Source organism: Sciurus carolinensis, chromosome 12, assembly GCF_902686445.1.
Source record: "Sciurus carolinensis chromosome 12, mSciCar1.2, whole genome shotgun sequence".
NCBI classification, from domain to species: Eukaryota; Metazoa; Chordata; class Mammalia; order Rodentia; family Sciuridae; genus Sciurus; species Sciurus carolinensis.
The window spans coordinates 65,911,829-66,056,007 of record NC_062224.1 but is presented as its reverse complement, the minus strand read 5'-3'; the positions used below and the strand labels follow the sequence as shown (position 1 = coordinate 66,056,007).

At 38.9% G+C, this 144,179-nt stretch overlaps 1 pseudogene; it reads right to left on the bottom strand.

Annotated features, from left to right (window-relative positions):
- Nucleotides 1-39,571: 39,571 nt before the first annotated feature.
- On the bottom strand, nt 39,572-128,720 carry LOC124961378 (protein CBFA2T1-like; annotated as a pseudogene).
- Between the last annotated feature and the right edge of the window lie 15,459 nt (nt 128,721-144,179).

The following is a 144,179-nucleotide window of genomic DNA, read 5'->3' as shown; positions in this document are numbered from 1 at the left end:
AAAGTGGTCATGAGGCTGCAATCATCCTCCTAATGAGACACCAATGCATTGGTGGAAAATGGAAGTATAAGAATGGATTCAGTGATGCTTAATAGCTAGAAAGGACCCTGAGCAGATAAAATTGAATGGGACAGTGAATATTATGGAGAGTCAGCATATTGCCTAGCTCTCATACACACTGTACTAACTTATGATAGGTCATAGGAAGGACATATCATGGAAGTTTAAATATATTTGACTACTGATAATTATGAAAGACTCAGGGAAATTACGAAGACCTATGGCAAGACCATCTCATTCATAACTTGAGAAAAGGATGTGCATTTTGGTTCTAGATTTTTTGTTGTTGTTTTATAACAGGATACATTTTCAACCAGCAATTATTTTATTAAAAGGGAAAAAATGAATGAGGTTAAAATCCCACTGATTTTTAAGCAATTGGAAGTAATCAATGTGCATTTGCAACCTATTTCTTAATGTTCTTGGAGACCTTTGTTTTGAAATGTCCTGCTGTGACCCATGTGATCCTAACAGAAGAAGTGGTTTTGGAGAGATGCCTATATGAACTGATCACAGACTAAAGGAGCAAATGAATAGGCAGTTGTTTGTGGTTCCTTTGAAACTGTCAGCTGTGATCCTTAAGGAATAAGTAAGCAGAAGTAGATACCCAAAATTTCTAAGCTGCTCTGATCTTTAGATTTAAGTGCAAGCCGATCTGCAGGCACAGCCCTGTGCGCTGTGATGGTGTGCTTGGAAGGCTATTCACACTAATTCTGCATTGATCTGCAGACTAAAGCAGAGGCTACACGTTTCTGGTTCTTTCTCTCCTTGGGATTGTGGTAACTTCAATCACACACAATACCTCATCTCCTCTTCCAAGTGTTTAACAGAATTAGTTGATTAAGCACCATGTTATTTCTGTGGAGGAGAGGTATTAAAGCTGCCTTTGCAAGAAGGCAGGAATGCTGGCCCAACACAGAAGTGTGAGAAGGAACCTTGCCATGCTCATAAGTAGAACCTCCAACTCTGCTCAGAAAGATGAGTCTCTATTCCAGTTGGGTTCTTATCTCTCTCTGGGACCAACCAGGCATTTTCCAGTAAACTGAGAGTTCTGGGGCCACTTGAAAGCTGGGAAAATATTCAGAACTGTTCCAGGCACCTAAAATATGTTTATTTTATTTTATTTTTGCTTTTACTTTTTATGAAAGGACTATCATCAGTAGTCAGGATTTGCCCTCCCCTCACCAGGATTTGTGGTGGTGGGGCATCCTGTTGTCTACAACTCCTTACTATCCAGAACCTTAGAGAGACTGGTTTTCCATCATGCTCCATTGCATGAAAAGGACAAACTCCCTTCTTACCATTTTGTTGAATATTGATTTTGGGGCTGGAAATACATTTTAACCAGTGCAGTAAATTTGCAAATTACAGAATCCATAAATATTGAGGGTCAGTTGCATTATCATGATTAATTATTTGATGAAGTAAATAAAGTATTTATTACTGTCCCCAGTTTACAGATGACAAATAGGCACAATAATGTATTAAGTTAGAGAGTGAGCCAGATCTAGTCCTGAACTGCACTGCAGGGATACCTTGTTCATCTCTGTCTATGTAAAGGTACCCTGTATCTAAAGATCACACTTTATGACTATTTATTTCTCAATATTATTTTTGTAAACTAAAGAGTCTCAATATGTTCAACAAGTTCAACCATTTATTTGTGATCTTCCACTCCAACCCCACTCTCCAAAATGTCTCCACTTAAAGGTACTTAAAATCTGTTCATAAAACAGAACTGGGACTTTCTTTCTTTCTCCTCCTCACTTTTCCATTCTCTCTAGCATGCGCCCTTTCTCTTTTCTTCTCATTTTCTTTCTTACTCTGCAGGGAGACACTTTGTTTACTTAATAGACTCTCTTATGTGATTTCCCATTTCTGGCATGGTTTTCATGGGACTGTTACATTGGTGCTGTGACTTGGATGGGCTCTTCCACTGTCTCTTAAGCAAGTGGAACCCCATCTGATGCCCCAGTGACCCCCAGACACAGCCTCACCTTCCATTCTGCCCAGACACTCTGCTCTGTATCCATCACTGGACTTCAGATTAGTGAGTCTCGTGGGTGGGTTCCCTTAGGCCAATTTAAACACTCCTCTGCCAACCTGAGAAGTGACTGTTGAGTATCCAGGACTCTTGAGGTGGCTGAAGGGTTGAGGTACCACCAATCACAACTTTTATATTTATGGTTGGCCCCCTTAGTTGGTCTTATCTGCCAGGTGGGTTCCTGATTTTATGGTGGAGATTCTCTCTCAGGGTTGAGGCTTGTCTTCACGCTCATGCTTGCACTTGCCCTTGAAAACCCTGATAACAGGTCATCAATGCTCCTCAACTTTTGCCTGGCACACTTTGATACTTGTGTGATGACACCATCAATGTGCTGTCTCCTCATCTCCAGCTGACTACTCTGTGGCCTCGGGATGCTGGGGCACAGACTCAATTGTATCAGTCTCCACCATGGGATCTGGGTCCTCCATTCTGGCAGATTCAATCCTGGGATGTCTACTAGACAACTATAGAACCCCTCACCTGACCCCTGGCTTAAAGCTATCAAAACTTAATATTTGGCCATGGTACCCTTTAGATAAGCAACCCAAAATGGCCACTTAAAAGCACACAGCTTCCATGGGTGAGTGGGCAGATGGAAAGGAATTCCTTATCTTCAAGTCTCTTCTTTCTTGATTCTTGGCTCTTCCTGCAGGGTCAGGCACCTGTGGCCCCTGCTTCTCCATCTCCTTTACCACATTCTGTTTCTGCATCCATTCCCCTGCCCAGTCCACCTAGTCCTCCTGCTACAAGGTCCTGCGTAGGCCAGTGTGGAGGGAGTAACCTGCCCAACAGTCATTGGCATGTCCGAGTAAGGAGTATAATACAACAGCCCCATTCTGCAAAAGTAGTGGGAGATAATGTTTCACAATTTTCTCCATCCAAACCTGAGTTAATTACTAACCAGGAAAAAAGGTTAAAATGCTCTAGGCATCAAGTTTCTGCTAGTACCTGTTAGCTACTTTCAGATCTCAGTCAAGGCTTGCATTGAAATGTAAATGGAGGAAGCCAGAATGCTCAGTGGGAGACCAGTCTCAAACCCAGGGAAAAAATAGTGTCCATTTTAAATTACTCTTGGGCTGCAACACAGAACACTTTATCTCTCCCTTTTACCTCTTCTCTCTGCCCTTCTCTTTCTCATTCTCTCATGCTATAATTAATGGCCATTATCATTTTTCTTCTGGGACCCTTGTTTTTCTTAAATGCTATATTTTTAAGCTCACAATTTTGATCCTACATACCTAGGTTAATGATTTTTGATCACTTTTTTTATCCAGCTCTAGAGTTATTTTTGAACATCTGTTACATTGCAATGGTGATAAACATTACAAGGCCTTTGCTTTTGTGTTAAATATAAGCATGCATAAAAATTAAAATTTTAACAAATGGATCCAAATACTTTTAGTTGCCATGATTTAAAAAGGTTCAATTTAAATTGGGTAAGCTAATAGAAGCAAAATGTCTTTAAAATTAACTCACAAGTCTCTAGGTGATCAAACTAATAAAATGTTGATGTTTATAAAATTTCTAACATCAATTTTTCTAGGACTTTTCTTCAACAAGAAAGAGACAGCAAATACTGTTGGTACACTTGTCTGATATCTTGGTCTTCTTACACTTGCCTGATATCTTGTTTTTTTTTTTTTTTTTTTTAACAATAAGATGAGTAAATTAGAGTTGACATGTATGGGATTACTCAAAAGTTTTTGTTAGAGACATCTGATTAATTTACAAAATTATTCCATGGAGTAACATGCTTGAACATTATCCTTTGTATATTAAATGTGTTCATATTTTCCAGGTATACAAGCCTCTAAAGCAGAAAATTTATCAAACTGCTATTCTCCAAATTAAACTTGTCTGTAATGGTAATTTTAAACTTATAAGAAGAGTAAATGTTATTGGAGATTTATTTCTATCATTTAATGTTCTATGAAAAGTTAGTGAGAGCCTAATTTGTTTAAAGGTTAATATTGTGAAACATGAAAGCATTTTGCCACTTTGCCACACAAAAGGAAAGTTAAAAGTTCTCTCAGCCTTTCTTTAGTTCATGTTTTAGTTATAATGTTAAATTGTGTTCACTAATGTTCATATAGATTCAGGAATCAATATATGTCAACTTCTTAAAATGACATTTAAGAGAGTGTAATGTGCAGTCACAAAAATGGGACAACAGTGACTGAGATTGCAATCTCTGATCTCATGACTGTGGTATGCATGCTGCCTGGGAGTGTTCCTGTGCAGGGGCACAAAATGCCTAACTGCTGTGGAAGTACCCTCCCTGGGGAGGCTCTATACAGGAGTCCTATTGGCTCTGACATTGCTTTCAGGCACTCAGCTCTTGGGCAGGAAGGAATTCTTTTGATAGATAACCAGTGTTTCATCAGCTCCCTTCTCTGGTTCCTGCCCACCTTACAGTAACTTTGGACAGTGGACTTCCTTAAGAGCTACACAGAGCCCCTAACATTGCACTTTGCAGCTGTGAAAAAGATGTTACATAGATGTCCTAGTTTCCAGAACTTTCCTGAAAACAAAAAATAATGCTTACATAGTCTTTAACCAAATAATACGGCATATATAAATAAAGATTGCTGACATAACTCTTTAGATCTGCATTTCCAGTAGAGAACAGAGCTCCATCTGATCTCAGTTTAATCTTCAAAATCTGTATTTATAAGCCTTTATTTTCTAATACTCCTTTGCCCCTCACTGAACTTGAGAATTTGGTCATGCTGGTCATGGAAAAAGAGGAAAAAATTAGTTTCAGGATTAGAACATTTTATCTAAGATTTGTGAAGAGCCTTGCCTTACCTGAGATAAGGCTCTGCCTCACACTGCTGCATATTAGAATGGCTCCAAAGTAAGCCAGACTTTAACTCATTTAAATTTGTGATCAAAAGTTTGATGTTTGTTGTAAAGATTACTGTGACCTCAAACAGGGGATATAATGAATAGCTCAGCCAAAATTCAGTATAGCTATTGCACAAACTGAATGTTTTACTCCTGGTGATTCCTTTTTGTATTTTCCTTGTAAACTCTAACTGTTGCCTGATTAATATTTTGCAGAAGTACCACTTCAAGAGCAAACACCATAAATTAACTTGAAATAAATAGTAAACCATCACCTATAGAACAGATAATGTAGACCCCAATTAGACAAAAGTGGGTAAATAATTGTAAAGTCATAGACATTGAAATTAAAGCCCAGCACTCTTACTTTGTGACTGGTGAGACTGGCTTGATGGATGGTTAAGATCAAATTTAGAGATTGAGATTAAATAACAGAGGCCAATAAAAGTCAGTATTTGGGTCTTGCCCTCAGTCAGCCTGAATCCAGGGAACAGGAGAACTTTTCTAAGGAGCTTTGAAACTCTGGGTCACATGACCTCCCAATCAGGGAGATTGATGAGGCCACTAGAGGATGAAAAGCCAATGAGTGTACCTGCTGAAGAGGAGGGTCATGGAAAAAGGGAGACATCCCTGGTTCTTTCAAGGGAAGCCACCTCATTGAGGAGACCCTGCCTAACGGACAACACTAAGGCTAATGCTCTCAAGTTCTGTATGAGTGACCCCTGTGGGAACTCAGCTGACTGTTTAACAGACAGGAACAGGTCACTTTGACCAGCTTGATCTTAGACACCTAGCAAAACAGTTAAAACCAAAATATATCCATTCTTGGGCATTTAAAGGAAATAATAGCTAAATGTAATTTAAGATGTACACTTGTGTTAGCCAACTAGAATAAAGACTGGAAGCTACAAAAGAGAGATTCTTAGGCAAATGTGCCTGATAACTATCAAGAGAAACTGCCAGAGTCAGAAGTTTTTAGTCAGTATAAGGCCTACAGACACAGGTAGGCTTAATCTATGTTTGCTAGTAACAGAAATATAGAGATCTCTACTAAACACAGCTTATACCAATAAAGGGATATTTTAGAAAAATCAGATGACATTAAGTAGCTTAACTATATTTTCTGGGGACGTCAATGACATTAAGGGTTAAATGTTGTGTTTACATTCCTGATAACCTGGACAATGTTAAAGTTTCCAAATAAAGTCCTTGTCCTCTCCAGCCTTTGCTAGGCCTTGTTATGGGAACAACTTCTCAGTTCTCCCACCCCCTGGTGAGGAATTATCAACTTCTGTCATCTTCATGATATTCATTGGCATGTTCCAGATTCTGCAACATTTATCTTGTACTAATCTCATTTCAGTACTCTTGTCTTTTTCCACTTCTCTCATAGAAGCACCCACCCCAGATGCCTTTACAACCTGCTCTTCCCCAACCAGACTTCTACCATGGACCCCTTGATTGATCCAATTTCTAAAAAGGGAACTCCAAACTGCTTGTCCCTCGCTGCCCCCTTCCAACTCAAAGAAGCCGGAGCGGTCATTGTCCCCCTTTCCCTACAGCAGTAAGGAGTTCCTAAAATTAGAGGGAGTAATGAAGTCAGAATTGGGGACAGGCAGTTAGTGTAGAAATAGGGAATCATTTAAATTCAGGAAGTGAAGTCCATGAAAGTCATCTGCCTCTGGAAGTCTGGATGTTGGAGACTGTCCCTGGGAAAATGGACTTTTTACATCTCACCTGCAAAATCAGGCCTAGTCATGTAGGCAGGAAGGAGAGATAAGGCGGCAAAGAACTAGAGAACAAAAGATTTTCTTATAAAAACATAAACGGGGGAATGTAATACAAAGCTGCTCCCCCGCCCTTTATGTTGCATCACAACCTAGCTTGTCAGTCTGAAAGCTGCTCTGCCTGCCCTTTCCACTGCAGCCCTTTCTCTGCCTCCCAACTACTTGTCAGTCTGTGAATATCCTAGCTAACTATTGGTTCATCAGTCAACTTGCAAGTATCCTTCTTCGTTATTGGTCCCATGTTAACCCAGCAGAATTCAACTGCTTAAGGATAGCTTCCCTGTCATTTTTTCTCATGCTTTTCTCTCTCCTACTCACTTTCTTTCTCTCTCCTCCTCATTTTTCCACTCTCTCTAGCATGTGCCCTTTCTCTTTTCCTCTCATTTTCTTTCTTACCCTGCAGGGAGACACTTTGTTTGCTTAATAAACTCTCTTATGTGAAAAAAAAATAACAAAAACCAGAATTGGTCTCAGTCCCTAAGTAATGAGTAATCAGTTTCAGGCTGGGGATGTAACTAAGTTGCAGAGTGCTTGCCTAACATGTATGAGGCCCAGGGTTCAATTCCCAGAACAACATAGTAAAAGTAATCACAGTTTCTATGAAATGAATTTTTTCACTGACATAAATTTAAAAAAATAAGTAAAAGGAAAAACATTTTTTTTCTTGCATCCTGGGAAGGAAACTCACAAAGTATCTAAATACGTCCATGTTTTTGATGAAGGAAAAGGTGAGAAATAAGATGAAATATGTCCACCAAAAGCAAAGCACTAACTCAGATGCTGCACATACATGATCTCATATGCTTCACAATAATCCCATAAACAGAGTACTTATGAATTTTATTCTGTGAATAATTCTCTGATAAATGGTAGTTAAACAATTTGCTTGCAGTGCCATAGTTATGAATTGTAGAGTTGGAATTTAAACCTCAAATTATTCAATTTCAAAATTCTTATTCTTTCTGGGATTTAGGAACACTGAAATTCCTTTGGACAATATCTGACCAAGCACCAAACTCCTAGAGAAGCCCCTTCCAATTTCCTGAGCATCTTCAAATGAGTACAAAATCTTCTCTACCTTTGTTTCTCACTACTAATGTTAGGTCACTAGTATTATTTCTCAGTCTTGCAACAGCTAAAAACATTTTTTTAATTCTCTTGAAAGTATAGAGAGGTCAGGAAATGTCATGGGCTGTATGAATGTACAATAACATAATTTTTTTTTCCAAACTAGCCAAATGATTCTACATAGAAATAAGTTGAATGACTTAAAGAGAGATCTCTTGAGGAGTCAAAAGTCTAGGAAGATATTGGTCAAGTGACACAAAATGTCAGTTATAGAGGAGAAATAAGCTCAAGAGATCCTTTGTATATCATTCTAAGATCGTACCTTTTAAGTGTCTTACACACACACACACACAGATAATGTAAAGTGAAAAAATACAAATGTTTATTAGCTTGATTTTAGCCATACCACAATGTACACATAAAGTTGAATTTTTTAATTAAAATGAATAAATGAAGAAGAGAGAGTGTGAGAGATTCCATATGACCTTTAACAAACTCCTTGTAATTAAGTAACATCCTCTTTAGTGTAGCAACTGCTACTAATTCTATAGGGTCATGAAACTTCAGGGTAAGTTTAAATAATTAACTTTATATAGTGTGCTTCCTACAAGTTTCCTTATTCTAAGTAGGTAAATAGCTGAGAAAATAACATAGGTAATTCTCTAAAACCATTCACAGTCCAAAAAATGGTTACAACATTAGTTTCCCATATCAAAACTGCGGACTTCTCACTTACGTCCATGAAATCCCAGTTCAATTGTTCCCAAATGAACAGCCTGCAGCTTTGTGAAAACTGGAGTATGGACTGATGGTGAGAAAACCTTGTACTGCTTGATAAAGAGAGAATGTAACAAGGACAGCGGAAACCACCATTTATTGAATTATCTCCATGTACCATTCTTGTCCTGTTTTGTGTTCATTATTTTATCTAAGAATCTCAGTAGTTTTTTTTTCCTTAATAACTTTTTAAGTAGATGTTATTATCACCATTTTAGAGATGAGGACACTAACCTCTAAATGACTGATGTCTAAGGACATAAAACTGAGGAATCAAAATGATGATTCCTAAGGACATGTTCAAACTGTCTTAAAATTTTTCAGATTCATTAAGGTTAGTTTGTTGCTTATCAGTAATTGTTCTTCCCCAGATGCTTTCTGATGGCCTACAAATATGCTTACATATGATCACCTTAATGCAGGCCTTTGGTTGGCCCTTGGGCAATTGCTTCATTTTCTTTAGATGACTAAACTTCAACATTTTCTTCCACTTCTACTTCCTCATTTCTTTACATTCCTTAGACCACCCCATGCTCGGTCCTCACTTATTTAATAAAACAGGGTCTTCAAAGGTCACCAACAGGTGCGTTGTCCCTATCACCACTGGCTGTTAACTCTGTACATAGTCTCCTCCTCCTTCTTAAAACTTTATGAAATTTGAATTCTATTTCATACTACTTTGTCTTACCTCCTATCCTTTAGTACTGAACCCTTTCAGTTTGCATACTTCTTTTCCTTTTGTTCTACAAATTCGGGTATATAGTTTGATTTATCAAAAAGTATTAACAAACACCTGAAATGTGTTAAGTACCACAGGAAAGATATCAATATGAAGAAATAAATATGCAATGCAGCACAGTCCCTGTCCTTAAAATGGGAAAATCCCTTCACTCAACATTTTTGGACCTAGAATTTTGAGCCAGAATCTGTGAAGGTAGATAAAGGTATAGCTGGAGAGATGGACTTGCTATGCTATTCTAACAGTGACACTAGTCCTTAAAGTAATCCACCTCAGATTTTCCACTCAATGAGCAACCCTGTGAAGGTAATTAAGCTTTACTAACAGTTACTTTCCAACAGAGGAAAGGATATGCTGAACAGTTGACTACTACCTTGTTGGGCTAGAAATCATATTTCTCATTAGAATCAGTAAATTTTCCAGGAGCAGTGGTACACACCAATAATCCCAGCAGCCTGGGAGGCTGAGGCAGGAGGATTCAATCAGCCTCAGCAAAAGCTGAGGCACTAAGCAACTCAGTGAGACCCTGTCTCTCAATAAAATACAAAATAGGACTAGGGATGTGGCTCAGTGGTTGAGTGCCCCTGAGTTCAATTCCTGTTACCTGTCCCCCCCAAAAGAAATTAGTAAATTTGTCTTCTTGCTCCTATAGTGCTCCCATAAGAGAGCAACTTTATAATCCTCAATATGATTAATTCTGGGTACATGGAAGAATCAAGTTTCAAGTCTGAAATGCTGAGGATTGACCAGTGAAGCTTCATGTTCTTACCAAGTAGCCTTTCCCAGTGAAGTCTGCACCAGACACACAATTGTGCCATTGCATTCAGAAAAATTGTCAATTGGTCATGTGTATGTGTGTGCATGCATGATTGTATACGTATCACTAAGGACTTTTATCACATCTCTGTTCCCAGCTCTTTTATTTCTAATAATTAATTTTTTATTCTTTATTTTCCTATTTTTTAAAATTTATTTTTATTGTAAACAAATGGGATATATGTTGTTTCCATTTGTACACGAAGTAAAGTCATACCATTTATGTAATCATGCATTTACATAGGGTAATGGTGTTTGATTCATTTCCTTCCCCCCACCCCTCCCACCCCTCTTTTCCCTCTATACAGTCCCTCCTACCTCCATTCCTGCCCCCCTCACATCCCCCATTATATGTCATCATCTGCTTATCAGTAAGATCATTCATCCTTTGGTTTTTTGAGATTGGCTTATCTCACTTAGCGTGATATTCTCCAACTGCATCCATTTGCCTGCAAATGCAATAATTTTATCATTCTTTATGGTTGAGTAATATTCCATTGTATATATATACCACAGTTTCTTTATCCATTCATCAATTGAAGAACATCTAGGTTGGTTCCACATTCTGGCTATTGTGAATTGAGCAGCTATGAACATTGATGTGGCTGTATCTCTGTAGTATCCTGATTTTAAGTCCTTTGGGTATAGGCCAAGGAGTGGGATAGCTGGGTCAAATGGTGGTTCCATTCCAAGCTTTCTGAGGAATCTCCACACTGCTTTCCAGAGTGACTGCATTAATTTGCACTCATACAGCAATGTATGAGTGTACCTTTTTCCCCACATCCTCGCCAACACCTGTTGTTGTTGTATTCTTGATAATCACCATTCTAATTGGGGTGAGATGGAATCTTAGGGAAGTTTTGATTTGCATTTCTCTTATTACTAGAGATGTGGAATGTATTTTTGTATATCTGTTGATTGCTTGCAGATCTTCTTCTATGAAGTGTCTGTTCATATCCTTAGCCCATTTGTTGATTGGGTTATTTGAATTCTTGGTGTAGAGTGTTTTGAGTTCTTAGAATATTCTGGAAAATAGTGATTTATCTGAAGTATGAGTGGCAAAGATTTTCTTCCACTCTCTAGGTTCTCTTTTCACATTGCTGATAGTTTCCTTTGCTGATTGAAACCTTTTTAGTTTGAATTTATTCCAGTTATTGATTCTTGTTTTTATTTCTTATGCTATAGGAATCCTGTTAAGGAAGTCTGATCCTAAGCCAACAAGTTGAGGATTTGGACCTACTTTTTTTTCTATAAGATGCAGGGTCTCTGGTCTGATTTCAAGGTCCTTGATCCATTGTGACTTGACTTTTATGCAGGGTGAGAGATAGGGGTTTAATTTCATTCTGTTGCATATGGATTTCCAGTTTTCCCAGCACCGTTTGTTGAAGAGGCTATCTTCTCCATTGCATATTTTTGGCACCTTTGTCTAGTATGAGAAAATTGTATTTATTTGGGTTTGTATCCATGTCCTCTATTCTGTAACATTGATGTACCTGTCTATTTGGTACCAATACCATGCCATTTTTTTACTATTGCTTTGTAGTAGAGTTGAATTTCTGGTATTGTGATACCTCCTGTTTCATTCTTCCTGCTAAGAATTGCTTTAGCTATTCTGGGTTTCTTATTCTTCCAGATGCATTTCATGATTGCTTGCTCTATTTCTGTAAGGGACATCATTGGGATTTTAATTGGAATTGCATTGAATCTGTATAACACTCTTGGTAGTATGGCCATTTTGACAATATTAATTCTTCCTATCCAAGAACATGGGAGATCTTTCCATCTTCTAAGGTCTTCCTCAATTTCTTTCTTCAATGTTTTATAGTTTTCATTGTAGAGATCTTTTACCTCTTTGGTTAGTTTGATTCCCAAGTATTTTATTTTATTTTATTTTATTTTTAGACTATTGCAAATGGAGTTGTTTTCCTTATTCCCCTTTGAGATGTTTCATCGCTTATGTATAAAAATGCTTTAGATTTATGTGTGTTGATTTTATAGCCTGCTATTTTGCTGGATTCATTGATGAGGTCTAGAAGTTTTCTGTAGGAGTTTTTTGGATCCTCTAAATATAGAATCATGTCATCAGCAAATAGAGCTTAAGTTCCTCTTTTCTTATTCCTATCCCTTTAATTTCTTTAGACTGTCTAATTGCTCTAGCTAGAGTTTTGAGGACAATGTTGAAAAGAAGTGGTGAAAGAGGACATCCCTGTCTTGTTCCCTTTTTTAAAGGGAATGCTTTCAGTTTTTCTCCATTAAGAATGATGTTGGCCATGGGTTTAGCATAAATAGCCTTTACAATGTTCAGGTATGTTCCTACTATCCCTATTTTTTCTAGTGTTTTGAGCATGAAGGGGTGTTGTATTTTGTTGAACACTTTTTCTGCGTCAATTGAAATAACCATATGATTCTTATTCTTAATTCTATTGATATGATGGATTATATTTATTGATTTACGGATGTTAAACCATCCTTGCATTCCAGGGATGAACCCCACTTGATCGTGGTGCACAATTTTCTTAATATATTTTTGGATTTGGTTTGCCAATATTTTGTTAAGGATCTTTGCATCTATATTCATCAAGGATATTGGTCTAAAATTTTCTTTCCATGATATGTCTTTTCCTGGTTTGGGTATGAGGGTGATATTAGCTTCATAGAATGAGTTTGTAGGGTACCGTTCTTTTCTATTTCCTGGAACACTTTGAGAAGTATTGGAATGAGTTCTTCTTTGAAGGTCTTGTAGAACTCGGCTGAGAATCCGTCTGGTCCTGGACTTTTCTTGGATGGTAGGTTTTTAATGGCTTCTTCTATTTCATTGCTTGATACTGATCTGTCTAAATTGTGTATGTCCTCCTGGTTCAGTTTGGGAGGAGCATATGTCTCTAGAAATTTGTCAATGTCTTCGGTAGTTTCTATTTTATTGGAATACAGATTTTCGAAGTAGCTACTCATTGTGTTATGTATCTCAGTGGTGTCTGTTGTGATATTTCCTTTTTCATCACAAAGTTTAGTAATTTGAGTTTTCTCTCTCCTCTTTGTTAGTGTGGCTAAGGGTTTATTGATTTTGTTTGCTTTTTCAAAGAACCAACTTTTTGTTTTGTCAATTTCTTGCATTGTTTCTTTTGTTTCAATATCATTGATTTCAGCTCTGATTTTAATTATTTCCTGTCTTCTACTACTTTTGGTGTTTTTCTGTTCTTCTTTATCGAGGGCTTTGAGCTGTGATGTTAGGTCATTTAGTCGTTGACTTTTCATTCTTTGTGGAATGCACTCCATACAATGAATTTTCCTCTTAGTACCACTTTCATAGTATCCCAGAGATTTTTTATATGTTGTATCGTCATTGTCATTGACCTCTAAGAATTTTTTTTATCTCCTCTCTGATATTTTCTGTTATCTATGTTTCATTCAATAGCATATTATTTAGTCTCCAGGTGTTGGAGTAATTTCTGTTTTTTATTTTGTCCTGGATTTCTACTCTCAGTCCATTATGATCTGATAGAACACAAGGCAGTATCTCTATTTTTTGCATTTCTTAAGGGCTGCTTTGTGGCATAACATATGATCTATTTTCAAGAAGGTTCCATGTGCTGCTGAGAAGAAAATGAATCCACTCATGATGGATGGAATATTCTATATATGTCTATTAATTCTGGTTATTGATTGTGTTAGTGAGTTCTATGGTTTCTTTGTTTGGTTTTTGTTTGGAAGATCTATCTAGTGGTGACAGCGGTGTGTTAAAGTCACCCAGAATTATTGTGTTGTGGTCTATTTGATTCCTGAAATTGAGAAGAATTTATTTGATGTACAGGAATGCACCATTGTTTGGGGCATAAATATTTGCTATCATTACATCTTCCTGATTTATGGTTCCCTTAAGTAGTATGAACTGTCCTTCCTTATCCCTTCTGACTAACTTTGACTTGATGTCCACTTTATCTGATATAAGGATGGAAACCCCCACTTTTTTACTGAGTCCGTGTGTGGTAGGTTTTTTCCCATTCTTTCACCTTTAGTCTGTGGATGTCTTTTTCTATGAGATGAGTCTCTGGGAGGCAGCGTATTGTTGGGTCTTTCTTTTTAAACCATTCTGCCAGTCTGTGTCTTTTGATTGATGAGTTTAGGACATTAATGTTCAGGGTTATTATTGAGATATTATTTGTATTCCCAGTCATGTGGGCTTATTTTTGATTTTTAACTTGCCTTGGTTTCTCCTTTGAGTGGTTTTTCTCTAAGGTAGTTCCTCCCTTTGATGACCTACATTGTTGTTCTTCATTTCCTCTTGGAATATTTTGTTGAGAACATTTTGTAGTGCAGGCTTTCTATTTGTAAATTCTTATTAATCCATTCTGCCAGTCTATGTCTTTTGATTGATGAGTTTAGGTCATTAATGTTCAGCATTATTATTGAGATATGATTTGTATTCCCAGTCTTGTGGGCTTATTTTTGGTTTTTAACTTGCCTTGGTTTCTCCTTTCAGTGGTTTTTCTCTAAGGTACTTCCTCCCTTTGCTGACCTACATTGTTGTTTTTTATTTCCTCTTCATGGAATATTTTGTTGAGAACATTCTGTAGTGCAGGCTTTCTATTTGTAAATTCTTTTAACTTTTGTATATCATGGAAGGATTTTATTTTATCTTCAAATCTGAAGGTTAGTTTTGCTGGATATAGGATTCTTGGTTGGCAACCAAGTTCTTTCAGAGCTTGAAATATGTTGTTCCAGGCCCTTCTAGCTTTTAGAGTCTGGGTTGAGAAGTCTGCTGCTCTCTGTATTGGTTTCCCTCTATATGTAATCTGATGCTTTTCTTGCACAGATTTCAAAATCCTATTTTTATTTTGAATGTTAGGCATTTTCATTATAATGTGCCTTGGTGTAGATCTGTTCTGATTCTGTGCATTTGGTGTTCTGTAAACCTCTTGTACTTGATTTTCCATTTCATTCTTCAGGCTTGGGAAATTTTCTGCTATGATTTCATTGAATAGGTTGTTCATTCCTTTGGTTTGTATCTCTGTGCCTTCCTCAATCCCAATAATTCTTAAATTTGGTCTTTTTATGATGTCCCATAGTTCTTGGAGATTCTGTTCATGATTTCTTAACATCTTCTCTGTTTGGGCAACTTTATTTTCAAGATTCAATATTTTGTCTTCATTGTCTGAGGTTCTATCTTCCAAGTGGTCTAGATTTTTGGTGATGCTTTCCATTGAGTTTTTTATTTGGTTTATTGTTTCCTTCATTTCAAGGATTTCCATTTGTTTTTGTTTTTGTTTTTGTTTTTTTTTTGAGAATCTCTATCTCTTTGTTGAAATGATCTTTTGCTTCCTGCAGTTGCTCTTTCAGCTTATTGTCATTATCATTCATTGCCTGCATTTGCTCTCTTATCTCATCCTTTGCTTTGTGAATCATCTTAATCATGTATATTCTGAAATCTTTTTCTGACATTTCTCCTACCATACTGTCATTGGATTCTATTAATATAGAATCTAGACTTGTTTGGATCATTTTCTTCCCTTGTTTTTCCATGTTGTTCATGTATTTTCCCACTAGCAGTGCAGATCTGGGGTATTGCAGATTCCTCCCTGTAGGCTTATAGTGGCCCTATAGGTTTCCAAAACCTTTTCTTTGAGGGGAGATCAATATTAGCAGTGCCCAATTCAGACACTATGCAATCCTAGACCAAATAGTCCCTATGAGGAAAATAACAAAATTGTCATAATAAACAGAATGAGTTCAAATATTATCTTTAGTAAAACAAACAGATTTGCAATAAAGTCTGCAGTTTCTAATGGGGGACAAAGAGGATGCAGAGGAATGTAGAATGTAGCTGTTAAGGGATAAGAAAAGAAAGAAGTTGTAGATAATAGAAAGGGTGAGAGTGTAATCAAAAGAAATTGAATGTTAGCATAAAAAAAAGGGAGAAAGAGACTCTGAGGGAACAGGTAAACAAAAGGAAAAGAGAGCAAGAAAAGTAAACAAATAAAAACTTAAAATTTTTCAATAAGGAGAAAAAAGAAAATCTACAGTGTAACAGTCATATAGTAATGAAACCTCCCAGTCTTCAGTAACCTGATGCAGGAGAGGTACTTGACAATGAGCTTCAAGCCTACAGCAGGCGTCTCAGGATGGGATTTGCCTCACCTAAAGATCAGAGCTACAGCTTCCAGGATTATCCATGATGGCCACCCTGACTTCCAAATGTGTTGGCAAATGGGGAGCTGCAGCTCAGGGTGTGGACATGGTCAGCTGGAGGTCCTGGAGGTGGGGTGCAGTTGATCAGGCAGGGGCCTGGAGGTCGGGTGTGTTTGGTGTGGTTGTGCGATCCTGGAGGCCGGGTGCAATCAGTCAGTCTGGGGTCCCAGTGATAGGGCACAGTCAGTTGGTCTGGGGGTCCTGGCGGCAGGGAGCAGTGAGTCAATGTGAGGGCCCCAGAGGCAGGGAGTGATCAGTTGGGCTGAGGGATCCTGGAGACGGGGCTCAGTCAGTCTGGCCAGGGGTCCTATGGGGCCTGGCTGTTGTATTGAAATGGCGGCAGCCATGTGTAACCAAACCTGCAGGTACTCTAATAGTGAATCTCCAGGCTACAGCAGGCAGCCGGTGCTCCACTGGCAGTCGGCGATCAGTTTGCTGACTGTTGTCAGATGATCGGGAGGTGAACCTCAAGAGGTTGGTGCTGGATACAAGTGAGGCAGGCGGTGGACAGGCAAGAGGCAGGCAAAATCTAACAATTAATTTAAGAATCAACAGTAACATACCTGTCTACCAGAATAGACTTAGACTAGCATTTTCCTAAGCTTGTATTTCACTGGCCATTTCTAAAACTACAAAACTAACTAACAAATGAGCGAACTCAAATAGAAGGGACTCAGGAAGTCAGTTAGCCCATGGGATGGTTGTGTACTGTTCCAGGGCCATGAGCCAGAAGCAGTTGATCAGGTCTTGACTCTTTTCCACATCACTTTCAAAAGTGAAGAAAGGTCAGTGGTGTCGACAAAGGGAATTGAAGGGAGGGAGGAGAGATGGGACAAGGGAAGAACAGTGGAATGAATCTGATTTAATGTTCCCATGTACATATACGAATATACCACTGTGAATGTCACCATCATGTACATCCATAAGACACTAATTAAAAAAAAAAAAACTATAAGTAAATAGCAGAAAGATCAGTAGAGGGAAGGGATGGGAGGAGGGAGGAGGGCAGGAAAAGGGGATGTACCAGGAACTGAATTAGAACAAATTATATTCCTAGCTTTTATAAGTGTGTGAAAATGAATTCTAATGTTGTATATAACTACAAAGAACCAATAGAAAGGGGGAAGGGAATACTTGCACACATACGGACAGAGCGTTTCTGCCTTCTTCTGTTTTAGCTAGAGGACTTCTGAAGTTTACTTTGAACAAAGGGATTCTTAACCAGAATGTGTATGAGAACTGGACACTAAGAGAGTAGAAAGAAACTATACAACTTCTCACAGTTAAGTAAAGGAAAATCTAGAATCTAGGAAAAAAACAATCTGCCCTTTCTCTGGTACTGAGGGCAACAGAAGAAAGAGAGAGATAGTCTCCTAAGAAATAATATTTGGTTTTACTAACTTTTGCATTTCAATTTAAGCCTGAACTCAAAAGATACTTCCAGGATAAAAAAATTATATATTGCAGAATATTAGTAAACAAGCACAGGAAGCTCCATGAGGCCCAGAGACTATTCATTTCAGAAGACTGGCAAGTCATACATGAACTAGAAAATTACTTGCTTAAGTTCACGATGGTTCCAGGGAAATGGAATATGATTTTTAGTGTGATTCAAATTTTATGATGCAGATAAACAATAAACAGTATATCTAGTAAGATACATAAAGGTGATACAGAAATCATTAACTTTTGTTATCACCCAAAAGAAGAGGGTGGGTGGACTGAGAAGGATTTTCCATCCTCAATCAGTAAACAAATGAAAAACAGGTCTTAGATAATATTAAAAGCCCAAGGACAAATGCTTACTGCTATTTTTAGTTTCCATTTTGATAACATATTTTAAAAGGTCAACTATGATACAAACTATGTATCATTTATGATGGAAGGTAAAAAACTAAGTTGAACTGAGGAAGGAAGTTGCTCAAGATTGCTTTTTGAAATTATGTGTTCAAATCAGCAAAGGGCAGTGACATGCATTTGGGGGTAGGCCAGTTGCTTCGAAATTGGCAGTAAAAAGGCACTTCTTTAAAAGAGGTACAGGAGACTACAATTGAAAAGTAAAATCAGTATTTTTGATACATTGTGTTATGGTTTGAATCTTAAATTCTACATAAAGACCCACATGTTTCTGAAGGCTTAGTTACCAGTCTGTGACACCATTGAGAGATGGTAGAACATTTAGGAAGTAAGGTCCAGTGAAAGGAAGTCAGGTCTCAGGAGCATGAACTTGAAAGGGGTATTAGGATCCCAGCCCCTTCCTCTCTCTCTCTTTGCTCCCAACTTCCATAAGGTGAGGAATTCCTCTACCATGTACTCCCACCATGATGTATGCCGACACCACAATCCCAAAGAAATTGAGCCAAGCAACCACAAACTGAAACTTCTGAAATTATCGGCCAAAATATACCATTCCTTCTTTTAAGTTCTCTACCTCAGGTACTTGTTACAGCAACAGAAAGCTGAATAACACACAGGAAGATTTTAAAATGACAAAATATCAATTGGAAAATTGAAAATAGAAGGAAAATAGAAGACATAATTAACACATCTTTGTTAAGAATAAATCATTACCCTATGTACATGTATGATTACATGAATGGTATGAATCTACATCACGTACAACCATAGAAATGAAATGATGTACCCCATTTGTGTACAATGAATCAAAATGCAGTCGGTAAAAAATAAATAAATAAATTTTTAAAAAAGAATAAATTATCAGACAGATGTAATTTCCTTCTAGAAAGAGCAGCAGCAATTATGTAAGTGTATGGAGCTATATATGAAGTATATACATGGACTTTAAAAAAATTTTTTTTGAAAATGTGTTCCAGAATCAGAAGATCACATAAAATAATAGTAGAACTAAGGAGCTGTTATAAGGTAAACATGATAATCTCTGCTATTTAGGTCAAGAACAGAAATTTTCAACCTCTACATAAGATGTCTATGTACCTCACCTAATCCAGCCTCCTCCTTATTCAAGAAAATAATTCTGACTTGCATGGAAATTACTTACTTGTAGCACTTCTTGATATATCTGTGTGTATTAGTCTCCTAGAGATACAATAACAAATTACCACAGTGGGTAGCTTAAAACAATAGAAATTTGTTCATTCATGGCTTTGGAGGTCATAAGTTCAAAATCAAGGTGTTGTAAGACTTGGTTTGTCTGGAGACTCTAAGGGAGAATCCATCCAGTCCTTCTCTCCTAGCCTCTAGTGAGTACTACTGATCCTTGGCATTTCTCAGTTTGTGTCTGACTTCCAGCCTCTGCCTCTGTCTTCAAATGGTCTTTTCCTCTGTCTGTGTCTAGAATCTCCCTTTCCTTTCTTTATTTAGCTACCAGTCACTGAATTTAGGACTCACGCTAAATGCAATGATTTTATTCCCAAATTCTTAACTTAATTATATCTGAAAATACCTTAGTTTCAAATACTATCACACCAACGGGTATTAGGGGATAAAAATTTTGGCATATCTTTTTGGAGACTGTTCAACCACAAGACCATGTGTATATATATATATCCTATCCCATTAGTTTTGTATTGCCTATTTATTACTTTTAATTTGTTGTGTCTTTTTTTTTTCTCTTTTGCATACTGGGGATTGAACTCAGGGGCACTTGACCCTTTTATTTAGAGACAGGGTCTCACTGAGTTTCTTAGCATGTTGCTTTTGCTGAGGTTGGCTTTGAACTCATAATTCTCCTGCCTCAACCTCCTGAGTGGCTGGGATAACAGGCATGTGCCACCAAGTCCAACAATTTGCTGTGTCCTTTAAGTCTCTTCATTTAAAGGTCCCATTCCATCCCTTTCTTTCCTTTACAATTCATGTGTTGTTTAACTTGCAGTTTCCCACAATCTAAGTGTAGCTGATTGCACATGCCAACTAAGACTTCTTTCTTGACCAGGTTTTAGACAGGCTCTTATGAGTTCTCTTTTCCACTAGACCTCATTTTTGGACCTTGTATTTGGCCTGCACAGTCCAGTTGTGGCAAGAAAACTCTTGAAACAGTTTAGTAAAAATCTTTCTACCCTTGAGATCAGATCACTCTCTGCTTGGTTTGAATGTGTCCATCAAAACTTCTCATATTAGAAATGTAACCCCTGAATTCATGCATTAATAGCCTTTGGAGGTGGAGACTTTAAGAAGCAATTAGGATTATATGATGTCATGAGAATGGGACACCCCATGATGGCATTAGTGATTTCATAATAAGAGGAGAGACATGAGCTCTGTCTCATGATGCCTGCCACCATGTTATGATACAGCACAAAGTCCTTACCAGATGGTGAACAGATACAGGCAGAATCATGAGTCAAATAAATTTCTATTCTTTATAAATTATCTAGTCTCAAGTGTTTTGTTATACTAACAGAAAATGAACTAAGACACCCTACATATATCAATTTTCTCATCTATTTTCTTGATATCTCATCACTCTGACCTGTCATCAGTAAAAATTTTATTAAGTGATTTTTGCAAGAAACCCCCATATCCTTGGTGTCTCCTCTTAGTATTTCTTTCCATCCATTGACCTCCTCTTTTGCTATAAATTTCCACCTCCCCTTGTAATCAGAAGTGAACTCAGTTGCACACTGAAGTCTCTTTCCCCCTATTGCAATAGATTCTGAATAGAAATATTTCTATTACTTTAACTTATGTTCAGCTCTGGTTGTCTTTGACAACTCACAGTGCAATTGACCAAGTGCCTTTGTCTTCCATATTTTTTACGAAGGGGCAGTCAGATCTGGAAATGAATCAGATTCAGGTTTAGTTCCTTGTGTTCACCAGCTTTATATTGCTGTGACCAAAATACCTGACAAGAACAACTTAGAGGAGGAAACATTTACTTTGGCTTATGTTTCAGAGGTCTCAGTTCATGGTCAGCTGATTTCATTGCTCTGGACCTGAGGTGAGGCACAGCATCACTGCAGAAGGGCACAGCAGAGGAAAGCTGTTCGCTCAGTTTATGGCAGCTGAGAAGCAGAGAAAGAAGTGGGGACAGCTGGGGGAAGATAAATCCTCCAAGGGCACAACCCCAGTGACAACTTCCTCCAACTAGGTGCCACTTTCATGTAGTTCATTCAGCTCCCAATTCATCCAGTTCATTAATCCACTGATTATGAGCCCTTGTGATTCAATCATTGCCTAAAAACCTCACCTCTGAACTTTGTTACATTAGGTACCTTTCAACACATGAGCTTTCTGCTGTGCCAGTGGCATGGGGGGCATGCTGGATCCAAACCCTAACAGTTGTATAAAAATGTAGGTGATGATGGTGTGGTTTTTGGTTAGGAATCCCCATTATGTCTGATTGTTTCTATTTTCTGATGTTAGTAGCATTTATGTTCAATGACTATGTCTCTCAGGGTAATATTTTAATTCTATCATTAATTAGTTCAGATGCTACAATAATAAATATAATAAAACACTTGCCCACCCACATTTGGTTATCCAGTGTTATATTTCATACAGAAAAATGCTTAATTCTTTCCCTACTCATTTTTCAAAATAACAAATTTATCCCTGCCACCCTTCAAACATGACAGATTGAGGGGCTGGGGCAGTGGTAAAGCACTCACCTGGAACACATGGGGCACTAGGTTCGATCCCCAGCACCACACAAAAATGAAGTAGGGGTGTTGTGTCCATCTACAACTAAAAATATATCTATTTTAAAAAATGGCAAATTGAAATCTTTGATTATATTAAATATTATTTTATTTTCTTCTGACACACAGTGTCAGTATTCATGTTGAAATATCTGATGATCATCTAATTTCCTTTTCCTTATAACTCACTTTCTCTTTTTGTCAAATTGCCTATTGAAAATTTTTGGTTTTTTGGTTTTGCTTTAACTGCAAGGAATTTTAGCATATTGTGTCTTGGTGTTCATCATTTGGCGTTGATATTCTCAAGTATATCAGGTGTTTTTTCAGTATGTATTTCAATGGGTTTTTTTGTTTTTGTTTTTTAACTTTCAGGAAAGTCTTCTTTGCTTATAGTTTAATAATTTCTGTGTTTTCTCGATATGGTTTTCTTTTCAAGGATTTTAACTGGATATTGGAACTTCTTCACCTGTTACTTCCCTAGAATTCTTTTTATCTCACTCACCATTCCTTTTTGATTTTTAAAATTTTCATCTTTTTCAGTTTCCATTTATCTCAGGGCATAATCATTTGTGTCATCTTATGTATTTTTTATCTTGTTTTCCATTTTAGTCTTTTTTCCTAAGATAAATTCTCTTCAATTTCAAAGTCTTTCCTGAATTCTGCTATTACCTTTAGTCTTATATTTAATCCAATTCTGAATTATGTTTTCTTCTTTTTGTAAAATTTTGTTATTATCTTTTGACTTCATTTAAAATAGCAAATAACCATATTGATCTATTTTGTAAATGTGTCTTTCAAGTATTATTTCATTGTAGTCAGGATATTATTCATCTTTAGTGTCTTTTTTCTTATAATACTTTGTATGAGATTTGGCTTGCATAGCATACCATTGCCCACCTTTTGGTGAAATTATGTTCTTGACATTTAAAAAGGAACATGATTTAAGGTAACTTTTCTAACTTCACAGAGCTCCCTTTTCTGTAATTTTGGGTTAATGTTAAGAAAATATGAGTTTGCTTTTTGATACTTCCTGACTCTCCCCCACCACCCAACATTTTATCTGTAAATTTGCTCTTCATTGTTTTAATTGTCCTGTTCTTAGATCCACAGCCAGTAATTTCTCTTCCATGTGAGGCACTGTCCTGAAGCAACAGGAAAACTGAGAATCCACAGGGCCCTTGACTGCTGCAGAGCTCAGATCTCTCACTCTGATCCCACACACTTGTCCTAAAACTGGCCTCCTATACTTTCTACTGAACACTTGTTGGCTATGTGGGGTTCTCTTCTCCGCTTGATTAAATGTGCCACTGCTTTTCACTGCTTCCTCCTACACAGATGCTAATCCTATGTAAGTCTTGGGAGTTTTGTGGTTTCTCTCTAGCAGGTTGCATTTTGGGGTTTAGGAGTTTACCCTGTTGTTTTTATTGTAAAGGTCACCTATGAAATTTAAGTTTTGCTATCTATTTTCTATCTATGGTGAAGAGGTTATTCAGGGAAATCCAAGACTTTGAGGCTGCCCCATCTTCCCAGAATGTCTCTGATCCTGCATGAGTGTTTTCATCTGTACAAAGAACCTGGGTTGTGACAACAAAGGTCAGGGAATGTAAATTTGAGTTCCAGATGATGTTTGTAATTTTCCTACATGGCAATTGATACACACATAGGTTAAGAGGAGCCATCAAATAAGTGTTGACTGTGCTCTTTTTGTAAGTTACAAAAGGTAGGAATAGTCTCATCAGTTTAGAGCATAAAATCTGAGCCACTAAAATATAGAAAAATCTAGAGCCAATATTTAAGAAACATTGGTGTTCTAAACACACACACACACACACACACACACACACACACACACACACTGATACCTGAGCTATTGACTGATGGTCTAACTGCTGGGGCTCATCTCTCAGAAGACATTTCACAGAATTATAGATAGTAGAGACCAACTTTGTTCTGGTATATGTTAACTTTTTAAACATTCTAATTAGTAACAGTTTGAATTATTCCAACAAAGAGCCTTTATTTTACCTAAATCTCATGAGTTTAATGTTATATGTTTGGTTATTTAAAAATGTTCAATCTGATATAATAAAAAGTAGAGCAAGTAGAATACAAAAATCAAAGATTTTTTTCGAAAACTGATACAACAAAATTTGGTGAAAAGGTCTCACCACAAATTCTAAATTTAAAAAAGTGTGGAAGTTATCTGCTGACAGCTACAAAACACTTCTCACTCCTATCAGCAGTGAAAGGCAATAAAGCTTCAGAAAGCCCTGAAACAGAACTCAATACCACTTGCAGGTGCTCACTGGAAAGCAGAAAGTGTGGTGGGCAGTTCTTAGCAAGATGGGATTTCTGCCCAACCTGCATTGGTTGGAGACTCTACAGCAACAGGAGCCAGGTTCTTCAATTATCAACCACAAGAAATAAATGAGATGGAGAGGAAATCCATAAGTAGAAGACATTATAAGAGATCTATCAATCAGTGACACAGATGGGATCTTTTGCAGATACCAATTTAAATATACCAACTAAAATAAGTTAAAAGACTGCCAATGAAATATGAATGATGAATAGATATTTAATTATATTAAAGAAACAATATTAGTTTATTTAGGAGTAGTAATAATATTGTTGTGCTTTTTGAAATAGTCCCCACTTTCTAAAGAGGCATCTGAAATATTTTTGGGTAAAATGATATGCATTTAGGATTTACTTCAGAATAAACCAATTGGCAGGGGATGGGTGGGAAAACAGATGAGGAATATTATGCATGTGAATATTGTTGAAGTTGAGTACTTTGGATCTTTATACCAGTCTCTTTACTTCTGTACATGTCAACTTTTCCCATAACAAGAAATGTAAAGAAATGATTTACTTCAACAGTTATTTAAAGAAGTTAAATAGAAAAGTGTTATGCCAATTGAGGGAGATGTGTGTCTTCAATGAAGCAGGAAGATAAGACAGACCCAGCTCAGGCACAGAAAGCCTTGCAGACTGTCAGTTTTCCTGTTTATTTCTTGGTCTCTTAGAAACTAAGTCTAAACAAAAAGAGAAGCCAGACAAACATTATATTCAGGGAGACAGTTATTTCAGTTAATTAAATAAGTTGAAGCCCTGTTAGACCTACAAAGATTGAAAAAATAAAAAAGCACAGTCCAATCATTCTAATTAAGTAGTATTTGCTTAAAGAAAAAAAAAATGGTGTGCATTATTAGCAACATACCAAGTAAGACAGTTTAAACCAACATTGTTTATAATAAGGAAACATTTAAATGAGCCATCAAAGAGGAATAAAACTAAAAAGCAATGTTATTATGGGTGAAAAATTGGAAAGGGATGGAAAAGGTCAGGAAGTGTGAGTGAGCCCTGTGTGCATCCTTTATGAAGGAGCAGCAGGTAACCTCAGACTGGGAGTGGGGCGGAGGGTCTCACCTGAGTCCCTTATTTTACACTTTTCAAGTCTGCATCCTAATTTTTCTGAGCCTCAGTTTCCTGTTCTGCTCCATGAACTCAGTTGCCTCCAGGACTGGGTGCAGAATTTACATAAGCAAGTGTGCTTATCAACTGTTGAGCCAGCACTTTCCATCAACCAAAGGGACTGCAGTTCCTGGCACATAATGGGTGATTAATAAATCTGATTCTAGTACTGGAGCTCTGGGCCATTATAGTTTAGAGGCAAACATGAGACAACTCCTGGCAACAAGGTTATCTCCTGCATTGCACTTCAAATTCTTCTTATAAACTAAAGGCTCAGCAATTTTTACTCAGTATTACAGAACCAAGAAGAAATCAGGTTGCAATTGGCCTTGGGAGTTTCTGATTTTATTTTGACTCTTATTTGAAATATTATTTTTTTAAAAAAACTGATTCTAGTTGTTTTAACATAAAAACAGTATAATTATTAAGAACACAAGTATCAGGATTAAAATCTAAGTTCCATTGCTTCCAAGTTCTCTGACCTTGGGCAAATAGTCTTACCTTCCTGCAACTTCATCTCTTTACTCTCTCTTTGGACTATTGTAGAGATTAGCTTACCTGGATATGGTGGCATGTACCTATAGTCACATCACAGTGACTAAGAGGCTGAGTCAGGAGGATCACTTGAGCCTAGGAGTTCTGGTCAGCCTGCAGCCTGGACAACATAACAAGACCCCATCTATAGATAGATAGATAGATAGATAGATAGATAGATAGACAGACATTCTGCATCTGAAGTGTTCAGCTAGTCCTAAAATACAATAAATGATTTCAATAATAGCAATAATTTAGAGATTACTACCAGAATATTGTTATTATTAACAATTATGCTTGGCAATTTCTTTGTGGTCATCTGTTCCCAAATTTATTGTGGTCTTAACTAGACTACAGAAAACTTTAAGTTGAGCACACAGTATATAAAGGGAAGGAATATTATTAGTACTGCTTTGGGGACAGTCTCTTAGAAAGCTACATACTTTCCTCACATGCTTTCTCCTGTCAGGGATGGTCCTAGATGATAACCTTAAAGAACAAAAAGGACAGAATGGATCTGAAAACACAGTTCCAAATTCTATAGCCACTAAAAAAAACTGATGACTATAATGGTAAATATCACAAATCACAGTTTATAAACATTCACAACATGTACATTATATCTTTGATATTGGTAACATTGACCCCTACCCACTAGTCTTGGTATTTCATTTAGCCACAGTATGAAAATTATGTATTTAAATTTTACAAAGATAGAGCCTATATAAGAAAAGCAAATAGAGACATTTCCTTCTCCTTTCTCAGGTTCAGGACAAAAAAACAAATTATAAGATTATTTTTCATACATTTAAAATTGAGGAATGCTGTTGGTTTCAATATCGAAGGTTACTTTCTTCTTAAAGTTTTGTGGATTCCTCTATAAAATATTTTCTTCTATCATCTCTTCTTATATCCAAGAAATCAGTAAGTTCAAAAACACTGAGCCACACAACACTGAGGTCTTCGCCTCATGAATCCATCTTTTGCCTACATGTCATTGAAAAATCAGAACCAGTTTTCAAGTGAGACATGTAAAAACCACAGTTCTACCACAAAGCACATAGATACCCAAACCACAGGGTCAGAGTTGGAGTTATGGTGTGAGATAGGAGTTGAGGTCTCCTTACCCTCTATGGAACACAGAGATGAGGAGGCCAAGGAGAATTCAAGGCAGGTCACTTCATTTCTGATATCCACGATGTTCTTATAACCCTGATAGTTTTCCCCAATACAGTCTTTCCAACCTGCAACCTGATGTCTCTCATGTCCTCCATCAGGAATCTTTGGAGGAAAATGACTATAAAAGACACAGACCCATGGAGATTGAATATGCTTGGTTTGTTTATTTATTACCCAACTGGATAGAGCAGAAGAGTTTCACTTCTACACTTTACTTTTCTGATTATTATTTTTGTTGTTGTTGTCATTTGCAAGCAAACCAACAGTGCTCATCAAAAAGTATCTCCTAACAAATGCTCTTCCTCTGAAATCAGTATTTGGTGCATGAGCCGATATATGTTCACTTTAGTGCCCTATATGAGTCCAATAGTCCAGCCCTATAACAATGTTCACTTTAGTGCCCTATATGAGTCCAATAGTCCAGCCTTGCCATTTGCTTGGATCAGAATTAGATCTGCACGGCACCCATTTCATCTAATTTAAAACACCCATTTCCATAACACTGTATACTCATGGAGAAAGTTCTATTAGACAGGGTTGTTGAAAGAATAACAAGTATCTTGCCTCTAGCACTGTATCTGACAAGCTCAGACTTAACATGCTGTACTCTGGAGATAATAGAACTGCATTGCTTCAAGCACAGGTTCCCCCCAACCACAATGAGGTATTGTCAGACACAGAGAAATAAGGTCTGGATGGATTGGTGCATGTGCACCCCCATGTTCTCCATCCCAAAAGCAGACAAGACAATTCATATCTCTTGTCCTACTCACAGCTGGTATGTGAAAGAAGATTCCACAATCCTCTCTCATGTGCCTTACAGACATAACATAACTTGCAAACTATTCACCCCTCTGGTGAGGCAAGACTATGGGTGAAGAGAGCTGTCTTCTTACACAGAAGTGAGTGCTTCATCATGACTCCAGGAGACTGCAGTGGAGTTAGTGGGATGAGGGATGACTTTATACTGCAGGCCAGATTCTGACCACTTGCAAATTCCTCTACAAGACAGCAGTGTCTGTTTCCTTACCCTTACAGCTTGAGAAGAAACCAAAACCCCAACAGCCTATTAAGAACTAACTTGCTCGTAGGATATAGACAACCACTTACCCCAAATATCTTGGCTATATGTAGCCATTTTCATTAAGACAACCATTACTTTCTTGCTTTTTCCATAATGGAATGAATCTGTTTTCAATTTAATAAAATGATTCCTGAAATGTTTTACTCAAGTCTATGATTCCAAAGGTGTTGGGGAAGTTAATAGAAAAAAGAGTGGCGATATTGCCATTTTAAAACAAATATCAAAAGATAAAGTTCCAATGCTGTTGCTCTTTTATACACCAGTATAGAGGCAAGTAGCAGCCCTCTTAACCACCACTCACTACTTAACTCCTTTCCCAACTAAACCACACTGAACTTCTGCTCTAGTCAACAGCACACTGACAGCCCATGGCACATGAAGACATGAGGAAATGAGTCTAAGCTCCCACAAGCTGAAAACCAAGCATGCCAAAATTCAGCCGTATATATTTTCAAACCTGATCATGATGGTCATCCTTATTATAAGTATGTGATTTAACTGAATGTTAAGTATATTTAAGAAAATTGAGGGAAAAGAGGAAAGAGTGGTTCTATGAAAGTGGCATTGAGTGTTTTGCACAAACCAATAAACATGACTCTCCAAAGCAGTGCTATCCCATAGAAATAAAATGCAAACCACATAGGTAAATTTACATGTTCTACAAGTCACACAAAAAAGTAAAGGGATGAAATTAGTTTTAATAATCTACTATATTTAATCTAATACTATGAGACCAAATTACTAGTTCAACATATATCATACACAATGAGATGTTTTATGTTCTTTTTGTATTATGGTTTGGAAATTCATCACATATTTAACACTTCTGGCACAATTTAATAGTGACTGCTAGCATTTCAAGTGCTCAGTAAATACAAGTAGCAAGTTGCTGTTCTATTGGACAGTGTAACTCCAAAGAACTGCAGTGTAATTAATAGAGATGATTATCAAGGACTGGGGAAAATTTTTAATAGTTGCTGCACTCAGATTGCTTTGCAGATGTTTATAAGTTCCCCTTCCATGTGGAAGTGATGCACATTGGAAATTTTAAATTATTCATTCTGAGTGTGATTAATGCAAGAAAGTAAACCAGGAACTTGAATTAGTAAACTCAAGCTCAAATGGAAGTCTTTGACTCTACGTTTAAAATTTGGCAAATTAATGTAGGTTTTAAGTTAAGTGGTTTATGTTATATAAATTGATTTTTTTAAAAAAATATTGTTGAAGTTAATCTACCTTTTTTGATTAACAACAACAAAACAATACTATAGCAACTGTATTGGACAAAAGGACTTCCACTGTATTGGAGTGCCTTCAGACTAACTAATTTCAAATGAATTCAACAAATGCTTACTGAGTAAATCCTATTTCCAAAATTTATGTATGTTACTAACTTCAAGGATTACACAGATTATAAGGAATTGAAGAAACAAACAATAAAAATAATCATGACAGAACAAGTAACAAAAAAATGTTCAAAAGATAGATTGTGTTTGAATGGAGAATCAGAAAACTATCATACACACACCACACACACACACACACACACACACACACACACACACACACTGTTCTAGTCAGCATTTTTGATGCTGTGACTAAAAGACTTGACCAGCACAATTGCACAGGAGAAGTTTATTTAGGGGCTCATGGATGAAAAGATCTCAGTTCATAGAGGGTTGACTCCATTCCTCGGGGCTAGAGGTGAGGCAGAACATCATGGTGGAAGAATATGGTAGAGGGAAGCAGTTTGCATGATGATCAGAAAGCAGAGAGAGCCTCCATTCACCAGATACAAAACATATACCCCCCCAAAGGCACACCCCCAATGACCAAGCTCCTCCAGCCACACCCTACCTTCCTCAGTTACCACTCAATTAATCCCATCAGGGGGATTTATTTACTGATTGAACTAAGGCTCTCATAATACAATCTAATTCTTACATTGTTTCACACATGAGCTTTTGGGGGACACCTCACATCCAAACTATAACACACACACAGAGCTTAGAAGGATAAGCAGATTTTTAATGCCAGATATGCAAGAGAGAAGGATGATTTTTAGGCAAAGATGACATGATTTTTCTGATTGGTAGTCTTCCTCTGGGTATTATCAAGACCTACTATCACATGACCAAATGATTTTTAAACTCACATGAAAAAGATTTAGAGATTTTCATTGATTCCACGTTCAACATGAGCTAGAGAATCATGGAGTTTTGCATAGGAAAAAACTAATGGCCAATGGTGATTAATTTGTTCCTGAGTGCTGAGGCATTCTGAGGAAAGAGGTAATGGATTTGGACTGGATCTGTTGGGAAAGGATTCTCACAGAAATAAGAGCTGATTGGATGGTTGTTCTGGCGATCCTGTATAGATTATATCAGAACAAGACTAAGAGCACAAAGAGGCTGGGAGAATCTGAGTGGAGATAGGGCACTTAATTTGGAGGGTGGGTTCTGTAAGTCTGGGCACATCACTTAGCCATTCTGAGTCTTGGTTTTTAACATCACAGGAATGTCCATTTAGTAAAATTAGTTGAAAGTCCTCAGTCAAGTTTGAACACTACTCAGATTTTGGGTACTAGGCATTGCAATTATTATGATTGCCATTAGAAAAGTGTCATATTTATCCCAACTTGAGGTAACATATTCTGGAAGAGAGTGGAGGCAGAAAAGTATTGACAAAAGGAAACAGCAGCAAGACACACCAAAAAGAAAAAGTCAAACTTGGCCACTGACTGGATTGTTGAAGTCTGGGTCCACTGAGCTAAATAATTTTTTTTTAATTTTATTTTTATTTTTTGCTAACAGGGATTGAACAGTGGTTCAACCACTGAGCTACATCCCCAGCCTGTTTTATATTTTATTTTGAGATAGGATCTCACTAAGTTGCTTAGGCCTAGCTAAGTTGCTGAGGCTGGCTTGAACTCACAATCCTCCTGCCTCAGCCTTCCAAGATGCTGGGGTTACAGGTAGGCTAAATTGTTTTTATCATTAATGACAACCAAAAAGCCATCATAAGAGCAGTCTGCCACTGAAGCCACCTCTTGGCTTGCGTTTTCTACCCAAGCCTACAACCCAAGACCCCCAACAGCCATTATAGCTTAGAATTTTTTTTCTTTCTCTGCTCTGCAACTGATCAAAGGAACATGGAAAAGCACATGATTTGGTGGACTAAAAGTTGCTGTCATTTATCAACTTCTATTTTCAAGGGTAAGAATGACAAATGAATGCTGAGCCACTGTTACTGGTACGGATAAAATATGCTCTAAAAATTGACAGGACGCACACCACTATTCTCCTCATTGCTGGTCACCAATATATCAACTGTCATCAAGCAATAACAGTCCACAACTGCCAGTGGCCAGATATTGATTTCTCTTGTAGTCAGCAGCAGTTGAAGTGCACACACACATATACACACACAGTACACTTTAAGGCTTACAGTCAAATGAATTAAATATTCCTCTCAGAAAAAAAAAAAGTATGTTCATTTCTAGGACAAGATTTTACTAGAACTAATTATTAAATGAGACTATTAAGTTACCTAGGATATTTAACCACCTCATTCATACAAAAAGGACTAGATTTGTGCTAGTCGTGTGGTTTTTCTCATTCTTTACAATTTGCTTTGTAATGAGTAAGTTCTCAAAGCTCCAGAAAGAGAATAAGTAAGCCATTCTCAGGATGGTAAAATACCAAGAAGCAGGCATTATCTCCTATGCAAATCCAGTTGTATACACCGTTCAAGGTTGTCCATTGTTTTGAATTATGTTCTTCAACTTTCCTCTATTAGAGCGGATAATAGAGCATGAACTATATTTGGCAAGATCTATGATCTAGGAGCAGGCCATAACCTCAGTAATATATGACATAAGAAAAATTATGTCTTTAATATCCTTGGGTCTCTCTTCTGAACAATTTTCTTTATCCGGCTAACTAACCCTTTCTTTCTATGACCTCTTTTGGGTCATTCTGTCCAATAGTAACTCATAATCAAGATCTTTCTTATCTTATCCTGGTTTAGTATATTTCTTACATTTTATTCCTTAAAAGACATGACCTATGTTTATGAATATTATACCAGAGTTTCCTTGGTAGGCATGTAAGACCTAGTGATTGTCAAAGATCTTTTCAATATTCTTCAAATCATATCTTCTGACATCACATACAAAGTGCTGTTCAAGTAAAGGAGAAGATATCAAAACACCTGGTGAACAACAACAACTCTGCAAATGAAGAAAATTATTATCAGCACTATTTCTCTGTCTGCATGAAGAATTAGTGGCATGCTGAAGCTGGTTCATGCAGGCTGCTGGAGCTTATTGTGTATATCTCTTCCCCCAGCTCCACATCCAGTGATATCATGTTGGTAATTTAAAAGAGTCATGGTGACAGTATTTACACCATGGCAATTAGCAAATGCTACATATCAGGACTTCCTCCTGTACTGCCCAGAGGACCAGTTTACCAGCAAATCACTGCATAAGATCATCCTTATGCAGGAATAAATGGTACCTTAAACTTTTTTTATTTTATGGCCCATTGAGTTATCTTTCTTCAGATTAGTTCTTCTCTTTTGGCAATACAATATATAATAATTTGGTCATACACATTCGTATCCGAACTCACTATAAAAACTAGCTCAACCATACCCTTCTTGTTCACTGGTATATAGCATCTACATTGCCTGACATATAGAGTATGAAAAATATTAGTTGACTAAATGAACATACACAAAGACACATTTTACATCTACAGGTGTCTACACACACATGCACACACATAAACATCTGAGTCTCAGTTAATGTGAGAGAGATATTTTTGAAAAATTTTAAAAAAGGAATTTAATTTTCTATGTTAGAATATTTGCTTGGTGTATTGCCAAAAGCCTAAAATTCCCGAAAAAGTGAATATTAACCACTGACAGGATCAGAGGTTATTTAAATATTGCAGAAAAGCATATTATAGTATTTTTAAGTTTTATCATCCTCTTAGGAAAACTACTAATTTTTGAAATGAAAGTTGTCCAAAACAATCTTTGTAAGTCCTCAAGATGTGCTGGTATGCTTAATGGGAGAAACGACCTCAACTTCTCCCTGCTTCCCACCCAAGAATCACTGCCTCTCCCCTTTCCTTGCTCAGACCATTTCCCTGTCTTCCATGCACTCTTCTGTCAGCCTCCCAGAATGCACCCTGTGAGAGGTGGCTTTCCAAATGGCAATCTCCAAGCCATTTCTCCATTCTTTAACCCCTCTATGGCATCTGGCACAGCCATCCTCCCCCAAGTCTCCTGGCCACTTTTGATTTCCACCTGCCTGCCAGAGGGTGTAAGCAGCACCCCTCTCTGGAAGCCCTCCAGGTCTGCTCCTCAAATACTAGCTCTCACTTTCCCCGCCCTTTGACTCTTCACCCCTTGGTGAGCTCCACACTTTGGCTACCATCCTCCTACCTTGCTCCTCTGATTGTCAGACCCCCAGAACATAGAAGGGTCTTCGTTACATACATGTCACATAGTGAACACAAATTTTATAGTCACATGTACACCCAGGTACACACATACATGCACATGTGCCAGTGGCATAACCATTATCTCACTCCTCAGCACTCATCTATATAGGGACTTTGTTGCAATGCCGCTTTTTGCCTCCAGGGGGCAAAAGGTGCCTCAGTTCCAAAAGCCTTTCATCAGTCTCCCCTTTCATTTAGGTGAGACTCCACTCATCTGTTTTAACCATCATTGTTAAAAGTTCCTCCCCTCTGCCCTTCCCTTAAAGGTGGGGGTGACTCAGGTATTATCTTTGGTCTTCACTCTCCCAAATTTATGTCATAGAATCCCATAGCTTCAACTATCATCTACAAGCAAATCTATACAGGCATGAAAATCTCAGTAGGCCCCATAATCCACTTTTTTATCTTCTCCCTCAAACACATTTTACTATCTGTTAATGGTGCCAGTGGGCCCTAATCACTACTGCAAGAACTCCTGAGGCATCTGTTACTGCTCCCTCTCCCTCTCATGAGAACTCACACAATGACACACTAACTGGCCGCACCACACTGAGCCTTTCTCCCCCAGCTTACTTGAGAGTTACTAGTTTGTGACTTTCTCTGGTGGGCATTTAAGGTCTCTGGCTATCTGGCTCCTGATTATTTTTCTGATCTGACTTTTACCCTTGCTTCCACCCCATGCCTTTATTCTCTAGACTTGACCCCAAACCTTTGTGCAGGTGTCCCTTCTTCCAGGAATGCCCTGCACCCTCCTGCTGCCAGATCTTACTAAGACTTGGCCCCAGACTCACCTATTCTGTGAGAGGTTCTGTGATGCCTCAGGTTATATCCAATTCCTTGCTCCTCAGAACTTCTTACACGTCTTTATGGCAGTATGTCTCAGTGCATTACGGTAACTGTTTTCGTGCCTCTTTCCTTTATGGCCAAGTATTTCTTAAAGGTAAAATCCAAGCTTTACTTATTTTTTCACATACACACCCAAGTCTGACACATAGTAAGTGTTTCATAAAACACTTTTTGAATGAGTGACTAAATAAATAAATAGTATCTTCCTCCTCTGCAATACAAACCTTAGATGCCATGGATGACAGCATAGAAAAATGCTTACATCTTAACTTAATGGTGCCTAAAGGTTTCTGATTAATCTGAAAGCCCTATGCATCCTCTTAGATCAAGAAGACATAAATTTTTTTTCCTGAAATCCAGGGGACATCACAAAGAGACAGTTTCATCCAAATCTCATCTGCCAACTAAGGATACAGACACAGATTAGTTTGTTAATAGAATCATTCTAAAATAGTCAACATCTAAGAGCTAAGTCTCAGACTCATGAGTAAATAAAGATTTTTTTTTAAACTGAATGTTAGGAATATGGCAAGAACAATAGAAAAATAAGATTGTGGCTGGGACTTGTCACCTGTCATATATGCCCAACAGTTGATGGTATAATTTGCATAACCCCTGAATTGGTGGATTAGTCCTGTGGACTGGGAATAGGAGTGGAGTATCTAAGGAGACACTTGTATTCCACCTCTGCAGTACCAACCTCAGATCCTTAGGAGTATCTACAGAGGAGGAAGTCACATGATTCCCTTCTTTCCAAGAGTTTACAGACTAGTTCGAACTACCTAAATGTTGCACATGGCAAAAATTCAAGTATAAAAGCAAAGTAGCATGATAGGAACTACAAACTGACCCAATAAAAAAAATGAAGACCACAGCTGCTGAGAGAATACAGGGGAAAGGAAAGGATTGAAGATGTGTTTATAATCACAGCAGGTTGGCACTGTAAGGCACTAGAGAGACTGGGCAATACAGTGTTTTCATTTAACAAATGAAAATGAAGTACAGAGTTCGGTGACTTTTCCAAAGCCATGCAAACAGTTTATTTGACCAGGAAGTTTTCCAGATAAAAATGAGAAAAAGCCTGGAAAAGAGAAAGTGAGTTTACACAGGGATTTTTGGAAGAGGAAGAAACACAAGTACACAGGAGAAAAACAGGAAGGCATTTGAGGAAGGAGAAGAGGCAAATGAATAGGCTTGAGGGAGGAAAGCAAAAATTGCCAGGAAGAAGCAGCAAGGAAGAAGGAAAAATGCTGGGCAGGGTGGGAGGCAGGCACCAACCTTCATGAGTCAAAAGCCCTGGGTGGGAAGGGGCGGGGTTTGGCATGAACACAATGTAGTTATGTGCTATGTAATGAATTCCTGTGCCACCAGGATCAACCCCACTCAATTATAAATTGTTGGAGCTGAAGGACCATGGAGGAAAACCAATGTATTTATCTTCCAGAGGAATAAGCCCAGGCTAAGAAGGAGGCAGTGCAAATGTGTGGTCCTCAGTGACAGGCCGATGCTGGTTTCAGAATTCACCAGTCATGTGTCTTTGAGTCACTTATTGAAATTCTCTGAACTTCCATTTACTTTCCTGTAATATGGAGACATATCCATCTCATAGAGTTACTGTCAGGTTTAGATTTTGGCCCAGTGCTGAGCTCACGAATTGGGGTTCAGTGAATGCTTCTTTCTTCTTTGCTCCAAGGGAGGAGTCGATTTGCCCAAGGTCACCAGCTGATGGGTAGTTGAGCCACAGCAGGAACCCACATGGTTAGACTTGAAACCCAAAGCCCCAGCCCTGAAACAGCCTGCCTCCCTTGAGGACTCACCAGCTGGGCTTCCAACCAAAGTACTTAGGACCCTTTTCAAAAGGGTAGTTCTGAAACTGCTGTGAGAAACTATGGGAATTCACAATCAGAACTTCATTTGCTTTCCTTCTTAACGTTTGTCTCTAGTTAGCTCCCAGCCTTGATGAGGGAAAAAAACTCATTCCAAATAAACCAGAAATAAAGATAACAGATCAAAGACAAGCTCTCCATGAAAGTATGTCAGCTGAGGACAGGATATAAGCTTATTTTTTTGCTAAATGAAAAAGCTATTTTAGCTCCATGATTTTCTAGGGATTATAATAATAATGGTCTGGATTACTAAGACAATTCACATCTGAATATTCTCAGTATTTTACACAACTTGAGGACCGGAAACTAAATTGTTGAAAGTCAGTCAGTCCTGGTCAGGCAGAGATATAAGGAAGATACAGGGACTCCTGAGCATCGGAAAGTTTCACCCATACGATAGAAGCCGCTGGCTTTCACTGGATATCCTTTAGGAGAAGAGGTACTGAAATGTGGGCATTTGTGTCCTGGACAGTATATAAGCACTGAGACTTTAAAAGAAATGACCTGGGGTGGTTCCATGCTTGTTGTTGTGTTGTTCTGTTTGTTCTTAGTAAGTTACTATAATTCTGCTCAAATGTATTAGGGATTCCCCAGGTTCCAGAGAGTCTATTGACACTAGCATTACAGAGTCCCTATTTTCCAACATTCCTTAAATCCTAAGCCAAATCATGTCACTTCTCTCCTCTGAACCTTGCAGAGTCTCCCCATCTCAGACAAATGCCAAAGTCCTTATAGTGGCCACCAGGTTCTACCTGATTTCTTCTGTTCTTTTTCTTTCTTTTTTTTTAAATCAAAACCAACTTGTATATTAAAATACAGGGGGAAATGGTTTAACAAAAATGTAATATTTAAGAGGCTTAGAGCAACACTTGAGGACTGCCCCTATGCAGGTAAAACTGTGTCCAAGTGCTACATTGACCCCTCCCTGACAAAGCTAATGGATTACTTTCAATTTTTGAGGAAATACCTGGCATACCTGTATGTGGAGAAGTGTCTTCCCAGCTTTATCAACTTTGGTTGTCTACTCGGCCTGCAGCACTGCCGACTCTCATAAAGCACACAACCACATCCTGGGCTACTGTGTTCAAAACTAACAAGTAGTTCTGGTCTGGACCCTGGACAACAAAGGGTTAATGGATTCACACTATACCTTGCTGAACATGTTTAACCTGCTGATCATTTGGAAAGTAGTACTGGTGCTTTTCAAAATTCTGATTTTGGTCCATCAGATCAGTCTTTGGCTGACTTCCCTTTTTATAAGAATACTGTATAACCTGGCACTCAGCGGTGTTAAAGCTGTCAGTCTATATCTCAGCATTTGGAGCTCTAATAATTTTTTTTTTTTTTGGTAAAATTAGAAATACTTAAACGACCTTACAGCAATATGCATGCACTGTCCTTTTTTTTTTTAAGTAGGATATCTTGTTATTTTATTTTTTTTAAAAAAGTCCCTAATAATGGTTTAAAAAAAAAAGGAAAAGGACAAAGAAAATTCCACTACTACTCTATGCTACAGCTAACATTGATGAAATGGCTCTAGCATATTTAAAGTTTGCTCAGGGGGGAAAAAAAGCATGCCTAGGGAGTCATTGTGACAGTGCAAAATACATTTATGTACATCCCTCTTACAAAAACACCAATATGTTAGCATTCCATGAAGCATGCTGGTTCTCAGGAAAAAAAAAATTGTATAACAGAGTGAAATAGCAACTCCGAAAGATAGCTTTTTTCTTTTCTTTTCTTGAGGACAACCAAAAAGAATTTTTTCCTTTTTTTTTAACTACTAGAGAAATATCACTAATACATACAGATATAAAAGCAGCATAGAAAGATACAGGTTTCTCACCAACTAGGAATAAAGAGACTAAATGTGGGCATATGGATAAACTACAATGCATCTTCACATTTGTCCAACACATTTGCAAGAAAAACACCATTGGGAAACCTCACGGGACAGAAATGTTTTAACACCAAGAGAACTACTAGTTTTTAATTAAAAATCCAAATAGGGTGGGGATGAAAAATTTTGGAAAGGGGCTGGAGCTGGAGTCACCATTTTTTAAAAAATTATTTTTCAATATAAAATGAATAAGCTGGAATAGACCCAATGTCTTACTCTGCAGAACCTTGCAGAAGTGAAGAAATGTTGAAGGGTTATTTAGTGCAGCTGGCTGATGTCAAAGCTGCCAGAATGCTAATTAATTGCAGGCTGAGTCTCTTACTTGTGTGTGTGTGTGTGTGTGTATGTTTATATATATATATATATATATATATATATATATATATATATATATAAAGGTGTATGTTTATATATGTTTATATACAAAGGTGTATGGGTGTATGTTATATATATATATATATATATATATATATATATATATATATATATATATAAAGGAGCCTTTGTATTATGGCATTTTTTTCTTGCTGCTGTATTCATACATCCCACTGCAAATCATCTTTCATTTTTCATTCTGTTGACCTGGATATTATTTTTTTCAGGGAAAAAATCCGAACATCTGTGTTTCCTTCTAATCTGCTGCACATCTGCATGTTTTGTAGCGGGTCTTCAAAGTTCAGTTAGCAACCCACCAATGCCATTCATCTTCTTGTTAAAATGTCTACTGCTGTATCCAATGCTCATGCCCTTGAGGGGTTTCCTCTTTTTTTTTTTTTTTCCATTATTGTATATAAAGAACATTGTGACTTTTAATATTAGCTTTTTTGCTTTCAACAGCAATTAGCAATCTCTGGGTTTGCTGTTTGGTAAAGCATCGGTTAATGAAGTCATCTAGTTTAAAATCCCAGTTACTTGAAAATAACAGGGAGGAGATCAAATCTAGTATTTCATGTTATATTCTCTGCTCTCTTTTCAGTTCTCTAAAGAAAAGATAACTTTGTTATCCACAACAAGTCATTACCTTACTGGTCCTCTGTGTTTTACTACCGCCTCAAGATAACAGTTAGGTTCTCTCTTGCTGAGGTACTGAAATAGGATAGTTCATCTCTGAACAAACAAACAGAAAAACAACTTTGAGCATCTGAGGACGAAGAATTGCTTTCACGTTGGTTGTGTTGTCTTTCCTCCCACAGTTCTGAGTCTGCATCTAGTGAGGGGTTGTCTGTATGGTGGAAGGGGTCCCCGGGGTGGTCGACTTCGGAGTGGCTGCTGGTGGTGTGTCCATCGGGTTCCCGGCCCCGCTGCTGGGCATGACAGAGGAGCTGACTGCGGGCGTATCCCCCTGTTGTGGGGCTGCAGGGTCTGTCCACAGATGTGGTGGTGCTTCTTCCAGTCTTTGTGCTGGCAAAACGAGCCACAGTATCGGGCTGTGTTACAGTCACTGCAGGTTTCACTTGCTTTACGGCCACAATTCCAGCAATTCTCACTCGAATCCTCCTGCTGATTGATAACTCCCAGTGGTCCTCTACTGCCTGCCTCTTGGTTCAGCCTCCGTGCGCTGCATCTCGGCTCGCTCTGTCGTGATCATGTCGTGGGCTTTCCGCTCCACCTCAGACACAGCCTTCTGCAGTTTGGTCATTGCCTGGCACTTCACCTCATTGACGCCTCCTCAGCTTTCTTCCAGATCTCCTCTGGCACGTATCCAGACGCAGGCCTGTGAAGGAATTCCCAATGTGCATCTAATGCCACTGGGTCAGGGTTGACGGGACTCTGCTGCCTGGAGTGACTGCTGCTACTGCTGCCACCTTTTTTCAAGTCCTCGGCATCACTGTACCACCGGATCCAGTATTTCAGTTCTTCCCGGTCCGCTTCCTGACATCGCCTTAGTACAGTGAGTGATCACCTTGTTTTTTCTACCGTGTCCATTATGCAGTTTAACAGATGGTCAAGATGTTTCCATTCTTCTGCCCATTCTCTCTCTGTTAGTCTGTGATCAATCATTTCTTCTTGACGTGTGCCATGCAACCCCATAGGTCTGTTTCTGTCCCTGAGGTCCCTGTGGCTGGGGTGTTGATAGGAGTCCCTGTAGTGGTGGGCAATGGCCATATCATCCAAACGGTAATGCTGAGGTGGAGGTGGAGTGGGGTGAGGCAGGCCATTTGGCTGGTAGGATAAGCCATTATTTGGACTGTACCGCTGGCCTGGGCTAATAGTGCATGGTCACTTGCTTGGATGTTCTGAGTGCAAAGGCTCTCTGTCAAAGCCATTTTCTTTGGTTCTGTCTGGAGTTCGCCTCTTCCCGTTTTCGTTCACATCAAGAAGCAGCTCTGAGGAGTCAACAGGGGAGGTGGTGCTGGCATCCAGAAGCAGCTGTTCGTGCTGGGCGAGGTACTGGGCAGGGTTCTGTTTGGCCAGCCTTGCACAGTGGAGGAGCTCGCGCTGCAGCAGGGGCAGGTTGGCCTTCAAAAATGGGATAACAAAAGGTCGAAGTGGGAAGTTAGTAGCTTCTTGCAGTTTGGAATGAAATTCTTCAATTGTCAAAGTAGAGTTCACCAGTCCTAGCACAAGGGTGTGGACTCTTTCTCCAATCTCTGGCGAGATGTCATTGCCAAACTGCTGCAGGGTAGTGAGAAACTGTTTCAGCTTGCTGAGTTGCCTGGCACCACAGGCTGGGGGCAGTTGTTGATTAGCCAGAGAAGAAGAGGAAGAAGAGGAAGGCCCGTTGCTAAAGCCACTGGGCTGTGAGGGGGCGCCATTCAAGGCGGTAGGCGAATGGCTTGTGCCATTAGTTAATGTTGTTGGTGTAAATGAGCTGGTTCTTGGAGCTCCTTGAGTGGTTGGGGGCGGTGGCATGATTGGAGGAGTCAGCCTAGATTAAGTCTTCACATCCACAGGTGAGTCTGGCAATGTCTTCACATCCACGGGTGAGTCTGGCATTGTGGAGTGCTTCTCAGTACGATCTCCTCATCTTCAGAACTGGCTTCATCTCTTGAGTTCCTAAACATAGACCTTCACATCTCAGGTAACAAATTCTTCCAGGGAAGAACAGTCTCCTGAGTGACAGTTCATTACCTGATTAACCTCTGTTCTTTTTCATTGACCTCATCACCTACTGCTCTCTCTTGCTCATGTCATTTGAGCACAGCAGTCTCTTTGATAACACTGAATATACCAGGCCATCCTCTCACCTCTGTTAATGAGCACATTTTCCTTTAAGGAATAGAGATGGGATCTATAAGAAAATGTGAGAAAACATTGTGATTTCAAAAGAAAACTCAGAAGTTGACCTAACAACCTGTCAATCAAAAGCTATATTCTGAGTGCTCATGAGGTGAACGATGAGTTGATGCTGTCTGATAAGCCGACTTTACTATCCAAGGTGAACCACAAGTTAGCCAAGGGGTTCTCTTCCCTAAAGGGACAATGTGACCATGACCATGGCAAAGAAAGATGCCACACTGAAGGGTGTCTACAACACTATCCACTTTCTTCCCATGTGAAACCTACAAGTCTCAGCCTATCAGCAAGGTGCAGAAGAAGCTGGTTCATTGTATAAGAGGACCCAACCCCACCGTGAGGTAACACTGCCTTTTCAAAAACCTGGAATCCTTATAACTGAGGTCAATTACTCCATTATACTTACAAATGACACTAATTTCAGGACTATTGTGACTTCCCTTAGTTCAACAAAGCATAGAAACTAACAAGGTCAAACTGTGACACTTGCAAGATCACTAGGTAATTTCATTATCCATATTCTAGGTCAGTGCATGCCTGGAGACTTGTCCAGCATTTATCCCACATTCTACTGAGTCAGTTATTCATTTTGGTTATTCCTTGCCATGAAAATAAGAAAGAGGAGCTCTAGGCCTCTGGATAAACAAATCTTATCTCTCAGCAAAGGAAAATAGCCTCATTTGGCAGCAGAAGCACTGTAACCCAAGACCTGGGAGTTAGCATGACCTCAGTCTTCAAAGGGTTCTACCATGTTCCTCAGCAAACATGGGAAAATCACAGTGTACTGTGGAAAGAAGTTAGTGGAACAAAGGGTAAGGGTGCATTGGGGAAATAAGGTGTTTGTGCTGGAGCAACCTCTTCCAGGGGCCTTCCTAAGCAACACACCAAAATTTTCAAAGCCATACCATTGTTAACTTATTACCCAGTTCCTCTCCCCAGGATACGTATTCCACCAAATAGATCCTCTGAATCTCTCTGAGCTTCTGTTTCTTTTCCTGTAATAGAGAAAAGTATCCATCTCATAGAGTTGTTTACAATGGTTGAATTATCATGCATTGTTAGCAACTGATCCAGTACTAAGCTCATGAATGGGGTCAGGGTTTCACAACTCTACCCCTCTTCTACCTTTTTTTCTCTGGAAATGTCCACTTCAGCCCCCTCTCCTTCAAGCGGGGCCTTTGTTTTCTCTTCTATCTGATTCAATACATATGCAGATAACCTGCTGGTCAAACCCTTATATGCTTTATTCAGTTCCTGAATTTTGGGCTTATTTGTTACTCAAACTGTTTAGATCTTGGTAACAGACTCATGTTTAAGGATCATGTAATCACTTGCATAACTAGTTTGTTTCTAGTCCACCATTAGGGTACAATCTTTCTTGATACCCATCTCAATTCAGAGGGTGGAACAAATTATGTCTCTTAGTTGATGACACATTTTCATTTTTGATTTGGGCAAATCCTTGATTGTTTTAACTATTCCTTTTTATTTCTATTACCCATTCCCATTCTCTACACCATAAGCAATCATGTATTTGAGTTTAATATTTACCTTCTTATTTATAAGTGTCTTTGAAAATATGTATTGTTATCTGAGTACACATTTTAACTAATATAAATAATATTGTATCATATATCATTGTTTTCTTTTCAGCTCAGCACTATGCTCTTAAGATGCTCATATCTTGCTATATGTGCCTCTAATTGCAGTGCAGTAGGCTGCAGGGTGCATCCAGGGCATCATGTTCTTCTGCTCTCCCACCCCTTATAACCACACATACAAACAATGCTGTGGAAAACATCATCATACAGATTTATACATCCTTGTGAGCTTGTTTTGGGACATACCCCTGGGAGTGAGATTAGGCCCTGTGAGATAGGTGATAGAGATAGAGATGAAGATGGAAATGAAGGTGGAAATGGATATGAAGATGAAAATGTAAGTGGCAATGGAGATGGAAGTGGAGGTGGAAGTGAAAATGAAGATGGAAGTGGAGGTTAGGTAGAGGTGGAGATGAAGGTGATTGTAGAGGTGAGGAGGAGGTGGAGGTGGGCATGCAGGGAGAGGTGGAGATGGGAGTGATGATGGATATAGAGGTGGAGATAGAAGTGTAGTTGGATATGGAAGTGGAAGTGGGGGTAGAGATGCAGGTGGAGGTACAGGTAGAGGTTTAGAGATATGGGTATAGATAGGTACAGATGGCAAAGATAAATACAGACACACCGAATTCATATACTCATATTGACTAAGAAGGTGTTGTGCCAGACGGAACCAACCCCTTCTTCCTCTACACCTCTATTCTACCCTGCAGATTTCTAGCATTGAACTAACTAGAGATCCAGAATGGAAGGGGCTCTTTTCCTAACCACAGATTCACAAGTATCTTATTCTCAAGTCATAACCAAATATGGCAATTTTTCTACCAAGATTTTCTTGGTCCCCACAACTGGAAAAATCTCTTTGCTCTCTGAATTTTTAGTATCTTAGTGTCTGTTGTCTGATAGCTTAGTATCTTTCTAAGGACACTAATCTTAGTTGCTCACAGGTTTAATCTCTCCTGTAGGCTTTTAACCCTTGAACAAAGGATTATCATGTGAATCATTCTGGTGACCTGTGATTACAAACAAGGGCTTTCAAGTCCAAAAGAACTGAGATCCAATCTCTGTTGTGTCATTTATAATTTGTGTGACTTTTAGGCAAGATTATTAAATTCTCTTAGCCTTAGTTTCCCTGTGTAGATACTGCCTATCATCAAGGTTTATTAAATAATTAAATGAAAAGTTATGAACACTTAATTCAAGCTCAGTAACTGTAGACACCATGATAACTCATCACTGTCATGATTACCAAGCAGGGACACAGAACATGGCACAGTTAAGAATTGGAATTGGGCACTTTCAGAAATGCCAACCACCTTGTCCATGGTCACCTGTCTGGTAGTATCCAGGCTAGTTACTTGAACCTAAACTTTCTTTGTGACTTTTCTCCTCTAAAATCATACTTACTGGGTCTTGTTTTGGGGAAAATGGCTATCTATAAGATTTGAACAATGGGACAAGAGGAACTGAGTGAATTTCTATATCACTTCAATTAGAGAACTAGATATCATATGTATGGTAAGGGTGTGTGTGTTTTTGTCAGATTTTTCACTGTCACAACCAAAAGACCTGACAAGAACAATTTTAGAGGAAGAAGAGTTTATTTATGTGCTCATGGTTTCAGAGGTCTTAGTCCAAAGATGGCTGACTCCATTGATCCGGGCCTAAGTTGAGACAGGACATCATGGCAGAAGGTTATGACTGAGGAATAAAGATCAGAACATGGCAACAGGAAGCCGAGAGAGATTTTCCCTCTCCACAGACAAAATATAAACCCTAAAGGTGCATGTGCACATGCCCAGTGACCCACTTCCTCCAGCCACACTCTACCTGCCTACGGTTACCACAAAGTCAATCCCCATCAAGGGATTAATGCAGTGATTAGGTTAAGGCTCTCATAACCCAATCATTTCCCTCTAAACCTTCTTGCATTATCTCACACATGAGCTTTTGGGGGACATCCAATGTCTAAATCATAACAGTGTGCCTTATCTCCATCCTGTGAACAAAGGTCCTATGAGATGATGCACCCAAAAAAGCTTAGACCAGTGCCAGCACATGGCAAGTACATGATTCAATTTAATTATCACCACCTCCATGGCTCCCAGACACAGAGGAATCTGTCTGCTTCTTCCAAGGAAAGCAATTGCCTCTCTATGTGATCTGAAGAAAACTTTAGTCCAAACAACCTTCTAATCCCTTTCAATTGAAGCTGTTCAAATTCAATAAAACACAATCTTTGTGATCCAAAATACTTTTAGAAGTTCATTAAAATGTTTCAATGGCTTTGTGAACATCACATGGATGTTTTCAATCAATATTTTCATGCTCTGGAGTGAAAGAATTAAAATCAAGAAAACTACTCTTTTTAAAAAAAAAGAAAAGACAAAGGAGAGCTGCAGATGTAGCTCATGGTAGAGCACTTGCCTATGAGGCCCTGTGTTCAATCTCCAGTACTGAAAAAGAGAGAGAGAGAGAGAGAGAGAGAGAGAGAGAGAGAGAGAGAGAGAGATTGATTTGTCTGTGACTGAGAAGTCAAGGAATATGCATGGGAGGGACCAGGCTCTCCTTCTAATGAAGGTCAGGCTGATCAGTTCACCATTCATAGCTCTGTGCAGAGGGGAGGGGACCAGGAGGCCAGACAGTTCCAATCAAGTTATCTGCCCAGAGTTTCTGAATTATGAATCACAGTAAAGGAAGAAAGAGAAGTATAAAATCCAAAGAAACTTTTGAATAAAACTATGCTTCATAAGTCAAAAATCTAGGTAACCAGGATCAAGTTATAATGTAGGACTCCACACAGGTAAGGCAAGCTATCAGGGGATATGGTCCCTAAACAGAAGTCTAATCTTGAGTGAAGAAGGTCAGTAAAGAAAATGGAATGTTTGTAGTAGCTTCAAGCTCTACTCAAATTTTTATAAATATAGTTTCTTCTTATAGTGGCAAAAGATTCCAGTGCTATTCACCCAAACTGACAAAGGGTAGCTAGGAATCATGAAGTAAGTTATAGTGAGGGGATGCTCTGTGCTACTCAAATGCACACAAGATTGGGACATTGTTTGATTTGGGAACATGAAGCCTCTTGGGGTCCTAAAGTCCTGCAGGGTGATGGCAGCAATAACATAAAGTAACTATGCAGCAAAGGTCCCTAAGATGTCCCACTGGAGACAGGTTGGTTGACAAGGGATGAGGAATCAATGGACAAAGAGCTCACTAGAACCCCATACTGTGGACACTGATCATTAAAAAGAAGAGCCAGAACTGGTCATTCCCTGCACTGTTTTTGTGACACCACTCCAGGAGACACAAACCACTCCAGGAGACAGAAGCCACTTGACCTGAAGGACATTTTAGTTTCTCCAGTAAAGTCTGTCCTAATCATGGCACAATGGACCTGCTGGGGTTGATAGAGTCCTATTCCATAAAAAAGACACATTTCATGCAGGAAGACAGACCAGGCCTGGAACAAAGAGCTGTAGAAATCTCCAAAACTTTAATGAAATCATATTTACACTCAGCAAATGTGGGGAGTCCTGCTGGAGAGCCCTTAGCCCCTCTGAGTGAGTTGTCACCACCAGCTGTAGGCTGAGTAGCTCACTAGGCACAAGGAGATGTGAACAAAGAATGCTGTTTCTCTGCTCCCTCACCACTTAAATGCCCAGTTTATTTTTATCTCTAAGACTCCATTCAGGCACAACTCTCTAGTCCAACCTCCCAAAGGGGTGACTTTACCAGCCCATCCATCTTAATGAAATAACTGAAGTGGAGGTACAGAAAGACTTAGATTGCAGTTGAGCACCAAGTAATTGATCTGATTGTTGGTGATAAATCCAATTCAGGCATCTTAATAACTTAAAGCAGTTATTAAAACAACCAGTGACATTGCCCAGTCACAGCTAGTATAGTCTTGGTGGTCTGCATCTGTGTGCAAGACAGAACCCAACAGCCAAGCTGTAAGCAGAAAAAAATAAAAACAATTTAAAATAGTCCAGTACTAGCCATTTGTTCAATTCTCCACATAAATGTTCATTGTAGATTCTTTCTGCTGCTGGACTTTTTGCTTAGCATGGGAGATTGTTCTCAGATGTACATGATGAACTGGCTACCAAGCCAGATCAGGAGGTAGGCTGTGGTGAGCTGTGTAGGATGCAGGTTCTCTTTCATAAATCCCTCATTGCTGTGTTATTCTCAGCCTGTATGAAGATGATGTACTGGGACTCATGCAGAAACCAAATCTCAATCCTTTTTATTGCCCCCTCCCATCTGACTGCTTTGTTCCTTTGAAAGAATTAAAGATACCCAGTAAGTTATAAGCAGCACACTAGGAAGAGGGAGCTGATTCTGCTGTAATGACAGGTATCCACAGTGACAGTTTGGCTCAGAGTCTATTGATGAGCAAAGAAAAGTACAACTTTCTCCCCCACTATGGGACTTATAGCCACACACATGCCCCAGATCCCATAGTCCTTTGGTTCTGGTTATTATCCCCTTGTAAAAAGGCAAGACTGTGGTGTGCCCTGACCCAGGGCTGATGAGAGGGATGGAGCCCCCTCCTACTTCTCTTATACTCTCCCAATCCTGCACCTTCAAGCGAAGGTGTGAAGTCCAGAGAGCTGCTGGCACATGAGCTTCCCTATGGAGTCACACTTGATTTGTGTGAAGTATGACAGCATGAGATAGAACAGTAGACCTGGAAAGGGACTGGATCAGGAGCCTAGACTTACCAGTCAGAACCTTCTCAGACAGGCTGTTAAGCATGGAAAGATCATAGATGTGCTCCAGGAAATCATCTGAAGCAGGTAATCTAGAGGATCAGATAGGATCCTGATAGAGCCATGGTGGAGTCCTGGTGGAGGGGTGCTTCTCACCCCTCAGTGACAGGGGCAAGTTCTACAGACTCTCAGCCTTGTTCTCCTCAACTATAAAATGGGGTCACTAATTCAATTATTTACTGAGTGCTTAATGACTTCTTCCTGGGGGCCAGGCACTGATGATCCAGACAAAGTCTGGTCTTCAGGTAGGCTACAGTCCACTGGGGAATCAGATAAGCAAAGATAAATAGATACCTGTCAGGTAGTGGTAAATTCTATGGAGAACAATAAAGCAAAGTACAGGAAGAACAAGTGATTTTGTACACAGCATCCCTAGAGAACCTCTCTGAGAATACTGCATGGATATGCAGGGGCTAAGCAATTTGAGTAGAAGGAAGAGCCAAGTTAAGGACCTGAAGGCAGAAAGGAGGTCAACTGGTCTGAAGAACAGCCTGAAATGTAATATCTTCTTCACTGGACTGCTGTAGAGGTTAAAAGGTTACTAGCTCCTTGCTCCATATGAGGATACCCATGAGTTAACTGTTATGAGACTGAGAAGACACCACAAAGCAGAAGAAGTGGGTCAAGGAACACAGCCTCTGGCTTTAAGAATATTCTGCACACAGAGGGGAATGGGGGGAAGGGAGGGAGACAGGAAAAGGAAAGACAGTGGAATGAATTTGACATAATTTTCCTATGTACATATATGGAAACATCACAGTGAATCCACCATCAGGTACATCTACAATACTGGGTTTTTAACTAGAAGAAGATATATTCCATGCTTGTGTAATTACATCAGAATGGATTCTACTGTTATGTATAACTAAAAAGAATGATTTTTTTGCTTTAAAGATTATCCTGCAGAGACAGTGTAGCTGGTGTGAAGAGACTGGGACACAGGGAGGACTGCCTGCCTTCTGCCCAGGCTCAGCCACCTCCACAGTGTCACTTCAGGTAAGGCGTAGTTTTCAAGGACTTCAGTCTGCTCTCATGTCTCTTAAAATAGTACTGTATTTATTAATGAGCTGTTTTGTGCTTGACTTAATTTACATATTAAATTAGTCCTGTGAGGCAGGTATCACTTTATAAAGACAGAAAGTGAGGCTCAGAACAATTAACTAACTTGCTAAAGGACTGTGGGTCCTTTCACAGATGTATGAAGGAGAAAGTAAACAGTATTCAAGCTTAAAAACATAATCTGTGGAAATTATTTAATCATATTAATTCTCAAATCTGATATAAATGCAATCCTTTTTTTCCCAATGAAATGTTACCTAAAAGTCTGATAACTAACACAATAAAGGTGATTATATTGGGATGAGGGGGTTCTGCATCCTGCCTATGGGACACCCACTTCCATCTCCCAGGCAAGTCCTGATGCTCAGGGTTCCATGAGCTGTACAGTTTGAAAAGCACCTATCTGATTTGATCTTTCATTTGTTGACAAATAAACTGGACCTAGAGATATTATAAATCTTATTCAAGGGCCTTGCTGGTCATTAGCAAGAAAGGGAGTGGACCCAGGTGCCCTGTGTTCAATGTGCTGCTTCTGATATACAAGATACTCCCAAATTCCATGACTTCATCTATAAGGACATCATCCTCACTGATCTCCTGCCTAAAATCCAAGTCTCGATTCTGACTCTCCCTAACCTCCACTGCTGATTCCAGCCCCAATATTCTATACCCCTGCAATTATAGAGAAGGCATTGGACCAAGGAGCCAGGCAACGAGTGACAGATGAGGTAAGAGCAGTCAGTGTGGCACCAAAATAAAGGACCAAGAACCTGAATGAAACACAGACCAAAAAAATCAAGGAAAGAAAAGATAATTTTAATGACTTCTGGAAGGTAGAATTTTGAGGGAATCATTGCAAGGAATTGAAGTTTTATTTCATATGTAATCTTCCTGGGGACCCCAATGTACAAAAGAGATAAAAGTAGAGATCTGGTTGAAGATCCTGCCCACTCATTTTCCCTTGTCTCTTTCCATTCTTTCCTCATGACATCCCTGTTGTATTTCTGAGGACCCATAAGTCTCTGGACTTCACTAAAACCCCTGCACAGTAGAGCAAGAAATGAGTGAATTAGGATAAGATAGGGTATGCTATGGTAACAAACACCACCAAAAATTTAGCCACAAGTTCTTATCTCATCCATATAAAGTCTGTGAAAGGTCTAGGTAGTCCTTCAGGGCAGTTTTTCAGATGTTCTTTTGGCACCTCCACCCCAACATGGCCACCCCAGGAGACTCATTTTCCTGTTCTTAAGTGTTTCAACTCAGAAATGACACATGTCCTTTCCCATTTCAGCTCAGGCAGAGAAGCTGGGAACTGTAGGTTTCCATGTGTCCAAGAAGAGGAGGAAAACCAGAAATATTGATGTACTGATGAGCATTAGTAATATATACCACAGTGAAGAAGGCTTGTTAGACAAGTGTTATCAGATTCAAAACAAGGCACATTTCAATGAAAACATATCACATGCAAAATAAAGATAGGATTTTAAAGACTGTGAGAGAAAAGCATCAGATTACATGTAAGGGGAAACCAATATGGATATCAGCAGATTTCTCAGTTCAGACTCTAAAAGCTATAAAGGTCTGGAACAATATATTTCAAACTCTGAAAGAACATGGATGCCAATCAAGAATCTTATACCCAGCAAAACTAACCTTCAGATTTAATGATGAAATAAAATCTGTCTACAATACAGAAAAGTTAAAAGAATTTACAAATAGGAAGCCTACACTACCAAACATTCTCAAACAAGTGTTATCATTTATATATGAGGCACCTCCTTATGTTAGACAACTGTTATCATTTATATGTGAGGTGTCTCCCAAAAGCTTATGTGTGAGAAAATGCAAGAAAGTTTAGAAGTGAAATGATTAGGTTATGATAACATAAACCTAACCAGTGCATTAATCCCCTGGTAGGGATTAACTGGGTGGTAATTGTAGGTTGGTAGGGTGTGGCTAGAGGAGGTGGATCACTGGGGCCATGTCTCTGTGGTATATATTTTGTCCCTGGAGAGTAGAGCTTTCTCTCTCTGCTTCCTGGTACAATGTCCTGAGCTACTTTTAGGTGCCATATCCTTCTGCCTTGGGCCCTGAGGAATGGAACAGGTCATCTATGGACTGAGACATCTGAAACCAAGAACCCCCAAATAAACTTTTTCTCCTCTACAATTGTTCTATTCAAGTCTTTTGGTCACAGCAGCAAAACAGCTGACTAAAACAGACAAGTAAGCCTTTTGTTACATTTACCTATAAAATGCTATTACATAGTTTAAATGTTCTAGATGCATAATCCCAGATTTAAAAAGAAAAAAAAAAATCTGAAACTGACTTGAGGTCATATAGCTAAGATTTAACTGATCCTGGATCTTCCATTTCCAGATCCAGAGACTTAATCACCACAAGAGCTCTAGGGAAAGGGAAGAGATTCTGAGGGAAACTCGAGATGAATTGGTCAAATACATAACCAAAAAGAAACTGTAACCCCCAAAGCACAAGAAATCAAAGCAAGAATAAATAAATGGGACAGATTCAAACTAAAGAGCTTTTTCTCAGCAAAGGATACAATCAATAATGTGAAAAGAGAGCCTACGGAGTGGGAGAAAGTCTTTTCGACACACAGTTCAGATACAGCACTAATCTGCAAAATTTATAAAGAACTTACAAAACTTTACACCAAAAATACAAAGAACCCAATCAATATATAGGCCAAGGAACTGGACAGACACGTTTCAAAAGAATATATACAGGCAATTAATAAATATATGAAAAAGTGTTCAACATCTCTAGTAATTAGAGAAATGCAAATTAAAACAACTCTAAGATTTCATTTGGAATGACTATTATCAAGAACACAAGCAATAATAGATGTTGGTGTGGATTTGGGAAAAAAGGCACACTTGTACAATGCTGGTGGGGTTGCAAATTGGTGCAGACACTCTGGAAAGCAGTATGGAGATTTCTCAGAAAATTTGGAATGGACCCACCTTTTGACGCAATTATCCCACTTCTTGGTTTATATCCAAAGGACTTAAAATTAGCATACTACGGTAGCACAGTCACATCAATGTTTATCAATTCATAATAGCTAGGTTGTGGAATGAACCTAGAATCTAGTTGGATAAAGAAACTGGTATATATACACAATGGAATATTATTCAGCCATAAAGAAGAATAATATGACATTTGCAGATAAATGGATGGAATTGGAGAATATCATGCTAAGTGAAATAAGTCAAGCCCCAAAACCAAGGGCTGAATGTTTTCCCTGATAAGTGGATGATCATACATACATACCACGGAGCTATATCCCCAGCCCCTTCATATATTCTACACAAACACAGTTCCCATCTAATAAAGCAAAGCAGATGAAAATTTAAAGTCTCCTTCAACACACATAAGCTCTTCCAATTAACCACCCATTTTTCTGCCCCACCTCATAGCAAAACTCTTGAAAAGATGTTGCCTGTAGTCATCTCCAGTTCTGCTCCCCTTGCCCTTATGGTTTGTGTGTTGGTTTTTTTTTTTTTTTTTTTTTTTGAGCTCTATTATCTGTGAAGAAAAGTGCATTTGATAAGACTGGAAGTCTAATTAGCATCCCATCCTGTCATGCTCAAAGCAGAACTCCTGATTTTGGCCCCCAGTTCAGCTCTTTCTAGAGTCTTCTCCACCTTAGGAAATAGCAATTCCAAACCTCCAGTTGCTTAGGTTAAAATTTTCGATTTTTGTCTTTCTCTCATATCTAGCACTCAATCCATCAGCAAACATATTGGTTCTAACATCAAACTATATCCAAAATCTATCCACTGCTCACCACCCCGACCTTGGCCACCCTGATCCAAAACTCCACACGGCCACCAAAGGTACCCTTGAATAATGCATGTTAGATCATGTTACTCCTCTGCTCAAATCACCCCAGTGGCTTCCTGACTCAGGGTACAATCTAGAGTCTGTCCTGTGATCTGTCTCCTTGTTACTCTCAAATCTCACCACCCTTGACCTCTCTCTGTCCCTTCATTCCAGCAGTGGCCTCCTGGCTTCCCTCATGGCAGGCCAAGAAGCTGCAGGCTCAGGGCCATCGCATGTGCTTCTCCTTCTGCCAGTCACTCTTCCCCCAACTGCCCACATGGCCAGGCCCTTTTGACCTGAAGTTCTCTGCTCAAGAGACTTGTTCAAGGGTCTTTCCTGATGGTCTTAAAATAGGACACCCAACACCCTCTGTCCCATTACCTGGCTGTTTGCTTTTCATCTCCACTGGTTAGGGAATTGTACGTGTACCCTGATGGACAGAGAGATGATTATGCTCATGTGTTTGTTGTTTCTTATCTTCCTCCTAACACAGGTGCTCCTTGCTGTCACTGCTCTGTCTCCAGGAGCTAGACCTGTAAATGGAATATATGTGCTCAATAAATATTTAATGGTTGAATGAATGGACTGAAAATTCTCCTTCTGACTGTGGGTATTTATTTTGTTATGTTTGCCAGACTGAGGATTGAATGAGGGACCACTCTAGCACTGAATGACATTCCAGTTCTTCTAATTTTATTTATTTATTTATTTATTTATTTATTTATTAGTATTGGACATGGAACCCCCAGCACTTAATCACTGAGCCACAACCCCAGGTCTATTTTTTATGTGGAGGCGAGGTCTCACTAAGTTGCTTAGGGACTTGGCAAGTAGCTGAGGCTGACCTCGAACTTACCATTCTCCTGCCTCAACTTCCTAGGTGGCTGGGATTAAAGGCATGTGCTATCACTCCCAGTTCTCATATTTTGATTTTGAGATAGAGTTTCCCTAAAGTTGCTGAGGATGGCCTTGAACTTTCAACCTTCCTGCTTCAGTTTACTGAGTAGCTGGGATGACAGGATTACTGTACCCAGCTTGACAGTGCACTTAATCATTAACCTACACTGTAGGTGAAAAATTAATTTATTTCTCTAAATCTGTAACTATCTCATAAGTTCATCATCTGTGCAATACTCAGCACAACATCTAACACTGAGTTGTAACTATGTTCATTTTCTTCCCTTCTCCTCTCCTTTCTTTTACTGAGGCTAAAAATGACTGTACAACCCATCTTTCCTAGAACAGTGAGGCCTAGTTTACAGCTGTTGTTTAGTGCCATTATTAAAAGTGCCTCCTTTTGCTATCAAAATACTCAGTTTAGCATGACTAATGAAATGTTTATCTTACTACTAGTGCACTTGCCACTTGAGGTGTCCATTTAAGTTCTTCTAGAGAAAATGAACATGTGCTGGGAAATAATGGGTATTTTCACCCAACAGTTTTTAGATGGGTGATATGTAATATGCATTTGCCCTGCCTGCCTCTGTAAATGAAAGATGTAGACATTTTAAATTTTGAGACATATGGGAAAGGTTGCTATTTATACTTTATTGAAGAGTGTCACAGAGTGGTGGCCTTTGAATAAAAATATATATATAGGCTGAAATCTCTGTTGTGAGATTTCCAAGACCCTTGTCTAGAAGTCATGTGAACTTCCTCATCTGTAACCTGGATCCCTTTCTGTCCCACTGCCCAGCCCAGGTCATGGGATCCATCATGCTAGATAACATATCAATTTTTTGTAAACTCACTGGGGGATCCAGTGTTAGGAATCAAATTAAAGTCTTCTGGCTTTGAGGAAATCCTTTAGCTGAATATAGAGAATAATTTCCTAGCAAAGAACTATCTATGTCTCAAGAGGGCTGGGCCTCCTTTCACTGAAAGTGTTTAAACTGAAGATAACCTGTCTGAATGTCTCATGGTAAGTGAAATGGAAGGCATGGGATGGGTGGGAACAGGTGACCTTGAAGGTCTTGTTCCTCCCCCTGTCCAGGACAAGGACATGTGCAGAAAGTCTTGAATATCAGGCATGAAGCAACAGTGATGAGAAATATTAGCCCAAATTTATGAAAAAGGGAAGTAAGGCTCAGAAAAGGAAAATAATTGGCCTGAAACCATAATTAGAGGCCAAGAAGTTATCCTTTAAGAATTCCTGGGAAAGGAAAGGAAATTAGGTTGAATGGATGGTATGAGACTCTGGTCAGCCCTCTCCTGTCTTTTTGAGCCCATAAGAGGTAGGCTGTGAGGTTGGAGTATCTTATGGCAAAAGCCAAGCCCCCCCTGGAGCCAGTGCACACTGCAGGCAGGTATTTCCCTCCTCTAAACCCCACTGCTGGTTCCCAGGACAACAAGAACTCTGCCTTCATTTCCCTCCTTGGCCACATCCCTGTCCAAGTTTGATAGGGGCTCTCATTGCCAGCCTGAGACTTCAACAAATGCGTGAAAGGACCAGACCACACCCTTCTTTCTACATGGATCTAACTAGAATCATGCTCAGCTATAGGTGATGAATGTCCCGTTGTTCAGCAGGGTTGGTCCCTCCCTCCACCTCTCAAGGGTGTTTTGATTGTTATTCCTTTGAAATCTACTTTACTGCAATTCCACACATGGGTCCTGGTTCTCTCTTTGGGGTAAATTTTCTAAATTCTCTTTAAAATGTGCAAAAATTTCTAAATTCTCTTTCCTATGACAAACAACATTTAAAGCAAAGTTCCTGTGTACCCTAATCTTTCTCTTACCATGCAGTCATCTCAGGTTACTTTCACCTTTAGCATGTTATATTCTGTCAAAACCTTCATGTCAATTACTTGCATGAAAGAGGAGGCATTTTACTACATTTTGTGGATGGATAACAGTTGGACATTTTTATGGGGTACAGAGTGATATTTTGGTACATTTATCCGTTGTGCATTTTTCAACTCAAGACACATTGATTATACATCATCTTGGACGTGTATCTTTTCCTTGTGGTAAAATATTCAAAATCCTTATTTCTAACTTGTTTGGAATATGTGACACAATATTGTCAACTATAATCACACTCCATGGAACAAAACACCAGAGCACATTGCTCCTAATGTCTTCAGTTCCATTCATGTTGTCACAAATGACATAATGTCTTTCTTTTTTTAAGACTGAATAGTATTCCACATTTTCTTTATCCATTCATCAGTTGATGGACATTTATATAGATTACATATGTTGGCAACTGTGACTAGTGCTGCAGTAAACATGGAAGTGAAAATGTCATTTTGAAATACTGATTTCATTTCCTTTGGATATATACCATCAAGATTTCTGGATCACATGGTAGTTCCATTTTTTTTTTTTTTTGAAAAACCTCCACACTGGTTTCTATAGTGACTATACTAATTTATTTTGACAAGTTTTTCAGTTTGATATAATCCATTTGTCTATGTATTATTTTATTGCCTGTGCCTTTATGACTTTTCCAAAAAAGTTGTTGCCTAAATGTCATATAGCATTTCCCTCGTATTTTCTTCTAGTAGTTTTATAATTTTTTGTTTTACATTTAAGTCTTTTTATAAAAAACCTCCCTTTAGATATTGCCAAATATACAATGCATTCATTTAAATGTACCAAATTTAAAAACTGTAGTCATTCAAATTTTACAAAACCCAGTGGCATTTGGTATATTGCTTTCAATTGTCATAAAATATACATAACATACAATTTTACATTCTAACCAAGTGTACAATTCACTAGCATTAATCACATCCATGATGTTATATAACCTTTGTAACCAAATATTTTTAAAACTTTTTCATCACTCCCAAGAGAAATTCTGTAACCACAAAACAAAATAACTCCCCATTTACCTCCCTCTCCCCAGTACTTGGTAACTTCTAGATTGCTTTCTGTTTCAATACATTTGACTAGTTTTAGATGTCTCATATAAGTGGAATTACAGAATGATTGCTTTTGTATGTGTGAATTATTTCATTTGATATGTTTTCAAGATTCACTCATGTTAAAGCATTCATTGAACTTCATTCCCTTTTTCGACTGAATACTACTCCATTGTATTATAAGCCACATTTTATTTGTCCATTCATCTGTTGATTGACATTTGGTTTGTTCCTAATTTTGAACTATTATGAATAATGCTTCAACAAACTTTTATGTACAAATATCTGTTTGTGTGCCTGCTCTTGATTTCTCTGGGAATATATCTAGAAGTGAAATTTTTAATCTTATGGTAATTCCATATTTTACTTTTAGAGGAACTACCAAACTGCTTCTATTTTAGCTGTATTATTTTACAATTGGCAATATATGAAGTTTCAATCTCTTCATTTGTCACCAATAATTACTGCAGTTTTTCAATTATAGCCATCCTTGTGGTTCCAAACTGGTATCTCACTGTAGAATTTTCCTTTAAACACTATGAGTTCAGGAGTTGAAACCAGTGAACTTAAAGAAAAAAATGGGGTGGAGGTAATCTTTGACATTGACTTGGGCAATATTTCTTAATCAGGAGAGGGAAAAATGCAAACTGTAAAACAATATTAATAAAATGGATTTCATCAAAATTAAGTTTTTGCTCTTCAAATCATAGTTAGGAAGATAAAAAGATAACCTAATCCACAGACTGGGGAAAACATCTTTTATGAAACATAATTGGAAAGGACTTTTATTCAAAATGTATTTTAAAATTTTATAACTCTTTAATAAGAAAAATAACCTCTTAAAATTTACAAATGATTTAAACAGACACTATACAAAAGAAATATGAAGAGCCAATAAGCACATAAAAAGAAGCTCAACATCACTAGTCACGAGAGAAATAGTCTTTATGAGGTACATTTTAATGTTTTAATTATGTTCTGTAAAAAAAAAATTTTGGTTTCAAAATGGTATACAATTCTAAATCCATCATATGTACAATTAACAGGTGAATTTTAATCTAGGCAAATAATACTGCTGTGGTCTAAATGTGTTAATCAAAATTCAAGGTGATAATATAAGATGGGGCACTTGAAAGGTGATTAGCTCATGAGGAGAGAGCCTTCAGGATTGAAGTTAGTCTGTCATAAAAGAGACCTTGGAAACAGTCACATCAGAAGTGGCACCTTGATCCTGGACTTCCCAACCTCCAGAATTGGAAAATAAATGCCTGTTGTTTATAAATTATCCACTTTATGGTATTTTGCTATAGAAATGGAATGGACTAAGACAAATATATACAGCATAGTGCATAATAACATAAAAAAACATAATATGACAAAAGAAATTGACCAAACCAACACCAGAGAGTGATCTGGACTTGAAGTAAATTATGGGGAAAAGCCAGGTGGCCAGGAAAATCTCTATCAAGGAATCAAATTCCCAAGTCTTGGTCCAGGTCCTATTACCTTCGTCCCAGTTTTGGGAGTTAGTTTGAACATTATCACCAACAGCAACCTATTTTAATTTCCAAAAACAATAAGTCTTTTGAGATGTGGTGTAGGTTAACCTTTGCTTTGCAAATTTTTTTTTTAATTTGTAGCTATTGATTATTTTCTGAATTATCTGATTACAGATCCATTTGTGGAGATGGCTTAACTCAGAATACTTGAAAGATATTGGTGTACAGTATATTCAAAGGAATTATTGATGGAAAGGTGAGTTACGTATCAAACAGAAACACTGTATAAAGAGATAATCAGCTGAGGACATTTGTTGGTACTGAGTAAACTTTGGGTAGGTTGGGTATTTTGAGACCTGGATCTCAGGTTCAGTGACACACCCCACACAGCCATAAGCAAACAACAGGATCTCCCATTCGAGATGAGCCTACAAATTTTATGAAGATCACTAAGAAAAATAATCAATACTCACCAACTGGAAAATAAAATCGTGTCCAATTAATTAAAAGTAACAAAGCAATTCCAAAACAGTTTTAAATATGTATGTTTGGAGAGGCAGATATAAATCAAAAGAATATAAAAAAGAATTTATTAAACTTAAAAATAAAGCCATTGAAATTGAAATGCAATAAATGGCATAAAGTTTAGGTTGGATATAGTCAAAAATAGATTAAGTGAATGTAAAGATAAAAACTTAGGAATCCACCCAGTACCTCAAACACCAAGGTAAACAGACAAATGTCAAGTGGGGGCTGGAGTTGTGGCTCTGTGGTAAAGTACTTGCCTGGCATGTGTGAGACCCTGGGTTGGATACTCAGCACCACATATAAATAAATTTAAAAAAAAAAATCCATTGACAACTAAAAATATATTTTTTAAAAAGTCAAGAGAGTGGGTACTTAGTAAACATTCTTAGAAAAAGAATCTCCAAAATACACCTGACATGAGTTTCGGATTGAGGGAATAGTAGGACTGGTGAGAAGCAATGCTCAAAGAGATATAGGCTAACAATTTTCCATAATTGAAGAAAGACATGAATTCCATGAAAGAACACTGCAAGCCCAGCAAAGTACAGAGGAGAAATGACTGTCAACCTTAAATTCTATTCCCAGCTGATTTAAGAGACAAAGGGTAACAAACAAATTGCATAATATTTACAAGAATATTATCCCCAATTATTATATACTCACTAAGCAGTACAATCATAAAAATATAAGCTGAATGTACATTCAAAAATATAAGCTGAATGTAATTTGTTGTACAACAAATTACTTTTAGTAGTTGTTCTGGGAGGAAAAATAATTGGACTAAAGAGCACACCATTGGTACCATGTTGCATGTATCATTTTACTTTTTAAAAAATTAAGGAAAAAATGATCAAATATTGCCATGGTACCTAAATTTTTTAAAGTATTTTGAATTCTGTTTTCACTTTTTAAATTAAAAAAAAATGTTTTAAAGGAAAACAGCACAAATCTGAAGAAGTTTCAAGGACAGCAGGACAATTCCTACAAAAGATTTCCCACCTTTTCATTCTCTGTACTTGACAAATTGGTTTATCAACTAATGTATGTTCAAAGGATGTCTCATAAATAAATAAATAAATAATCTATCCCTACACACCTTGTGACACAGGAAAGGCAATTGGGTCTAAAGATAAGGCTGTTCTTGGACTATTTCCAAATCAATCATTTTTTCATTGTCTCAAGAAGCCTCTGCAGTTATATAGACAAGGTGCAGAGTTTACACAAATCAGTAAGACTGGGCCCCCACTCTTAATAGGGCCCACATGAGATTCCAGAGGCTGAGTATCCTGGCAGAACGCACAAGGAGCAGTGAAGAGTCCAGCTCACCAGTCACATAGTGACTTTCTTTCTTCTAGGAAGATCTTTTCAAGCATTTTCCTTTTCTCTCTCAAAATTACCTTCTGCTATGGTTCCTTTATTAAACCAATGACTAGTAAAACTATAAAAGTAAAAAAAAAAAGTCAGCAGCAAAGGGCAAGGAAGGAGGAGCTACCCAAATCAATGCAGTTTTTTCCCTTTGAGAATTCGACTCCTTCTCCAAAGTACCAAAAGGAAACTGCAGACTAAGAAAATACATTCCATTTTGTGGTCTACAAAGTGACATCTGGCATCCACTGCCTATCTGAGATAAGCTCTGCACTGGTGAGGGACAGGAGCAGCCAGAAAATTGAGGACATGTGGGTATTTTCCCGAGCTGCATTAACACTTCTTCTCATCCTCTGTAGAGAAAACTTTTATCACTGGCTCACACACATTTTAAAAATTGCATTAAGCTGTAATTTTTTAGGGCTGAACAGACCAAAACTGTTCACTTTTCCCAGGGTGCTGTGAGATGACGCGACTGAATACTGACAAGGAATCCAAACCCCACTAAGCCAAAGCTCCCCCACTTTAAGGTGGGTGCACCTTTCTCATGATAGTTTTAACTCATGATAAGAACAGATTTATGGAAACATCTGTTTTGAGGAATGGGATGAAAGGATCACGTTTGCCCTTTGACGACAGCTGTTCTAGACAAATGAAAAGCAGGGATTACTACAACGATGCCAATGGAAATAGGCAGTCCAAGAATGTAGGGCAATAGTGTTCAGTCATGAGCAGGGACGACAGGGTCAAGAATCCAGTGAGGCAGGCCCTGGTGCAGGTGAAAGTCAAGACAAAATGTACAAAAGTCCCAGCAGATGGCAGTGGGGAAGGACCCAGCCTGAGACACCACACATGGAGAACCCAGAGAGCCTGAGGTGGCCATTTATTGAATGTTTGCAGTGGGTCAGGTCTCTTTTAAGTGGTGTGAGTTAATGATCTTATGTAGCCCTCACGAGGCAGCTGTTTTATTCTGTTCTGCAGACGAGGAACTTTCAAATCAAAGAAGTCAGGTAGCTCATGAGGAATAGAGTCTTGACCAGATCTCAGATCCTCCAGCTCCCAGGCTCATGGCCATTATTTTATCCAGACTCTCACTGTCTGCCATCCCCCAGCACCCACCCCCTCCCCCAGCTGGCAGGATGCAGCCACACTCTTGCCCAAGGTGATCTGCCTTGGGGATAATCCCAGGGGAGATCAGCCCAAACTGTAGGTTCTGCCTGACAACAACAGAGCCAAATCCTCCAGGGCAGGGATGCTAACTGCCTGAGGGCTTTTTCAGCAGCCAACCTGGTAGAAAGGAAGACCTAGCTTCCACGCCCAGTGCACTCACAGCCCCCAGCCAGCACTGTGCAGCAAAGACTCCAGATTACATGGCAGAGAGCTGTGACTGCCAGTTACCCACTCCATCTGATAGCTGCTTGTATCCTATAAATCAGAGAAGCTTTTTAGTGCTAAAACAAATTAGGCAGGCTTTAACTATCCATGAAGAACAGTTAGACATTCCCAGAACAGCATCAAGGTTTGGGAGCCAACAAGAAAGAGAGATTGCTGTCTATCTTTATAGTTAGTCATTTTCCAAGCACGTGAGAAAAAAAATCCTTGTGGGGGTTGACAATCCAAAAGGAGGAGCTCCTACTAAGTAGGGGGCAATGTGGGGGAGTTCGCAGGACAGAGCATGCCTCTGCCCTCTAAAGTTTCCCAAGTGACCATATCAATGCCAAACAAGTTGGTACCATCTGCTTTAGTTCAAAGTAGGGAGAGATCATTGAAGCCTGGGAAAGTCCTAGTAATTTTCCTGGAGAAAGTGAGATTTGGGACAAGCTCTTAAAGATGAGCAGAATTCTGGTTAAGTGGAGGGGAGGGAGGGGAAGTACAGCTATGAGAAGCAGTGTGAGTCACGGCATGCAGTAGGGTTGCAGGAAGGAAGTCTGGAAACTCTGAAGAATGGCTGGAGCCCAGATATGGCAGCATCGAATGTCAGTCTGACAAATTAAGACAGAGGCTTGAGCTAGCTAAGCCCAAACACAGTAATCATCTGTTTTTTTCCCGTAGACATTTCTATTCTAACATTGAAAACATAGTAATATTTCCAGGAAAAATTAGGTGGCTAGCAGAACTATTAGAGTCCCTGGTCCTCCAGAACGGCACGCCCCCACCTGCCGCCATAGCAAAAGACATCCTGGGTTTCTTAAGGGTTTTGTGAGAGACATTAGCCCCTATGTAAAAGCACTGTGAAAACTGATCAAAGATGTTGTGTTGGTCAGTTTTCTGTCACTATAACAAAATACCTGCAATAATTAACTTAGAAAAAGAAAAGATTTATTTGGGCTCTTCGTTTTAGAGATTCCAATACATGATCGGGCAGACCCATTGCTTTTTGCCTCTGGTGTGGGTGCCCCATGAGAATGGCAGGCAGTGTGTGGCAGAGCAAAGTGCTCACTCACCTCACGGCCAGGAAGCAAAAAAGGAGGAGGAAGGGGCCAAGTTCCCACAAAGCTCTTAAAGGGCATAACTTTGAATGACCTAAAGACCTCCCACCAGGTCTCAACTCCTAAAGATTTCATCACCTCCTAATGGGGCATCTTGGGGACCAAGCCTTTAATACGTGGGCCTCAGAGAGACATTCAACATCCAAATTATAGCAGGTATATTTCTAAAACTAAGCTATATAAGATTTGGAGAAGATGCAGTAAAAAAAGAAAATCCTAAGAAAGAAGCAAATAATTTTTTATCTGTAAGAAGGAAAACATTATAAATTCAAAATGCATATTGAAGATAGCTACCACTCAAAGACAGAAGAAAAAAGTACAGTCACAACTGTGTAAAAATTGAAATAGGGGCCAGGAGTAAAGTCACCACAATTGTCAAGAGAGTCCCACTAGAGGGTATAGGAAAATGAATTTTTTTCCTGTGACTTCCATAACAAATTTCCAAGAACCTGATGGCTTAAAACAATAGAAACTTTTTCTCTTACCCTTCTGGAGCTCAGAAATTTGAATCAAGGAGTCAGCAGGGCCATGCTTCTTCTGGAACTCTCAGGGAGAATCCTGTTCTTCTCTTTCAACTTCTGTTGGTTCCAGGCAGATGGATGGTTCTTCCCTCTTCACATGCCTTCCCCAGTCTGTCTGCATTTCCTCTTCTATATCTTAAAGTGCATTTGTCATGAGATTTTGGGCCTACCTAGATAATCTAGGATGGTCTCATCCTGAGCCACTTAAGTGAATTACATCTACAAGGACCCTTTTTCCACATTAGATTATTGTCACATATTTTAGGGCAGAAATAGAGCTTTTAGGTACTGCCATTAAACCCACTACAGAAGATATAATGAAGCTTTTCTATTTAGTTATCTTGATTAAGAGACTTTACACTTGGCTCTCCTTCCATCAGTGCATGAGAAACATTAATAGCAAACATAATATTTTATTGCTGGTGAGATCTTTGTAGACTGAGTTCCCTGAAGTTCCTAAATAATGAGTTGGAGATGGTCATAGAAATTTGTGATACTTTACAGTCTCATGATGCCTATAGCATTATGGGAACAAGCTGTTGAACCATAACCTTCACTCAAAGGTTTACAGCTAGGATTTTTAGTCTAGTCTTTAAGCCTCACTTTACAACACCTTCTCCAGTGCCCTTCTGCTCTACTCACCTCTTCCACTTCCAACCTACTCCCCATCATAAGCTCTTAGAACCCATTGAGCCCAAAAGGGCAGAAAGGGTTCATGTCTGTGTTCCTGTGAGTGGTTCCACATAAGCCAGATATCCTCAAAAGGCAATTTTCAAACAAATATATGAAAAAATGTTCAACATCTCTATCAATGAGAGAAATGCAAATTAAAACTACACTGAGATTTCATCTCATTCCAGTCAGAATGGCAATTATCAGGAACATAAGTAACAGTAAATGCTGGCAAGGATGTGGGGAGAAAGGTACACTCACACATTGCTGGTGGGACTGCAAATTGCTGCAACCATTATGGAAAGCTATATGGAGTTTCCTCAGAATATTTGGAATAGAACCACCATTTGACCCAGTTATCCCACTCCACTGTATATACCCAAAAGACTTAAAATCAGCACACTATAATGACATGACCACACCAATGTTTATAGCTGCTCAATTCACAATAGCTAAGCTTTAGAACCAACCTTCCTAGGTAATTCTGATGGGTAAAATTAGATTCAAATGTTCCAGAAATACACGAATGTTCCTATCATTTAAATGCCAGAGTGACATAGATCTAATGAAACAAATGATGCCAAGTATCCTGGGTCTCCTGCCCCCCTGGGCCTCCTGCCCCCTGCTACCTCTCTCACCTCAGCTCCTACTACTCCCCTGCTTGCTTGCCAGGTCCACCCACACTGGCCCTTGGTTGCCCTTGATGTACCTTCTTCCAAGGTCACTCTTTCCTTGATCACCTGCAGGTCTTTTATATATCTCATACTTCTGTTCCAATGTCACCTTTAGACAACTCACTTTTCCAACTCCCCTTTATGACAAAAGCATGCAGTAAAGGAAAGCCCACCCCTTTTCAGAGCAATAATTAGAACCTATCTGTCATGAGTGTAGTTATTGAGTTTTTCTTCTAACTAACAAGAATGTGAGCTCCCTGGAAGCAGGGATATTGTTTATTTGCTTGTTTTTCTTTGCTGTGTTCACGTTGTTCTTGTGCCAAGAAAATATTATGCATTCAATAAAAGAGTGGATGAATTAATGAAGAGAAGAAGTTATTTGCTATCTATTCCAAAGGGTCAGTGAAAATCCCAACTTCTTAAAATAGAGAAATTTAAGACAGGAACACAAAATGTCAAGGAAAACTTTATCTATTTAAGAAAAGGATGGGGGGGGTGATGAGACAAGATAATCTTCTGCTTATTTAGATTCCAGTTGAATCTTAAAACCTTCATTAGCAGAGTGAAATTGAAGGATCTCAGCTTTGAGATTTTGTAATCTCTTACCACATCACTAGAGAGGTTGCTGCTCCCAGCTGGAGGACCAAGAATAAGAAACAGAGGATGGGTAAGGTAAGATGTTCATCCTCCCAAACTGTCCTCTCTCCTTTCCTGAATCAGCTGGAACCTGTGGGGAAGGTGGCAGGCTTATTCAATTTTAGGCTTGGATGGGGTAGGGAGCAAGGTTGAGCCTAGAAGGACTGGGTGGGCTTTCAAAACAGGAATATGAAGGATAGGAAATCAGTACCCAAGGATTTTGAATGACAGGGCAAGTCATTCACTGGAATAATACAAACCATCACCCTGAGGAGTTAGACAAAGAGGCAAGACCAGGCTTCAGGATACACAAGAAAATAATGTCAAGAGAGCAAGATTGTTCAAGAGTTAAGGATGAGTAAGAGTCAAAAAGGATACCAGGAAGCTCTTGGAAGATAAAGCAAGGGCCTTTCCCAAGGTGAGAGGAATTTCACTAAAGCACTGAGCCTTTTGGGGTATATTGTCCATTGCCAAAAGGGAGACTGACCATACTGATAGCCTTCTATGGTAGTCTTCCCCAGAGAAAATATGTTTGGAAAGAAAAATGGGAATAAAAATTAACCATATCCTCACAGCAAAATATATACAGACATGTGCATGTGTGAGTCCATGTTTATATGTGAGTATGTAGTGTGTGTTCTGCACTCACCTTGCCACCTGAAACCTGTTAAGTGTATACTGCCTGACAACTCGAGCCCTCCCCCAACTATTACAAAAGGTAATTATACTAGAAGAAAACAAGGGAAAAGTTTCCTGACATTTCTTGGCAAAGATTTTTTGGATATGATCCCAAAAGGACTAGAAAATCAAAGCAAAAACAGACAAATAAGATAGCACCAAACTGAAAACATTCTGCACAACAAAGGAAACATCAGTGCAGACAGTCTATGGAATGGGAGAAAATACTGTAAACAGGACTTCTGGTAAGTGGTTAATATTCAAAATGCCTAAGGAACTCAAATAGCAACAAAACACTGTAATTCAAAAATGGAGAGGAAAAAAAAAATGGGCAGGGATTGTGCTCAGCACTTGCCTAGCACATGTGGAGCCCTGGGTTCCATCCCAAACACCAAAGAAAACAGTGGGTGAAGAACAAGAATAGGTATTTTTCAAAAGAAAACATACCAATATCCAATAGGTATATTTTAAAAAAAATAAAATTAAAGCTCAATGTCATGAATTACCAGGGAAATGCAAGTTAAGATCACAATAAAATATCACCTCACAACTATAAGAATGGCTTTTATCAAAAAGATAACAAGTGTTGGAGAAGATAGAAAAGGGAATCCTCATAAGCTGTACAGTCATAACAGGAAACAACACAAAAGGTTCTCAAAAAATTAAAAATACAACTACCAGCAATTCTACTCTTGGCTATATATCCAAAGGAAATTTAATTAATTATGATGAAGAGATACGTATACCCCTATGTTCACTGTAGCATTATTTACAATAGCCAACCTATAAAATCAAACTAAGTGGCCATTCATGAATGAATAGACAAAGAAAATGTAGTAGACATGCACAGTGAAATGTTATTCCATCTTTAAGGGAAGAAAATCTTGTCATTTTCAACAATGAGGATGAACCTAGAGGACCTTATGTTGAGTGAAATCAGCAAGGCACAGACTTAGACACAGTGTGTGATCTCACTTATGTGCAGAACCTAAAATAGTTGAACTCATAGAAGTTGATGGTAGAATGGTGGAGACTAGGGCTTAGGATATGGATGGGGGTGGTGAAATGTTGGTCAAAGGACTTAGAGTTTCAGTTAGGAGGAATAAGTCCTAGAGGTCCATGGTATAGCATAGTGACCACAGGGGCTATATACCTGAAAATTGGCATAAGAATAGGTTTTAAATGTCTTTTTATCACATGCAAAGATGATAAATATGTGAGATGATGGGTATGCTAGTTTGGTTTATGAATTCTAAATTGCGTACATAAATCAAAACATCATACTGTATCCATAACTATAAATAATTTTTATTTGTTAATTAAAAATAAATAAATTTTAAAAATAAATTTAAAAATGTTAAAGGTAATCAGTCATTCTTTCATTTATTTATTCATTCAGTGCTTACTAAATGTCAGGCAAATGGATTTTGCCTTGAGATAGCAAAAGAAGAAAGGTCTATGAAAACTGAAAGTAATAACAAGGTATTATTTTAATCAATAACGTAACCACTGAAATTTTACATTTTACTTACCAGCAGAAAAGACTCATTCTGGGCTTCTCTTCACAGGTGACCAGGCAATGTGGAGATGATAGATTAGGGGAAGGGATAAACTACAGGTGGTTATCACTAAGTCATATATGTTTCTCTCACACCCTTTACTAAGACAAGTGAGGAAAGTCCATTTCTAGCAGAATGACAGGTGAGATACATCATATGCTCTCTCAGTGAAAACAACACAAATGTGCTTCAGAAACACATTGCTGAGCCTATGATACTAGTAATAAAAAGAAAGTGGGAATCTAAGGAAGCATGTGAGCTCCAGAGTTATCTTTGACCTGCCATCTTTGCCAAAATCCAGAGCCTTTGATTTTCTGCTTTGAGTACTATAGAAATGAGTGGGAATAGAATATAAACCTAGAAGCTGTTGGAGAAAAAATGTTGTATGGGAGAGGGGATAACTCCCTGAATGTAAAGGTTAATGAGTGACAAATTTGGCAAGCAAATGAGAAAAGGCCTGTTTTGAAACTAGCACTAGATAGAAGAGGGAAAAAAAAACCCACCTGGGAACTTTAAACAAAAAGTCTTTCTGTCCAAATTTATGCTTTACTTGTTATTCAAATATCTGTAGTGGAAATGTAATTTAAAGTTGTCTGAGAAGAGAAGGGAGTTCAGGAATATATCTAAAGTAGATACAACTTTCTCCTGAGTAATGATTTTTACTTATTCCTCTAACAATATTCACAGGTAAAATTCCAAGAAAAATAAACATTCTTATCATCAAAACACACAAAGAAATAAGGGAAAAGATTAAGACCCAACAGAATTAAGCCACAGAACTAAACCAGTAAAAATTTTGGCGTTGAGGATAACCAGACACAGAATACAAAATAATTGATATATCTTTAAAAGTTAAAGGATTCTTTTAAAAACGAACAATAAACAAACTATATAGATCAAGAAAGCATATGTGAAAGGAAATAAAAAGTCTCATGAAATGAAATATGTTCATTTGTTACTAAAAACTCATTATGTAAATGTTAAGTCTGGGATAAACATAGCCACAGAAAGAATTGGTGTACTGAAAGAAATTGAAAATATACTCTTTATAATATAGAACAGAGGGAAAAGAAGATGAAGAACATGAAGGAGATATATAAAGAATTGAGTGGTAAAGTCTAACTGGAGCTACCAAAGGAATTAATATAAAAGATATTTACAAGCTCATGTTTAAAAAGATAATAACCAGAATTATTCAACAAAAAAGAAATAAAGGAAGAAAAAAAATAAGACATCAATCTTTAAATCCAGAAAGTCCAATTCTCACAGATTTTTTCTAAGTTAACATTAAAAAAAAAAACAACTTTCAGAACACCAGTGAAAGAAATTTGTATAAGCATCCACAAACAGAAGACAGATTACAACAAAAGGGTGATGATTGAATAGTAAGATTTCTCAACTACAATAAAAAAAAATAGAACTTCAAAATCGTAAAATAAAATAACTGCTAAGTGAGATGCATATGCTTAGAAAATTGATCTTTCAAGAAGAAGCACAAAATTTAGTCACTTAAATGTACAAGAACTGAGAGAACTTATGACCACTAGTACATCTTTAAATGCCAAAGATGTGATTCAGATAGGAGGAAAACTAAGTGGAAGCAAAGTAAAAGTAATTCAAAAAGGAAGAGTGAGGGGCTAGGGATATTGCTCAGTTGGTAGAGTGCTTGCCTTGCATGCTCAAGGGCCTAGGTTCAATCCACAGCACTACAAAAAAAAAAAAGAAGAAGAAGAAGAAGAAAGAGTGAGTAAAAATGTTTTTACTCACTCTTAAAAATGCAAATAAGTAGGGAATCTTAAAAAGTCAGTTACACAAAACAAAATAACAATGTCTTGTTTGAAGAATTAACAAAAGAGAGTCAGAACCAAACTATACAGTTATAAAAAAGCAAGTAATTTGATAAAAGTGATAACATAAAAATGTCACTTATCTAATGGCATGGTATTGGTACCAAACCAGACAGCTAGATCAATGGTACAGAATAGAGGACACAGACACAAACCCAAATAAATACAATTTTCTCATACTAGACAAAGGTGCCAAAAATATGCAATGGAGAAAAGATAGCCTCTTCAACAAATGGTGCTGGGAGAATTGGAAATCCATATGCAACAGAATGAAAGTAAACCCATATCTCTCACCGTGCATGAAACTAAACTCAAAATGGATTAAGGGCCTCGGAATCAGACCAGAGACCCTGCAGATTATAGAAGAAAAAGTAGGTCCAGATCTTCAACATGTCGGCTTAGGACCAGACTTCCTTAACAGGACTCCCATAGCACAAGAAATAAAAGCAAGAATCAATAACTGGGATAGATTCAAACTAAATAGCTTTCTCTCAGCAAAGGAAACTATCAGCAATGCAAAGAAAGAGCCTACAGAGTGGGAGAAAATCTTTGCCAATCATACTTCAGATAGAGCACTAATCTCCAGAATCTATAAAGAACTCGAAAAACTCTACACCAAGAATACAAATAATCCAATCAACAAATGGGCTAAGGAAATGAACAGACACTTCACAGAAGAAGATCTACAAGCAACCAACAAACATATGAAAAAATGTTCCACATCTCTAGTAATAAGAGAAATGCAAATCAAAACCACCCTAAGATTCCATCTCACCCCAATTAGAATGGTGATTATCAAGAATACAAGCAACAACAGGTGTTGGCGAGGATGTGGGGAAAAAGGTACACTCATATATCTGGTGGGGCTGCAAATTAGTGCAGCCACTCTGGAAATTAGTGTGGAGATTCCTTAGAAAACTTGAAATGGAACCACCATTTGACCCAGCTATCCCACTCCTTGGCCTATACCCGAAGGACTTAAAATCAGCATACTACAGAGATACAGCCACATCAATGTTCATAGCTGCTCAATTCACAATAGTCAGATTGTGGAACCAACGTAGATGCCCTTCAACTGATGAATGGATAAAGAAACTGTGGTATATATATACAATGGAATATTACTCAGCCACAAAGAATGATAAAATTATGGCATTTGCAGGCAAATGGATGAAATTGGATAATATTATGCTAAGTGAGATAAGCCAATCTCAGAAAACCCAGGGTCAAATGATCTCTCTGATAAGTGGATGATGACACAAAATAGGGGTAAGGAGGGGTTAGTGTTAGGGTTAGGTTTAGGGTTAGGGTTATGGTTAGGGTTAGGGAGGGGGCAAGAATGGGGGAAGGAAGGACTCTATAGAGGGACAAGTGGAGTGGGAGGGGTGGGGTGTAAGGGAAAAATAGTAGAATGAATCAAACAACATTACCCTATGTAAATTCATGATTACACAAATGGTATGCCATTACTCCATGTACAAACAGAGAAACAACATGTATCCCATTTGTTTACAATAATAAAAAAAGACAATTAAAAAATGTCATTTATCTAAGGTAAATAAAGATAATAAGGTTAGGCTTTGTTAGGTCTGCATGTTAAAATAGCTAGAGAAAGCATAAAAAGATAAAACAATACAAGTCTTCAAAACTGGAAAGGAAAATAGAATGGCAAGAAGATTCAGATTGTTCTGAAGACACACTTCTACCCATCTAGGAAGGACAGTAGAGTGAAACAGATGTTATTAACTCATGTACATATATGACTGCATGACCCATGTGATCCTACAACATTACACTCAGAAAAATGAGAAATTATACTCCATTTTTGTATGATTTATCAAAACACATAAATGCATTCTACTGTCATGTATAACTAATTAGAACAAATTTAAAAATTAAAAAAGAAAAGCATGAATAAAGACTGGAAATGAGGAATAGAAAAAGTGGGATAAAGAATGGAGGAAGGACTGTATAGAGGGAAAAGAGGAGTGGGAGGGGTGGGGGAAGGGAAAAAATAACAGAATGAATCAAACAGCATTACCCTATGTAAATTTATGATTACACAAATGGTATGCCTTTACTCCATGTACAAACAGAGAAACAACATGTATCCCTTTTGTTTACAATAAAAAAAAGAGAGAAAAAAAAAGTGGGATAAATAGAAAACACAGAATAAAATGGTACACATAAATCCATGTAGGCAAGTACTCATATTAACAGTAAAGGGACTAAATTCTAAGTTGTAAGAGTTACAGTCTTATATTCTCAGACCATATGAAAAACAAAAACATACTCAGCCATGTGGTATTTATGTGAACTACCAAAACCATTAAGACAAAAAATATGAAAGTTAGAGACAGAAAAAGATATATTAGATTTAGTATAACCTAAAGAAAGCTTGAAAATTATTATCTTTAAGACACAAAGCATTATCCATAAAAAAGCCCAAAATTTTAAAATGTAAAATAAAATTCTTCTCATTAATAATATACAGCAATACTCCCCCCATTCCCCAAAGTAGACTTCTTTCAAATAATTTTTCTAGGGTGAAGATTATTAAATTTCCTCAAAATTAACTGAGTCAATTATATTGACAGACTCCATTTTAAAAAAAATAAATCATCTGCTTTTACCAGTTATTTTTAGGCAAGAAAAATAGAATATGCTCTTTAAGAGGAATAACTAAAATCAAAAGAAAAATCAAAGTAAGTAAAATGAAGAAATCAAAATAAATGTGACCTGTATCTTCCACTATCTTTGAGAAGCTAAAAACTGCTTTCAGACCAAAAATATTTTCCTGTTATAGCTACCACATAGTGGTGATAAAACAGAATTAACATTTTAAGCTGATTCTGTAGTTAGATAAAACAAAACAAAAAATGTACTGTGTGGATATAAAATATCAACAATTCTATGCATTTTTACAAGTATACAAGAGAAAGTCAAATTTACCAAGCCCCAAGAGAACAATTAGATCCAGAGAAATCAATACTGTATAATTTTCTTTTGAATGGCTTTGTTCCTACACTCTGCATCACAGAGGTGCTTACCAAATTAAAATTTCTAAAATAGATGGCAGTATGGGATACAAATTATAAAAAAACATTAGTGTAGTGGAAAGCTATTTCATGATCACTAAATTAAACCATTCGATCACAAGGCTGATGATAAAGACAGAGCCGTGAGGCAGACAGATGGTCAAAAGACAGTTTGATGAGATCTAGAGAGAGGTGAAGCCTAGTGGTTCCAGCTAGGGAAGGCTAGCAAAGGCTTACTACAAGTGATAGTCAGCTTTCTGTTACTGTGATAGACACCTGAGATAGGCAACTGATAAAGAGAACAGTTTTGTTTTGACTTACAGTGTTAAGAGAGTTCAATCCATGACTGGTTGGCTTCATCCCTTTGGGGCTTGGACAGGACAGGACAGGTTGCAGTGTGTAGCAGAGAAAGCCCACTCACCTAATGATCCCAAAGTGAAAAAGAGAAAGAGATGGGGGTCCCAGAATTCCCTTGGAGGGCACACCCACCATGATGAAGAGACCTCCTCCCACTAGCCTCTACCTCTCAATAGCACCAAGCCTTTTAACACATGTCCCCCTTTGGGGACACTTATTCAAACCATAACACCAAAATATGTGGAACTTCCCGAGAACTCCAGCATTTACGCATAGGAGAATTTATAGAACATTCTGGATTTATGGAGGCTTATTATCCACGAATGTTTCCTTAACTATCTAACTAGACTTATTTCACTTTCATAGCCCAGTAAGTCTTTTCCTTTAAAAGTCCACAAATCAGAGAAAAATAGAATAAATTTTGTCTGACCACAGCATCTATATTTTATTTCATAAAATGGAGTCATTTTAAATCACAGTAAGCAGTCCTGATGACACATCTGAAAATTTAGACCTTCGCGTCACTGCTGATATTACCGTAGACATGTAACCACAAATTGCTACAGAATCACCAAATGTGAAAGTTACAAAATTTTCTCATGTTTACCCCAATCCTCATTCGGATCATCCAAGGCAACAAAGAGTCAATTCCTTTTCAAATATGCCTTTCCTGTTAATAAATATGACCGTGAATATTTTAGCAGTTATGAGAAGTTTTAAACTCTTACTGATGAGTTCCTTGCATCTCAAAAATTTTCACTCTCCATAATGATTCAAAGCACAGAGTTTTAGAGTCAAAATACCAGTCTCCAAGCTGTCCTTGAGACCCTGGGCAACTTTCCTAAGTCTCAGTTTCCTCACCTGTATAAGAAAGTAATAATATTACCACAACTCAAGGACTGCTGTGAGAACTGAGAACAGTCATCCATTTAAAACACCCAAAACACTTCCTACAACACTGTAAATTCTTCCTCCATGACAAGCGTGAGCTCTGTAGAGAGGGACCTGGATGGTGCCCTTCCTCTGCAGCAAGCTCTCCCTGAGTTTCCCTTGGTCTTATCTTCTGAAAACTGAACCATAATGCCTTCTCTCAAGTGTTCTCAAATACCTCAGCTTCCCCACTTACCGAGTGGTATTATTTATTGCACATATTTTTTTAGAGATAAAAATAACAATACTGACTTCTTATCATCTAGACAAGGCCAAGTTTACATTTTTCTTTACATTTTATTTTAGGACCATCTTTGAGCCATAATTCTAAAATGAGTCATAAATAAAATAAGTTTCTTGTTTGGTTACACGTTGTGTCAATGATTTTAGATAATTTCTTGCAAATCTGTGTATAAATTATTTGCTTTCCAAATAGTAGTCATATTTTAAACATATCAAAAAGGTAGGATTTCATATACCCTAAGTTAAATTATTTTGTAAAACAAGCATTTATTAATTCCCTAATCCATCTCCTTTATTATGTTTTTTAAAAATTTTTTATGTTTGCTTAAACCATAATCTCCTGTAGATTTTATTAGTTATTTGTGTATTATAAAAGTTGGTAACTCTTAAGACTTTACCTTAGTGCTTTCTCTTTCCTTCTTTCAGGTGTGTTAGACATCTGTATGTTTATGTTTGACTAGTAAGGTTTCCAGAAAGATAACCAAAACCATTACTAGCCCTCCAAATACTATATATAAAGAAATAAGTTAAACAGATGATTTGAAATGTTTAAGCTTTCTCTGTTGGTGAAAGCAAAGCTTTGAGATCATTCTAATTTGGTTTTCAAAACACATTTCTTGGGTGAAATTCAGTGCCATAATTGTATTTGAGTATGATGATTATGTCATTTCCATCTAATTTGCATACAACTGAATAATATGCTAAGTGGCCCTAACCTCACATATATAATAATTAGTGCAATTAATTAGTATAAATGTATTCCAACACTGTATTTCCAGGCAAGTCAGACATGAAATGTATAACAGCACTTGAGAACAATCCATTTAATTATCTTTTAAACAATATTCCACAAAGATATCTTGTGTGCTACAGTCTTCTATTTCTGGATACTGAAGTGTCAAATGAAGGCCTTGAGAGAAGGCTACTCTGGCCAGGGGGTCAGGACTTCAAGGGCATGCCATATTGGGGGTGATTAAAGAGGTGAGGGTGCTGTGTGTACCTCTGCAATGCTACATGCTGGATGTAAAGGGATGGACCAAGAGCTGGTCAGATTTCAGCCCTTCTCACTAGGTAAGAAGCATAGGCCTGAGATGGATGTAAATATTGAGGAGTATTACAGCAATGCCACCTCTCAAGAAGCTAGCTTGAGCAACGGAAGAGAGCTGGAACTGGTCATGGTGATGTGAATGTCACCTGATGCAACAACATGACATCATAATGCTGTGACTCAAGGAAACTTTAAGTAAGCTGGCTATCTATCATAATTTCCCCTGAATTTCCCTTAATCATGACTTTCTTAAATCCTCAAGTACTTTTAAAAAACACATTCTTGTTTTCTTTTCTTCTAAGAACTTATCGTGTAAGATTACTGCTGTTTAGACATAAAGGAAAGAAGGATACACAATTTCAAATAGCTTTCCGTCTCTTCTTTTTAAGTTTCTTTTTGGAGCTAAGAATAAAAGTAAAGTAACAACAACAACAACATTAATAAGGTTTGTTGGAAATCTGACTCAGTAGCAGCTAATCATGGGTCTCCATGTGAGAAACAAAATTCTCCTGGCTTTAGGCCTGTGGCGAGGCAGTCCATCATGGTGGGAGTGTGTGGCAGAACAAAACTGCTCACTTCATGGTCAGGAAGCAAAAAGAGGGGAAGAGAAAGAGACCTGGGTCTTACTACCCCCTTCAAGTGTATGTCCCAATGACCTAATGATCTCCCACTAGGCCCCATGTCTCAAGTACTCTACCCCCTTCAAATAGCATCACCCTGACTATCAAATCTTTACCACATGGAACACTGGGAGACATGTGAGTTGCAAACTAGCATACTTTCCCAAAGTAGAGCACTCTAAAATCAAGGTTCCTATGATTTACCCTGTTTTTAGGTTGGCCAATCCTGACCTTGGTCTTCAATTTGCAAATGGAATATGGTCAAGAGCTCTGAGAAGATCAAAGGGATAGAAAACAGATCTTAGAAATGTGGAAGGCCATGTGTAAAGTCAACAGACTCTTTGATTCACCCAGGGAGAGACCAGAAAGGAGACCTGGAAAAATACAGTAATCCAGAGAGTACTTTTTTGGTATTGTAGGTATATTCCCACAGACAGGGCCTTCCTGTGTACCTAAGAACATAGTACTCCACATAGAGTGAATTCACATAGTTTGTGAATCTTCTCCCAAGATTTCCAAGATGAGAAACCATGAGTTATGAGCTCTTTCAAAGTAAGATGATGGAAAACAGGTTTTAATGGTAAGTCTGCCAAATAAAAATATGGGTTGCTTAGATAAATTTAAATGTCAGAAGAGTAAGAATTGGGATCCATGTACAAATTTTTATCATTTAATGACAAGGCCATGGATGCTCAGAAAGGTAGGTAGCCTCACAGCTAATAGAGAGGCATCAATCTCCAGCCAAGCAGCTACTCAGAAGCCTTTCCTGGCTTACCATTAACCTGCTGCCCTCCCCTTCTTCTCATGTCTCTGTCACTGAGATCTACACTCACTTTTAGAAAATAAGGACACTTTGTTCCCATTCAGGAGAAGTTTATTTCAGGAAAAAAAAATAAGTCCTGGATGCATTTTATGGAGTGGGTCAAATAGGGTCTGGTTGCAGGAGAGCAGTCTGACATGGCATCCGTGTCCCCATGTGGCTCTTACTGTGACTGTAACTTTCATGCATATGCCTACTTCAAAGAAAGAAGCCAGTTGGGAATTTTTGTATTTACTTCAAGTTTCAAAATTTCTTAAGAAAAATAGAGTAAAACTTACACTCCTATGAATAATTTAACACTCTCCAAAGGATATAGACAGACCTTTTCTGTGTGCTTGAGATGCAAGTATCCCATATAGAATGACTGTGTATGCCTTCTCCCAAACCTCCTTCCCTGGCTCAAGGAAGAGATGGAAGGTCTATTAACATGTCCTCGAATTCCCAAGCCAGGCATAGTGCCTGGCACACAGTTAATGATCTGTAAATATTTGTGGAGAAGAATTGCTTCAATACCCACGCACTGGAATTCCACTCATTCTTTTGCATTTGGGATTTATCAATTTGTGAAAAGATAAAAACTATCCACATGTTGATCTGAATGAGTTGTGGACTCTTTTCCAGAAGGCAGGAAGCTGAGTGAACATTCTTCCAGAGTGAGAAGAGTGCTTTAGAGACTTATCCAATATGGAAAAAGGGTGACTCTAGGGCCTGTCAGGTCAAAAGCCCCAGCACCCTACTTTTTGGTCAATAGCTTAGGCAAGTTCACATTCCTTTCTCCTCATTTTCTTCACTAGTACATGAGTTCAGTAATACCACCTCCCTTATGGGTTTCTCTTGAGGACTGAAGAAGAATCTTAGCACAGGACCTGGTTTAAATAAGTGCTCAAATAAAATGCCAACTATAGATTTTCTCAAAGAAAAGATCAAACCAAAGTCATCTTCGAAAAACATTCTTAATATTGAAGTTAACAAACTTAATAGTGAAGTTTGATTTTTAAAATATGTCCTTTTAGCTGCCAGCACAATGACTAAACTTTAGACTGTCCTAAGGAGAGCAGAAAAGCAGATAATAAAATGCAAGGGAATGTTCCTGCCAGCCTAGTGCCCCCAGGGTGGCGCTCTTGCCCCTGTCTCTACCCCATGCTTACCTGGTTAGACACACTCTTGGTGTCACAGGTCTGAACACATCTGCCTGAAGCTCAGGGCTTCCAATATTGTTTATTGTGTTTCAATCCCTCAGAATGGAACTAGGCACATTAGAATTACCTCTCAAATGTCTCATTTACTCATTCAGAAAGGAATGTACTATAAATCTCCCTCTCTCTTCTGTCCCAAATTGCACTTTCCTTTTCAAGGGGAAAAGGTTGAATATCCAAAACTTCACTACCTCAGTATCTCTTTTCCCTCTTCACATTTCTCAAGTGTGTCATCCTCCCATGGGGCCCAGGAAAGGGACAGGGGGGAGAGCTAGAGCTAGGATCTGGCTGGGAAAGACATGGCACAGGGTGTTGCTGTCACCGCCCTGACACTGTCCTCCTTCCCCAGGGCACAGCCTTCCCTGACTCTGTGTGATGAAGTCCATTACCTTATAGGGCAAGAATTCAGCTTTACAAACAGACTTCACAGCCAGTTCCCCTAAAAGCCCAGCAGAGGACAGTGCCTCTATCATATCCAGAGGCCTGAGGACATGAGGCAGAAGGAGGGTCCAAGGCAACTTGTCTGAACCATGGCCAGAGCCCTGGGGTTGCGATGCCTTCCTCCCCTGTTATTCAGATGCCTCTGGTTGTACCAGCAAGGGGAGAAGATTTGATTCTTGCCTTGCATTTGGTCTGCTCTGCAGCCAGGTCATTGAGGAGATGTAGGGGAGAAGGTGGCCCAGGTCAGAGGTTCAAGTCTTGTGCATCTTATGTCAGATACCTACCTCTGGTCTGTCACACCTCTCCTGAGTTGGATTCACCCGTACTTCCCCAGGGAACCTGGATAAGCACCACCTTTGGATAGACATCAACTACCCTGGTCTTCCTCTCTGGTGTGTCCAGGGAAGCATTCTTCAGTCTTTTCTTCTGCTTCCTTTCCTAGGAGTGAATTTTCAAACTAACCTGTGTTACAGGAAAACATCTACTTTATCAACAGAGATTCTGCAGATAAGAAGCCACACTGGGTTCTCCAATGAGCATTCCTCCTCAGGGTCATTGGCATGTGCTCCATCCCAAGCCAAGCATCCCACCAGTTATATTCTTCTAACTTAGTATTTGGGTCCAGTCTGCAGTATCCCCCTTGACTGACACAGGAGTTGGGTCACCCCCAGAGCATTGCATGGTTTGTGCGATATTCTCAATGATGCACTCTAGCATTTAACCCAGGAGCTCAAGATCCTCCTTTTGCATCAGAAATTCATTCTTTTACTGCTTTTTCCCCTCAAGACTGCCTGCAACTTCCTCACTTCTGCATGTTTGGTCTGTGGATGGCGTTTGAAGTATCCAGATGCTTGCCTTGGTGACATCACCAAAATGGAGACATCTCCTTTATATCTTCATCCTTCCTGACCCTCTGTAGTGTCAGAAAATTCACAGCAAGACCCTCTGTCTCTGTTTATAACTAATTAACCTTTCTGAGCATGTTTCCTTATCTTTAAGATGGGGAGAACATCACTGTACAGAGCTGCTTTGGCAATATATGTGAACTCATCCAGCACAGTCCAGGCTCCCCACAGATGTCATCTCAGCCCCTTCCTCCTGGTGATCAAAGACCACACTCCAGAGTGCTCAGCTGGAGAATCTCCAGAAAGGACCCTAAAACACATCATAGAGACTTTGGCAGGCTCTCTGGCATTATCAATTTGCACACATTCAACTGTGAGCAGGTTCGTAAATTTCTCTGGGACTTTATGTTCAGTGTTTCTGCATTACTCTCATTTATTTTATGTAATAATATATATTTAAGAGAAAAGAAGTGGGTAAAAAAATTTATTAAATTTATTTTATAGTGACCCACATATGGAGGAAAGAATTGCTTTGAGCTTTCATGACTTGAGTCTCAAATATTAATAATATTCCTTTTACATATTATTTTAGGCATCTGCCATCTGCAGCTTTTGCGGAACTTGGGCCCTTAAATGTTAATCCTCCAATCTTCTGTGCTCTCCACCCTAGAAACATGTCTTTTTGCTTCATGTTTAAACTTCACATCAGTAAGATGTGATGAGAATTCTTGGGTCACTGAACTGAGGAAGTTATCCAAGACTCTCACTGAATTTGCCCACCTCAGGGGAGATAAGAACAAAGGAACAAAGCACCCCTAGAATAGACACTTTGGGGTCAGCTCCTGGATTCCTCCCTCCCACTCCAGAGCTTTCTTGAGAAGAGCTTTTCATAGGAATGGGACTTGAGAGGGGGTTTAAAATATGTGTAGGATTTGGGTTGTTAAAGGAAAGGAGAAGAGAATTCCAGAGTGATAGTTTAAAAACAAAATTTAATAATTCAATGTTTAACAATCAGTTTACACGTTCACTTTATCTACCCAACGAAGGCCACAACAAAGGTCTTAGGACAGAGAAGACAGTTACCCATAGGCATCCTCTCTACCCCCAGAAAGCACTTTCCTGGGAACTGTGAACACTATGAATTCCTAATAAACAGTATTAATTATTGTCTGAACTTTACTGTGTGCAATGCATACACATAGAGGAAACTAGAATCTTGAGATTATGTATAAAGAGTGCTTAGTTGTTATGTAAAATGAATAATGTGAATGTGCAGAAACATAAGAGGATCAAATTCTGCCCTAACCACTGCCCATTCTCAAGTTAAAAAGAAACAGCAAAAATGAGATAACTCATCTTATAATCCACCATCAAAGGGACAGAGTTTCTCCACTTTCAAAGTTCCACTTAGGAATTAGTCAGGGCGAATGAACATATTCAGACTCTATCTGGAAAAAAATGGAAAACAGAGGCCACCAAAATTGAGTCTAGCGAGCTATATTGGGAAGGGTCTTGCTGGCTTGGGCAGAATGGGTAATACCTGCTGCTAGTGTGGATAGAACCTAGTATCATCAGATTTTAGGCCTTCTCTGGGACACCTTTTCCTTAATACATAGTGCCCTTATAAAGAAATTTTTGAAAATGATCCAAAAATTAATAATAATGACATTTACCCTCCACTGAGTACTTTACCATATGCCTATCATGCTTCTAAGCATTTGAAATGCATTTCCCCAAGTAACCTTGTCTGAAATCCTCTGAGATAGGTATCATTGGACCCAGTGTGTAGACTCATAAATTGAGGTTTAAAGAAGGTAAGAAATGGGCCCAGTCTGCCCCTCAGCAGCCTGCCTTGAAAGCCTGCACCCTAACCATGATTCAACTCTCTGCTCTCCTTGGACCAGGCCAGTACCAGGAAGCCCAGTGTAGAAATGGCCTTGTTCTACCTCCCACCTTCCCTATGCTTTTGTCTTCTCTGAGAATCATGCAGAAGGAAGCCTGGGCCAACATCACCAAGCAGAGAGCATTGAGGTTGACTAGGTACCTCTGAACTTTTCTGTGCTCTCTGTAGGTGGAGGCTGAAGTCCTGTAGTTTAGTGCCGTGGTTCTCAAAGTGTGGCCCCAGGACCAGCAGTGTCAGGGACCTTGTCAGCAAGGCACATTCTAGGGTCTACCCCAGACCTACTGAAACAGAAAGTTGGGGGTAGAACCCAGGAATCTGTTCTTAAAGTCTTTTGGATGATTCTGATAATGCCCAAGTTGGAGAATGTCCAGTTTGGTAGAAAAACAGACTGAGAAAAGAGTTTGCACCGATGCCAGTGAAGGCAAGAGGATTTCCAAAGCCTGTCCTGTGAATTTCATATTTATAGTATCCCAACACTGATAGAAAAAGTCAATTTAGAAGCTTTCCAACTCAAACCACTTATATTATATTTGGGAAGACTGAAGTCCAGAGAAGCAAATCCTATGGTTCCTTGTCACACAGCAAGCTTGTGGCAAAGCCTAACACCAAAACCTAAGCCTCTTGATCACAGTTCCAAGACATCTTCTGCAATCCGGCTTCTCTTCCACATATTCCCCCAACAACCATGACTACTCCCAAGTCTGTGCCTGGAGATTGCCTGCAGCCGATGGGAGGAAACACCAAATCTTTCTCCTTATTCTGAGCAAAAGCATAAGTAGCACTTCCTTTTCTTACATTTATACTCTGCATCAACACTATATACGCACTATTTTTAAAGCAATATAGCAAACATTTTATTCAAATTAATATAATAATTTTGATTTCTCTTTCATCTAATGGCCGGCATAGATTCAAAGCTATTATATTTTTAGCTTTTTTCCTGCATTTACATAATTTTTCTCCATGAAGAGCTCAGAGCATTGTTTCTTTATCTCTCCAAAAGATAATTATCTCAGATTTCCCTGATCGTGATGTTCTCAGTGACGCCGTATGACTCTCTTTGCTGAGCTGTGGGAAGCCATCTTTCTAAAACCATTCATCCTTATAGTCAAATCTACTTTTCTCCTCTCTATAGAACAAGTCAGATGTCCAAAGAAAAACTTAATCAAAGTGATGGATTCATGAAAATAATTAGGTAACAGACATTCAAGGTGATGGGTAGTTGTCAGAATTTTAATGTTTCCATCCAAATATTTTAAATCTCTTAGGTGAGCTATTTGCTGAGTTGTTCTACACTTAATTTCTTTATTTCTTCCTTTCTTGCCAAATGTTTGAAAAAACAATCTGTTCAGAGACAATTCTGACCATACTTAATGCTAAAGATGCTCTGGAACACACAGCTGGCACCCCTGCCACACACACCCAGCAGGGAGTAGCTCTCCAATGGAGTAACTCAAGCTCTATTTTTACAGACACCACTAGCTTTCCTTTCCAACCTATTTTAAGCTTTATTCATTAAAAAAAAAAAAAGAAAAATAAGTATGTTCTATGTTACCTTTTAGGAGGGTGGAAATCTCAGAGAATTAAAATAATTATAAATCCATGCTGCAAGAGTTAGCAATCTGAAATACAAAAGTGAGAATATGGACACCATTAGGAGCGAGGAAAAGAAATGGATGTTGAGAGGAAGAATTCATTGCCCTCCTGGTCCTGTGTTACTGATAGCTGAGTAGCTAAGGCCCAGTGAGGGGCAGAGGAGAATCATAAGAGAGTGCTACATCAAGTTGGGTCACTCAAGTTCTTGGGCCCACTATTAATCCAGATGAGTTCCTTAGGTTAGGTAAGAGGAGACTCAATTCCTAGGACCAGTTCAACTGATGCTATGATTAGAAGCTATTTGTTCATTTTGAGAGCCCTAAAACAATATGCCACACATAAAGCAAATTAACTTTAAATCTAATTTGCAAATAATGCCTAGGGAACTTAATACTAGACCCAGCACAGACCCTCTTAGGCCAAGGCTGATTATAAGAACATATTTTTTAGAAACCTCTCTGGGGACTCTGATCCAGTCTTTTATGTCTAAGCCACTTGAAAAATATACTGAAATTTTAGAAATAATTTTTGAGGTGTTGTGGCAAACACAGTAGTAAATTCTGACAACTCTCTGTTAGGTTGGCTACCTTGTTCTGTAGCTGGGCTTCACAAATATTTTCTACCTACTGATTAACTTAAAAGAAGACAAGTATTGATGGAGCAGTCTCCATGCCTACGCACAAATGGCTGCTAAAGAAAAAATGACCAAAACAGAAAGAAAATATAGTCTTCTTTTTGATGAAGGATGAATCAAGGATAAGGGTGAATTATTAACAATCTACTTGGAAGATGACACTTCATCTCCCAAGGGACCCACTGTGGACCAACAGTAGTGCCCTGAAAATTTATATATAAATAATAATAGATTCTATCCTGCATTTATATTATTATTAATAAATTAAATTATACTATAAGTAATCAAATATTAATTAATATTAGCTTTTATCCTGCATTTACATAATTATTATTACATATAATGATATGTGTATGTATAATTATAAATATATAATCTTACAAAACACATGGGGAATGTCAGGGCAAATGCACCATCAATGCCCAATGACCAAAAAGGGCACCGTCCTTCCCGCTAGCCTGCATTTGACTCATATCCCACATACTAAGTGACTTGAGGATTGGGGTTTTGAGAATTGAGTTAACTGGCTCCAGATGCCCACATAATATTTCATTGTGAGGTGGGACACTCATCATCAGACCATCCTCCCAAAGAGCTCTGTTGGTCATTGTTCATTTTGGTATGTATGATCTAAATTTTGATCATTTTTAGCAAGTGTCTAAATGGTTTATAAAAAAGAAATCCTCCAAAGGCATGATAGATTTAAGACTTCCAGTGTGAAACCAGGTGCCCTCTGAAATCAATCTATACCAAGAGCAAATGAACCAAAAAAATTTTTTTAATTACTTTAGGCTATTTTTATTTGATAAGGCTGCCATATCATGACACTGAATAGAGTGAGAATTGCTTTTTTTTTTCTTTAAAGAAGATAGTAAATGCCAGGAGAAGGAGGCAAAAGAAAGAAATTATTTTACCAGGTCACTAAATTATTGGTCAAATCAATTTTTTATCGTTGTCAATGAATATTGATTAAACAGCTGATGTTTGATTAGCACAATGTGAAGAAGTATTCTCTTTTAATTCATAGCCCTCTGTGTCTGGATCTCAGGTCTTTAACCATTTATTCCTCTTTTCTATGAGAAAAATGCTTCAAAGAACAGTCTCATCACCTCTGTCTTGCTCAAACCCCCCACAGCTCTCCTGATGAGTGAGCAGCTAAGCTCCTAAAGGAGCCTTTGATTCTGACTCATTTCTACCCTTCTGCTTCATGTATCCCAGGCTCCAACTTCCTAGAACTACTCCTGTTGCCTTTACAGACTCCAGTATTACTCCCTTGGCCTTTTTCTTATTTTGTTTACTGACCTGGTATGCCTCTTGCCCTGGGACTTATAAACTTGACCCATATTAAATGTCTCTTTATTGTGTCTTCCTTCCCTCCCCCTTTGTTTTACATTGTTCAAAAATTAAAACTTCAGATTGTTCTCTATCTCTGCCTTATATACAACAGATCCTTTGTCGAATGTGTTATTTCAGCTTGTTTTACTTATTAGGCAATGACCCCCCAGGAGACTGGCTGTGTTGCTCTCATCTTTGCATCCTGGTGTCCACCCTGGTTCCTGGCCATAGTGGGGATTCAACATGTGTATGTGCACAGAAAGGAAGGAAGAAAGGAAGGAGGATGGAAAGAAGAAGAAAGACTTGGAGGAACAAGAAAGGGAAAGAAAGGAAGGGGGAGGAGGAAATGCAGTTTGCTCTGTTGAATCAACACTCAGGAAAGTTTCTTACATCTTGACCCTCCTGTCTGTTTTCTTACCTCCTATTCACTCCTTATTCACCTAAATCTAAAGTGTGTCTACATCCCTTCACTGAAATGGTTATGCCAGGGCCACTGATGAGCTCCTAACTGCTGAATCTGGGGCTCACTGTTTGGTACCACCTTACTTAACAAACTGGTGACATTTAACACCTCTATTACTCCGCACTTATCTCTGTGATACCCTCATTCTTGCTTTTACTTGCATCTCTTTTATTCTTGCATCTCAGTCCCTTGTATTGCATGTATTTCCTCTATACATTTTTTAAATGTTGGTGATTTCCAGTATTCTTTATCTTCCTTTTCCCCTTTCCATGCTACACACTTTCTAGTTAAACTTATATGTTGACATGTCTTCAAATTAGGTGCAATTGTTGATAAATCCCCATCCCAACAGGCTTATTCCTCTCCCATATATTTATGACAACCAAAAATACCCTGCACCTAACCAGCCCACAGGGTCAGAAATAGGAGAACCTCCCCTCCCCATCCCACTCACCACAAGTCATCGATCACTAGCATTCCTTAATATTTTTTCAGTCTCCATGCTACAGACTTCCTTGGTGCACAATACCATTACTTCCTGTCCAGAAAAACCTCCTGAAAGTTTTTCCTGTCTTTGGTCTTTCTTCTCTCCAGGTCATCTACAGACCTGTAGCCAACTCATTTTTCCTTCCTAAAATGAAAATACATTCATTTCACATCCCATTTACTCCTTCAATAGTAACCATTTTCAGGACAAAACCCAGACTGCTCAGTTTCATGTTTTTAATCAGTCTCACTCTCCACTGGCCCATGCTGTGACCAACAACTATGGCCATCCAAATATAAATTGAAGTTAGGGAGTGGGTGAGGGGCCCACTTTATCTCTTTTTCTGCCTGAACTCCCATACAAAATCTAGTAAGCTCTTAATTATTTCTTTCGTGAGCACATCTGACTTTGTTAGTCTTTCCCAGACTATATGTACAGAGGAATATGACAAAATAGTTTTTAATTAAAGGGTCATGATATAGAATATGAAAAACAAAGACTATAAGGTCATGTTATCAGACCATCCCCTTCTGCCACACAAAGGAACAAGTCCATTGTCTTGGCACTGGTTTGGGGGCCTCTTCTTCTAGCTGGACAGTACCTGTTATAGCACTTTTCATCTCAGAGGATACCACTGATAATCTCTCTCTAGCAAACCCCCTCCGTGTGATGTTCTGCCAGACATATGTTTCTGTGAAGAAAAAGAGAAAAGGACTAAAAAGGAAAGACAGAGAGCTTTGAATTTTTCTTGGACTCTCTGCATCATTTTCTTCAGACTCACTAACTTCCTTAGGGATTCTGGCTTAAAGGCTAATTAATGCCTCTACTCACAGATAACATAAATAAGACACTAGAAAAATCTGATTGTATCCACATGCTGGAAATCTGCAATGTGCTAGAATAGTGGCTTCCAAATGTGTTCTTACCAACACATTCACATGCTACCAAAGTGAAACAAGTCTTGCAAACCAGCACAGGGTACTTCCCAATGAATACTGCAGTCTTAAACTGTAATAACTTTAGATGTGTGAGTACTGAAAGCTTAGAATTTTGTGATTGATTTTTCAATGTTTTCTGTCAAGATTTTCCATCTTCAGAGAAGCACTTGAACCAAAAATAATATAAAATTTATTTTTTACATGAGTGGAAGAACATTATTGGAGGACATTATGTTAAGCAAACTAAGCTAGACAAAGATAAATACTACAGATTCTCACTCATTTGTTGTAGCTAAAAAAAAGTTGACCACATAAAAGTAAATGGTAGAATAATGGTCACTAGAGAGGGAAGGGAATGGGAGATAGAGCAAGATTGGATAAAAGGGAAATACAAGCCAGGCACGATGGTGCACACCTGTAATCCTAACAGCTTAGGAGTCTGAGGCAGGAGGATCTCAAGTTCAAAGCCAGCCTCAGCAAAAGCAAGGCCCTAAGCAACTCAGTGAGACAATAAAATACAAAATAGGGCTAGGGATGTGTCTCAGTGGTTGAGTGCCCCGAGTTCAATCCCCAGCACCTCCCCCACAAAAAAAGTTAAAATACAGTTGAATAGGAGGAATCTGTTTTAATGCTCTGTAGCAGGCTATTAACTATAGTCTACAACAAATTATCATGTGTTTCAAAATAACTGGAGAATTGTTAGAGGGGTCCCAACACATAGAAATGACAATATTTGAGAAAATGAATTACTAATTACCCTGATTTGATCATTATACATTGTGTTTGTGCGTTGAATTATCATACTGTACCCAATAAATAAGTACACATGTTACAATTCAATAAAAATAAGTTCAAATTAAATATTTTTTTAAATTGTGTTTTTGAGAATACATCTAAAACCAAACTCAGATTTTGGGGACATTATGTATATAGTTTTAATAATCATAGTATTCTTTGAGGCTTTCTAGTCTATTCAGTTATATGCTTTTTCAATTAATGTTATTGTACTTTATTTCTCAATGCTAGTCTTACCCAATACATTGGTTTTATGACTGGCTAATGAGAACCACTTCTCTAGAAGACAGGAGCGGAGAGACTAGGTAAGGGGAAGCTCAGCTCTCCTTCAGAACATGCTTAGTCTACCAAGGCTAGGGTGAGGTCCACATTCATTCATTTTACAGAGAAGCTGGTGAGGGAAAGCCATAAACTCAAGAGGAGGTTGTGGGCCTCACCATTGCCCAGTGGTAGGAACTGTCCCCCAAGGCTACACATATCACTGCAGCAAGTCATCACTTCAACAAGGCCTGAAGGCAATGGATTCTTGGGATGCAATAATTCTGTGACATAATGGAACATTTTCTTCACTCAAAGAACATCTGAAAATATTTTACTCATTAGCAGCAAATCTTGTCCCCTGCCAGCACTCTCTGCTCCCTATTTCCCACCCTTGGTAACAGAATAATGGTCTTAATGAAAAACATCCAGAGTGGAAATGACCGTTTCCTTAAACAGCAGTCACCAAGTTTAGCAAAGGGAAAGATAAAATCACATCCTTTGTGACATATTCTCAGGCTAATGAAGCCTGTTTCTGATCACCGGCCAATTATCACAACCACCCTGACTGTATGATACTGTCACCTTCCTAAATATTCCACTTGTTCCTCTATTTCACTGACATTCAACTACCACTATCCCAGGCGCTCTACTACCTCCTGTATGTTTCATTGTGTTTCTGAGTATTTTTAGTTGCAAGTAAGCAGATAATTGAATAATAGCTGTTGGCACCTTAAGAACATTTTTATGATATCAAATACCAGTGATGAGGTTGCTGTGGCCCAATGAGTTCATCAAGGATCCAGGTGCTTCCAATTCTGTGCTCTGCCATCCTAAGCACGGAGCCTTTGGTCCTTGGTCCCATTGCTTCATGGGCTCAGGGTGCTGCCATGACTCCTGAGTGATGATTAACCTTGATTGTCTAGAAAATTGGTAAAGCACACTTCTGTGTGTGACTGTGAGAGCATTTCCAGAGAAGATTGACATATGGGTCAGCAAACAGAAAAGACCTGCCCTGAACGTAGGCAGCACAGTCCAATAGGCTGAGACCCCTAATGGAACAAAAAAAAAAAAATGGAAGAACGGGTCCGTTTCATGGTTCTCAAGCTCAGTTCTTCTTGAACTTTTGCATTTTTGCTGCTGTTATCACCTGTGCATATTAGAAACCAGATTCTTCAGCTTTTGAAAACAGAATCTCACCGGCAACTCCTCAGGAAGCTTCTAGTTCTTTGGCTTAGACTGGGGCTGCTTCCTCTTTGGTCTCTGCCAGCCTCTAGCTTTCTGGATTGAGCCAATTCTGGTCATCCTATCTCTCTAGCCTGCAGATAGCCATGGTGGGACTAACCAGCCTGTGATCGTGTTGTGTAAGTCAATCTAATACAGATATCCACATATGGGTATATAGAGATATTCACAGTTATCTATATTGGCATCTTTAGATAGAAAGATAGGTAGGTAGATAGATGATCTGTATTATCCTATTGGTTCTGATCCTCTAGAAAACCCAGACTGTACATGCTGCTTCATACACCACTGTTCAAAAGTGATGAGATTTTTACCCCACACTTCCTGTTCTCAGAAGCCTCCCAGCAGATGTGCCCTTGGGGCCAGGACTGGGATCCCCGTTTCTGCAGCAGCAGCAAGGGGTCTGGGGAGAGCACGTCTCTGGCATTGTAAGTTCCTCCTATCAGGGTTCACTTTCCCACAGACAGTGCCTTCTAGCCTCCCCCACTCAGGAGCGCTCACTGCACTTTTAAACTGTCCATGCTGTGATTGCTCTGTGCGAGTGAATCGCATGGATGTGGTTGTGAATCAGCTAACTTAGCTTTATTGAAGTATAATCGACTTCTCTCTCCTGCCTGGGGAGAAGTCATTTCACATAATGCCAATTACTGTCCATTGGGATGCTGGATGGGAGGGTGTGTGAAGGCTCAATACAAAGTCATTTTCTCAAGCTGTAAAACCAATTATAACAATAGTTACCTGATGTTGGGTCGGGAGGGCAACAATTGTTTTCCAACAAATAATGCAGATTTCCCCATTTGTGTTTTACTCTCTTTATTTTACAGGCCACATACAGTAAAGAGCTGTCTCTAGACTCTTTATCCCATGAATCGATGAATGTCAAACTGACAATGTCTTCAACCTATCAACCTGTCCTTCTCTCTGAGAGAACATGCCATGGGAGAAGGTAACTAGACATAACCTTATGCCCAAAGGGTTTCGAGGCTACCAGGGCCTTTCTTAAGTTCTCCCAATAGTGAGGATTTAAACTGTTCATTTTCCAAGGTCATAGGTTTTTTTTAATGTATGTGTGTTACTCCAGAGACTGAGCCAGGGGTGGTTGTGTAGTTTTTAATCATTGAGACCACTTCAGATTCCTCCAAAGATCTTAGTCAATTCTCAAACCAAAATAACTAGTGCCAATATTTAAGGTCAGTTACTTTTCTGTAGATTCTTTGACTTTTCTATACAACAATGCCATCTACAAATACATTTTTTTTCTCTTCCAATTTTTATGTGTTTTATTTCTTGCCTTTTTTTCCCTTTCTTTTTTTTTTTTTCTTAATTGAACTGGGATTGAAACCAGGATTGCTTAACCACTGAACCACATTCCCAGTCCTTTTTATTTTGTATTTTGAGACAGGGTTACTTAGGTCCTCAAGTTACTTAGGTCCTCACTAAGTTATTGAGGTTGTGGTTGAATTCACAATCCTCCTGCCCCAGCCTCCTGAGTCACTGGGATTACAGGCATGTGCCACTGTGCCCAGCCTTACTTTTTAATTCACTTTCTCCTGGTGCATTATAATTATACCGAATAGTCTTATTGTACTGTCTAGAACCTCTAATAAATTATTGGATAGCAATGGTGAGAACTCACATATTTACCTAGTTTCTGTTTTGGGAGTAAAGTATTCATTCTTTCAGCACTGGGAATGATGTTAGATGTTTTCCATAAAAGCTGTTTCACAGGTTGAAGAAATTCTCTTCTATTCCTACTTTTTTGAGAGTTTTTAATCATGAATTGATATTTAATTTCACTCTTTGTCTATGTGTATTGAGATTATCATTTGGTTTTCCTTTATCATGAGTCAATATTGATTGGTGATTGATTGATGAATTTTAAACCAACCTTGTCATTCCCAGATAAATATCACTTAATCATGATGTACTCTTTTTTTATATATATTGCCTGATTTAATTTGCTAACATTTTTATTAAGGATTTTTTGCATTTATATTTTTGAGCAATATTTATCTATAGTTTTCTTATAACATTTTGTCTGGCTTTGGTACCAGAGATATATGGTCTCATAGAAAATGTTGGCAAGTATTCTACCTTCAATTTTCTGCAAGAATTCATGAAGAATTTTTATGATTTCTTCCTTAAATGTTTTCTGGAATTCACTATTGAAGCTATGTGTTTTAGTCAGCTTTGCATCACTGTGAACAAAATACCCAGCAAGAAAAAGGAGGAAAAGTTTATTTTAGCTCACATTTTCAGAGGTTCAGTTCATGGTCAGCTGATTCCATTGATCTGCACCCAAGTTGAGGCAGAACATCATGGCCAAAAAACATGTCAGAGGAAGGTTGCTCAATTCAAGATGGTCAGGAAGCAGGGAGGGAGAAAGTAAGGTGCCAGGGACAAAATAGTAACCCTGAAGGCACACTGCCAGTGATTTTCTTCCTCCAGCCATATCTATTTCTTCTTGGTTTATACTTTGGTAAAATAATTTCTGTCTTTCAAGAAATTTATCTAAATTTCATCTAAATTATCTAAATTATAAGCACAGAACTGTTCATAGAATTTCTTTTATATTATATATCTACAGGACTAATAGTGAGCTCCTCTCTTTTATTCCTGATATCGGTTATTCCTATTTTTTTTCCTGATCACTGTGACTAGAGATTTGTTTTTGACACCAAGCTCACTCTTGGTTCTATTGATTTTCTCTATTTTCTATTTTCAATTTCTTTAATTTTTGTTCCTTTCTGCTCACTTTAAATTTGTACTTTTTCTAGTTTCTTTCTTATAATTTTTAAAAATTTTTTGTTCTAATTAGTTGGACATGAAGGTGAACCTCACCCCACTGATTTTCACATTTTTTGTTTTCTCATATGGACAATTGATGCTATAAATTTCTACCTGAGGTGTATTAACTGCAACTCACAAATTTTGTTTACATTTTTTAATCCATTCAGAATATTTTCTAATTTTCCTCACAATTTCTTCTTTGATCCATATTATTTAGCAATGTGTTTTAGTTTTCAAATATTGTGAGATTGTCCCAACATCTTTTTGTTGTTTTTGTTATTGGTATCTATTTCATTGGGATCAGAGAATGTATTTTTATTTCAATTCTTTTAATTTTTTTGAGATTTGCTTCATGTCCATAACATTATTATAATAATTATCTTAGGATCATCAGAAAATAATGTGTATTCAGTGAGTTGAGTGGATGGTGTGTGCTATAAATATCAATTAGGTAAAGTTGGTTGACCATGTTGCTTTCTATTATATTCCAATTGCTATCTGTATCAATTATTGAGAGAAGAATAGTGAAGTCTCCAGCTATCACTGTGGATATGTCCATTTTCTCTCATGTATTTTGGAGATTGCTGTTCATGCACACACATTTAAGACTGTTTTGCTTTCTTGATGGATTAATTCTTTAGGGATAATGTGATATCCCTCTTTAAATCCAATATTTCTTTTTCTGAAGTCTACTTTCTATGATATTAATAAACCCACTCCAGATTTCTTTTGTTCAGTGTTAGCATTATATCTCTTTCCATCATTATACTTTTAATATTAATATGTTTTTATATTCAAGAGTGTTTGTTACAGATGACATAAAGATGAGTCTTGTTCATCCAATATAACCTTTAAGAGTGGTGTTGAGACCAGTTACACCACTAAGGTAATTGTCAATATGTCTTTGATCCCTCCATCCTTAGTTTCTTTTCTCCAATTTTCTATCTTAGATTAATCAGCATTTTTTCAGGTTTTATTTTATCTCCATGATTGAATTACTAGTTGTTCCTGTTTACTAATGTTTAAATGGTTGCTCTAGAGTGTACAATACAAAACTTTAATAGAAGATGGTTTGTGTTCAAATATTGCACTAATTCACTTAACTAGAAGAAACTTAGGGCCCAGGATTTAGCTCATTAGTAGAGCTAGGCCCTGAGTTTGATCCCCAGCACCATATAAAGAGAGAGAGAGAGAGAGAGAGAGAGAGAGAGAGAGAGAAAGAAAGAAATGAACTTACTTACTTCCCCTTCTTTTTTGAAAGCTATTTCACTGAACCTAGAAATCTGAATTTACAATTTTGCTGTTTTGTTTTGTTTTGTCTTGCTTTGCTTTGTCTTGCTTTGCTTTGTCTTGCTTTGCTTTGCTTTGTTTCAGTAGTGAAAAATGCCCCTCCATTGACTTTTGACTTGTATGATTTCTAAAATAAAGACTAATATAATTCTTCATGGTTTCTCTGAACAGCTGTGTCTTTTTCTCTGGTTGTTTTCAATGATTTTCTCTTATTTTGATCATCAGCAATTTCACTGTATTATGACTAGCATTTTTTTGTTGTTGCTGCTTTAGTCTATCTTATTCAACATTCTCTGGGTCTCTTGGTATTATGTATTTCATTATTTGAAGCAATTTTTGGGGGGTTTGGGTACTGGGGATTTAAGCCAGGAGCATTTACCACTGAGCTACATTTAATTAATTTATTTATTTATTTGAAGGCCTTGCCATGTTGTTGAGGCTGGTCTTGAACTTGGGATCCTCCTGTCTCAGCTGCCCAAATTGCTGAAATTACAGGCATGTGTCACCACACCCAGGGTCCTTCTGGATTTTTGTGCACATGTATCCTAGACCATTGGATATTGTTCTGCAACTCTTGCATGATCTAGAGTCTCCCCCCCCCACATACTCTTTGTTTTCTTGGTGTTTAAGTTTAAATAATGTCTTTTGACCTGTCTTCAAGTCCACTGCTTTGTCTCTCAGCTGGGTCAACTCTTAATGAGACAGTGAAATAAAGTCTTCCTCTCTGATATTATACCTGTATTTCTAGTATTTCTCTGAAATTTTCTCTGCTGATTCCTTATCTGTTCAAACATGTCAACCTTGTTCACTAGATTTTTTTTTCTACAGCCAGGAAATACCTTTATTGTGCACTTGCTTAGATAAAGTATTCACATTTACATTGGCTCCAAATCATGGATTATGAAAGTGCTCATATCAGAGAATATTAGGCCTGAAAGGTCTCTTCAAGTTCAAGGTCACACAAGTAATTGATGACAGAGCCAGAAAAAGAGCTTCCTCCCAACTCCTTGTCTGGTACTTCTGTGACCCAAGGGAGGATCTCTGTTAAGCCACTGATGACAGATCCGTGGTGGATCTGTTTATAATGGGTGACGATTGTTTCTGATCTGATACACTTCCTGCCCTAAGTGGGGACCTTGTACTTCAGCGTTGGAGTTCAAGTTTTTACTACTAATGGAAAATTTCAAGGAATATTTGCAGAACTACCTTTTAAAACCCAGTAGGTTTCAGCAGAATCATTCCTGGGATTTTTGGTTTATGAGAGCATGGCATGGCACATTCTCCAGAAAACTCCTAGACCTCATCAATGAATTCAGCAAAATAGCAGGCTATAAAATCAACACGCATAACTCTAAAGCATTTTTATATACAAGTGATGAAACAGCTGAAAGGAAAATGAGGAAAACAACTCCATTTGCAATAGCCTCAAAAAAAAAAAAAATACTTGGGAATCAATTTAACCAAAAAGGTAAAAGATCTCTACAATGAAAACTACAAAACATTGAAGAAAGAAATTAAGGAAGACCTTAGAAGATGGAAAGACCTCCCATGTTCTTGGATAGGCAGAATTAATATTGTCAAAATGGCCATACTACCAAAAGTGTTATACAGATTCAATGCAATTCCAATTAAAATCCCAATGACATACCTTACAGAAATAGAGCAAGCAATCATGAAAATCATCTGAAAGAATAAGAAACCCAGAATAACTAAAGCAATCCTTATCAGGAAGAATCAAACAGGAGGTATCACAATACCAGAACTTCAACTATACTACAAAGCAATAGTAACAAAAACAGCATGGTATTGGCATCAAAATAGACAGGTAGATCAATGGTACAGAATAGAGGACATGGACACAAACCCAAATAAATACAATTTTCTCATACTAGACAAAGGGGCCAAAAATATGCAATGGAGAAAAAATAGCCTCTTCAAAAAGTGGTGCTGGGAAAACTGGAAATCCATATGCAACAGAATGAAATTAAACCCCTATCTCTCACCCTGCACAAAAATCAAGTCACAATGGATCAAGGACCTTGAAATCAGACCAGAGACCCTGCAACTTATAGAAGAAAAAGTAGGTCCAAATCTTCACCTTGTTGGCTTAGGATCAGACTTCCTTAACAGGACTCCCATAGCACAAGAAATAAAAGCAAGAATCAATAACTGGGATAGATTCAAACTAAAAAGCTTTCTCTCAGCAAAGGAAACTATCAGTAATGTGAAAAGAGAGCCTACAGAGTGGGAGAATATCTTTGCCACTCATACTTCAGATGGATCACTAATTTCCAGAATCTATAAAGAACTCAAAAAACTCTACACCAAGAATACAAATAACCCAATCAACAAATGGGTTAAGGATATGAACAGACACTTCACAGAAGAAGATCTACAAGAAACCAACAAAATATAAAAAAAAGTTCACCATCTTTAGTAATAAGAGAAATGCAAATCAAAACTATAATAAGATTCCATCTCACCCCAATTAGAATGGCGATTATCAAGAATACAAGCAACAATAAATGTTGGAGAGGATGTGGGGGAAAAGGTACACTCATACATTGCTGGTGGGGCTGCAAATTAGTGCAGCCATTCTGGAAAGCAGTGTAGAGATCCCTTAGAAAACTTGGAATGGACCTACCATTTGACCCAGCTATCCCACTCCTTGGCCTATACCCAAAGGCCTTAAAATCAGCATACTACAGAGATATAGCCACATCAATGTTCAAAGCTGCTCAATTCACAATAGCCAGACTATGGAACCAAACTAGATGCCCTTCAATTGATGAATGGATAAAGAAATTGTTATATATATATATATATATATATATATATATATATATATATATATAATGGAATATTACTCAGCTATAAAGAATAATAAATTATGGCATTTGCAGGCAAATTGATGAAATTGGAGAATATCATGTTAAGTGAGATAAGCCAATCTCAACAATCCAAAAGATGAATGATCTCACTGATAAGTGGATGATGACACATAGTGGGGGGTGAGAGGGGGACAAGAATGGAGGAAGGAGTGACTGTATGGAGGGAAAAGAGAGGTGGGAGGGGTGGGGGGAAGGAAAAAATAATGGAATGAATCAAACATCATTACTCTATGTAGATGTATGAATATGCAAATAGTATGCTGTTACTCCATGTACAAAGAGAAACAACATGTATCCCATTTGTTTACAATAAAAATAAATTTAAAAAAAAATCAGTTACAGTTACAGTGGCAGAGCAACAAGGGCTACACTCAAAGCATAATGTGGAACACTGTTACAGTTTGATTTTTCTCCCAGAAGAAAGAATGAATTTCTCCTCCACAGTTGCTCCTACTTTCTAGTCTCCCTTTAATATCAGAAAGAATTTGTTACATTACTGACCAAGTGTTTTAGTGAACTTTTTCACTACTATGAATAAAATATCTAACCAGAACAATTTTAAAGGAGGAAATGTTTATTTGAGGGTTCACAGTTCCAGAGGTCTTAGTTCATAAAAGGTGGACTCCATTCCTTGGGGTTTGAGGTGAGGCAGAACATCATGGTGGAAGAGTGTGGCAGAGGGAAGCAGCTCACATGGTGATCAGAAAGCAGAGAAAGAGGTCTCCACTTGCCAGATACAAATATATACCACAAACCATGCCCCAATTCCCACCTCCTCCAGCCATACCCTACCACTTCAGTTACGACTCAGTTAATCCCAAACAAGGGATTAATTCACTGATTGGGTTAATACCCTTACAACCCAATCATTTCTTCTCTCAACATTCTTTCATTGTCTCACACGTGAGCTTTTGGGGGACACCTCACATCCAAACCATAACAACAAGCTAAATAAATGTGTTTGTATGTGAATGTGTATGAATGCATATATGGTTGATAATGTTGAAAAAAATGCCTGCAGTTTAGCATTTAGTATATAATCATGTAAGCCTCAAATATCACTGATTCCATCTTTGCATGGTATCACACTGAGAGAAATTTAGTTCTGAATCTAAAAATAATCCAAATGAAATTTAAATTTTTATTAAAGTCTATCAGAAAACACTTAATGGGAAGTAATGAAAAACAAAAATTGTTTGACATTGTCTTTTCCCATCACATTAACTTTTATTATCTCTTGTACATGATACCTGCTCCAAAGTATTTCTTTTCTCCAAGCTCTCCAAAATTTCCCCCCAAATTCAGTCTTCCTAGGCTCCAATAACTCCTCTCTGTCTTAATTCTACATTTTGTGAATCAATTTACTCTATTTTTCTTTCTTTTCTCTGTTTTGTAACTACTCAATTTCTTCCCCAGTCCCCTAACCCCTTTAAAAGTTGATCCAGCAAACAAGAGACCTTTCTTGGGTAGGATTGGGGTTGGAGAAGGTATTTTACATTTGCAATTCATTTCTTTCATTTCTGAAACTGGTGGAAAGAAAAATAGCACATTTGTTTGAAATCTAAACATAAATTTAGATTTTATCTTTCTTGATTAACTTGTTTGATTAAACTGTTCACCCTTGATTTAATTTGTCAAAAGGATCTGTTTATACATGTTAGTCAACACATACTTGCTTTGGATTATCCTCAAAAGTTAATGTACTGCTTATAACACACACACACACACACACACACACACACACACACACACACACACAAATTTTAATTGACCTGATCTTTCAATTTAAGTTTCCAGGAAGGAAAACCATTAAGCCCCAGGCAAGTGGAGAACTAATTTGCATAAAAGCATCTCTGCACCAGTGAAAATTTGGCACATTCTAAATCCTGAAAATGCTAAGTTTCTCTTTTATTTCACTATTAAAATCTGGAAAACAAACCTCCAGGGGAAACATCATGATGGGGCACGTGGAGTCAGGCACAGTGGGGACCTTAAGTCCTCTGTCTTTGTTCCCACAGCAGGGGAGTCTTACATGCCACCTAACATGCGGCTGTGGATGGGCACATAGATTGCAGAATGTGCCATGCCATGCTCTTAGATTTTTTTTAAGTTTTAAAAAATCATCTGTTAGACACTAAATGTTTTTGCAAAACACTTAGGTTTTGACACCTTAGCCCCTAAAGGAATTATATTTAGAAGCAGGATCTATGAGGAGGTGATAAGGTTAAATGAGGTCATAAGCGTGGGGCTCTAATGCAACAGTGCTGATAACCTTATAAGAAGTGCAGATACATCAGATCCCTCTCTCCTTCCACCATTCAAGAACGTGGTGAGAAGGAAAACTGTCTGCAAGCCAGGAAGAGAGTTCTCACTAGGAACTTAATCAGCTGGTATCTTGATCTTGGACCTCCAGCCTATAGAGAACTGTGAAAACTAACATTCTGTTGTTTAAGCCACTGCATCTGTGGTATTTTGTTATGGCAGCCCACGTTGACTAATACAGTATCTGTCTGATAGTTTCAACATCTGTGTCATCTCTGAGTCCAGTCCATAATTTGCTTTGTCTTTTGGCATTGGATTGTTTCTTTTGGTATTTTATGTGTTTCATAATTTTAATTCAATTGTATGTGTATAAAAAGGAGAACTAAAGTAAACAGTAGTTACTTGTTATGGTTTGGATGTGAAGTGTCCCCCAGAAGCTCATGTGTGAGATGATGGAAGAAGGTTTAGAGGAGAAATGACTGGATTATGAAAGCCTAATACCAATCAGTGAGTGAATCCCCAATGGGATTAACTGAGTGATAACTGAAAGTGGGTAGGGCGTGGCTGGAGGAGGTAGTCATAGGAGGTATGACTTTAGGGTTATAAATTTTGTATCTGGTAAATAGAATCTCTCTCTTTCTGCTTCTGATCATTATGTAAGCTGCTTCCCTACAACACACCCTTCTGCCATGATGTTCTGCCTTACCTCAAGTGCCAAGGAATGGCTATCTATGGACTGAGACCTCTAAAATTGTGAGCTCTCAAATAAACTTTTCCTTTACTAAAATTGTTCTGGTCAGATCTTTTAGTCACAGTGGCGAAAAAGTTGACTAAACCATTATTCCTGAATGATCAAGCCTCATCTTATACCAGAACGTTAACCTCAAAACCTCAAGGATTGAGTCACTAGTCAGGAATTCAACTAAGTGTGTGCTTTGCTGTTGGTATAGTTACTTCAGTAGACCTCACACTTCAAGCTCCACTAGAGGTGAGCTACCATCGCCTGTGTTTAGGTAGGAGCTGGGGGCAGGAGTTGTTCTTCTCAGTATTGTTAGTGCTTCACTCTTCACTTCCAGCAGTTCTAAACACCTACACCTCAGAGAATATCTCTCTCCATGCCCATGCTTGCATACAGTGTTGCGTGGTATTCTGTGGTATGTTTGTGGTGGAAGCAGGGGGAATTTCTGTTTTTCTCATTTTGCCTCAGTCTTAGGGAAACTGTGTTCCAAATTCTAGTGATGAGGCTTTTTGGTGTCTTTTCCCTTCCTCCATGTATCAGTCAAACTCTGCCTTTTATCTGTAGCTTTTCTTAGCAGCAGTTTCTGATGCCTATCCTAGAAGATCTCTACTTGGTATCTGCAAATATAATTTCTACTTGCCTGATTCAGTCTTGATCCACCAATTTCTCTATGTCACATGAACATGCCACATTACGTATGCTCTTCTCATGAATTCTGATTTCTTTATCCACACTGATAATCTACCTTTCTGTACACTCTCTCCACAACAAGATTTTTTGTCCATTTGAAGTTGTCATTCTATATGAGATTTACCTTGACTACCAACCCTCCTATAAAACCATCTGCAATTCAAGATGCTAGACCACAAATGGTTTCAGGTTTCATATCTCTTACAATAAAAACAATGTCCTTAGAGCATTCAATTAACATTTTTTAAAAGATAATATTTCCAGGAAATAGTTCATATGTTCAAAATCTCTTAAATGTCTCTCTACTCATTACATTTTTTGAAAATTGCTGTCCCATCTTTAAAATCTCTCTCCTATCTGCTGGGCATGGTCACACATCTCTATGCTTAGCTACTTGGGAAGCTGAGGCAGGAGGATCACAAGTTCAAAGTCAGTCTTTCCAACTTAGCAAAACCCTGTATCAAAAACAACTTACAAAAAGGGGTCTAGGGATGTAGCTCAGTAGTGGAGTACTGCTGGGTTCAAGCTCCAGTACCACCACCACACACACACACACAAAAAATTAGACCATTCTATTGTCATGATGACCTCCTGTATTGAAGAAAACAGATAATTAGGCCAGTAACTATATTAGAATTCACAGAATTTTATACCAATAGCAAGCATCATTGCTTTTTTTCTTCATAATCTTCTCTTAATATAATTCCCAACATTTACCTCATCCCAAAGTTAACAAAACACTAGAGGAACTCATGTCTGATTTTTTATTAACTACAAAATGTCAAATAATATTTTGTATTCCTAAGGAAATTATTTAAACCAAAGTAATAAAATATCTGCCTTATACTGGTGGATATTAATTTTTAAAATAATTTTTGTTATCAGATACTTAAACCAAGCATATTTAATTATAACAATATCTGGTAAGCATCATTGTGGTTGTTCCTGAAGTAAATGAATTATTTTACTAATATTTGTCATTTCAATTAACATCATGATATAATTCAAGTAGAATTTACACAGAAAGCAGGTTTCTAGCCATCAGGTCTCTGCCCTACCCCAAACCAGCCTTTACATAAAAGGACTGGATCTCAGAGTACAGCAAGATTGTGGGGAGTTAAGACTAGGCTATTCTCTCTCCATAGGACCTCAGTTTGAACAACTACTTACACATAAAACTACCTTCACAAGAGCTAAGGAAATCAGGAAGAAGTTGCTTGTACACCCCTCCCCCAACTCCAACCAACTCAAGTTGGAAGAGATACTAAGAAAGGAAGAGAGATTAACTCCAGACCTTAGATTTTGGACACAGTACAGACCCAACATGGTTAAATCCAGTACCAGGCAGAGCCCATGGCCCCTGTTCCCTGGCCAGTGTCCCTGGATGGAGCCTCTGGATTCCCATTAGTCTGGCAGCAAAGGAACTGCCTCCACCACCTCTCCCCCAATCCCATTTAGCACAGTGTGGAAACTCAATCCACTGAAGAGTAAGACAGGGAGTTAGGCACAGGGCTTTGACTAGAAATCTCTACCAAGTCAGTGAAACCCAAGGGAATGAAGAGGAGTGAATACAATTTATATCCTTGTTGGGATGGCATTAAAAGAGCAAATATTCACATTATTGGGGATCCAATACAAACTTGAGGCTGCCAAAAGTTAGAAAGCTTATTCAAAGAGATAATAAAGAAAACTTACCAAACCTAAACAAAGATACACATACCCAGGTATGGGAAAGTTAAATGTCGCCAGTAAGATTCAGCTCAACTAAGTCTACTTTAAAACATACTATAATCAAGCTATCGAAGATTAAAGACAAGGGAAGGTTCTTAAAGCAGCAAGTGAAAAGAAGCAAATAACACATAAGGGTGTTCTAATTTCCCTGACAGCAGAATTCTCTGCACAAGCCTTACAGGAGTCAGTGGGATGACATTTTCAGGGGAAAAATCATCTATTGACCAAGAACACTATACCCAGCAAAGCTGGCCTTAGAAATGAGAGATAGAGCCATTCCCAGACAAAGCTGGGGAAAATTTATCACAATCAGACCTTTTCTATAAGAAACACTAAAGGGAGTTATTCAAACTGAAATAAAGAGACACTGATGAGTAAGGAACCATTCAAAGGTATAAAACTCAATGGTAGGAATAACTATACAGACAAATGCAGAATGCTCTAGTGTTATAACCATGGTTTAAAAATCATTTATATCTTTAGTATGAAAACTTTAAAAAATAAATCAGTTACAAGTAATAATAACTACATTGTAAGATACTGGCAATATAGAAAATATGTAAACAATAAATATTCAAAATTTGGGCAGGAATAGAGCACAAGTGTAAAAAAATTTTTAGTAATATTTCTTTCTCTCTTTTACTATCTTTATGATCAATGTTAAGTTTCTATAATTTCAAAGTAGTTTGTTATTATCAAAGTGTTTTGAAAGACTCATTGTAACCATAAAGCAAAAATCTAGAAGAGACACATCAAAATAGTATATAGGGAATCAAAACTTACTACTACATAAAGTCACTGAACCACAAATGAAGACTAGGAGAGGGAGAAAGAAAGAAAGAAAGAAAGAAAGAGAGGGAGACCGGGAAGAAGGTAGAGGAAGGAGGGAAGTAAGAAAAAAAGGAAAGCAGGAAGAGAGAAGGAAAAAATAGAAACTAAGACCATGAGTACCAAAATGTCAGTCATAAAATCTTACCTTTGATAATTATCTTAAATGTAAATGTATTAAGTTCTCCAATTAAAAGAGAGTGACTAAGTGGATAAAAACTTTTCAAAAAGACCCACGTATTACATTGCTTATAAGAATTTCAGATTTAAAGTGAAGGCATGAAATTAAGATATTCTTTGCAAATAAATGTTGAAAAAGCAATAGTCATACTGACATGAGAAAAAATAGATTTTAAATAAAAAGCAGTAAAAAGAAACAAATCTTCATACAATGATAAAGTGGTCAATTAAGCAAGAAGAAATAGCAATTATAAACATATATGCACTCAATATCAGAGAACTTAAATATATAAAGCAAATAACACAAAGCCAATATTAAAAGGCTTAAAGGGAAAAATATCTTCCAATAAAATAAAAGTGGGTACTTTAATACCCTACTTTTAGCAATGGAGACTTCATACAGACAGAAAATTAATAAAGAAACAGCAAACTTAAAATTATTCTAGACCAAAGGGATATAACATAGCTACAGAATAGTTCATCCAACAGCCATAGAATATATTCTTCTTCACAGCAAATGGAACATTCTCCAGGTTAGATTATATGGCAGACCACAAAAGAAGTCTAAACAAATTTTTTATTTAGTGAAATCATTTCAAGTACCTTCTCCAACTATAATGCAAAGAAGGAGGAGAAGGAGAAGGAGGAAAGTAAGAAGTCAATAACAAAGAAAAACACTAGAAACTATATAAATACCTGGAAATTAAATAGTGTACTCCTGGAAAAACAATGAATGAAGAAATAATTTAAAATTTTCTTTGAATAAATGAAGAAGGACACACAGCATGACAAAACCTATTGGATACAGCAAAAGCAGAAATTTATAGCAAGAAAGAAATGTATAGCAATCAACACTTACATCAAAAAAGCAAAAAGATCTCAACTAGACAATCAAATATGGTACCTTAAGGAACTAGAAAAATGAAAAAAAAAACCAAACCCAAAACTAGTAAAAGGAAAGAAATTGTAAAAATCAGAGCAGAAATAAACAGCATCACTCTTGGTCACTTGGGAAACAAATTTGATATTATACTTTGTCATGAAAAGAGATATAGACAATATAATATAGGAACCATGCTAGTGACAGAAGTACAACTCTGAATTATCTCATTTCTGGACTGGATTGAGTTGATCTGGGTGTCCCTGGGTTATTTTTCTACCGGAATCAAATGTAAATTTCTCTGGTGGAAAATAATGGCATCAGTAAACCAAAATTATCTGCAATTTTTTATGTACAATTGAGACCAGAGATGATACTGGTGTTAAGAATCAGATTCCAGGTCCCCATTCCCTTGGTGCTTAAGACTAAACACTCAAGAAATGCCAAGGCAAGAGCAAAAAGAGAATAGCAGAGAGAGAGACAGAGACTCTGTAATGTACAAAGATGCTCCCCCCACCCTTTCTGTTGCACCCATTTCCCCACCTCCCAACTACTGTCAATCTGTGAACATCCTAGCTAGCTATTGGTTCATCAGTCAGCTTGCAAGCATCCTCCGTTATTGGTCCCCTGTTAGCCTGGCGGGATTCTTAAAGATAGCCTCACCGCCATCTTTTTTCTCTTGCTTTTCTCTCCCCCTGACTCACTTTCTTTCTCCTTCTCACTTTTCACACTCTTTCTTGCACATGCCCTATCTCTTTCCCTTTCTGTTCCTCTCATTTTCTCTCTTACCCCGCAGGGAGACACTCTGTTCACTTAATAAACTCCCTTATGTGATTTCCCGTGTCCAGCGTGGTTTCTGTGGGATTTCTTATATTGGTGCCATGACTCAGGATGGGTTCTTCCACTGCCTCTTAGGCAAGTGGAACCCCATCTGATGCCCCAGTGACCCCCAGCCACAGCCCACCTTCCATTCGCCCAGATGCTCAGCTTTTTGCATGCAACACCAGACTTCAGATTGGTGAGTCCCCTTAGACAGGTCCCCACTCTAGACCACTTAAACACACCTCTGCTGACCTGAGAAGTAACAGTTGAGTGTCCGGGGCTCTCGAGAAAGCTGAGGCATGGGGGTACCCCCAGCCACAACTTTTATAGTTACCACTGGTCCCTATAGTCAGTCTTATCTGCTGGGTGGATTCCTGATTTATGGTGGAGATTCTCTCAGGGTTGAGGCTCATCTCACACTCATGCTCATGCTCGCACTCATACTCAAAAACCCTGATATCAGGTCCTCGACTCTTCTCGGCTTTTGCCTGGCCCACATTGATGCTTGTGTGATGACACCATCTATGTGCTGCCTTCTCATCTCCAGTCAACTACTCTGGCCTCGGGATGCCCTGGCCACAGACTCGGTTGTATCAGTCTCCACGATGGGATCTGGGTTCTCCATTCCCACAAATTCAACCCTTCACCTGACTCCTGGCTTATATTTGGCCACAGTACCCTTTAGATAATCAATCCAAAATGGCCACGTACACCCTGACAACAGACTCAGCTGTATCAGTCATGGGACCTGGGTCCTCCAATCTGGCAGATTCAACCCTGGGAACCCTTCGCCTGACCCCCAGCTTAAAGCCACCAAAATTCCTTTGTGTAATGTCACACAGCTTCCATGAGCGAGCGGGCGGATGGAAAGGGATTCCTTATCTTCAAGTCTCTTCCTTCTTGCCTTCTTGGCTCTTCCTGCAAACTCAAACGCCTCCTTCTTCTCTACCTCTTAATCCCTCCTCCTCCAACTTTGACTCAGCCATTTCTGCTTCCATTCCCCAGCCCAGCCCACTTAGTCCTCCTGCCATGAGGTACTGCATAGGCCAGTGTGGAGGGAGTGACCAGCTCAACCATCAGTGGCATGTCCCAGTAAGGAGTATGATATAGTAGCCCCATTCCCCACAAGTAGTGGGAGATAAGGTTTCACAATTTTTTTGCATCCAAACCTGAATTGATTACTAATCAGGAAAAAGGGTTAAAATTCCCTAGGCATCACATTTCTGCTAGAACCTGTTAGCTCCTTTCAGATCCAGATCTCAGTCAAGGCTTACATTGAAATGTAAATGGAGGAAGTCAGAATGCTCAGTGGGAGACCAGTCTCAAACCCAAGGGAAAAAAAAAAGTGTCCATTTTAAATTTCACCTGGGTTGCAAAATAGATCCCTTTAAATCTCCTCATCTTTTCTCTCTGCCCTTCTCTTTCTCATTTTCTCATGCTATAATTAATGGCCATTATTATTTTTCTTCTAGGACTTTTGTTTTATATAACTCAAAAATGCTATATATTTGAGCTCCCAATTTTGATCCCACATACCTAGGTTAATGATCTTTGATCAGTTCTTTTTATCCAACTCTAGAGTTATTTTTGAACATCTGTTACACTGCAATGGAGATAAACATTACAAGGCCTTTGCTTTTGTGTTAAACATAAGTGTGCATAAAAATTAAATTTTTTAAAAAATGGATCCAAATACTTTTAATTCATGTGATTTTAAAAGGTTCAATTTAAATTGGGTAAACTAATAGAAGTAAAATATCTTTAAAATTAAATCACAAGTCTCTAGGTTGTCAAACTAATAAAATGTTGATGTTTATAAAATGTCTAACATCAATTTTTCTGGGACTTTTCCTTCAACAGGAAAGTGACATCAAATACTGTTGTTACACTTGTCTGATATCTTGGTTTTTTTTACAATAAGATGAGTGAATTAGAGTTGACATGTATGGGATTACTCAAACGTGTTTGTTAGAGACATCTGATTGATTTACAAAGTTATTCCATGAAGTAACATACTTAAACATTATTCTTTGTATATTAAATGTGTTCATATTTTCCAGCTGTACAAGTCTTTAAAGCAGAAAATTTATCAAGCTGGTATTCTCCAAATTAAACTTGTCTGTAATGGTAAACCTATCATTTAATGTTCTATATAGCACTGCCATCAATAGGATATGTGTAAAATTTGGTAAATGTATTTCTAAAATACATTCTAATGTATACATAATGTTAAATGTATTTCTAAAATTGAGAGCCTGATTTGTTTAAAGGTTAAACATGAAAGCATTTTGCCACTTTGCAGCTATGAAAAAGTTACGTAGATGTCCTAGTCTCTGTAAGTTTCCTGAAAACAAAGAATAATGCTTACATACATATATAAAGGTTGCTGACATAACTCTTTAGACCTCAATTCCATCAGAGGACAGAGTTCCATCTGATCTCAGTTTAATCTTCAAAATCTGTGTTTATAAACCTTTATTTTCTAATATTCCTTTGACCCTCACTGAACTTGAGAATTTGGTCATGCTGGTCATGGTGAAAGAGGAAAAATTAGCTTCAGGATTAGAACATTTTACCCAAGATTTGTGAAAAGCCCCACCTTACCTGAGATAAGACTCTGCCTCACAACCCTGCTGCACGTTAGAATGACTCCAAACTAAGCCAGAATTTAAATCATTTAAAAGTTAATGTGTTCAAAAGTTTGATTTTTGTTGTAAAGATTACTATGATCTCAAACAGGGGATATAATGAATAACTCAGCCAAAATTCAAGATAGCTATTGCACAAACTGAATGTTTTACTGTTGGTGATTCCCATTTTGTATTTCCTTGTAAACACTAACTGTTGCCTGATATTTTGCAGAAGTACACCATAGATTAACTTGAAAAGCTTTCACCTATAGGACAGATAATGTAGACCCCAATTAGATAAAAGGGGTAAATAACTATAAAGTTATAGACATTGAAGTTAAAGCCCAGTACTCTTACTTTATGAGTGGTGAGGCTGACTTGCTTGATGGTTAAGATAAAACTTAGAGATTGAGATTAAATACACAGGTCAAGAAAACTCCATATTTGGGTCTTGCCCTCAAAGTCAACCTGAACCCAGGGAACAAGAGGACTTCTCTAAGAGCTTTGCAACTCTGGGGTCACACAACCTCCTGACCAAGGAGATTGATGAGGCAACTAGAGAATAAAAACCACTCAGTGCACCTGCTGCAGAGAAGTGTCATGGGAAAAGGGAGACACCCCTAATGCTTCCAAGGAAAGCCACCTCATCAAGGAGACCCTGCCTAACCAATGACACTAATGGAGCTAAGAAGGTGCTCTTAATTTCTCTATGAGTGACCCCTGTGGGAACTCAGCTGACTCTTTAACAGACAGGAACAGGTCACTTTGACCAGTTTGATCTTAAACACCTAGCAAAACAGTTAAAACCAAAATATAGCCATTCTGGGGTGTTTAAAAGAAATAATAGTTAAATGTAACTTAAGATATACACTTGTGTTAGTCCACTAGAATAAAGACTAAAAGCTACAAAAGAGAAATTCTTAGGCAAATGTGCCTGATAACTATCAAGAGAAACTGCCAGAGTCAGAAGTTTTAGTCAGTTTAAGGCCTACAGACACAGGTAGGCTTAATCTATGTTTGCTAGTATCTCTACTAAATGTTGTGTTTATATTCCTGATTACCTAGACAATGTTAAAGTTCCCAAATAAAGGCCTTGTCCTCTCCAGCCTTTGTTAGGTCTTGTTATGGGAATAACTCACTTCTTCCACCCCTGATGAGGAATTATTGACTTCTGTCATCTTTATGATATTCATTAGCATGTTCCAGATTCTGCAACATTTATATTGTATTAATCTCATTTCAGTACTCATGTGTTTTTCTTCTTCTCTCATAGAAGCACCCATCCCCCAATGCTTTACAACCTGCTCTTCCCCAACCAGACTTCTACGATGGACCCTCGATTGACCTGATTTCTAAAAAGGGAACTCCAAACTGCTTGCTCCATGCTGCCCCCTCCCAGCTCGAAGAAGCCAGAGTGGTCATCATCCCCCATTCCCTACAACAGTAAAGGAGTTCCTAAAATTAGGGGTGAATTAAGCCAGAATTGGGGACAGGCAAGTCGTGTAGAATCAGTCAAATTGAGGAAATGAAGTCCATGAAAACCATCTGCCTCTGGAAGTCTGGAAGTTGAAGACTGCCCCTGGGAGAATGGACTTTTTACATCTCACCTGCAAAACCAGCCCCAGTCACTTAGGCAGGAAGGAGAGAGAAGGCTTCAGAAAGAACTGGAGAACAAAAGATTTTCTTATAAAAACAGAAACGGGGAATGTAATGTACAAAGCTGCTCCCCCTGCCCTTTTCGTTACCGCCATTTCCCCGCCTCCCAACTACTGTCAGTCTGTGAACATCCTAGCTAGCTATTGGTTCATCAGTCAGCTTGGAAATATCCTTCTCCGTTATTGGTCCCCTGTTAGCCCGGTGGGATTCTTAAAGATAGCTTCACTGCCATCTTTTTTCTCTTGCTTTTCTCTCCCACTGACTCACTTTCTTTCTCCTCCTCGCTTTTCACACTCTTTCTTGCACATGCCCTTTTCTTTCCCTTTCTTTTCCTCTCATTTTCTCTCTTACCCTGCAGGGAGACACTCTGTTTGCTTAATAAACTCCCTTATGTGATTTCCTGTGTCCAGTGTGGTTTCTGTGGGATTCCTTACAGACTCCTCCACAGAAGAGGGGGTTCAAAGTTGGTACCTGAGGGAGTGAGGGGTATCTTGCCCCTTCTATAGATTCCAGATATCCTTTGTTCTCATGCCCCCTCCTCCCATCCTGCCTACATGACCCAAAAAGTGGAGTGACCCTAGGGCAGGAATGGGGCCACCCAGGGGGCATTCATTAACAACTCCTTGCTGGGAGGAATAATACCCTGGAGGCAGGTAACCGTGGCAACAGGTTAGAGTAGGGGAAAGTATCCTAAAGTTATTAACTTTCCATTTCTTTTGAATCAGCTTCCATTTTCTTGATTAATCATTCATTACCTACACTGACTGTCCTTTTACCCTGGTCTCATAATGACTGGTACTATCAAAAAAAAAAAAAAAAAAAAAAAAACACATTACAAAACTCATATGACTAAAAACCAAGAGAAACAAATAAAAAAAGTAGAGAACTATAGGAATACAAACAAATGTGATATCAACATGAAGCTTCAAATAATTATGAATAATATGCTCAAGGAGTAACAAGAAAGATTTTCAGGCTAGAATGAAAGACTAAGTCATATATCAATTTTGGGCAGAAAATATAATAACAGAAATTCTGAGCTTAAGTATTTTAGACACAACTGAAGAAAGAATTAGAGGACTAGAAAATGAAAATATTTAGACTAATGTGTACAGAGAAACAAAAGTTGAGAAAATATAGATCAGAGGGGAAAGCTATATAGAACACTGGGGGAAAGTCTAATGTATGCATTACTATAATTTCAGAGAGAAGAGAATGACATACAGCAATATTTGGAGATAATAGTTAAGAATTTTCTAAACCATAAGAAAGAATTCAATGAGCATAGTGAATGCTAGGAATGACAGACAAAACCACTTCCAGGTCCATCATAATAAAATTCCCAGAGGCACAAAAAAACATAAAAGAAGCTAAGGAAGAGATATATTGTCTTCATAAGAACAATGAGATTCATGAATGACTTCTCAATAAAAACTGTGAAAGCCAGAAAATAATACAAGACTATCTTCAAAGTGCTGAACAAAAAAGTGCCAAATTGGAATTTAATTTCTGCATCTATTAAAAATACCCTGAGAAAGAAAAAAAAAAGAATGGTCAGACAAAGACATTTCAAGAACAAGATTAAGAGAGTTAATAACCAGTGTACCTGTGATATAGGAAATATATGAAGAGTTCTTTGGAAAAAAAAAAATTCCAAAATAAAAGCCAGGAGGGGTAGAAAAGAAAAAAATAACAAAAGGAAGAGAAATTACATGTGTTCATCTAAATAAATACTGACCGTATGAGGCAGAAATAATAAAATCTACAAGATTTTAAATACTGAGAATTAGCATATATGAAAAAATAGCATAAATTTGGAGAACGATAAATAACACTAAAATGTTCTTATGTTCTTAAATTGTCCAGGAAAAAGTAAAAGTACTAATTTATTTTGAACCCTAATAAGTAAGGATTCATGTTATAGCACACCAATCATTTTAAAAATGTAAGTAGCAAGCTAATTATTTCTCAGAAGACAAGAATAGAATCATTGCACATTTATTAGTATGAAAGATAATAATTAGTAGAGACTTTCTAGATCTGTGAAAATGGCATCAAATATGAGGGCTTTGAACACCTGGGAGACATGGCAAGTAATCCCATCAGGAACTTTAGAGGCAGTGAAAGAGAGTTTTGTTTCTTCATCTATGATTTATCTCTAAATTTGTAATTTAAGTTCCTACACATTTGGAAAGCTCACCTAATTCCCAGGGAGCCTCATTTAGTGAGTTCCAGTACATAAAAGAGAATAGAAGATGAAGGAAGGGAAATTATTTTGGTATCTGGGTGCTATGGACCCAATCTTCTCCTTTCCCCAATTCATACATTGAAATCTTGACCACTAATATCTTAGAATGGTACCACATTTGTAGGTAGAGCCTTTAAAGAGATGATTAAGTTAAAAAGAGGTCATTAGGGTGAGCTATAATCCAATATGACTGGTGTCTTTATTGGATTAGAAGACACACATGCACAAAGGGAAAAGCATGCAAAGACAGAGAAGCTGATAGCCCACAAACCAAGGAGAGAGAACTCAGAAGAAACCAGCCTTTTTGATGTCTTGATCTCAGGCATTCTGTCTCCAGAACTGTGAGAAAACAAATTTTCACACATAAGCTTTGTTATAGCAGTCCTAGCAAACTAATACACTCAGCAAGAAGCCAGTGTTTTCTTTCTGAAAGAAAGAAATTACAGAAGAGATTCCTCTAAATCAGAGGATAATCTCTGAAAGAATATAAAACCAGAAATTCTAACAACATTCTGGTCAACATTTGGCTGCATATGTGATGGCGGGCCCTGTGAGATTTAATCACCCAGTTACATTACAGCCATTTCAGTCTGTGTTAGTACAGTATGATGTCACACAATGACAAATCACCTAACAAGACAGTTCTCAGAATGTGTCTCCATCATTAAGCAGCACATAACTTTACTTCTAAATCAAGGGAAGATGTGTTTCCATCTGTCTTCTGTTTCCACACCCCACCCCATCACTGCTTCTTCAAGACATAACGTGGACCAGCATCATCATTCCAATTGTTCTGTATTCACTCTGAGATGTGTTTTGTCACCAGCAGTTCTCATACCCAGGAGACACACAGCTTTGACATCTTTTTCTTCTCCCACTGTCCTCCAAACACCAAATTCAACTCATTACTGTTATGTAGTATAACTTGTTCTGGAAATTTTTATTAAAGAGAAAAAAATGAAAGGAAAAAAACCAGACCTGCTAAAACCCATTTTCATGTCATGCAACATCACACTGTTGCATTCATCTTTTCCACGATCACTTTCATAAACATGTTTTTATAACATCTTATAAATATATGAAACACATCTTCTCAACCCCAATCCTCATATTTAGCCTACATTTTCTTCCTAGGCACCATCTTGTTCAATCATTCCGCTTCATGTGGAGCTGCAGGCCAGAATATTAAGACACTGTCCCCTTATGATTAGGGCAGGGCTCCATGTTATTGAAACACACATAAGCAAACAGAACTGAATCTGTTAGGATTTAAGAACTCAGAGTGAACCATGGAATGGACAATCAGATCAGTTATTTATTACTTAAACTCACAGGCACTCACACACTCACATTACTCAGAGGTGCCAATGGTAGGAGAATAACACCCTTCAAATGGCAGGGCATGTAATGGAGTGATGGGGTGCTCTGTGGTACATCCTAGTGAATTCTCCTTTTGACTTCAGATTGAAAGAGTTGTTGCTTCCTGTAATTAGGATTATATATTAGAAAATGTAGCTTTTCTTTTTAACTTTTTATGAATTTGTGAATTGACAAATTTTAATTGTGTATATTTATGGGACGAAAGTGATGTTAAGATATAGTATGAAATATGGAATAATTGAATCAAACCAAAGAATAGAATCATCACCTTAACTAATGATTGTTTGAGGAGAGTATAGCTGATATTTCAATTCTTATTAGTAATAATGCTGGTTGAAATTCTATAAACCAGACAACTCTGCTATCCCAATTATGAGACACAAAATATGCAACATGTACTGCATGGAATGCAGTCAAACTTGGTGCATAATTGATACGCACCATTCTTGCTATTTAAAGCTGATTTGGTGCTTTTTTTTTCCCTCAAAGTTTTACTACTGTCATGTAAAACAATTAGAACAAATAAAATTTTAAAAATTTAAATAAAAAAATAATTATATTTATACACTCTCAGAATCAAATGGAACTCAAAACTTAGAAAGATTTCTTTTGCAGTCCCACCAGCAATGTGTGAGTGTACCTTTTCCCCCATATCCTCACCAACATTTATTGTTGCTTGTATTCTTGATAATTGCCATTTTGACTGGAGTGAGATGAAATCTTAGAGTAGTTTTGATTTGAATTTCTCTAATTACTAGAGATGTTGAACATTTTTTCATATATTTGTTAATTGATTGATATGTTGTTTTTCTTTTTCTTTGAAGTGTCTGTTCAGTTTCTTAGCCTATTTATTGATTGGATTATTTGCTTTTTTGAATGTTGAGTTTTTTGAGTTCTTTATATATCCTGGAGATTAATGCTGTATCTGAGATGCATGTGGTAAAGATTGTCTCCCATTCTGTAGGCTCTCTGTTCATGTTACTGATTGTTTCCTTTGCTGAGAAGAAACTTTTTAATTTGAATCCACCCCATTAATTGACTCTCAATTTTACTTTTTTGCATTTTAGGAGTCTTGTTAAGGAAGTCAGATCTGAGACCTACATGATAAAGATTTGGGCCTGCTTTTTCTTCTGTACATTGGTGCAACCATTATGGAAAGCAGTATGGAGATTCCTCAGAAAACTCAGACTGGAATCACCATTTGACCCAGTTATCCTACTCCTCAGTTTATATTCAAAGGACTTAAAATCACCTCACTGGGTTTGTGCATGCATCAAAAATGCACACCACCCCAGGAATCAGTTTCTGATTTGTTTAATCTATGACTGTAAGACATTCCCAACATCATTAACAGGATGTGCTGCCCCTCTCTGTGTCTTATTAAGAAAACACTTTTACTTAAAAGAATCTTTCCCTCAAAGGAAAATCCTCATTAAAAAAAGGCTCTTCCTGACTTGTCCTAGTGTGTCCACAGACAAGATTAAACAATACAATCAGGGGAACACAGGAAATGAGGGGACATGGCCGGAGGGTTCCTTTGGGAACAAAAATATTTAAGGCAGAACAACCAGGCCCATAGGACAGGAAATAATTAAAATCAGAACTGAAATCAATGAAATTGAAACAAAAGAAACAATTCAAACCAAACTCATTCTATGAAACTAATATCACCCTCATAGCCAAACCAGGAAAAGACACACCAAGGAAAGAAAATTTTAGATGAATATCCTTGATGAATATAGATGCAAAGATCTTAACAAAATATGAGTTTGGTAGGGTACCCTACTTTTCTATTTCCTGGAATAATTGAGAAGTATTGGAATGAGTTCTTCTTTGAAGGTCTTGTAGAACGTGGCTGAGAATCCGTCTGGTCCTGGGCTTTTCTTGGATGGTAGGTTTCCAGTGACTTCTCCTATTTCATTGATTGATATTGATCTGTTTAAATTGTGTATGTCCTCCTGGTTCAGTTTTGGAGGAGCATGTCTCTAGAAATTTCTCAATGTCTTCAGTAGTTTCTACTTTGTTGCAATATAGATTTTCAAAGTAGCTCTTCCTTATGTTATGTGTCTCAGTGGTGTCTGTCATGATATTTCCTGTTTCATCACGAAGTTTAGTAATTTGAGTTTTCTCTCTCCTTCTCTTTGTTAGTGTGGCTAAGGGTTTGTCTATTTTGTTTACTTTATCAAAGAACCAACCTTTTGTTTTGTCAATTTTTTGAATTGTTTCTTTTGTTTCAATTTCATTGATTTCAGCTCTGATTTTAATTATTTCCTGTCTTCTACTACTTTTGCTGTTATTCTGCTCTGTTCTTTTTCTAGGGCTTTGAGCTGTAATGTTAGGTCATTTAATTGTTGACTTTCCATTCTTTTCTGGAATGTGCTCCATGCAATGAATTTTCCTCTTAGTACCGCTTTCTTAGTGTCCCAGAGATTTTGATATGTTGCATTGTCATTCTCATTGACCTCTAAGAATTTTTTTTTTATCTCCTCCCTGATGTTTTCTGTTATCCATGTTTCATTCGATAACATATTATTTAGTCTCCAGGTGTTGGAGTAATTTCTGCTTTTTATTTTGTCATTGATTTCTACTCTCCATCCATTATGATCTGATAGAACACAAGGCAGTATTTCTATTTTTTTGCATTTCCTAAGGCCTGCTTTGTGGCATAACATATGGTCTATTTTCGAAAAGGTTCCATGTGCTGCTGAGAAGAAAGTGAATCTGCTCATTGATGGATGGAGTATTCTATCCATCTCTAGAAATTTCTAGAGACATATGCTCCTCCCAAACTGAACCAGGAGAACATACACAATTTAAGTCTATTAAGTCTAGGTTATTGATGGTGTTATTGAGTTCTATGGTTTCTTTGGTTGGTTTTTGTTTGGAAGATCTATCTAGTGGTGACAGTGGTGCGTTAAAGTCACCCAGAATTATTGTGTTGTGGTCTATTTGATTCCTGAAATTGAGAAGGATTTGTTTGACGTACAGGGATGCACCATTGTTTAGGACATAAATATTTACTATCGTTATGTCTTCCTGATTTATGGTTCCCTTAAACAGTACAAAATATCCTCCTTTATCCCTTCTGACTAACTTTGGTTTGAAGTTCACTTTATCTGATATAAGGATGGAAACCCCCACATTTTAACTGAGTCCATGTGTGTGGTAGGTTTTTTTCCCATCCTTTCCCCTTTAGTATGTGGATGTCTTTTTCTATGAGATGAGTCTCTTGCAGGCAGCATATTGTTGGGTCTTTCTTTTTAATCCATCCTGCCAGTCTATGTCTTTTGATTGATGAGTTTAGACCATTAACATTCAGGGTTATTATTGAGATATGATTTGTATTCCCAGTCATTTGGTCTTATTTTTGGTTTTTAACTTGACTTTGTTTCTCCTTTGAGTGGTTTTTCTCTAAGGTAATTCCTCCTTTGCTGACCTACATTATTGCTTTTCATTTCCTCCTCATGGAATATTTTGTTGAGAACATTCTGTAGCACAGGCTTTCTATTTGTAAATTCTTTTAACTTTTGTTTATCATGGAAGGATTTTATTTCATCTTCAAATCTGAAGGTAGTTTTGCTGGGTATAGGATTCTTGGTTGGCAACCACGTTCTTTCAGAGCTTGAAATATGTTGTTCCAGGCCCTTCTAGCTTTTAGAGCCTGGGTTGAAAAGTCTGCTGCTAACTGTATTGGTTTCCCCCTATACATAATCTGATGCTTTTCTCTCGCAGCCTTCAAAATCTTATCTTTATTTTGAATGTTAGGCATTTTCATTATAATGTGCCTTGGTGTGGATCTGTTGTGATTTTGTGCATTTGGTGTTGTGCAAGCCTCTTGTATTTGATTTTCCATTTCATTCTTCAGGTTTGGGAAATTTTCTGACATTATTTCATTGAATAGGTTGTTCATTCCTTTGGTTTGTATCTCTGTGCCTTCCTCAATCCCAATAATTCTTAAATTTGGTCTTTTCATGATGACCCATAGTTCTTGGAGATTCTGTTGATGATTTCTTGCCATCTTCTCTTTGGGCAACTTTATTTTCAAGATTAAATATTTTGTCTTCATTGTCTGTGGTTCTTTCTTCCAAGTGGTCTAGTCTTTCGGTGATGCTTTCCACTGATTTTTTTATTTGGCTTATTTGGTTTATTGTTTCCTTCATTTCAAGGATTTCCATTAGGTTTTTTTTTTTTTTTTTTTTTTTTTTAAGAATCTCTATCTCTTTGTTGAAATGATCTTTTGCTTCCTGCAGGTGCTCTTTCAGCTTATTCGTATTATCATTCGTTGCCTGCATTTGCTCTCTTATCTCATCCTTTGCTTTGTGAATCATCTTAATCATGTATTATCTGAAGTCCTTTTCTGACACTTCTTCTAACATACTGTGATTGGATTCTATTAATATAGAATCTAGATTTGTTTGGATCATTTTCTTCTCTTGTTTTTTCATATTGTTCATGTATCTCCCCTCTAGCAGTGCACATCTGGGGTATTGCAGATTTCCCCCTAAAGGTTTATAGTAGCCCTATATGTTTCCAAACCATTTTCTTTAAGGGGAGATCAATATTAGCAGTGCCCAATTCAGACACTATGCAACCCTAGACCAAATAGCCCCTATGAGGACAATAACAATATTGTCATAATAAAGAGAATGAGTTCAAATATTATCTTCAGTAAAACTAAGAGATTTGCAATAAGGTCTGTAGTTTCTAATGGAGGACAAAGAGGATTGAGAGGGATGTAGAAAGTAGCTGTTAATGGAATAAGAAAAGAATATACAGAATTTCTAGATAATAGAAAGGGTGAGGGTGTAATCAAAAGAAATTGGATGTTAGCATGCAAAAAAGGGAGAAAAAGACTCTGAGGGAACAGGTAAACAAAAGGAAAAGAGAGCAAGAAAAGTGAAGAAATAAAAACTTAAAATTTTTCAATAAGGAGAAAAAAGAAAATCTACACTATAACAATCATATAGTAATGAAACCTCCCAGTCTTCAGTAGCCTGATGCATGAGAGGTACCTGACAATGAGCTTCAAGTCTCTAGCAGGCATCTCAGGATGGGATTTGCCCCACCTAAAGATCGGAGCTAGGGCTTCCAGGATTATCCAAAATGGCATCTCTGTCTTCCCAATTTGTTGGCAAATGGGGAGCTGCAGCTCAGGTGTGGACGTGGTCACCTGGAGGTCCTGGAGTCGGGTGCAGTTGATCAGGTAGGGGTCCTGCAGGTGGGGTATGTTTGTTGTGGTTGTGGGATCCTGGAGGCCAGGTGCAATCAGTTGGTCTGGGATCCTGGTGATAAGATGCAGTCAGTTGGTCTGGGGTTCCTGGCTGCAGGGAGTAGTCGGTCGATGTGAGGGCCCCTGAGGCAGGGAGTGATGGATCGGGTGAGGGATCCTGGATACAGGGCTCCATCAGTCTGGCCAGGGGTCCAATGGGGCCTGGCTGTTGTCTGAAAATGGTGGCAGTCACACATAATCAAACCTGTAGGTACTGTAACAGTGAACTTCCAGGCAACAGCAGGCAGCTGGTGCTCCACTGGCAGTCGGCAATCAGTTTGCTGACTGTTGTCAGACGATCGTGAGGTGAACCTCATGCGTTGGGTGATGGATAGGTGGAAGGCAGGCGATGGACAGGTGAGAGGCAGGCAAATGGTGGATGATAGGTGCCTGACAGTGAGCAATCTGCTCTCAAAAAAGGCATTGATATGCTGGCGGACTGCAGGTGATCACAGCAGACAAATGGGGTAAACAGCAGGGGATCGATAAGCAACAAAAACTGCCTCACCAAGAAACAGATATCCTCTGCTTGAAATCAGAGTTATGGAGCAACAAGGAACACAGCCTCCCTCTAGTCTGCCATCTTGGAATCCCCTAAAAAAATTTTGATTTCCTAAAAAGTCAAGTGCTGTTTGCCACTGAGTGGTAAACAACCCTGAGGACTACATGTTCCTGCATGTCCTTCACTTTCTCATATGACCAAGGGACAGTGGGTCTGTTTCCAAGTGAGAAAGAACAGGGACAGAGGGGAGATGACTGAGAGGACCAGGGTGTCTCTAGGTTGCATCTCCTTTACCACCTATGATGACTGTCCCACCCAAGGTGGTCTCAACTGCATGTTCTGTGCTGCCTGACTACCTGAACTCAGAGACAGCACAAGACACCCCTGCCTTTAATTAGGGATGCAAACAGGTTTTTTCCATAAACTGCAGTTTTAATATCACCCACTTCTCATGATCTTTTCAAAGTATTATGATCATAGTTAGAATCAAACTTAAAAAGAAAAAATAATAATCAAAATTCTACCACCCTAAGCTAGGGTGCACTGCAGAGGGAAAAGATAAAGGCAAGAGGAAGGTCAACCTGGCTCCCCTTGTTTCTCAGGGTAGTGACCCACCAGGTGCCACAGTCATAACCTGGGACTGCCACAGGGCCAGCAGAGAGACAGCCTAGCTAAGTTAGTAATTACGAATATAAAGCAGAAGGCAGGTGCTCTTGCATGCCCTGGACAGGGAAGGAGGCCCTTGAGAGAGCATGGGCAACTTCCAGAAGCTCACTCACACAAAGCTGAGTGGCTTTGAGGCTGAGGGCTACAGGGCAAGCTGTAGCCACACCAAGGACTGAAGGGTTAGGGGATCAGCACAAGAGCTCAGATGCTCCACAGCTCTAGCCTAAACTGAGGTGGGAGTGACAGAGGCCCTCGGTCCTGGCCTGCCATGGATTCATCACCCAGAATTTCAGCATCTGATCAAGGAAAGTCATCAGAGACTGGTCAAGGAAAGGGCCATGGACAGGGGAGGCAGAAGAGAGAATGAAGACCTCTGCAAGTGCCTGCAAGTTCTTCTCACGGTCAGGAGGGCACATTCATACTGTCCCAACACACATTAACTTGGTGAGGACCCAGGCGAGGGGCAAGAGGGCAAAAACTGAGAACTTAGTGCAAAAAATCCAAGCTCACCTAAGCAGATGAGATACATTTAGATCTCTTCTTTGGCCCGTGGTGTGGAGGGGCGCAGGGGTCATGGCAGGCTGAGCACTCACGAGGAAGATTAGGCAGCTCGCAGAAGAAAAGGAAAGTTACATTTCCTTTGCACAACTGAACGCCCTGTAAGTACTTTTTCTATTTCTCTTTAGAATGTTTCAAAGAGCATCCTCAGGCATAAAGTTTTTTCCATATTTTTGATTCTTTCTTCCTAGTAATTCCCAGAAGGGCTATAATTAGGTTTAAAGTTTTAAAGTATCTTGGTGTATACTGCCAGATTGCTTTCCAAAAGAAACGCAGTGATTTTGACCCATTGAAGCAAGGTGTATGAGAACAACGGCTTCTCTTTGTCCTACTTTCTAAGAACTCCCTTCCATTTCCAGGAAAGCCATTGAACAGGGGATATGCAACAGAGTCAGGAAAAATACATCCTGAATCACATGCATTCTGAGTTCAGATTTAAACTCTGACTTGTTGTAGGGCCTCTCAGTCAGACTGTGGAGACTACAGTCCCACAAATCCCACCCATGAGATAAGTCAAGTTGGCAAGTTGCTTATACTTCTTGTGTTTTTCTTTTTTTGTGTATAAATGGGATTAAAAATACGTACTTCATGGGGTCATTGTGAGGACTCAATGAAATATGTTTAAAAAGTACTCATTCCCTAGCACCTAGTAAATATCCAATAAGTGTCAGCTATTTTATTTTTGTATAATAAATTCCTTCAAGCCTCATTCATCTTTATTCTCTTAGGACTCACAAAATGTTAGGTCTATGGCAATGTTTAATAAACATTTGTTGAATAAGTGTTGAATGAGTTTATGCCTGTATTTTCACGTTTAAAACACGCTAGCCTACAGGGCAGAAAGAACTCCTCAAGGTAAATCATGTGGATTGCCATGAGGCAAAGGCTCAAGGTAGCAAGTGTCAGCTCTCAACACACAGACAAGGTCACAAAGCAGCCCCTTCGGGAGGCTGATAAGTGAACTTGTGTTGGAGAGGAGGGTATGGCCTAGGACATCAGAGCAAAAAGTTCAGAGGTGAGAAAATTAAATAATACAGAAATGAATTAGAGGAATGTGGATGAGAGAAGTCTCACAGATGACAAGGACATATAGCTAGATTCTCATATGATCATCTGATCCAAAAGCTAAAACTTGCCTGGTAATCAAGAAAGTTCTCTCTGTGAAAATGTCAAAAGCAGAAACCAGCCTATTAGAGGAAACAATTAGGAGCTCTGAGAAGCCTCTCTCAGAGAAACCAGAACAATGTTCTTTAAACATTCACTATCAGCCTGAAGAAAACAAAAATGCTGTCCTGGGGCAGACAGGAACCCATACAGTGACCAGGTATTACTGGGCCCAGTTCTAGTTCCTTCCCAAAATGTGGACATCACCAGGCAGGAGCATTCAGGGGGAGTAGTGTGATAATTCTCACTCCTAAGGTCTTTTCTGGCCCTTGGGCTGTGGGTCTCTCTATACTTGCCATTAGCCAGAGTTAAGACCATCCACATCGACCTGATAAATACCTCCCTTTAACCCTGAATCCAGAAAATTAACAAAGTATGGTAGGCTATGGAGAGTGGTGAGTTGGATCATGATCTCTGACTGCCTTGTGGTTGTGTTTGTGACAGGAATCTCCTGTTCAATGTGCAAGTCAAGATTGCCCAGTTGCTATGGTGATGCCTGCCCTGAGACAACTCTGTGGGAAGGCATGGAGTTATATCAGTCTGGACCTGGAGCTCAGACACCAGCCCCCAGGGACAGAGAATTCTGAGCATAAGCAAGATAACCCTAATGTCTCACCAGTGCTGTGTCCTTCAGATTTCCTGCTTAGCAGAAACTTTTCCACAAATAACCTTTTGATGATAAAATCTATATAATAAACCTACTGAGCTAATTCTGGGTCACAGTTCCTCCTCTAAGATGGTGTCCCACATGGTCTCAGCCTTCTCTCTCTGTATGTGTTTGTCTTTTCTCAAACACCCATCACCCCGCTCCAGTTTCTGAATTAATGACCATGGCAGTAGGCCAAATATGGCCACAAAGATATCTGGGTCCTAATCCATAGGAGCTTTCTGCTATGGTATAGATAAGTGTTTTCCAATGGCCCATGTGTTAAAGGCTTCATCTCCAGCCCATGGCACTATTGGAAGTTGGTGGAACCCTTAAGAGTTGCAGACTAGTGGGAGGGCTTCTAGCTATTGGGATTGTACTGTGGAAGGGGGTAATGGGACCCAGCACCTTCCTCTTTCTCTTATTTGCTTCTCAGCCATGAGATGAGCAGTTCTGCCATGTGTTGCTGCCATGATTCGCTGCCTCACTAGAAGTCCCAAAGTAATGAAATCAATTGATCATGGACTGGAACTTCCAAAACTGAGTCAAAATAAGACTTTCCTCTTTATAGCATGATTATCCCAGGTATTTGTTACTATAATCTAAAGCTAACTAATACACTGCTTATGCTATCTTACATGGCAAAGGGGACTGAGCCAATGTAACCTAAGGATTTTGAAGTAATCATAAATAATTCTCCTTAGAGGGAGGTAGTGGGAGATTTGACATTAGAAGAGGAGAAGCAGTACAATGATAGAAGAAGAGATTAGAGCAAGTCAGTCATTCAAGGAAAGCTCAGTCAGAAGAAACTGAAAAAGACATTAAAAAAATTCTCCCAAGCCTCCTCCATAAGGACCCAACCTGCAGATACCCTGATTTTTAGTCCGAAAAGAATTCTGCAGACTTCTGGTCTCCAGAACTACAAGAGAATAAATTTCCTTAATTTTAAGTCACTAAGCCTAAGATTACAACAGTCCAAAGATGCTAATGCAGAAGCCAAGCCAGCCTAGCCATTCTAGTGCATGCTCTTCCAGGAGGCCCATCCACTAGAGAATGTTCACCCATGAGGCACTTTACTGAAAGGTACAGCCATCTTGGGACAACACCAGGATGTACAGGAAATGTCACTGGCACTCTAGCTTAGATGTACTTTGGTTTTCACAAGAGAAGGCTAGTCTGGATTTATCCTTCACCAGGAGGGTGGACCCATAGACACTCTGGAGCTAAGCCTTCGCTCCTTGGGAAACCTACTCACTTTCTTTTTTTAAATGGTTTTATTAGTACATTAAAGTTACACATGATAGTTGTGTTCGTTTTGACAGAATCATACATACATACATTTCAGACACCAGTACTTCCTCTTTCTCCTTGCTCCTCCCTCCCCCTGTTCCCTTTCCCATACTGTAGTGGTCTTCCTTCTGTTTTATAAAATTAGTCGTATAAATATGCATATATACACACATATGTGCACATGCCTACATAAAGGTGGAATTCACTGTGGTATATTGATATATGTACATAGCATAATTTTGTCAGTTTTATCTGGAGGAGATTTTGTCCCATAGCTCCCTCTTGTGAGAGAGTGTATGCTTACCTAGGACCTGTTGCAAGGCTGCCAGAGGCAACTCCTATACCCTTAGTAGGAGGGGAGGTAGGGCCTCCATTCCTGTGATGGGCTGACAGATCTGGCTCCATGAGAATGTTATAGGCCAGAGTATAAGGGAAATGACTAAACAGACTCCATTATGCTCTGAGACTCCATGTTATGTAGGAAATACACTTCTCCCATGGGAACACCCCACCTCTGTACCATCATCAGTTACTTAGCATGACATGTTTAGCAATACAAAATGACAATTCTTAGGTAATGAAAAATTTCTCTCTTTTGATTCCAAATACTCCTAAACAATGTACCACGTGAATGGTGATTGTGTGGATGTTAGTAACCATTCTTTAGTTTGTACCTAGGTAAGGGTCATTTTGACCCACTTCCTCCTCTGTTGATGATCTCATGATGTTAATTTGTAATTTTGAATCATAACAACACACTTATGACTGATGTGATTTTTGGTATAAGAACACCTATAATCCTATGGTTGGGGCTGTTCTCCCAATAGCCATTTTTTGGGGCCTTTTGTGAGACAGTCAGTCAGTTGGCTTAATAAAGACTCTCAAATTTGGACTTCTCACTGGTGATCAGTTCTTAAGTTGCACCCTATAACACTCCTATCTCAGAATCCCCATTAGCAAAATCTGCACTGGGGACTGTCCTGATTCACCAGTGCAAAAGCACACAATTCAAAATCATTTTCCTCTGGGACAACTCAATCTAATCCCAAAGTTTGCAACTTGAAGACCTGGGCCCAAATACATATATTACTGACACATAGTATTTTGTTGATGTTGTTACTGACATTCTTAATTAGTTACCAATATTGAAAGATCCAAATCTCCAACTTCTTTTGCACATTCAGAAGATGCACACCACAAGCCTGGATTTCCTCCAGCATTAACTGAAGCCAAGCCCAGCATCTCCCCACTTAGACCAAGAGTAAGATTTTTATTCTCTACCCCATGACCTCTACCACCCACAACTGTGTCAGAAACACTGACTACTTCACTCCCTGTCTGGGGCCACCTGAAGGAGAAACTTGGATCTGGCCTTCCTCTTTAGGCCCAACAGACCCTCCATTATTGTGCACCTCAGGGTCAAGTTGTGCCCTTCAAAGTCCATGGAACATTATGCAGAAACCCACTAGCTCTTTCTGGCTACTATTCATTGCCCAGGGGAAATAACATGAGCCTCCTATTCCATTCTTTAGGGATTGGGTTCTTCTGTGTGTAATAGGAAAAGAGAGCTGGGAAGCATGAGACATGGTCATGGGAAATTTCTTTGGTCAAATAATCCCAACACACACACTGCCCCCCATACCCACACTCCAATGGACAAGAAATGGGAAAAAGCACACATTCAAACAGATCTAAAGACCACTCCAGATTTATAAACATTATTGTTCCTTCCACAAATGCTCATTACCATGGAAAATAGTCTCCATCATTCTGGTAGCTTCAAGTGGTTTATGGGGACCTTCAAGGCAATGAAATGACAATGATCTGAGGTTGGATTCCACCCATGTCTTCCAGCTCCTGTCTTCTTCTGTGGTGTTATCTCTGCCTCCAACCTCCCAGGCTCAGAAACAATGCCCTAATTCCTGCCCTGGAACTGAGTCCATTGGGTAATTACCATCCAGGGACTGACCCTAAGGAAATATATTAGCAATAAAAATTTAATTTCTTCATAGCTTTCTTTTCACAATTTTGCCACTTTAATGTATTAAAATATGACATCCTGTTTTCATTTGGATTTCTATGATGAACACACATCTGAACATTTTAATTAGCCATTTGTATTTCTTTAATAAATTACATGTTAGTAGTTTTTGTAAGATTTTCTATTGTACATTTCTTCATGAAGTTAAAAAAAACTCCTTATAAATTGAGCACAATTCTTTGCTGTATTTGTTGGAATTTTACCCTTTATATTTTGTTTCTACTATAAATCATATATGAAATTATTCAATTCACTATGCAATTCTATCACTATTTGTGATTTTTCCCATAGTGATTTATACTAAATCCTCTGTTTTTTTGTTGCCAGAGAGAACTACATACTCATTTAGTTCCCAGAGAGATGCATACTCATTACTTGTCATAGATATTAATGGCTGAATTTTATACTTTACTTATATAATCCATCAGGAATTTATAGAATAGTATGAGGTATCTGATTTAATTTTCCCAAATGCTAATTTCTTATACATCCATAGTTGTTGAAAGAGCAATCTCTTTTCCTCCCTCTTTTGCTTCAACAACTCAAAAAATTTTATTTTCTATTACCAACCAGTTATGGTCCTAGGACCCCACAAAGAGGCAAACAGAGTTGACAGCTTCATTTGTTTGAACAGTGACTCCCAGTAAATCAAGAAAGGAAGAGGACACCAGAGGAGGACCCCAGAAGTCCCTCCCATCCCTGCACACTCATGCTTAAAACTGGGATCCTGCCAGGTTCATGTCCACCTCCAGGCAGTTCACTCCCTCCACTCCACTCTCACCTGAGCAGGGCACCTGTCTCAGGGCCTGTGCCTGAGTGGGAGGCTGCCCTGTTTGGCATAGGGGGTGTGGAACACGTCCCTTCACCAGATTCATGGTTCTAAACAAAATATATTTTGGTGTTATCCTTCCATCCCTTCTTATTTTTTGAAAGTTCAGATGTGCAAGCTGAAGTCTTTTTCTTATGGTGCTTAAATGTCAAGCCACTGAAAGAAGTGCAGAGTTAAGCAACCTCAAAGCCAGGACCAGTGGTTTGAGCCCCTCATTTGTGCCCCAAGGGTGACTTCATTCTGCTCGGAAAATAGATGAGCACGACAAATGGGAAATTCTCTGAGTTTGTCCTTAAACTCTAGGATATCATCTCCATCCCCCTGCAGGCAGGATTTATTTCCTCCTTCCCTCTCTGGAGAGTTAGGTGACTTGTATTTCAGAGTAATAAAACCTCTTATGATCAGGAGCCACGCAGAAAATGATAAATCCCCTCAGTCACTTCGAGTCACTGGGCAGTATCTACAAAGTGGTCTGGGGTCATTCTTATGGGTCCTTTCCTTATTTCCTTCACCTCCCCACCTCCCACTTTCCTTCTCCCAAATTTCCTTCCTCTTCTTTCAAAGAAACTAGGCATCTGGGGTGGAAGGCAGTGCCTGGCCATGCCCATCTTTGTCTTATGTCATTCATCTTTTTTTTTTTAATAAAACTTCTACTCACAATGCCTGTGGGTATAATCATTTTCTCTTTTTGTACAGGAGGAGGTTTCTTTTTTATTTGTTTTGGGTTTTGCAAAAAGATCGTATCTGCTTCTAAGCTGTGTCTAGATCTTCTGAAGTGTTTAGAGAAGACAGTGCTTCACCAGAGCTCATCTGTCTCTGCAGAAATGGTTTCTGAAGGGAAGTCTAAAACTTTGCTCGCATTCGGGTCTGCTTGCTCTTCCATGGATGGGAACCAAATGCATCTTCTAACTCTGCCTCTTCCACCCAGGGGAAGGAATTTAATAGATCCAAGCATTAAGAAGTTGGAAAAATGGTTGGATATTTTTAAAATCAGTCAATTATTTTGAAATTCAGATTTTAAAACTAGTCCTTATCTCGAGCTATCACAAGGGCACAACAGTACCTACATCAGTCTGTATTTTCATACCATAAATGTCTTACTCTGACAGAGATTTTGGTTTTGTTTTTTTTTTTTTTGAGATGGGGAGAAAAGTAGGAAGCTGAGAAGCCAAGAATTCTATAGACAACCATGCCTAAAATAGCATGTGAGAGGAACCCTACCTGGCCAGACTGCTCGATGTTTTAAAAGACATTGTGGACTTTTGCATTATCTGTCTGTGATTCTACTCTCCCCAGAGCATAAAAAACCCAGTCCCATTTTGACTAGCACTTCCCAGAGAGAATAACTAGTATCTCCCTGAGGAGTGCTTGGGTTCAAGACTGGGATTCAGTCTTCCTGTGTTGTTTTTACCCCACCCATTGCTACATATCTCACAAGTTAACCACTTTAAGGGACACAATTGTTTCTTATTTCATGGAAATCTTGGTGTCTTGTTATTCCAGATGTTCTGACATTAGCTAGGAAACCCTCCTGCTTCCCAGTTAACTTGGCCCAAAGGCTGGGGCTCCACCTTCCAGGCCAAGGATGGATTCATGCTATATTTGCTTACAAGGGTGGCTGTAACAAAGTGTCACAAACTAGGTGGCTTTAAACAGCCCAGTGAGAGATAGGGATCTAGTTGCAATCTTTTACATACTTTATCCAGTTTTCCCATCAGCACTTGTTAAAGAGGCTATATTTTCTCCAACAAAAGTTTTTGGAGGAAAAAAAAAAAGAGGGGATCCCATGGAAATAGAAGGGAGACAGGGTAGAAGAAGGTGATCAGGCAGAGGGATGGGCAAGGGGAGGTCCTGGGAACGAAATTAATCAAGTGATGTTCTATGCACGTGTGAACATGGCACAATGAAACACACTATTCAGCCCAATAAAATAAAATAAACAAATTTATTCTCTGCCGGATCTGGAGCGTAGAAGTCCAAAGTCAGCGGGGCTGTACTTCCGCTAAGGCTCAATCCTTCCTGGCCTCTTCCCAGCTCCTGGTGGTGGCCACAGCCCTTGGCGTACCTTGGCTTGTAGCTGTATCACTCTGGTCTTTTTTCTGTCATGACATGAATTCTCCCTCGTCTGTATCTTCACATAGACATTTCCTCTCTGTGTCTCTCTGCCTCTTCTTTTAAGGACCCAAGTCATATAGGATAAAGGGCCACCCTGCTATAGTGTGACCTCATCTTCTCCATCTGCAGTACACCCTGTTTCCAAATAAGGTCACGTTCATGGGACCTGGCATTAGGACTTCAACGTAAGAATTTATGAGGTTGGAGACCCCAATTCCATGCTGTCCCCACCTTGAGAAGAAGCAGACTTCCCCCTTGGAGTTACCTGTGCTTCTAGCTTCCAGGTTAAAAGAACTATCTTCAAATCTTTCCAAACCCTATTTGACCAGCATCCTTTGAACTGCCCACACCCTCTTCCTGAGCCAACCTGTGCTCTAGCCAACCTATGTCTGCTGAGCCAAAAAGGGGTTCTCCTTCTGCATCTATCAGGATTCCTTCATCTCTTCTCATCTCTATAAGCCTCATGGCTTTTCCAAACTCTAACCCCACTGTTCATAATACATATCTTAGCAAATAAAGAAATCATTGCTCTAAAATCTGGCTGTTGAGCGGCCCTATGCTCCATTTCCTTTATGTACCCTTAAAACCCCATGGCAAGTCTCAGTGAAAGACTTCAGTGAATGATTCACAGTCAGCCTCACATATGGTCCAGTCCAGCTCTGCTATTTACTCGCCAGGTGACCTTGGGGAAAGAACTTCACCTTTCTGAGCTTCAATTTCCTTTTCTGCACAAATGAGGCAATAACAACACCTGCTCTGCAAGATTGTTGCTAGGATGGAGTGAAATAGGTATGTATGCTGCCCCCACAGTAGATGCTTGTTAAATGTTATAGTTGTGATTACAGCTTGCCTTTTGTCTCATGGGTGATAATGTAGCTAAAAATAGTAACTATCTCTTTTTTAGTGAGCATCTACTTTTGTGCCAAGCATTTGGTGCCTATTGATTTATAGATATTAATTCTAATTGTTATAAAAGCCCTGCAAGTAAGTATCCTCTTCCTGTTTTATAGATGATGAAACTCAAAACTCAGAAGGAAAATGAAAATAAAAATTTTAAAAAGTAAAATGCGAAGGTCACATAGCTACTCAGTGCTCAAGTCAGGGTTTGAGCCCAGGGCAGTGAACTTGACCCTACATGTAAAGTTGCCTCCAGTGTCCCACACTAAGCCATCCAGGTGTGTCTTCTAAGTGTCTCTTCTCTCACACTCTTGCTTTCATACTCTGTCCCTTCTGTCCCCCTAGCTGGTTTTGACCTTTCTCCCCCTTTCACTGTCTATGTCTCCTAAGGTAGCATTTCTCAAATTTGTTCAGATGTCAGAAAAGCATGCATTCCACACAATACCATGCTTTATTTTGCAGAAGAACTGATAAAATTAATTATATCATGCATATCTTTGAAGCACTTTTACCAGCATAAAATGTAGCTACTTTCGATGTGTAACTTAGACTCATACCTAAAATCATGTATGCACATGTACACACACACACACACACACACAGACACGGACACCACGGTTAGGAACAAATCACGATTAATTACTTCCCACTATTATTAACTGACTACTCAATTATACATCTCCTCATCTGGTAGAATTTTCTATTAGACAAGAAAAAAAAGGCACCAAAAATTTTAGAAAAATAAAATTAGGGGAGAAAAAATTGAGGTTCAGAAAATTCCATAACATTAATTTCTCTGTGTGCCAAATTGGTCAGGTTTATGGAGGGAGAGGTTGAGGATCCCCAAAATACACTGGCAACATTGAACTTCAGCACCATCTCTGATGGTGGAAGGATTTGCTGGTTCCAGAGAGAGGCAGAAAAGACCAACTCTAAATGCTCCTTTACCTATGGGCTTTTGTCTTACCTTGTGAGACATCCCCCACTTTTAATCTTCTGTCCCTATTCTCTCATTTAACAAAACGAAGATGCTCTGATTGCCATTAGAATTCCAACTGTAGGCAGATTTTTATGGGAAAAGGTTCACAGTCTTCAGGACATTTTGACCCCATGGATGTCTTCTGATTTATTCTCACCTGGTGTGGTTCAGGCTGTCCTTGATGTAGCCGGTGCTCCAGTCACTGCAGGGAAAAAGAGAAGCCCCATCAGAACACAGAAGCACGTGCCAACTTTTCATTTCAGTGTCAGTCTTTGCTGCAAAGACAATCAGAGTACACCATGGGTTTACACCTGTTTCCTCACCTGCGTGCTCCTCCATGGCTTCTGGTGGCTACACCACCAGACATGATTCCTATGTAAAGCCTCATCTGTTTATGGTGTGTGTGTGTGTTTGTGGTATTGATATTGATATCAGTTTGTGTACTGATATTTCACAGGTGTCATCAGATGCGTTCTGTATTTCTTCATAGTTACCTGTATGTGGGACTCTGTGATGGGAAGCAGATCAGAGCCCCTCCCTCAGGGCCACTGGGTAATTGATCTTAAATTTGATTTGTCAGCACATCTTGAGTATGTAAACACCATGTTCCATCCAGTCTGGAAACAAGCAAAGCTCCAGTGTCATGATCATTTGGTTCCTTTGGTGGACACATTTATTGGCCTTCTAGGTTGTCATAACAAAACAAATATGAAAAATGTAATGTGCCGTATAATGTTTATTGGTTTTTTTCCTGAGCTAAAAGCAAAGTTTTAAAGATGTAGCCTTGGAAACAACTATGACTTTGGCATGGAAGGTCCCATGCAGCTTCCTGGAATCCTTACCCAAACTTAGATCAGACTAAGGAGAGCTGTCACAATGCCAGTTTTGATTATTAGAAGTTAGCAGAACTCCTGAAGACAGAGGTTGGGTGATTCTGTTTATATCAGAATGAAACAGTTCCTATACTCCTAATCCCTCTCAGAACCTACCAATGATGTGCTAAGCTGCCTTGAGATGATGCCCTTGCCTTTGATACACAGAATCACTGTCTCTCCACCACTTCCCCATGCTCCTCAAAACCAGCTGAAGTCAATATTCTGGTATTAAGAGTCAGCCATTCTCAGCAGATAGAGAATAAATGGAGCTGATTTTTCCCAGCTCTCTATTGTAACTGCATAAGATAGTGATTCTCAACTCTGAATACCCATTCAAACCCCCCAGGAACCTCTTAAAACTTAGCCAAGACCAGAACCCAGCCCTGAGCAAGGAAACAAAGTTCCCCATGTGATTCTAATGTGCATCCAGGGCTGAGGAACCACTGACATACGTCATTAAGACACTTCTAATGCAGCAATGATGTGGCACCCAGGGTGAGTGCTGACTGTAATAATGTACACCAATGTCTCAAGAATGCCTGCCTTGCTCTTGCACAGAGCAGATTCACATCATTACTTGCTCCTTATGCCAATTGCATATGGTGGACTACTACTGTGAGAAAATTCCCAGAAATGGATTGTGGCTCCAACAAAATGGAAATTTACTTTCATGTAGTGGTAATGAGTGACTATTGGTTTGCTGGTGCCTCTATTGCATCTGGTCATTCCCACAGGACAGTAGAGACTCTGTTCTCTTCCTGGTATGACTTCTGAGATCCCTTTGAGAAATCATTCTAGCCAGCCAAAAGCATGGAAAGGTTATGAGTCAGGCCTAGAAGTAGTAATTATCATTTCTTCTCACACCCCATTGACTAGAACCTAGAGGAGCACAGGGCACTGGGTAATGTGGACCAGCGGGGTGTCCAGAAAGATGAGTGGAACATGGATTGTGGTGAGTAAGTAACAGCCCCTGCCACCAACCCTAGATGTGCAGGCACACTAAAGGGACAGCTCCTTCCTACATGAAAAACATCCAGGAATTCTGTGAAGCTTTGGGGTAAGTAAAAGTGAAAGTATCCAGTCAAAATATTTTAGGCTCAGTAGCTCAAAAAAAAAATTTTTTTTAATTAGAGGCCATAGGTTATAATGTTCTATATTTTCCATCCTCTGCCCCCTGAATAAGTTGTGTGAATATTCATAAGGAAGGACTGTATAGAGGGAAAAGAGGGGTGGGAGGTGTGGAGGGGGAGGAAAAAAATAACAGAATGAATCAAACAAAATTACCCTATGTAAATTTATGATTACACAAATTGTATGCCTTTACTCCATGTACAAACAGAGAAACAAGATTTATCCCATTTGTTTACAATAAAAAAAATCATAGAGATGATATAAAAAGATACTGTAAAGGGGTAGAGTCTGATGGGATGTGTCCCAGGAGTTATCACCATAACAAAAAAATATATTCATAAGGTATACAGACTATTTTAAAATCTTTCAAAGATTTTGTTTGTTTGTTTTTGCAGTACTGGTGATTCAGCCTGGGGGCAATCTACCACTGAGCTACATCCCAAACTTTAAAAAGAGGCATGTTTTATTTTTATTCTGAGACAGTGTCTCCCTAAGTTGCCCAGGCTGTCCTTGAACTTAAGATTTTTATGCCTCAGCCTTACAAATAGCTGAGGTTAGAGGCATGTGCCTCCAGGTCCAGCTTCAAGTCTATTTTTAAAGCCTTTTGCACATAGGGATATATATGAGTTGGGGACTATAACGTGTAATAGTGAGCTCTAAGTTTCCCTTCCCCACCACTAAACAATGGCCTCATCATACTTCTCCATTCAGTAAATGGGAGCCTTCAGAGAACAGCTCACTCATCTTTCCACCACCTTGGCCATGGATCTCCACACGCCTGTGTTCAGCTCTAGTTCCTCCCTCCTAACCTGTCAAAGACCAGCCCTTCACCCCTGCACGTGATCATGTCTTCTTTATCTTCTCAATGACTACCCTCCCTCAGTCCCCTGCACCTGTATTCTCAGTCTTCTCCTCCATGTTGAAAAATTCCCGCCAATGTATGAGCAAGAGCATAGCTCTTTTAGGGGATGGAGGGAGCCTCCCTTGACCCTCTCACTGCCCATTTGCTACTTCACTGCAACAAACTCTCCAGAGTCATCCACAGCTCCTATTCCCACTCACTCCTCAACTCACTCCAAGTGGATTCCCTGCTATGACTTACAGAAGTTGTTTTCTCAAGGTCACCAGTGACTTCCATGTGACCAAATCCAATTGTCATTCTTCTCTTCCCATATTTTTCAGCTTGCTAGGACCCATTCCCTCTTCCTCAAAACAGTCTCCCCTCTTGGCATCTGTGAAATGCTCCAGTCTGCTCTGCCCATTTCTTTTGCCCTCTCTGATGGCTCAGCATTGGGACTGGCACCCTTTCCTATCTTGCTGCCATTTCTCCTAGAGGAGCTCATGCAGCTCTGTGGCTGTAGATGTTATCTCTGTGCTCATGACTCCTGAGTTCTAAATTTATCCCAGACCTTTTCTCCAACTGCTTGATTGACACTTGAATGACTCTTACTGATGGCTCAAACCTAACCAGTGCAAAGCCAAATTCAGTACCACTTCCCTCCACAAAACAAACACCTAACTTGGCAAATGGCACCTCAGTCAACCAGGTCAGAGATCTGGGAGTCATCTTTATTCTACTACCAGTGGCCCCCAAATCAATCTAACAAGAAGTCCCAGAGTAGAAGTGAAACTGGAATATTAAAGTCATGTCCCACCGCTCTACTTCCCATCGTGTTGGCTATCATGTCTCCAGGTCACGGCAGCTGCCTCCTAACAGCCCTGCCAGCTCTGTGCTTCTCTCCAGTAGTCTGTTCACATAGTGCTGGAGCTGGATTTTAAAAATATGTCAATCCTTGATCTTTGCAGCATTCCTTCACATTTCTGATAAAATCCCAATTTCTTGCCATGACCATGGAGCTCACACATGCTGTCCTATCTGCCTCCCGACACTGGTGCTGTGCTGTCTTACCTTCTCCTGTCACACACAACCACCATCCACGTCCCCCCTCAGTGCCTCCAACTTACCTTCACATGTGCCATCCCCTCTGCCTGGCATGTTGTCCTCCAGCACAGCCCTCAACTGGGTCCTGGTCATTCACATAGGTACCTGTGATGGAATCAGTACTCCTCATCTTGGTAGAGAAAGGACCAGGGTTGTGTTGTGTTTTCCAATATGCTGCAGCCCAATACTTGTATAATAGACAATAAAAGTGGACTTTAGAAAAAATAAAATGATGAAGACATAATGCAAGTCCCATTTTTAATTATTAGGTTTGACTCTTATCCAATTACATTTAAATAAATAGGAATTGAAAACACACATGGATGTTGTGACAAGGCCAAATTGATTTCTTATTTCACCATGGACTCTGCAGCAAATAGTCGATGCACAGGTACTGGTCTAGGTCCCCATCAGCAATAGGGCTGCTCTAGATTTCAGTCTAGAAGTCACCATTTTTGGCGACTTCCCTGAACAGCTCACTTAAAGTACATCCTTTTACCCCCACCCCCAATACTGTTAATTTCTCTTCTGTCTCCCATTGATCTCCACTGTAGTAGAGGATTTGTGATCTTATATTACATGAGCAGGTCCTTGAATTGAAATCAGTCTGTCACTTAGCTGATGGGCAGTTCCTTCCAGCTCTCTCCACCACATTTGCTGTTGCAGGCACTTTGTCACCTGCCTATGACTGTGGCAGGGGCAAAAGAAAGCATCCTTTGACCATTCTCCATGAGGAAACAATCCCTCCACCACAATTCAAGGGGATTTTAACCACCAGGCAGTAGTAGAATCCTAGTAGAATCCACTCTTGGTAAAGTTGAAGACTCAGAATGTGGGGAGACTTTGCATTATCCACATGGAGGGACTGAGACCTCAAGGATTTCCATGGACCTGTCCTCTCCTGATGGAGACTCCCTCCTGCAACCCTCTCTCCTCCTGGTCCTTTTATCTTTTCTGTTGCCCCCCACTGGCACTGGCCCCATGATCCCACCACACTTATTTCTGAAAGTTCTGTCTCTTTCCTTCCCCAGGCCAGGACCCTTTCCCAGCCTCCTCTTGGGTCAAGAGAATCTTCACTAACCCCAGAATGGTGTACACATGACCCACATCAGAGGAAGCAGGGAGGCCTGGCCTTTAGCTCCTTGAAAGGTTTACCTCTGATTTTCTAGTCCAAAATGTAGACCTGGAGTGCCAGTACTGATGTACATTTTGGGTCTTACTGTGGATAAAAGAACACCTGGCTCCTTTTGGTCCAGGTGTCTTCCACACCCTCTTGGGAGATGTGCATCTTAGGAGCTCCATTCCAACTCCCGAGTATGTGAGAGTGTGGTACTAATTTTTCTTTTCAGAAGATAGAGCAGAGGGCTTACTCAGACATATAAATATTCATTTGCTCACCTATCATCTGAAGACAGGATCAAGTAGAACCTAGTTTTGTTGGTTCACCAAAAAATACTTGTTGAATAAATGAATTTTAAAATTAGTGAAAGAGTATAATTCTTGTACTTAGATAAGAAGAGTGAAGAAGCCAGAAAGTCTAAAATGCAGATTGTCTAAGTAAAATTGACATTTTTTGTATTCAAAAGGGAGTACTCCGGTGCTAATAATGCAAAATAGGAAGAACTCAAGGAGAAATCTTTTTAAAGTGCATTAGCCTTTCTTTCTACCTTCATTTTGCTCAGACAATAGAATTAGTTGACTTTCCCTGAGCTCAGACAGTGGAGACGGGAGCTTGGTGTGCATAGAACAGAATTAGTTGGAGAATTATTTGCCTTTAAGAAAATGAAAATGCTCCAAACAACACACTGTTGATATGAAAGGGGTGATTTTGGTGGGAGAAGGTTGCTCTGAATCCCTTGTGATGGAGAGGTAGTCTGCCGGACTGTGTCACAGGGAAGCCACATCTATCCATAAGATGGTGCAGTCCATCTCCCAGAAGAAACAAGGCAGGATTGCCAAGAATGAGGCAGGAAACTCAGTACTACATCCTTAAACCCTTCAGGCTTATCAGCTTCCCAGTTCTCCTAAGAGTGAGGCTGCATCCACGTCCCCAAGAGGGTCCTTTGGTTTCCCCTTGTAGTGATGACCATAAAGCCAGTGTGCTCCCTATGATGTCTGTGCTCCACATGGGGAGCATCTGGCTAGGGAGACACTTACCCACTCAAATTTTATTAGACCATATTTTTCCAGGGAATGGGAAGAGGATTAGCAGGTTTAGACACTTATGTCTAGGCCTTCATGGAGTTTGAGGAATTTGGGGAATCCCAGGCAATCAGAAAAATGCTTTCTTCTTCCCAAACCTCACCTTATGGCCAGGCTTTGGACACAGGTCCCCATCCCTGAAAATAAGCCAGACAAGATTAGTACCTGATATAAACCCCTTCTTTGCTCTAGTGAGTGAGTATTGTTTTCTCCCTTTGATGAATGAGGAAACAGTGAGGGGGCAGAAGCAGAGGGAATACTTCCTAACTCATTCTGTGAAGCCAGCATTACCCTAATACCAAAACCTGACAAAGACATTAGAAGAATGCTACAGATCAATATCTTTCATGAATATAGATGTAGAAATCCCCAGCAAAATATTAGTAAATCGAATCCAACAATGTATAAAAAATTACACCCCAAGACCAAGTAGGATGTATTCAGATATGCAAGGCTGGTTCAGCACTTGAAAATCAATTAAGTAATCTATCAAATCAATAGGCTGAAAAAAGGAAGTACATGAAAGGTACAGAAAAAGAATCCAACCATAATCTGATACTGATTCATGATTCAGAACTCATTAAAATGGGAATAGAGGGGAAATTCTTCAACTTGATAAAGAATAGCTATGGAAATTCTAGAACTAACATCATACTTGATGAAAACTTGATGAAAGCTTTCCCACTAAGATCAGGAACAAGGCAAGGAGGTTCCCTTCCACCACTTCTTTTCAGCCTCATTCTGGAAGTCCTCGCTACTGCAGTAAGTCAAGAAAAGGAAATAAAACTTGTACAGATTTGGAAAAGAAATGAAACCATCTTTCTCCAAGGATGATGTGATCATTGATGTGGAAAATCCAGAAGAATTGATTAAGCAAAATTCTTTAAAAAAATTCTAATATTAATAAGTGATTACAGCATGATTATAAGACACAAGGTTAATAAACAAAAGTCTATCCTTTTCCTATAGACCAGGAGTGAACAAGTGGAATTTGAAATTTAAAACAGTGCCATTTACATTTGCTTCCCCTCAAAATAACATGCTTAGGTATCAATTTTGTAGAAGATTTACATAAGGAAAACCACAAAACCTTCATGAAAGAAACCAAAGAATTACATAAATGAAGCATATTCCACATTAATAAATAGGAAGACTCAAATTACTCTGGTTCCTGGTTCTTCCCAGCTTGTTTCACAGACTCAGTGTAATCCTGATTATTATTTTGAGGGATTATAAACTGATTTTAAAGTTTTATGAAAAAGCAAAAGAACCAGAATAGCCAACACAAATTGAAGGAGAAGAACAACTTCAAAAGACTTACCACAAAGCTGGGTGTGGTGACGCATGCCTGTAATCCCAGCAGCGTGGGAGGATGTGGCAGGAGGATTGCAAGTTCAAAGTCAGCCTCAACAACTTATGGAGGCCCTAAGGAACTCAGTGAGACCCTGTCTCAAAATAAAAGACACAAAGGGCTAGGGATGTGGTTCAGTGGTTAAGTACCCCTGGGTTCAATCCCTGGTACCAAGAAAAAAAAAAAACAAAGACTTACCATAAGGCTACATTAGTCAAAAGAGTGTGATATTGGTGAAATAAGAGGCAATTCAACAAGATACAGGGTCCAGAAATAGACCCACATAAATGTGGTCAACAAAAACAAAGAAGCAAAGACAACACAGGGAGCACACATAATCTTTCCAACATGTGGTGCTGAAACATCTAGACATCCAGGTGCCAAAGTGGGGGTGATGGGAATCAATATAGACACATGCCTTGTCCTATTCACAAATGCAAACTAAAAATGGATCATAGGCCTAAATATAAAAAGCAAAATTATAAAATTCCTAGAATATAACAAAGAAAAGAATGTAGATGACGCTGGGTATCATGATGTCTTTTTGAAACAACTTGGAGAGCATGATCCATGAAAGAAATAATTGATAAACTGGACTTTGTTAAAATTTAAAAATTCTGTTCTGTGAGAGTTAGCATCAAGAGAATAAGAAGATAAACCAGAAATTGATAGGAAAGGCACATCAGATAAAGGAGACTGTTATCCAAAATACAGAAAGAACTCTTAAAATTCTACAAGATCACTAATAATCTGATTGTAAAATGGTCCAAAGACCTTAATAGATGTCTCACCAAAGAAAAGATACAGATGGCAAATAAGCATGTGTAAATATGCTCCATGTCAGGTGTCATTGGGGAAATACAAATTAAAACCTCAAAGAGATGCAACTACACTACCTAATACAATAGCCAAAATCCTGGATGTGGACACACCAAATGCTGATGAGTATGTAGAGCAACAGGAGCTCATATTTCTGGTAGCAATGAAAAATGACATAGCCACTTTGGAAGACAGTTGGGTGGTTTCTTACAAAACAAATCATGGTTAAAATATATATATATATAGTAGCCAATCCAGCAATTGTGCTCTTTGGTATTTACTCAAAGGAGCTGGAAAATTTGTGTTCACACGAAAACCTGCCCACAGATATTTATAGCAACTCTATTCATAATTGCCAAAACTTCAAAGCAACTTTTAGTAGGTGAATGGATAAACAAACTGGTTCATCCAGAGAGTGAAATAGTATTCAACACTGAAATGAAATGATCTAACAAACCATGAAAAGACACAGAGGATTTTTTTCCTCTTTTAATTAGAGCCTTATAGTTACACATAGCAGTTGGGCTCATTGTGGCAAACTCATATGTTCACGGGATTTGGTATCAGTTCATGATTCCCCCCTTTTCCCTCCCCCCTTTTCCTCCCCTCTTCCATTCTCCTTCTTCCGTTCTACTTCACTTCCTTTCACTTATATATTAATTTATATTTTGACTGGTTCTTTGTATTATCCTATCCTTCCATCCCCTTTCCTTTATTTTCCCTAGCTTCCACATGACAGAAGACATTTGACCTTTGAGTATGTACATTTGGCTTATTTCTCTTAGCACAATATTCTCTATTTCCATTCATTTACCAGCAAATACCATGATTTCATTGTTTTATGACTGAGTACAATTACATTTATATATGTATATCACAATTTATGTATGTATATATGCATATATCAATTTCTTAATCCATTTATCTATTGATGGGCATTTGTGTTAATTCCAAAATTTAGCTATTCTGAAGTGTGCTGTTCTAAACATTGAGGTGGCTGTATCGCTGTAGTATGCTGATTTTAGACCCTTGAAGAAAATATCAAGGAGAGGGATAGCTGGGTCATATGGTGGTTACATCCCTAGTTTTTTGAGGAATCTCCATACTGTTTTCCAGAGTGATTGTACTAGTCTGCAATCCCACCAACAATGTACAAGTGTACCTTTCCCCCCACAACCTCCCCAGTATTTATTATTGTTTGTATTCCTGATTGTTGTCATAATGACTGGAGTGAGATGAAATCTTAGTGTAGTTTTGATTTGCATTTTCATGGATCCTAGAGATGTTGTACATTTTTTCATATATTTATTAGTTATTTTCATTTCTTCTTTTGAGAAGTTCCTGTGTAGCTTTTTTGATAGGGTTATTTGTTTTTTTTTGTTTTTTTTTTTTTTTTTGGTGTTAAACTTTTTGAGTTCTTTGTCTGTTCTGAATATTAATCCCCTATTGGAAAATTAGCTAGCCACAATTTTCTCCCATTCAACATAGAAGGTCTTTAAATGCACAGTCTAAGTGAAGGAAGCCAATCTGAGAAGTGTACATACTGTATGATTCCATCCATATGACATTTTGGAAAAGGCAAAACTATGGAGATAGTAAAAAGATCAGTGGTCACCAGCAGATGGAAAGATGATGAGACAGAGCACAAAGAATGTGTGGGGCAGTGAAACTATTCTGTATGTACAAAACGTACAACAGCAAGAGTGAGCCCTAATGTAAACTATGGACTCTGGATAATAATAATGTGTCAACATAAACTTGTTAGAGGTAGCAAATTCTGAGGGGAGGGCTGTTGATTGAGAAGACTGCTCATGTGTTGGGGAAGAAGGTGTATGGGAAATCTCTGCACCTTCTATCAGTATTGCTGTGAGCTTGAAACTGCTCCAAATGGTCTTTACATATATGATGTAGATAGATAGATAGATAGATAGATAGATAGATAGATAGATAGATAGATAGATGATAGATGAAAGAATAAAAAGGTTTAGGGGTTTTTCTAACCAAGACAAAAAGGGCACTATATATCTTCATCTTTGAATTTTTTTAAAGAGCAAAGCCTAAACATTTTTTCCCAGCCCCTTATCTTCCAAGCCTCAGATCTGCAGTAACCATGCTTTATTTTTGCAAGGATATAAGTCCCCCTGCCACTCGCCTCCTCCTGTGCTAGCACCACTCCAAGTGTGTTGAGTGTTGTTCCATGTAATACAGGATGTTTGCCTTAGACAACCTTTTGTATCATGTACATTTTGCTGTGCCCTGCACACATTTTAGATCTCATGGGAAGCACCGACCAGCCTTGTTTTGAAGATGTTAGAACACTGACCTCTTTATTGTATGAGTCTTTCAGAGGTGGGGCTGACAAAGCTCTATCTCCCATCACTAAGACATCCTTAAAATGCCACAGATCTTTGCCTGATGTAGCCATGTGGTGCAGAAACTGTGGTAAGCTGTCATCATTTCTCAACTTTTTTTTTTCCATTAAAAAAATGGGACCAGGAACAGCATAGAAATCACAGCTCATTGACAATGGGAAAGTGGTGGACAGAGGAGGGACAATGGTTTATTAAGAAGACTACGAAGTTTTCATTAACTCACTCAAAAATGTTTACCAAGAATAGTGCTGGATACTATAGAAGTTACAAAAATTTAAAGAATGTCTCTCTCAAAGAAGTTACAGATTTCTACAAGTATGGATGGTTCTTGACTTAGTTAGAATGGTTTAAGATTTTTCAGCTTTATGTTGGGCAGTGAGGTGCATGCCACCTTCCCAGCTACTGGAAAGGCTGAGGCAGGAGGATTATGAGTTAGAGGCCAGACTCAGCAACTTAGCAAGGCTCTAAGCAACTTAGTGAGACCCAGTCTCAAAATAAAAGACAAAAAGGAATGGGGATGTGGCTCAGTGGTAAAGCACCTCTGGGTCCAATCGCCAGTACCAAAAAAGAAAACAAAAAGAATTTCAGCTTTACTGAAAACAATTTTATTGGGAAAACAATATGCATTCAGTAGAAACTGTACTTCGAATTTTGAATTTTGATCTTTTTCTGGGCTAACAATAGCCAGTAAGACCCTCTTCCGATGCTGGGCAGCAAGTTCAAGTGGCAACTCTGCCAGCTGTGTGCTCACAAAGGGAAATGACAGATATTATACAGAGTGCTGTATTGCTCAGCTTGGGTGTGTGGCAGGTTAGGTGTATTGAATACATTTTCTACTTAGGATACTTTCTATTTACCCCAAGGTTTTATTAAGACATGACCTTACTGTAAGTTGTGGAGTGTCATTTGTAAAAACATGTAAAATGCAGTGTCCAAGGAATTGAGACCACTGCCTGGATGTGCAGGGAAGCCTCACTGAGGAGTCTGGTGTTCATGCTGGCTTCAATCTGAACAGGAGGAAACAGTGAGGCAACGGGGCATTCAGGGTGAAAGGAGCTGCCTGGGAAATTTCCAGGGAGGCTCAAAAGGAAGAGAGAGCTTACTAGGGAAACTACAGTCTGTAGTTTCTTTGGCTCTCCTGTCCGGCCCCAGCTCAGACCCTTCTTAGCCAATACGAGGCACATTGAGGGTTCCAGGCCTCTGCAGCTCAGTCCCCCACTAGCCTGCCTCTATCAAACTCCATGAGAGACTAAATATGGTAAAAATAGTATTCTGTCATCATGTGTATAGAGAGGAATTTTCCTGCTTTTCTGAAAGGAGCTATAATCCTCTGTCATCAAACAAGGAGCAGAGCGTTGACACCTGGTGGACAGTAATCATCATCCATTTCCGGCCTCTCATGGATTCTCCTGGAACCACAGAATGTCTCGACTGTACACCTCATAAAGCAATAACTGTTGCTAATAATCTCTAAAGCTTTGGGAAACATTTTAAAAATAGAGCTACAGCAGAATCTTTGTTGTGCCACCCACAGGTTCTGGTGGGTATGTTTTGCTTAGAACTAGCAGTCCATGGGATCTGAGTCACAGGCTGAGCCTAAGGGAATTCTCGGGGCAACGTGGTGCTTTTACTCACTGGTATTCTAGGAACACGCAGGTTATTTCAAATGCTGCCCATGAGGCCACCATGCCCTGTGCTAGAGGCTTCTGTGTGTGCCATTTGTCAGGTGGCACTTTCTTAGTGAAGGGGCAGAGAGGCTGGAGTAACAGAACTCAGTTTAGCCCCAAGACAAGGCTGTGTCGTGTACAAGCAAGGAAGTCCCTCAGGATATTTAAATAAGTTTCAACAAGTTTGTTATTAATAGCTCTGTTGTTGTTTCCTTCCAAGTCAAAGAAACACTTCCCCAGCCTCTGCCCTGATGGCACCATGCAGGGGTTTCCTCTACAGAGAAGCTGATGGTCTGCTAGGTGCAAAGTGTGAAGATAAATGTTTCCACTTGGGGCAGATGCATCTCCATTACAAGTGATTATGACAGTCTCAGAATGAAAGATGCAATAAATGGATTTCACCTGGTCTCCAAGAAAACATGGCCGTGAGATGCATCCAGGTTCTCTGAACATTCAGGGCTGCCCTGTTACAGTCCAGGGATTCTAACTTCACAGGAAGCCTGTCTGTGCCAGTCATGGGAAGGGGAGCACAGGGACTCCAGCAAGTTTGGGCACCAGTGACACTACTAGCTGCTATTTACCAAGTCCCCAGGGTGTTCCTGATGTTTGAGCACCACGGTTTATGTACAGCTTCTAATCCTCACAACAACCTAGTGAGTTAGGAATTGATTTTCATTATACAGATGGGAAAGTGAAGACCTAGCAAGTTAAACAAGCTGCCGGAGGCCCCACAGCTCATCAAGAGTAGAGGGGTGACTGGAACACAAACTTGGGTAACTCCACAGCCCACCCTCCTGTACGCCACCCCTCACAGCCTCCCTTTGTCTCATTAAATGATGGATTGTATGGTACAGCAATTCCTTAGCACATCATGGGGCCATTTGCCTTGGGGCTGATGCAGTGACTTCAACAGTCCTATATCCTTGAGGCCAAGTGAGAAAATTGCTGCTGATAACAAATGTGCATATATTCACAGGGCCTATTCCATGAGATTTTCTGGGCCTTAAAAACAGTTCTGGTAATTTTCTAATCCTATCTTGGCCCCTAGGGACTTTTTTTGGAGAGCCTACTAGGAGGAGAGCCTCAATGCTCTGGAGGCCATAATTTGGTACATAATCAAGGTGTTTCAATGTGTGTATGCATAGCAAAATGATTACTACTGCAGTGGAGCAAGTCACTTATCTTCCTCACATAGTTACCTTTTTGTGTCTGTGGTGAGAACACCTGAGATCTACCCTCAGCCAATTTCCAGGATACAACAAAGCATTACTAACCATGGTCCTTGATCCAGATTTGTTCACCCTCTCTATGAAACAGATGTGCCCTTTGAGGAACATCTGCCCACTTCCCCCACCTGCCCACCCCTGGTAATCACTGCTCTATTCTGTTTCTCTGAACTTAAAGTTTTTGCATTCTGCATATCAGTAAGACCATGCATCATTCATTATTTTTCTTTCTGTGTCTGGCTTTTTTTATTTAGCTCAATGTCCTCCAGGTCCAGTCCTGTTGTTACCAATGGCTGGGCTTCCTTTTTTTTAAAAGGTAAATAATACTCCCTGATGTGTGTATGTAGTGTGTGTGTGCATTGTGTGTGTGTGTGTGTGTGTGTGTGTGTGTGTGTCATGCCTTTTCCTTATCCATTTATCTGTTGGTGGACACTTAGTATACCTGTGCCCATAGAAAGGACTTCCACTAGCATGTGACTGGACTCCACTAGCATGTGGCTGTGCTGGGGACTCCAGGCAACCAGATGAGCCTATCATCCTGGAGGTCACTGGGGTACCCTTCCCTGTGTTCTTAAAAGAACTGAGTGGAGGGGAAATGGCATAGAGGAGGGCCACTGGTGAGAGAAGTACCCCCTGATGCATGCCTGGACCTCCCAGACAGCTACCATTGCAACTGCCTTTTCTCTGTCCCTCTTCCTCAGCTGCTGCCTTTGTTACCTCCTTGGATATTCCCAGAACATGATGGAGATATTGAATCTGAAAAGAACCCCCATTTGTGTAAATGGAAATGCAAGAGGTATGTGACTCCATGCCATGGACAGCATGGTAAAGATCATCTGCCAACCCAGGGAACAGCACCCTGGGGCAGCAAAAAGCTCCTCAGCCTTTAGAGACAGAGCTTCAAGTCATGGCAACCAGTGTCCACCTGTGGGGCCCTCCCAGCAGCCACCTGTCAGCCAACATTTATTGAGCACACCCTAGGCCGTGGGCCTCAGGTCTATCTCTGGGCCTTCTCTGCACTACACCATGTTACAGGCAGAATTTCCATTGAAAACCTCATTTCCTAGGCTCCCTGGTCACCTGGATCCCCACTAGCTCTGCCCAGAGGGAGGCAGGAAGGTGGGAAGGCAGAGAAACTGGTCTTCCCCTCACTCTTTCTGCCTGGGGACATCACCAGCAGTGTCTGAGTGTCCTTGGGCTCCAGCTCTTGCAGAATAGACCTGGGGGTCCCACCTTCCACTGAGGACCCCAGCAATGAAGACCCCTTCATCCAACCCACCCAGGGGTGGCAGTGGCCTCCTGCAGCTGCTGATCCTGGGGTGCCCCTGCTGACTCCTCCACTTTCCCTTCACCCATGTGAGCCACTATCTCATAATGTTCCCTCTCTTTAGAGACTTGGGTCTTTGCTGGCCCCATGGATGCATATATGTTGGCTCTGAATGAAGGCCTTACTGGCATTCCTCAGAACAGCCCCCGGGACTCCTGTTTTACACATCAGGACCCTGAAGCTCAGAGATGAGAAGGGACTTAGTGTCACTCAACTGGAGAGTAGTTCAGACAGAATTCAGACCTGCTCCTGTCTAGAGCAAGTCTGGACTCCCACTCACTCCTCTAGTTGCTACTTTGAGCTTCTGTCTCTTCAATCTCTAAAAGAGCCAAAAAATGATCTACTTTGCAGCACTGTTTTCAGGGGAGGAGGGAAGGAGGGAAGGAGGCAGAGAGAGAGAGAGCATGAGAGAGCAAGAGCGCTTGTATCCACATGCCTTGGAACTCCTCCACTGGTGGTCCCATTTTGTCACCAGCCTCATTGGGCATGTGCTGCCAGTGAGTGGTACTACTTGCTTTTTTCTGTGCCCTTCACAGGGCAGTCAGTGTCAGGTGGTGACTCTCCCTGCAGAACCAGCCTGTGTGCAATGGGCATTGCCCAAAGATTTACATTGTCCAGGGCATTTGGTTGCCCCTAGAAAGGGCTCAAAAGTTAACTCTCTTTTGGATTTATTTGTTTTGTTTTTTGCTCTGAGTTCTTACAGGTTTCCACAGGTGTGGGTTTTAGGCTGCCATTGGCAGAATTTGTGGTTTTATTATTTCCTGAAGAATGCTGTTTATTTTTTAGTCCTTCTCCGGGAAAGAGAGCTCTCTGTAGCATGAGATAAACAAGCACCAAACTGCTAAAACCATCTTTCTGGTTCCAGAGAGGGGGCCATTCCTACCCT